The sequence below is a fragment of the Pan troglodytes genome, chromosome 1, assembly GCF_028858775.2.
Source record: "Pan troglodytes isolate AG18354 chromosome 1, NHGRI_mPanTro3-v2.0_pri, whole genome shotgun sequence".
Lineage (NCBI taxonomy): Eukaryota > Metazoa > Chordata > Mammalia > Primates > Hominidae > Pan > Pan troglodytes.
In genome coordinates, this window is record NC_072398.2 from 170,383,787 (window position 1) to 170,527,965 (window position 144,179).

Consider the following 144,179-nt stretch of genomic DNA (forward strand, 5'->3'; position numbering starts at 1 on the left):
ACAGCTGACTTCATTTATTTAACTTGAGCACTCCAATTATGTGCTGTGTCAGTTTAACATAAATGTCTTGCCCAAAGAACATGGTGTAATAATAATGGTAATAGCAATAATAATAATAGCACACATTTGTATAGGGCTCTACAGAGCACAAAGGGTTTTTACAATTGCTGTCTTGCTGGAGTCTCCTAACAGTCTGTAAGGCAGGCATCGATGCCTGTAATCTTGTGCCCCATTTATTGTTGAGAAAACTGAGGTTCAGAGAAGTGAAGTGATGTTGACAAACCTGTACACTTATTAATAGTAAGTGGAGAGGTAAGAACTTTAAAGTCAAGTTTACTGACTTCGCAGCTGAGGACTATTCACCAGTAGTACCACATTTTGGACAGTGTGACATGTTTGTTCTCATCTCTTATTTCATTTTATCTCACAGTGATCTTTTAAGGCAGGTAGAATAGTCTAGGGTAGTGGGAATCGCAGGTACTAATTCTGTGAGCCTGGGCAAATTAAATTATTAGACCCCAGATTTTTTGTCAGAAAAAATAGGGATAATAATACACACGGAGCAGGACTGTTATAAGAATTAATTAATATAATGCTTGTGAAGTGCCTGAACATAGGTGCTCAGAAAATGAATTCATTCCCTCTTCCTGTAGGACAAGAAAAAAATTCCGCTTTGCACATAACATAATTGCTGTGCCTTTTGCTTAACTGACTTACCCAACTCGCCAAGCTGGTGTCAGGGCAGTGACCAACCAAAATTCATGTCTTGTTATTTCAAATCTGCTTGTTATTACTTTTACACACCTTATAATGCCTTCAAATGTTCACTGCTATTTTCAGTTCTTTCTCAATTCTTTACAAAATTCATTTGCTTAAATACCCAAAGGTAGAATAAAATACTTGAACTGAAATCTTAGCGCTCTTTGCCCGAAGGTGAGAGACCACAGGTGTAATGGATGAGCAGGATGTGGAGTCAGGAAGCCCGCGTTGGGCCCCCGGCAGTGGCAGTTACTAAGCTATGTGAATTTAGGCCAATCCTCTGACTTAGCTCATCTATAAATGTTATTTCAATCCGAACTTCCTGAGAGGAAGCCTAAAGTACATAATGTTTCTGAGAGAGAAGAAAAAGCTTGTAAAATAATCGACTTAGCTTACCCCATGCTAGTACATTGCTAGAAAGACACTGTCTCATTTAACCTTTATGGCAACTCTGTCGGATATTTTTCCCTGTTTTACAGATGAGGAAATGAATATTAAAAGATTGTCAGAGAGTTATAACATTTATATTTGGTTATTATATTTATGGTTTGTTGGACTTAATTTTCAAGTTTCTTGACTAAGTAGTTAAATGGGGAAGATGGGTGGGGTCTATTTGGATGCCTCCAATTTATACAGTTTTGTTTATAAATACAAAGTTTTATAATTGTCACAATTTTCATGATTCCTATAGGAATGACCAAAAATATAGTTTCCATAACATCAGTGTTTCAAACTGAGCCAGCAAGGATAAAGTTCCATAACTTAGGAAAATTTTACTTAGTGAAGGCATTTAAGTGTCTGAATTTCAGCTTCAGCCTAGGGGCCTAGGTATTTTGCAAGTGGGTTGGTGCAGGTTCAGAAAGCCAAAATGACTCAGCCAGGAAGGAATATAACAAGATTTTATGTCTGTGTGAATGTGCTCTTTTTATTCCTTCCTTCTTTCTCTGTCTCGTTTTCCCTATTTATCCGTTTATATATTTAATTTGCTAAGATTTGAGTTTTTAAAAAGTCCTATACTTTTACTGCTTTCTTGGAGCTTGTAGTGTATTGGGGGAACATTCTAGTGAGAAACCATTACAGTACAGTGAGATTACAGTGAGGCAGGTGCTACACTAAAGATGAGGGCTAGCTTTAATTTTGGCAAACCAATTGATTTGACATTATCAATTTTGCTTAGAGGATGGCGTCAAGGAGTCTTCACAGATGAGGAGTCTCTTGAGCCGATTTTTTTTGCCAGATGCTTTTAATTTTAAGTAACAGAAAATTTATGTGAACAATATATAAATTTATATAAACAATATATAAAGAGGGGCTTTTATTGTAGAGATTCTGGGGTATTAACATCAAGAATGGCAACATGGCTGGACCTAAGGAAAGTCTGGGTCCATTTATTTGAACATTAACATTTGATTTCTCTCCATTTCTCATCTCTGTTTCACTCAGTGCAGATGGTCTCCTCTGTCTCTTGGTCACTTTGACAGGAGGTATTGTCACTGACAATTCTAAAGCTTTATATCTCATAGCCTCAGAGACTAAAAGAGGCTGCTTCGATGAACTGTCCACTTTTCAAAGTTCTAAGGCCAAATTTCCTGGGGAAAGGATTCACTGGGTCTCTCTGAGACCAATCAGTCAGAAGTAGCGGTGGGGCAGGCTTACTTAGAAATGGGCAGCTTCCACAGGAGCTTCATCAAAGGAGTGGAAAGGTGGCAACTCCTCAAAGAGGGGACGATTAGACTCACAGACAAGTGGTTCTCAAGGTATAGTCCCTGAGCCCCTGAAGATCTCAAGGCCATTTTAGGGGGTTCATGAGGTCAAAACACTTTTCTTAATAAACCTAAGCTATTATTTTCTTTTTTTTCACTCTGTTACCATTTGTATTGATGGTGCAAAAACAATGGTAAGTAAAACTACAGGTGCCAGAGCATGATAAGCAGTACCAAATTATGTAAGTAGTCATTGTATTCTTTAATACTGTGTACTCACAGTAAACAATGCCAGTTCTCTTTAAGAATTCTCTCGAATAATCAGTAAAAAATATTACTTTTATTAAATATCAACCCTGTATAACACCTTTTTAACATCTGTGGGGCAAAGTAGTTGTGCCATGAAGGTTTTTTGCTCATACTAAAGTACAAAGGCTGCCTTGAAGAAAAGTAGTTGTGTAATTTAGTTGCAAGCTGAACTAGCTGCCTTTTTTCACAGAAAAATCTTTTTATTTGGAAGAATGACATAGAAAAACTATGGCTGTTCAGATCTGGGTGTTAGGCAGACATATTCCTAAAGAAAGTATATTAATTTAAGGAAAACAACTAACACTATTTGTTGGCCATGATAAAATTTGAGCTTTCACACAAAAATCATAATTTTGGAATCTGCCACTGGGAATTTGATGGTTTCCTAATACTTAAAGCCTTTACTGAAAAGATTTGTGGTGACAGTGAAAAATGTAATTTTTTTGATATTGTGTGGTCAATGTATCAATTTTTGGATAATCTACATGGCTCAGTAAATGGGTGTTTTTCAAATGACCCACACATGATGCTATAGAGATCACACATAAAAGGCTCATTTAAGGTTGACCAATGGGTTTTAATGTAACACAATACAAAAAGTTCATCAGTATAGTTTCAGACTCCATATTGCAGCTAATAAGAGGTTATCACTTGTTGAATTTTTGTGCAGATTGAATTAATACCCACAAATTATTCCAAATTTTCTTCATATACTTCAACCAAACCAACATAGCAATACAGATTGAATGTAGATGCAGATATCAAAATCTGTATCCTATGAAACCAAACGTTAGAGAAATTTGCAAAAATGTAAAGCAATGCCAGTTTTTCATGAATTTTTGAAAACATATTTTTAAATGAAAAATTTTTATATATTTTAGCACATATTACTGTTATTTGAAAATGAATTTCATGTAAATAGTAAAAATTGTTCTCATTTTAAATTTCTACACGGTAAATATTAATAGATATAAATAACATGAGCAAGTCATCTTGCAGTCCCCAATAATATTTAAGAGTAGACTCTGACTCTGAGACCAAAACATTTGAGAACTCCTGCCTTAGATACCCTCCACAGTCTTTAAATATGAACAAAGGCAAGCCAGGTGGGTAAGAGATGGAAGAGCATTCCAGTGAAAAGACAGGAGGCATGAGGCAGTGTGACTTCAGGAGTTTAAGAAGAGATGCAAACGGGAAATGGAGTATATGGAGTAGATTATGGGGAGATAAAGTTGAAACAAAAAAATTCAGTGCCAGGTTATCTGGAGCCATACAAAGGTTTTAAGTAAGAAATGATGTAATTGGCTTTGGGTTTGGACATGGCATTTTGTTGTCAGTGTGGAAGACAGGTAGGCAATGTGGGTGGAGTGAGGGCTGGATAAAACTAGAGACAGGGAAACAAGTGAGGAGGCTTCTGTCAATAGGCACAGAAAAGAAGAGAGACTGAATTAAGGCAATGGTGGTAGGGATGAAAAGGAAGATGCACGTTGTGCAGAATTTTAGGAAACAATTGAAAATAATGCCATCTGGATGGAGGCTATACAGAGTAGATTTAATAGCTGGACCCCTGTAGGAAGTGAGCGATTATAGTAGTTACTATCTCTGGGATTCTTTATTTTAATAAATTAATAATTACTTTAAGAGAGTCAAGTCTAACTCTAAGTCCCAGGCTCCCAAAGTTTACGTTTGCAAAGTGGCTATATTACTTAAGACTAGGTTTAGCTGTGTATAATATTCATAGGAAATACCAAACAATCAATAGTGACTCAAACAAGAGAGGAGTTTGCCCCTCATGCAAAAGATGTTCAGGGCCATTTTCTGCTTTACCACCATCAGTATATTGCTTTCATTCTCAAGGTCACCTCATTGTCCAAGATGGCAGTTGGAACATTACATCATTGTTCCAGGCTGGCAACAGGAAGGAGGAGGATAGGACAAAAGGGCCCAGTTTCCAGTCAAGTCGGTTTCCTTTAGCAGCTTTTCTGCTATTTCTACCACTTTTCATTACTTAGATCTTTTTCATTTTACCACAGTCAGGTGCAAGGAGGATAGGAAACGCAGTCTTTTAGCTAGGTTCATTGCTGTCTCAAATAATTTAGGCTTCTATTACAATGAGAGAAGGGGGAAATGTTTATGAGATTGTATTCAGCAGCCTCTGCCCCAGAGATCTAGAGTTCTCTTTCCTCTCCCCAGAAATGTCTTTATCTAGAATTACTTGTCTTTTCCTTTTACCATGGGAATTCCTGGGAATGACAAGGACACCTACTTTTTTATTTGGAAGGCTCTTACCTGGCAACTTGAAAGTTCCATAACACAGTCTGAGAACTGAGAATAAATAAATCCCTGGGACGTCTCATTTCTTCTTTTTCTGAGCTACTATAATCATCTTTTTAATTGCTTGTCCCATTTATTTGCATTTTTTTTTACTGCAATTCAACCTACACAGTGTGGCAGGATTAATTTTTCTGAAGTAAATTTCAAGTCATGTTATTTCATTTGTCAAGAATCTTAATTAATTTCCCATAGCCTCCTGAACATTCACAAATGCCCACAAAGCATTCAAAGTCCTCTTGCAATTTTACCAAAAGCGACATTTCCAGGCATACCTCCCATACGATATGCTTTAGCTAAATGGGGCCTAACAAAATATGGAAAACCTAACCTCTGTGGTTTTGCTCAAGTTACTATAGCTTTTACGAATTCTAGCTCTGCAATTGCATAGGACTGTAAAAATTACGGAGGACTTCTTGAATTCCAGTTTCCTCTCAACACCATTTATTGACGAGACATGCCAAGATCCCACTCTGTGACCACAGATACATTCTAAATGTTATGCTTCAAGAGCACATTTTTCTTAGCCAGAGCAATTAGGTAATAAAAATAAATAAAAGGCATTTAAATAAAAAAGGAAGAAGTTAAATGGTCTTTGCCGGCAACATGATCTTATATATAGAAAACCCTTATATATAGAAAACCCTCCACCAAAAAAACCTGATAAAACTAATAAACAAATTCAGTAAAGTTGTAGGACACAAAATCAACATACAAAACCGGTAGCATTCCTGTACACTAAAAACGAAGCATCTTAAAAAGAAATTAAGAAAATAATCCCATTTATAATAGCATCAAAATATACCTATAAATAAATTTAACTAAGGAGGTTAAAGGTCTATATACTAAAAGCTATAAAATGAATGATGATGAATGAAATTGAAGAAGATACAAATAAATGGAAGGATATCTTATGTTTATGGATTGGAAGAATTAATATTGTTAAAATGTCCATACTATCCAAAGCAATCTATAGATTCAATGCAATCTCTATCAAAATTCCAATTAAAAAAATCCAATGATATTTTTAACAGAAATAGAAAAAAAACCAATCCTAAAATTTGCATGGTACCATAAAAATCCTCTACTAGCCAAAGCCATCTTGAGCAAAAACAACAAATCTGGAGGCCATCATACTACCTGATTTCAAAATATGTTACAAAGCTACAGTGAGCAAAACAGCATGATACTGGCATAAAACCAGACATAGCAACAAATGAAACAGAATAAGGAGCCCAGAAGTAAACCCACATGTATATAGTCATGATTTTTTACAAAGGTGTTATAATGTATTATTTCCCCAAGAACATGTAATGGGGAAAAGTTAGTCTCTTCAATAAACGCTGATGGGAAAACAGGATATCCACTTGCAGAAGAATGAAATTGGACCCTTTTCTTATACCATATGCAAAAATAAACTCACAATTGATTAAAGACTTGAATGGAAGACCTGAAACTGTAACACTACTAAAAGAAAACATAAGGGAAAACCTTCATTCCTTTGGTCTGGGCAAGGGCTTTTCAATATCACCCCAAGAGCAAAGGCAGCAAAAGCAAAAATAGACAAAGAGGATTGCACCAAAAACAAAGCATCTACACAGAAAAGAAAACAATTAACGCAGTGAAGAGACAACCTATGAATTAGAAGAAAATATTTGCAAACCTGGCCGGAAGCAGTGGCTCATGTCTGTAACCCCAGCACTTTGGGAGGCCAAAGCAGGTAAATTGCTTGAGTTCAGGAGTTTGAGACCAGCCTGGGAAACATGGCAAAACCCCATTTCTACAAAAAATACAAAAATTAACAGGGCTTGATGGCACACACCTGTAGTCTTAGGTACTTGGGGGGCGGAGGCAGGAGGATTGTTTGAGTTCAGGAGGTGGAGGTTGCAATGAGCCAAGATCGTGCCACAGCACTCCAGCCTGGGTGACAGTGCCAGAACCTGTCTCAAAAAAAAAAAAAAAAAAAAATTGCAAATCATACGTTTGATAATGGGTTAATATCCAAAATATATAAGGGATTCAACAAATTGACAATAAAACAAATAACCAGATCAAAGTTTAAAAATGGGCACATGATCTGAATAGACATTTCTCAAAAGAAGACATACAAAAGGCCAGTGGGTATATGAAAAAATGCTGAACATCACTAATTATCAGGGAAATGCAAATCAAAACCACAATGAAACATCATCTCACACCTGTTAGGATAATTATTATAAAAAAGATGAAAGATAACAAGTATTGGTAAGGATGTGGAGAAAAAGGAACCTTCCACATTGTCGGTGGAAATGTAAATTAGTACAACCATTAAGGAAAACAGTATGGAGGTTCCTCAAACAATTGAAAATAGAGTTAGCATATGATCCAGCAAGCCCACTTTTGGGCTTCCAGTGGAAATTAAATTAGTATCCCAAAGAGATAACTTCATGTCCATGTTCATTGCAGCATGATTCACGATAGCCAAGATCAGTGTCCATCCACAGATTAATACATTAAAAAAGTGGTATATATGCAAAATAGAATACTGTTCAGCCTTAAAAAAGAAGATATTCTGTCATTTGCAACAACATGAATGAACCTGGAGAAAATTATGCTATGTGAAATAAGCCAGGCACAGAAACACAAATACTGCATGGTCTTACTTATATGTGAAATCTAAAAAAATCAAACTCAGAAGCAGAAAGTAGAATGGTGGTTACCAGCAGATGGGGACTCAGGGGAATGGGGAGGTGCTTGTCAAAGGATACAAAGTTTCCATTAGATAGGGGGAATAAGTTTTGGAGATCTAACGTACAGCGTGGTGGCTATAGTTAATGATAACGTATATTCGAAAATTGCTGAGAGTAGATTTTAAATGTTCTCCCCCAAAAATTAAGTGTGTGAGAGGATAGACATATTAATTAGCTTGATATAGTCATTTCACAATGTGTACAAAACATCACACTATACCCTCAAAAATATAAATAATCATTATTTTATGTTAATTAAAATGTTAAGAAAAAAGAAAAAGAAAAGATCATCTTCCTTTAACCCATGCTAAACCACCGCTGATAGTCTCAGGGAAGAACATATTGCTTAGAAGTGCAAGAGTCTGGCCATGTGCGTAAGTGCTGCTCCCACATCTCTGACATAGAATCCTACATTGTGTCCCTAACCTGAACCCTGAAGTTACTAAGTGGACAGGATTTGTTGTTGCTGTTCACTATTATCCTTGGCTCCCTTTCTGACTCTACTCAACAACCCAAATATTGTTTTGCTTTAAAAGTAGACATTGCCGCATTGTCTGCACACGCACCTTTTTCTTTTATCTAAGATATATTATTAAACTTACAAACTAACCATTAACAGAAATTAAAGCCCTGGGAAAATTATCAAGTGCCAAGGACTTATTAATAAGTAAAGCTTTGTTTTCACATTGGCAAACTGATAATCCCCTGTGCTCCGGTCTCTTGAAAGTTGTCATGGTATGCAGTCCCTAAAGGGAATCCTGCCTGCTGTACTCCTACCTGCTGTTTTTGGAAATGTGTTGTGGGGACACAGACGGGTAGAATGAGGACATCTGAAATCTGTTCTCTACTTTTACCCAAGATCCACGATAAGGTATAATATAAATTGTTCTGGCAGTCGATTCAGAGAAAATTCCCCTGTGTGTACTATGAAATTTGTAGGACACTCAGCAAGGCTTTTAATATTTTGAGCCTGAATTTCCTCATCAATATTTGGAAATTGGCACCTGTAGAACAATTCACTTTTCACCCTGCCAATAGCCATTTAAGAAAGTAGGGCACTTCTTGTTAATATCACCATTTAAAAGGCTCAGACTTGTTAAATAATTTATTTAATATTGTTTTCTAACTTAGGGTAAGTAAATGTCCATTCTGAGATTAAATTCTACCTCCACTGGTTTCAGTTTTATCACCTATAGAACATATTATAATGTTATATTACAAGACAATTTTGGGTACTAAATGAGACAAAATATGTGGAAATTTCTGGTGCCTGGTAAGTGCTCACTAGGACTGGTTTTGAGAAATGCAGCTAAATTAAAATGGAGGTCTTGCAAATGACTAGCTTCAAAGCTCTGTTATGGAGACATGTATTATTTCTCAGACATTTTCTGAGACTACCTACCATCTGCCCTGTTATGTGCTGTGTACTGGGGTTACAAAGATTAATAAGCCATGACTCCTGCTATTAATGGAGTACATGAGTTAATGTATAGAACAGTGCTTGGCACAGAGTAGGACCCAATAAAAGTAAGTTTTGCTATAATAATAATAATAATTTCATATTGTTGTTCTTGTTGTTATATCTGCCTTTTCCATGGTCCCCCAGAAAATAGCATCTGGGCCAAGATTAACTGCTGATGCTCTATCTGGGAGCTGTAAAGATAGGGCAATAAAAATGGGGGAAAAGAAATTGAGTCAGGGAAGTATAGGAAGCAGTGCAGTGTGATGTACTCAGCAAATAGCTTGTTGGAGGTGCGTGTTTGGCCTTGCAGAATGCCTTTGGAGAGGCTGTAAAGAGAAAGCACACCACAGAACAGTACTTGAGAAGACGAAGGAAGAGGGAGTTTATCTGTTTGGCTCTCTCCAATCTTTTCGTTTTCCCTACTATTCAAACTTTGCCCCCAAAGATATCAATTCCTCTGCGCTTTCCAGGTACATTATTTGGCTTCCTGAGTGGCTTTTGGGAAACTAGCTCCTGAATTCTGTGGTAGGGTGTTTGATCTAAGGGCAGAAATGGCTGGAGAGACAGAAACACTGGACACATGGCTGGTCAGCCTGGTTGTGTGGTGTCTGTTATAAAAGAGAGTCCAGCTTTCCTGAGCAAGTATGTGTTTAGCTTCATTTGGTAGAACCACACTGACCTGTACTAAGTGTGTCAATACAACAATGCCAATGCAAAACAAATATCCAAAGGCCTCTGAGATGGGTGAAGCCCATCTAAAGCTGACCCAAGATGTCGCATCTGTTCCCCTCCAGGGCCATTCCAAACCCCCCTTGCCCTCTTATTTCTGGCTCTTGTACTACAATATGGGGTCTCCCCCGAGTATTTTTTTTTTTTGGTGTTCTTATTCCTTCCCAAAGAGGGAAGAACAGGTCCAATCACTGGTAGAATCCTCCTCTAGATTGTTTGTCATTTGTTGTCTGCAAGACTTAAGCCACGAAGGTTACAGAAACAAAGTATAGTTTCTGCTGCTGAAACTGATGCTGAGGCCGTGAATGACATTTATTATCTCCATCCTTTATCATTTTAGATTTCCCTCACCATTGGCCAATATTTCAGTTAGTCCAGTTAGTTGCCTGTTGGGATAAGACAGACCCTCATTCCTGATGGAAATAAGCCCTTACTTGCCCAACTCTGGTTGGGTTTGTGGTTACTGTCATTGCCCATTGATGATTATTAGTTAGCATGGAAATATTAAAAGACCCTTCAGTGAATTGCCTGAGTTCCACATATAATCTTCCCTGCTGCGTTTATGACATAGTAACTTCTTTCTTTGCCTACAGTTCCACTGAAAAGATGTGCTTAAAGTAGGCACGTCATAATTACAGTGTTTCCAGTTTAGTGGAACCATTATTTAATTCTCTGGTGGATGTGTACCCTATACTCAAGAACAAAGTTGTGGGAGAAGGAAGCACAATCTTGCAAGTAGGTCCCTGGATGTGAGAGTGGGCATACTTACTTTCACCCCTTGATACCTGACCCATACACTGTAGCTATTGTAGATTCAGTGCCATGTATAGTTTTTTTTTTGATTCAGTACATATTCCATATTCTGGAAGTTGGGAAGCAAGGCAAGGTGATGTGTTACTCATCATCGGTTGCTTCACAAACACCATAAATATTGACCTCAGATCTCTCAGCAGTTGGGTCCACTTGGCCCCATGAAACATTTCTCAGCAGGATGTACAAAGAGCCCAGGTTTCAGAGCACTCCCAGAGAGGACAGAAGGAGAGACATTTTACTTGCTTGATTCCTTTCTTTATCTCACTGGTTAAAGTTCACCTTCTTGGGAGTTAATTTATGCACATTTCTAGGTTGTGTCATTTAGTTCTTTAATATATCGTTATTGGCAGTTAGCATTATAAGTACTGCTATTATCATCCATAATTATCAGTCTGTCTATGCCAGGAGAGAGAGGTGCATAACTTTACATTTGTATCTGTATCTATATCTCTATGTATCATGGTAAATAAGTGACAAATATATGTACTGTGAATGTTGTTGCTCTGAGCAGGAAGATTTAATCATGTTGGGGATCTGAGGCATTAGCTAAGATATGGAGAAAGGGATTGCTTGGAAAGTGAATTCCAGGCACAGGAATAGCATGAACAAAGACCCTGAGGCAAGATATACTGAGAAATGTGCAGGAAGGCAGGGTTTTCCAGTTAAGTAGGAGCAACGTCATATAGGATCCTAAATTTCTATTGAGAACCTTGAAACCATTCAAACATTGGCAAGTTGCTCATTGTTATCCTTCCTGTGCTTCAAATTCCTCATTCACATCATAGGAATAATAATGATGCCTACCCAACTTTTTTATTGCTAGCCATGGAGCAAGCAAGCATTCATTAAAAGTTATACATTATTAGGCATCAGGAAGTCATGAAGTATTCTCAGTGGCAGAGTGACATGGTCAGATTTATGCCATTGGTGTAGAGAATGGATTGGAGGGCATGAGGGTCAGATGCAGAGAGACTAGTTATTTGTTGATATAATATTGTAATAGCCCCAGGGGGTGATGGTGACCTAAACTAGTCCACAATCAGTGGGAAAGTAGAGGAACTATTCAGATGGCAAAAGGTACAGGACTTGATAGGTAATTGATTGAAACTAGTGAATGAGGGGGAGGGCGGACTCAAAGATCACACCCAGGTTTTGACTTGGGTGACTTGGTGACTATAATGAAATAAAGTAAGAGAAATACAAAAGGAATAGAGAACAGAGAGTGTTCAGAAGGAGGGCATCATCAACAGTGCTGAACTGGAAAGGGCCAGTAAGCAAGGACTGAAATGCCTCCATTGTGTTTGTATTCATGATCTTTGTGATAGCACTTCCCAGAAGTCATCATTATTATTATCCCTTCTTTACGGAAGAAAACACTGAGGCTCAGAGTTGTTTTGTGAGCCCATAAGGTCAAACCGCTGGTTGGGTGCAGCATTCAGTGTGGGTATTCATAGATTGAAAGTAACAACAACAGCAACAACAGCAAGAACAACACTCTTATTGAGTGTCCACTGTGGGACAGGCCCTGTACTAGGTGCTGGGAAGCCAAGAAAAGTACAACAGCTCCTGCCTTCAAGGAGACCACTGTTTTGGAAGCCACATAAGAAAAATACATTTAAATTTATCACAGAGCTGTGGACAGAGTAAGGGGGCAGGCGGCACAAAGAAGTTTTGTGCTTGTGCTGGGGACATGGAAAAGATTTTGAAGTGGTGCAGTTGTTTTAGCTGACTCTTGGAAGAGGAGTAGGGATTTTCCAGGTCAATAGCCAGTGTGAGTTAGGGCAAAGGGCAAGGAGACAAGTAGGAATTTCAGGTTAGGGAACAGCAAGTGCAGAGGCAGGAGGATGAGAAACAGCCTGGCATCCCCAGGAAACCCAAGCACTTCAGTATGGCTAGAGGTAGGCTGGGGCTGCTTAGTGGGTGTTTGAAAAGCCACATTAAGAATTTTGACCTTGTCTTGCAGACCAGAGGCTCTTAATGGGTAAGTTTCAGAAGGTCCGTGAAGTCCCTGAAATCTTACTCATAATTCTCTATAGATCCCAGTTGACTCAGAAGTTGAGGGAGGGACTTCAAGAAGAAGGTAGTGAGTGGTTATCAATGTCAAATTTGAAAACAGATATACATCTTATTCTTCTCAGGAGTTAATTGTATTTTATAGACAAAACTCTATGCAGTCTTCAGATTGTTGAACACTTCCTACTCTGCCAGGCAGTCAGTGTGGGTCCTCTGAGAATCAGACAATTAGATGTGCAAGAGATTTATTGCGGGAAATGCTAACGAAAGGTAAAAAGGGAGGAAGCAAAAGGCAGGAGAAACATTTAGACTGTGAGTCAGATACAACTACTATGAAGGGAGAGGAAGAAAGATTGGGCAGGAAGAGCCTCAGGCAGGAAGAGCCTCAGACAGGGCACATCTTTGAGTGGGATTTCGCTAGGCTGATTGGGAGTTGCCACGCAAAAGTTGCCCATTAGAAAAGTCCTGTTTGGGAGCATTAAAGACCTGAATCTCATATCTCTCCTACCATGCTCAGTCAGTGGCTAAGAGCAGCTTAGAGGAAGTATGGCATCACAGCCAAATCAATATCACATCAAATTCCAAAGTGTGGCAACAGTAGGCTGCCAGTCAAATACACTCCCCACAGCAGGTTCTTTAAAAGGGAGGTTTGACTCCGCTACACAATATTTCAGATTGACAAAAAACTAATGCGACAGAGTATCGATTGGTTACTGAATGTTGTTGCTCTGAGCAGGGAAAGTTAATCCTGTTGGGGATCCAAGGCGTTAGCTAAGATATGGAGAAAGGGATTGCTTGGAAAGTGAATTCCAGACACAGGAATAGCATGAACAAAGATCATGAGACAAGATATACTGGGAAATGTGCAGGAAGGCAGGGTTTTCCAGTTATGTAAGAGCAACATCATATAGGATCCTAAATTTCTATTGAAAACCTTGAAACCATTCAAATACTGGCAAGTTGCTCATTAAATTGAAGCACAAATTATGTGCCAGAATTATGAATAGAGTCTGCACTGAGGACAAAGATCCCAGTTCCCCACGTTTTTTTTTTCTTTTTATTATACTTTAAGTTCTGGGATACATGTGCAGAATGTGCAGATTTGTTACATAGGTATACACATGCCATGGTGGTTTGCTGCACCCATCAACCCATCTACGTTAGGTATTTCTCCGAATGCTATCCCCTACTAGCTCCCCACTCCCTGACAGGCCCCAGTGTGTGATGTTCCCCTCCCTGTGTCCATGTGTTCTCATTGTTCAACTCCCACTTATGATGAGAACATGTGGTGTTTGGTTTTCTGTTCTTGTGTTAGTTTGCTGAGAATGATGGTTTCCAGCTTCATCCAAGTCCCTGCAAGGGACATGAACTCATCCTTTTTTATGGCTGCATAGTATTCCATGGTGTATATGTGCCACATTTTCTTTATCCAGTCTATCATTGTTGATGGGCATTTCGATTGGTTTCAAGTCTTTGCTATTGTGAACAGTGCTGCAATAAACTTATGTGTGTGAAGTATCTATATAGTAGAATGATTTATAATCCTTTGGGTATGTATCCAGTAATGGGATTGCTGGGTCAAATGGTATTTCTTGTTCTAGATCCTTGAGGAATTACCACACTGTCTTCCACAATGATTGAACTAATTTACACTCCCATCAACAGTGTAAAAGCGTTCCTATTTCTCCACATCCTTTCCAGCATCTGTTGTTTCCTGACTTTTTAATGATCACCATTCTAACTGTGTGAGATGGTATCTCATCGTGGTTTTGATTTGCATTTCTCTAATGACCAGTGATGTTGAGCTTTTTTTCATGTTTGCTGGCTGCATAAATGTCTTCTTTTGAGAAGTGTCTGTTCATATTCTTTGCCCACTTTTTGATGGGGTTGTTTGTTTTTTTCTAGTAAATTTGTTTAAGTTCTTTGTAGATTCTGGATATTAGCCCTTTGTCAGATGGATAGATTACAAAAATTTTCACCCATTCTGTAGGTTCCCTGTTCACTCTGATGATGGTTTCTTTTGCTGTGCAGAAGCTCTTTCCTTTAATCAGATCCCATCTGTCAATTTTGGCTTTTGTTGCCATTGCTTTTGGTGTTTTAGTCATGAAGTGTTTGCCCATGCCTATGCTCTGAATGGTACTGCTTAGGTTTCTTCTAGGGTTTTTATGGTTTTAGGTCTTATGTTTAAATATTTAATCCATCATGAGTGAATTTTTGTATAAGGTGTAAGGAAGGGGTCCAGTTTCAGTTTTCTTTATTAGTCTGGCTAGAGGTCTATCTATTTTGTTGATCTTTTCAAACAACCAGCTCCTGGATTCATTGATTTTTTTGAAAGGTTTTTCATGTCTCTCTCTCCTTCAGTTCTGCTCTGATCTTAGTTATTTCTTGTCTTCTGCTAGCTTTTGAATTTTGAAATCTTCTGCCAGTTTTTCCAACACCATTTATTAAATAGGGAATCCTTTCTCCGTTGCTTGTTTTTGTCAAGTTTTTCAAAGATCAGGTGGTGGTAAATGTGCGGCATTATTTCTGAGACCTCTGTTCGGTTCCATTGGTCTATGTATCTGTTTTGGTACCAGTACCATGCTGTTTTGGTTACTGTAGCCTTGTAGTACAGTTTGAAGTCAGGTAGTGTGATGCCTCCAGCTTTGTTGTTTTTGCTTAGGATTGTCTTGGCTATATGGGCTCTTTTTTGCTTCCATATGAAATTTAAAGTAGTTTTTTCTAACTCTGAAGAAAGTCAGTGGTAGCTTGATTGGGATAGCATTGAATCTATAAATTACTTTGGGAAGTATGGCCATTTTCATGATATTGATTCTTCCTATCCATGAGCATGGAATGTTTTGCCATTTGTTTGCGTCCTCTCTTATTTTCTTAAGCAGTGGTTTGTAGTCCTCCTTGAAGAGGTCCTTCACATCCCTTGTAAGTTGTATTCCTAGGCATTTTATTCTTTTTATAGCAATTGTGAATGGGAGTTCACTCATGATTTGGCTCTCTGTCTATTATTGGTGTATTTGAATTCTTGTGATTTTTGCACATTGATTTTGTATCCTAAGATTTTGCTGAAGTTGCTTATCAGCTTAAGGAGATTTTGGGCTGAGATGATGGGGTTTTCTAAATATACAATCATGTCATCTGCAAACAGAGACAATTTTACTTCCTCTCTTCCTATTTGAATACCCTTTATTTCTTTCTCTTGCCTAATTGCCCTGGCCAGAACTTCCAATACTATGTTGAATAGGAGTGGTGAGAGAGGGCATCCCTGTCTTGTGCTGGTTTTCAAAGGGAATGCTTCCAGCTTTTGCCCATTCAGTATGATATTGGCTGTGGGTTTGTCATAAATAGCTCTTATTATTTTGAGATATGTTCCATCAATACCTAGTTTATTGAAAGTTTTTAGCATGAAGGGGTGTTGAATTTTATCAAAGGCCTTTTCTGCATCTATTGAGATAATCGTGTGGCTTTTGTCATTGGTTCTGTTTATGTGATGGATTACATTTATTGATTTGCGTATGTTGAACCAGCCTTGCATCCCAGGGATAAAGCCGACTTGATCATGGTGGATAAGCTTTTTGATGTGGTGCTAGATTTGGTTTGCCAGTATTTTATTGAGAATTTTTGCATTGATGTTCATCAGGGATATTGGCCTGAAATTTTCTTTTTTTGTTGTGTCTCTCTCAGGTTTTGGTATCAGGATGATGCATGCCTCATAAAATGAGTTTTTCTATTGTTTGAAATAGTTTCAGAAGGAATGGTACCAGCTGCTCTTTCTACCTCTGGTAGAATTCTGCTGTGAATCTGTCTGGTCCTAGAATTTTTTTGGTTGGTAGGCTATTAATTACTGCCTCAATTTTAGAACTTGTTATTGGTCTATTCAGGGATTTGACTTCTTCCTGGTTTAGTCTTGGGAGGGTGTATGTGTTCAGGAATTTATCCATTTCTTCTAGATTTTCTAGTTTATTTGCATAGAGGTGTTTATAGTATTCTCTAATGGTAGCTTGTATTTCTGTGGGATCAGTGGCAATATCCCCTTTATCATTTTCTATTGTGTCTATTTGATTCTTCTCTCTTGTCTTCTTTATTAGTCTGGCTAGAGGTCTATCTATTTCGTTGATATTTTCAAACAAACAGCTCCTGGATTCATTGATTTTTTTGAAAGGTTTTTCATGTCTCTATCTCTTTCAGTTCTGCTCTGATCTTAGTTATTTGTTGTCTTCTGTTAGCTTTTGAATTTGTTTGCTCTTGCTTCTCTAGTCCTTTTCATTGTGATGTTAATGTGTCAATTTTAGACCTTTCCTCTTTCTCCTGTGGGCATTTAGTGCTATAAATTTCCCTCCAAACACTGCTTTAGCTGTGTTCCCGAGATTCTGGTACCTTGTGTCTTTGTTCTCATTGGTTTCAAGTAACTTGTTTATTTCTGCCTAAATTTCGTTATTTACCTAGTAGTCATTCAGGAGCAGGTTGTTCAGTTTCCATGTAGTTGTGTGGTTTTGAGTGAGTTTCTTAATCCTGAGTTCTAATTTTATTGCACTGTGGTCTGAGAGACTGTTTGTTATGATTTCTGTTCTTTTGCATTTGCTGAGGAGTGTTTTACTTCCAATTATGTTGTCAGTTTTAGAATAAGTGCAATGTGGTGCTGAGAAGAATGTATATTCTGTTGATTTGAAATGAAGAGTTCTGTAGATGTCTCTTAGGTCTGCTTGGTCCAGAGCTGAGTTGAATTCCTGAATATCCTTGTTAATTTTCTGTCTCGTTGATCCATCTAATACTGACAATGGGGTTTATGTACTGCTAAGAGAGGGGAAAATGCTTACAATAAAACCATGACATATCATTTATTGAAAACCACATTGCTATTTCAGAAATGTTGATGCCTGAAAGAACATATATTAGAATTTATGAAATATGGTGATGAGTTTTCCAGAAACATTATCTAATAAATTATTATAATTATACTTGTAATTGTTGTAATTATTTGTAGACATCACCAGGAGAAGATAAACAGACAAAATCAGGGTGTATTAATCCATTTGGGCTGCCATAACAAACTACCACAGATGGGGTGGCTTATAAACAACAGATAAATTTCTCACATTTCTGGAGGCTGGGATGTCCTAGGTTAAAGCACCAGCAGATTTGGTGTCTGATGAGGGCCTGCTACCTGGTTCACAGACAGCCATATTCTTGCTTTGTCCTCAACATAGCTGAGGGTCCCAGGGAGCTCCCTGGGGTTGCTTTTATTAGAGCACTCATCCTATTTATGAGGGCAGAGCCCTCCTAAAGCTCTCACTTCTAGTACCATCATGATGGTGATTAAATTTTAATTTAAGAACTTTGGGGGAACAAAAACATTCAGTCTATAGCATAGATAAGATCAAAGATAGTGTCCCTTTTCTATAAGGTAACCATTTATACAAGAAGACTTTGATTTCCTCTACTATTTTTGGATCTTTATTAAACTCTGGAATAATTATACTTGGAAGAGCAAATGTAAGACTACAGGGCTTTCTTATACAGTTATGCATATAAGATTTGCATATGCAATTCAGAGCTTTCTTATATGGTTGTGGAAATTGTGTACTGGACAACTATAGGGAGAGTGGTTAACATGGTATACCATATGAATCTTGCTCCCTAGGGTTGAGCATTGCATATCCTGTGTGAATTCATGTGGTTGGCCTGCATAAATCTCATAGCTAAGTCTACACAGCCTCATCTCTGATCCTTTTTTCTGATAAGCCAGCATCACAGCACAAGACTTCTGCTGGGAAAAGAGGGAATGGATGAGTTTGCAATCAATTTTGAGATTAAAGTTTTAAGTTGTACATTTAGTAATGAAAAATGACTAGAAATGATAAAATCTACCTAAGATATTGCAAAGAAATTGGGAAGGATGATTTGTCAGAATGTGGCTGAAGGTGTTAATGGCAAAAAAAGAAAATATATTTGTGTTTTTACCACATCATATTGAGAATCCTCAATAATATGGTTATATAAAATTGAGAGAAAAACATGTCTTTTGACTCAGAGAAATCTTCATTCTTCCTAAGACAGACAGACATACGATAATGAATTAAGTACTACTGGAGAGGAGGGTTCCAGTAGGTGCAAGGAGAGGGTAGGGATTAGTCCTGAGTGGGCAGCAGAGGAGACTTCTTTGAAAAGCTGACATTTTATTTTTTATTTTTTCAAAAAAATTTTTTTAAATTTTAGATTCAGATGGTACATGTGCAGGTTTGTTACATAAATATATTGTATCATGCTGGGATTTGGGCTTCTATGGAACCCACCAACCAAATAGTAAACACAGTACACAATAAATAGCTTTTCAACCGTTTCTATTCTCCCTTATTCTCCCCTTTTGGGGTCCCCAGTGTCTATTGTTTCCATCTTTATGTCTGTATGTACCTATTGTTTAGTTTCCACTTATACGTCAGAAGATGTGGTATTTGATTTTCTGCTTTTGTGTTAGTTCATTTAGGATAACTACAGCTGCATCCATATTGCTGTAAAGTACATGATTTCATTCTTTTTATGGCTGAATAGTATTCCATGGTGTACATGTACAAAATTTACTTAATCTAATCCATCATTGATGGGCATCTAGGTTGATTCCATATCTTTCTTGTTGTGAATAGTACTGTGCTGCAGTGAACAACATATGAGTGCATGTGTCTTTTTGGCAGAATGATTTATTTTCTGTAGGATATATACCCAATAATATGATTGCTGGGTTGAATGATAGTTTTATTTATAGTTCTTTGAGAAATTTCCAAAGTGGCTGAACTAATTTACATACCCACCAACAGTGTATAAGCATTCCCTTTACTTTGCATCCTCACCAACAGCTTTTATTTTTGACTTTTTAATAATAGCTATTCGGACTGGTGCGAGATGGTATTCCACTGTGGTTTTGATTTGGATTTCCCTAATGATTAGTGATGCTGAGCATTTTTTCATATGTTTATTGGCTAAAAAGCTGATATTTCATTTCATTTTTTTAAAGGTTTATGTTAGGTTCGGGGGTACATGTGAAGGTTTGTTACATAGGTGAACTTGTGTCACAGGGGTTTGTTGTACAGCTGATTTCATCACCCACGCAAAAAGCCCAGTACCCAATAGTTATTATTTGTGCTTCTCTTCTTCCTCCCACCCTCCACCCTCAAGTAGACCCCAGTGTCTTTCATTCCCCAAAAGCTAACATTTTAAACCAGGCAAAAATATAATAATTTTAATATGAAGTGGCATGTGATTTCTGTTAATGATAAAAAAGATAACATTTGAAAAGGAGTCTTTTTGATAACCCATGTATTAAGGACTAAATGTTTGTACCTTCTCCCACCCCCAGAATCATATGTGAAACCCTAACAACCAATGTGAATGTATTTGGAGATAGGGTCATAAGCAGATGGTAGAGTTTAAATGAGGTCATAAGGGTGGGGCCCTAATCTGATAGAGCTGTTGCACTTTTTAGAAGAGGAAGAGATACTGGAACATGTCTCTGTCTGTGTGCATTCAGAAAGAAGGCCATGTGATACAGTTTGGATGTTGCCTCCAACCAAATGTCATGTCAAAATGTAATCTTCAATATTGGAGGTGAGGCATGGTGGGAGGAGATTGGGTCATGGAGGCAGGTTTCTCATGAATGGTTTAGCACCATCCCCCTTGGTACTGTCTTCACAATAGTGAGTTCTCATGATATTTGGTCATTTAAAAGTGTGTAGCACTTCCCCCTTCACGTTCTCTTGCTCCTGCTCTGGCCATGTGACATGCCTATTCCCTCTTCACCTTCTGGCATGACTGTAAGTTTCCTGTGGCCTCCCTGGAAGCAGAGCAGATTCCATCATCATGCTTCCTGTACAGTCTGCAGAACCATGAGCCAATTAAGCCTCTTTTCTTTATAAATTACCCAGTCTGAGGTACTTCTTTATAGCACTGCAAGAATGGACTAATATACTATGTGAAGACAAAGGGGATGTCTGCAAGCCAGGACGAGTGCGTCTACCAGAAACTGAGTTCTGCTGGACTTTGATCTAGGACATCCAGCCTCAAGAATGGTGAGAAAATAAATTTTTATTATTTAAGCCACTCAGCATGTGGTATTTTTTATGGTAGCTCCAGTAGATTAATGCACCACATCTACTCTGTTTTCTGGCTCTATTCAACTAATTTTAGGCCATAACAATAATATTAATTCATAATTCCCCAGCAATACAGAATAGTTTAGTTTTTGCCTTGCTTTTTATCCATCAGATTTCATTAGATTCTCACAATAGGCCAGTGAAATGTAAGTTATTTTCACTGGGCTATTTATAAATGAAAAAATTTTGAGACTCGGAGTTTCAGCTAATAAGTTGCTCTAGGTTCATTGCTATTTCTACTCAAATCCAAACACTGTTTTAGCCAGGACAAGGGTCAGAAGCTCAGCAACTCTAAATCATAACAGCTGCATATCTCCTCCCCACCTAAATATTATGGCGATTTTACAGGGAAAAAAATGAAATAAGATTTTTTTTCTCAGAAGAGCAAAGCTTCCAGAGTTTTAGCAACTCTTTGAAGCCTAATGCCATAAAGTTGTTGACTTTATGGGGGTGTGTGGTGGGAAGGAAAGTAGAAGAAACACTTATTATAGTGACTGTAAAGAATAATCCTAGAACATATTTGATCTATCTTCTATATGAACTATTCTTTCCAAAGATGTATGTTCCAAGCCATTATATTAAAACATCAGTTAAGAGCCTTATCAGGTATGGTAATGCCTCAGGTGGAATTTGGAAAGTGCAATTATTAGGGTGCAAAGACAGCTTCAAAACCATCAAGCAATCATACTCAGTCAATTATAATGTTGAAGTGAAAATAGCAGCAATTGGCATTTGGAACTGTCATCTGGAAATTCTTGTTTGTGTTAATTCAGGGGCACAATTTTTATAGCAGGAATGATAACTCTATTTCTGGAGGGCCCTCCTATCTTGCAGATTATGATAATCTCTGAACCAACCTACAGTCCATGAGACTACAGTTCTGGGAAGGCTCTCTGCTAATGCTCCCCTACTGTTTTTTTTTTCCCACGATTCTTCAAGCTGTATTTAACATTAATTTGCTCTCTGGATTGGTTATTGATTACACTGGAGTACATGGAGGAGCTGGCTAAGAGGCAACACTCTTTACAAAGTTCATTCACTTAAGTTTACAGAGGATGTAGGTGGGTCTGATCTGCTGGAGTCAAAGGATTTAAGGAAAAACGGGCTTTCCCTAAGAGTAGCTAGCCTTGTACGTTATCTTATTCCAGGTGAAATGAATAGGGCTCCTGATTGTATGAGGCCATGTGAAATTTACAAAATACCTTCTCAAACATGATCTTGATTTTTCTTTCTTCCCTCTTTCCTTCTCTCCTTCCCTCCTCTCTTCCCTCTTTTTCTTACCTCTTTCCGTTCTTACCTCCCTCTCTCCCTACTTTTCTATTCTTCCTCTCTTTCTCCTTCCTTCCTTTCCCTCCCCTCTTCTCCCCTCCCCTTCCCTTTTTTCCTTTCCCTTCCCTCCCTTCTCCCCCTTCCCTCCCATCCTCTTCTCTCTCCTCCCCTTTCCTTCTTTTCCCTTCCCTTCCCTTCCTTCCCTTCTCCCCCCTCCCTCCTGTCCTCTTCTCTCCCCTCCCCTTTCCTTCTTTTCCCTTCCCTTCCCTTTTCTCCCTCCCCTCCCCTCCCTTTTCCTCCCATTCCCTTCCCTTTCCTCCCCTTCCCTCCCATTCCCTTTCCTCCCTTCTCCCCCTCTTCCCTTCTTTTCTCTTCCCTTCCCTGTGCTCCTCTCCCCTTCTCTTCCCTTTCCTTCCCTTCTTTTCCCTTCCCATTCCTTTTTTTTTTTGCAATCATGTGATGACTACTGAGCACCATGCCAAGAACAATATGCATTCAGAGCCAAAATATTGTTAGTTTCAAAGAGCTCAGTGTTTGTGAGATTGAAAAATAAATAGGTGATTCTAATATAGGTTGAGAAGGGCTATAGTTGAAGCACAAACTGTTTCCTAAACAAAAAACTCCTAACCCCAAGTGAGCTGGGTGTTAGGGTAAGGGTGAGGTTAGGAAAAGGTTTCTGTGCAAAGGAACCCCTGAGCTACTTCTGAAAGAAGAAACTTAATTTAGATTAGTGACCAAGGGGAGGAAGAGCTTTCTAGGAAAAAGGACCAACAAATGCTAATGATTGCAGATAAATGTGTTTTCTTTTTGGGGAATACAAATAGTTTTGTATAGCTGGGGTTGAAGATGAGGGAGGTGGAAAAAGGGGTCAAGCTGAAGGGCAGGGGATGGGTGGCGGGGATGAAGTTCTGGTCAGGTAGGTAATGGTGAAATCATGATGGCTCCTGTGTGCCATATAAAGAAGTCTGGATTTAACCCTGAAGATAATGAAATCTAGATTTAACCCTGAAGAAATGAAATTCTGAGAAGCGAAGAATCACAGTCTGGTTAAATTCTAATGAAATTTTTAAGTCCCTTGTCGGCCTTCAGGATTCAACCAAATGTTCAGAGTGTTGTTACACTCTTAGACTTCATCTGACCTATATGCTGTCTTTACTTTGCAGAAAGTAGGAGAGCAGTTGCTGAGTCAGCACCGCAGGGAGACAAGTGTGTAAGGAACATGGATTATTCATGGGGCCTGTGCACTGTTCCAGGTGCAGCCATGATTGCCGTGGACTGGGCCCATTTGTAATGCAAAGGCATGGCAAGAAAATCTATTTTCTCGTTTTCAGAGCCTATTTTATCTCCACGCTCCTGCCCATGTTACAAATTTAGGCTGATAAAGTGAAACAGGAGGCAGAAGAGCAAAGTGAAATTTCTGATGACTGTTTGCAAAAGGAATTTTTAGATACCAATTTGTGAACTCCTTTATTCAGAAGGAAATGATTCAGAGAGAACGTATCTTGAGTCGTGGTGGTATAAAACAATGAAGAACGGGTTTTGAAGTCAGACAAATGTGAATTTGAATTCTGTGACCTTGAGCAAGTCAGCTAGCTTCTCTGCACCACAATTTCTTTATCAGTAAAATGTGAGTGATAATATTGTGAGAGATGGAATTTTTGGCCCCAATTTTTCACCTCTTCCTGGATCCTTGACCTTTACCTTGTGACTTTGAAGTTGCTTCCACTAGACGCCGAATATACTTTCTGGTCCTTTTATTTTGGGTTCAGGCATGTGACTTATTTTGGCCAGTAGGGTACCTGGGGGTAGGGAGGAGGGAAGTAACCATGCAATAGGCCTCAATCCTGGCTTTAAAAGTTATCACATGGTTCTCTTTCCTTCTTGCACTTCTGCTATTGCTGTGAGAAGAACTGCCCTAGGATTTTACAGGCACCCCAGCTGGAACTTCAATGAAGCAAACTTGCACTCACTCCACAACAAGGATTCAAGCATAGGGGAACCGGTAACTTGAATCAGAGATGTTTGGCTGTGTCCCAGTTGACCCACAGATGTGAATAAGAGAGAACAATTTTCATTTCAAGCCACTATGTTTGTGGTGACTTGTCATGCAGCAATAGCAAAATGATACAAATACTGTGATAGACTGCTTCTGAAATGGCTCCCAGTGATCTTTCCTCATCATGGTCACTCCACGGTGTATTTTCTTTTCTTTGTATGTGGGCTGGTCTTGTTGATGTAGTAACTTACTTTTAACTAATAGAATATGGCAAAAGTGTTGGAATGGCACTCTTGAGGTTAGATTATAAAAGACCATGGCAACCACCTTCCTGACACCTTTTCTCTGTCTCTGCTTACTGACTCTGATGGAGGAATGTGCCATATGTGGAGACCTGCATGGAAAGGAACTGAGGATGCTCTCTGACTAAAAGCTAGAAGGAACTGAGGCCCTCAGTCAACAGTCTACAAGACACCAAATCTTGCCAGCAGCCATGCAGTGAGCTTGAAAGCAGATCTATCATCAGCTGAACCTTCAGATGAGACTGCAGCCTAAGCAGACACCTTGGTTGCAGCCATGTGAGACAACCTGAAACAGAGGGCACAGCTAAGCCTCAGCCAGGTTCATGACCCTCTGAGGAAGCTGTGAGAAAGCAAATGTCACTTTAGGCTATTTAATTTTGGAGGTAGTTTGTTACACAACAATAAATAACTATTATAATTATCTTGAGGATTTCCTGGGGAGAATAAATGGAATTGTATATATAGGTCCTCATATGCAGAATACTGGTACCCCAGAGATGTTCACCCCAGAGATGTTGTAGGAACCTGTGAATATGTTACATTAAATGGCAAAGTTTTCCTGGATGGTTTAAGTTTAAGATGGAAAAGTTTTACTGGATTATCCAGTGGGTCCAATCTAATAACATGAGTCCTTAAAAATGGAGAATATTTTTTGGCCATGATCAGAGAGACATGTGATGATGGAAGAAGTGTCAGAGATGCAATGTGAGGGGACTAAAACTGCTGTTGCTGACTTAAAAGATGGAGAGAGGGGAACCCGAGTCAAGGAATGCAAATGGCCTCTGGAAGCTGGAAAAGGCAAGAAATGGATTCTTCTTTACAGCCTCCGGAATAAAATGCAGTCATGCTAACACCTTGATTTTACCTCAGTGAGACCAATACTGGAGTATGACCTCCAGAGCTGTAAGTTAATAATTTTCTGTTGTCTTATGCACTAGTTTATGGTAATTTGTTATAGCAACAATGGAAAATGGATACATAGCATAGCCTATTAGGACTTAGTAAATATAGGTTTTCTTTATCCTTTTTCTTTCTCCCTTTCCTTATTTTTGAAACAAGTGGATTTAACTTTGTATAAGAGCAGTTTTGTACAAACTTCATGGCATTATTTGAAGATTATGGGGAGAATATCTTTAAGCTCTTTGAAAAATGCCTGGCACACAGCAAGCAGTCAAATGTAAGCTATGATCTTTATGATTGTAATTGTTACTGTTATTATCCAGAGGCCCTGATTTCAATTCTCCATTCCACTAGGAAACAGAATATTCTTTATTCCAGTGAGGAACTATGATATAGCCAGCAGTGAAAAGTGTTGGACAGAACTCTTTTTTTTTTTTTTCTGGAACTCCCAATGTTCAAACTTAAAATTTTTCTACAAAAAGTTTTGGGCCATTTTTTATAAACTTGTATGTTCTGAAAAATAGCCTTAGTTGGAGGCATTTACTCTTATGGGTAAAAAGAAGTCTCAGGACATGAGAACTCTCCTCAGATATCTCATGGGCTGTCAAAACGGAGAAGGAACCAATTTTTTTCTGTTTGTTTGGTCTCATTGGGTAGAAGGAGTAATGGTAGAAACTTCAGTGAACTGAATTAGAGTCATGGGAGCTGCAAAGGACCTGAAGGCTCCTATAAAGATGCTTAATATATGACACCAGCAAAGACAAAATTAAAGTATGTATAATAATTCTATAAAGATGTGGTGGAATGCACCCTTTCAATTCCCAAGGAGACTCATTCATTCGATAATCTAGTCTAATGAAATAATTGTAGATGTAAATATGTATACAATGATTTTTTTAAAAGACAATTTTTACATTGACACATACAAATTTTGTTGCACCCTGCCACCCAGCTTTGGCTCAGTAGATGGACCTCACCCCAGGGTTTTGATCCCAATTAGCGCTATTGTTCTTAGAAGAATATCTTATTACGTCAGGTGATGCAAAGTGGTTCACCAGATTGAGGAGCCCATGTGTTGTAAGAAGAGACTGGGTGTTTCTATCTGCCCTTCTCTAAGTCAGTGACCTGAGGCAATGTTTCTAATGAGCTGAATGTCTGTGTCTTCTTGCCTTTGTCCATGCTATTATCTCAGTTTCCCACGATTCCTCACTGCTTAAAGGATAAAGTCTTGATTACACAGCAGGACATTAAGGGCCCCATCACAAACTGTTCCCCATCTACCTTTCCAGTTTTATCTCCTACCAAATCTTACCAGACATTACAGACTCCATACAATTAGTCATTCATTTATCTCTTTCATGTCATTTAACAATATTTTACAGATTATAATGTGGCCATGTTAGTGACTCTCAAGGTATTACAGTTTAGTGGATGAAATAGACATTTAACAAATAATACAAAATAAAAATAGAAGTAAAATTGTGATGAATATCCTGAAGTTAGGTTATAACAGGGGACTAAGAGTAGCAGGAGACTGTAAAATTGGGGGGGTGGGGGCTGATCATGGAGGGGCTGAGGAAGCCCTTCAGAATTTTGTTGGATTGAGGCATTATTTTGTGTTATTGCTGTATCAACAAGGCCCAGTAACAGTTTTAGCACAGTGCAGGCGTGCAATAAATGTGAATAAAATAAACGGATGAGTGAAAAAATTGATATTGACAAAGGATAAATTAATCTGCACACTGTATCATAACAAATTAAAGCACACACACACATATTGTTTAGGAGCACATATTAAAGTAATTAGATATTAAGTCATACTTTACAGTTTACAATGCTTTTCCATGCAGCATCTCAAAGAATTGTACATACACCGATGAATAAAATTCTTGTGTTTGTTTTGTAGAAAACTGAGACTATGAGAAAGTTGCCCAAGGTAACATATCTAATAAGTAACAGAGGCAGACATAATGCTTTGGTCCTCTGGTCTCAAATGTGGGGCCTCGTTCTTCTTTATTTATGAAGAAATAAGGGTGGGATGATTTCAATAATACAGGAATAAGTGATGAAAATCAACACTTAAGTGGGTAAAATATTAAACAATCTTATCTGATTGAAGGAATAAAAACATTCTCATTGCATTGAAGAATCACAGGCTCAGATTAGGGAGAAGAAAACCCAGAGGGGTGAGCCTGGCAGGTATAGCAGCTTGTCACCCAGAAACACCTGCCAATCCAGGAAGAGACAACTGAGAGGATGAGATGTGAGTCCAAGACCCATTGTGGATGGGGATCCACAGTAAACCATACACGCTTTGAACTGGGGACCTTAAGGCCTCCACTCAAGATGGGACAGTGAACCAGAAATAGTCTTTTGTCCTAGGGACTCAATCACTATAAACGGCCTAATGTGAAGTTTCATTGCTAGTGCCCCTAGCCACTGCCAGAGGCAAATCTAAATTCTCCTTGGAGCAGGAAACATCAATCCAAGCCTCCATTATTTCCATAATTAATATTTTCCTCTAAAATATTCAGAACTCAATCAAAAATAACCTGAAGGGAAGTGTTCCTTGACAAGTTAAATTTCATCTCTCAAATATCATTCTGTCCACGGAGCTTGGTTTTATCTTGAGGCCATTAACGGGCTTTCAGGAGGGGACCGTAATACTGAGGTACATTTTCTAGAGAGAAAACTCTGGAATCTCTAAGAAGATTGGGTTAGTGTTCAGTTAGAATTATTTTAACCAGCTTCCACTTAACCAATTGACTAACCAATTTAGAGGATTAAATACTGTCCCTCATTCCCTCTGTAAAACATTCTGATCGATATCAGGTGCTAGTACTTTCATGTACTTGTGCTCCAGTGAGTGGAGTTGTATGTTTTCAGAGTCACTTGGGTTACTTACCAAATTATTTATGCCAGTTACAGTTCTTAGTGTAGATGTATAATTTGAGTAAATATTTTATAAGCTAATAAAATATTACTAAGAAAGGACAGTTTTTGTTACAGTGAAAGTGGGTTGAACACTTCAGAACAACTCAGTAGAGGTGCATACAAAAGAGTTACCATCAAATAAAGTATAAACAAGAGAACTATAATGATTCAGGAAATTTGCAAAATTTTGGAAGGATTCCATATTTAGATTATATCTCAAATATATATATATATATATATATATATTTTTTTTTTTTTGAGATAGGATCTCACTCTATTGCCCAGGCTGGAGTGCAGTGGTGCGATCTCTGCTCACTCCAACCTCCACCTCCCAGGTTCCAGCAATTCTCCTGCCTCAGCCTCCCAAGTAGCTGGAATTACAGGCGCATGCCATTGTGTCTGGCTAATTATTCTATTTTTAGTAGAGACAGGGTTTCACCTTGTTGACCAGGCTGGTCTAGAAATCCTAACCTCAGGTGATCCACCCACCTCGGCCACCCAAATTGCTGGGATTACAGGCGTGAACCACTGCGCCCAGCCATTTAGATTATGTCTCAAATATTTTAAAGTTTTTATTTAATTGGAAATTACATGAAATAAAGGATTCTTTCTGTTATGAAAGTTACATTCTAGCTTCCACTGGAATTCTGATACAGGAAAGATTGTCATATAAAATGGACTTATGCGTATGGTATTACTACTTGTTAATAACATGGAGTAAAATGAAATACTGTCATATTCATAATATGGCATATAATAATATACTGTTAAATCATAATATATTATTTTAGTTATTATAGTAATTATTGTATTATTATAATGTATTATACCAATAATATATATTAACTAAAAATGCTGTAATACTCTTTTTAATATTAATGATAAAAATAAAATATGCAGTATATTCCATTTTATCAGTCACTCCTTATATGAACACCATTTATCCTTAATGACTATTCCAAGGCTCATCAAAGAGTAGGCATTCAAGATTACCTAATGAATGAATAAGTCAAGTAATCTTTCAATATTGCGATGATTCTTCTCAGGTATCTCTCAAATTTGTCAATATCAATTAAAAAATGTGAAGCTCACAAACTGACACATTAGTTGTTGGTGTGCTCTCAACAGCAATGGCCCTATTTTCTGACAGAACTGACTTATAAGGCACTTGGCATCCAATAAACTTGTAAATCTGGTTTCTCAGAAACTGCTCTTATTCTAGGTTATTCTTCATCCTGAACTTGTGCAGTTAATTTTTAGAATCTCAGTAGAAGAGTCTGCATCAATTTATTCATTTTATAATTCCACAAACTTTTATAGAATGCCACTATGTATCACACACTGGCCTAATTATCTCCATAAATAGGCATTTTATTCATTTTGGCCTATTCATTAAATTGCAGGAGTTATTTTGGAGTCTTGAGTCTATTATCTAAAATATTAGATATTTTTATCAACTGTTTGTCACCTAAAAATTTGACAAACATGTTATTTATGTAATTATAGAAGTCATTGAGGGAAGATGTTGAAAGGGACTGGACCAAATTAAAAGATAGTAGAAACCACTGGAATATGGCTTCTCGGCTGTCAAATTCTTATTCTCATCCAGTTGGGGCTGGATGTGGAACAATTATGACAAGGTGGAATTTCAGATATCCAGTATGACTTAAGGATAGTGTGGTTCCTCTTGGTAATGTTTAAGAGGCCATCCAAGAAAAGAGATGAGAAGGTCCTGTTCTAAAACGGACAAGGCCAGTGCCCAAGGGCATCTAAGAAAGAAGCAGCCAGGAACATAGCCAATGTGGGGAGAAGAAACTAGGAAAAGTGATGAGTTAGGCTCATAGAGATAGGCTCATAGAGGTAAGTCTTTAGAAATTCCCTAGGAAAACTGTAGGTGGTCATGAGAGATTTTTTAGAACATTCTAAGTTCATCTTGTGTGAGTGTGCTAACGTCTTTTCATGGAAGTAAAACTGGATGGAAATAGTTGACATTAACACACAAATCAATCATCTTTTTTTTTTTTTTTTTTGAGACGGAGTCTTGCTCTGTCGCCCAGGCTGGAATGCAGTGGCGCGATCTCGGCTCACTGCAAGCTTTGCCTCCCGGGTTTGCGCCATTCTCCTGCCTTAGCCTCCCAAGTAGCTGGGACTACAGGCACTCGCTATCACGTCCGGCTAATTTTTTGTATTTTTAGTAGAGACGGGGTTTCACCGTGTTAGCCAGGATGGTCTCGACCTCCTGACCTCGTGATCCGCCTGCCTTGGCCTCCCAAAGTGCTGGGATTACAAATCAATCATCTTTTATATTGCCAAATCTGGTTGGGTCCTTACTTCATCTCAGTTACTGGGAAGGAGTATTAATTAATTGCAAGTGTAGGATTCCCTGCCTCCAGACCAAGGAACAACCAATCAGGCATTTTATAAATATCTTTCTAATCATACCCTGTAGATATAGAAAGAATTGGCACTCCCTGGCCAAAGGGTTAAAGGGCTTTGCTGATGCTCTCAGCTGGCAACTAGCCCAGAATTGCCTTGTTCTCATGTCCTGGTGTTTTTTGCTTGGATTTCTTCAATATTAGGAATTTCTCTGTCCTGGTGAAAGAGTGCAGCTTTCTCATTGCCTTACCCCTGGGTACTGGGACAAGGTTCAGGTGGAAAAGTTCTAAAATGCATTAATTCTACAAACATTTATTGACCACTGACTGTGTGCCAGGCACCCTTCTAAATGTTTGTAGTACACCATTGAGAAAACAGAAAAAGAATCCTGCATTCATGGACCTTTACCTAGCAGAAGATAGATAGTAAGCACTAAAAGCAATCAAGAAGTAAAAAATGTATTTTCTTAGAAGGTCATAATTACTATGGGAAAAAGCACAGTAGAGGCACAAGGGAGATAAGAGATGTTCAGGAGATGGATGGACAGATTGTTGTATTAAGTAAACTGACCAAGGAGGCCTCAATGAGAAGGTGACATTTGAGAAAAGTCTTAAAGGTGAAGGAGTGAGTCATGAAAATCATATGCTAGAATCCCAGGCTGAAGGAATGAAGTAAAGGCCCTGAAGTGGGAGTGAGACTGGCACCTTGGCAATGAGCAGAGTCAGTGACGGGGAGTAATAGGAATCAGAGAATTAATGAGGGACCAGGCTATGTGGGTTTATAGGCTTTGTAGGACTTTGGACTTTTACTCTGAGTGAAATGGAGAGCTGTTGAAGTGGACAGTGGAATGAAATGATCTGACTCAAGTGTTAAAAGGATCGCATTGGCACTTGTACTGAGAACATATTATAGGCAAACAAGCCTGGATGCAGGAACATCTACGAGGAAGTTGTTGTAAGAGTCCCAAGAAAAGTTTTTGGTGCTTTGGTTGGGGATGATAACAGTAATTAGAACTAGCCAGATTCTCGGTGCATTTTGGATGTAGATCTGACAGGATTTCCTGGCAGATTGGCTGTTACATGAAAGGAAAGGAATGTCAAGCATGACTTCAAGGTTTTTGACATCAACAACTGGAAAGATTAAGTTGTTAGAATTGTGATGGGAAGGACTGTGGATGGAGCAAGTTTCAGGGGGAAAGCAGAGTTCAGTTTTGGACATATTGATTTTGAGATGCCTGCCAGACATCTGAGTGGAGATGTTTGAGTAAGCACTTGGATACATGAGTATAGAGATGAGGATAGAGGTCTAGATGTTCGAGTAAGCAGTTAGATTCATGAGTATGGAGATGAGCATAGTGTTTTCTTTATTATGGAGAGCTGACTTTTCTGTTTAATACCACAGCAGTTTTCTAGGATGGGAGTTGGGAGGAAGTGGATGCAACTGGCATTTTTTCTCTTGTGACTTGTGTCTGGGTGGGATATGTGTCTGTGTTGAAATCTTCTACCTTTTCCCCTCTCTGCTTCTGAAGTTGCAACCCTGTCAGTCCTCAAAGGTAATACTTCTCTGATTCTTGATATTTCATCTAGAACTGCTTTGAACTGATGTGCCTCTCGATGTAGTCCCTGAAGCAGCTAGTTTCACTCCATATTTTTGCTATTTTCTTGAAAATTCCTTCCCCTCTTCACTATTTCTCTTCATTCCCAGAAAAGCTGGATCCACTGACCTAATGGTTATGGCAACAAGGAGTTAACAGCAATAAGTTTGTTGTTAACTCCTTGTATACCACCAACTATTATTATGGTGTTAATAACAGTTATAGCACCAACTATTATTCAATGTTATAGCAAATTCCGAAGGCCTCATCTTGTTCACAAGTGTATCATGAGAGGCTTTGTAATGTGGCATTAGACTTTGTTACATGACAGATTCTGGGATATTTTGTTACATGTCAGAGATCATGTTACATGTCAGGATCACTTTCTCTATGGTATTATCCTGAGGTTTGAGAGAATCTATTCCAAGTGAACCCATAATGGTTCCATGTGATCAACTTACTTTTTCTGCATGCTAATAAAATATGTTTATGACCATTTCTCTTGCCAGGAATAAAATTATATGTACACATCTTAATTTCTTGGGATTTGATTACTTCTTCTGCTTTGAAATTAGACCAAGTTTAGCCTGCCTTTGCTATTTTGGCATATCTCCAATTCTTCATGATTTTCTCATGTAAGTATGAATTTGAAATTTTTATATGCATAGATTTTCATTAACACTATGTCATATTCAGAGTTGGCAAAAGATGTCATTTTTGAGAAAAAAATAAAGACTTTTCTAGTAGAAAAAGAAGCCTGAGCGGTTTTCTGACATATGTTACTATATTTACAAAATAAACTGGTTTTAGAGATCAGTTTATAAATTTGACATAAGGTTTAGTATTTCCATTCTATTTCTTTATACTTTTAGTTTTATTATGCAAATGACACAGGAAGCCACAAGATCTTTAGTCATGGACTAGCTGTGAATATATACAGTAAATCCTTTTCTATGCATTTTGTGGTTTAGTTGAAAAAGTGTGGCTTTGGGTAGAAAATTGAGGATTGAATCCTGGTTCTGCTTACTGACAAATTCTGTAACCTTGGAGGTCACATGAATTCTAGGAAACTTCTTTTCATCATCTGCCAAATAGGGATAATTATAAATGTGCCACAGGTTGTTGCCTTTTATTCATTCAGCAAAGTTATTGAGTACCTGCCATATGCCAGGCACTATATGATAGACATCAAGGATGAAACATGAAAGATATAACCCAGGCCCCCAGAGAAATCACTGTCTCAGAAATAAATGTGTAAACACACTAATAAAATTGAGTGTGGTCATTTCTGTAATAAAAGGATTATATTGGAAATGTATCCTTTTACTGTACATAAGAGGTTTTGTTTGGCCGAAGTCTATAGAACAATTCTAGATTCTCTTCATATTTAAAGGTCTTCAACTATATTAAGAACTAAAAATGAAAAATTCTCACCAAATAAGTTAGCTACCATGCAGACATGTAAAATATAACTGAAATGTATGCTCTGGCTGTGTTAGAACTTCTTTGAATGATAAAGTTACTGATGAAACAACAATCTCCAGTCTTTACGTGGTTTAAAGCAAGCTACACAGTCAACCTCAAAACATGAGAAGACGATATGAAAGATTATGTAGTATGATAAAATATTTGGGCTGATAGGTTTCTTTAGCCTCTCAAAATTTAGAATAAAGTGGATAAATCTAGTGGACTTAAAGATCAAGAATATATACTTTGAAGCCAGAATGCCAACATTCAGTTCTGTCTCTGTTTTTACTAACTGCATAACCTTAGAGAAGTCACTTAAATTATTTGTACTTCCTCAATTTCCTTCCCTGTAAAATGGAGAGAATGATAGCGTTGTTGTGAGGACAAAGAACAGTGCCTGGAACATAGTAACTACTATATAGGTGTTTCCTATTATAATAGTATCAATACCAATAATAACATTGAAAATCGATAGTACTAAAAATGAATTTAGTATTCTTTAGTTAAAGATCTTGCATTCAAATTCCAGGCAGTATAACCCATAAAGGAAAATACATTAAGATCACAAAGACTGGAAATTAGGAAGCAAAACTACATTATTTGCAGATGATCTGATCATCTACTTTGAAAGTTCAAAAGCATTTTACAGGCAAAATATTAGAAATAATAAAATATTTTAGCACAATAGCTAAATCAGTATTAAAAAAACTCGATTGTATTTCTGTATACTAAAATAAATATTGGCCCCAGTTCCCCAGTTGTGTTATTAAATAGCTATAAGACTTTGGGTAAGTAGTTTCACCTTTCTGGTCTTGGCATTTGATCTATCTGCAAACTGAGAGTGTTTTGTTCAGTCTCTGCTCTGGTCCCTGCAGTTCTAGTGTATGATGGATCTCCAGATGTTTCTGCCTTACCTCACCTTGTCAGTGGTGCCTTTTAATTAAAAAAAATTCTCTGACATTTGCTAAGTGAAAAGTGTTGTTTTACATGATAATTTTGATATACTTTTTTTGATATATGCCTCTACTGAGTTCATAACTTAGTAGCAACTGAAATATTAATGATACCTAACATTTTCTTAGCTAATCAAAGGTAACAAAGTGTTTTCATTTGTATAATGAAATATTTCGTGAGTATTTAACAAGTACATAAGAACGTGAACACCAAACAGGATGTATTAAACTCAATAAAAGAGGTAGAAATTGAATAGCATTTGGGGAAATTTCTAGCTAACAGTCACTTACTGGTCACTCATGTTTATTTCCCTTTTCTTCCTTGGATTTTATAAAATTATAGTACAGAATTAAATTTTTAAACCACCCCCCAAAATTATCAGCCCATGAGGATACTGATTTCTTCTGCATTGTTTGCTTATGTATCTCCAGAACCTAAAAAGTACCGCATTGCTTGTGGGCTTTTAATAAATGGTTGTTGCATGAATAATTGAACAACACAAAGAAAACAGATGAGGCCATTTGAAGATGAGATATTTCAACAAATACACAAAAGACAATGCAAGTGGGAAAGTCCAGTTTTAGTTATATGGCAGATTAGATAATCTAATTGACCCTTTTGCTGAAAACAACTAGAAGCTACAGGTTTTATGTGAGTCTTTTTTATTAGCTATTAAGAAAGGAAGGAGATGAAAATCAACATGAAAATAGGAACTCAGAAAGATAAACGTAGCTCTGCTTACTGCTTTTGCTCTGAAGGTAATTGATGAAGACTGGTAACCTTAACTTGCATGGCTTTGAAAGCATCATGGACAAGAGATCAAGCCTAATATGAGGACTTTTCCCTTCTTATAACTGAGAATGCCTTGCAGTGAATCATTTGATGAAGTCTAAACTTCCTAACTCTGAGAAAACAGCAAGGAGAAGTGTCTTAATCTTTTGTGTTTGTTGGGGAAAAAAGCTATCTATACTAAGAATATTAACTAAAAATTAGCAATGATTGAAATGTGTAGGCAAAATTGACACCACCTGAGTTGCTAAAAACAAAACAAACAAACAAACAACAACCTCTCAATTTGATAACTAAGTTAAAAGTGTCCTAGATTTATAGTATCCAAAAATGCTTGACAGAAACAAATGTCACAACTCTTTGCAGAAGTCCTTGAACTAGGCTCAATAAATATCTAGTTTCAAGGAATATAAATTCTCAGTTAAAAATTAAAAAACACTGAAGCAAATGAACACCATGACAGCTGGCAGAAACTACAGATAAAAGAATCAGACTGAACATAAAACACTTCAGATATTACAATTATTAGGGAGAATATAAAATAAACACATAAGCATAAACCTGTTTTCTGTGTCTAACAAATGATTTAAAAATTCAGAGGCTTGCCAAAATAAGAATTATTATATTTTGCTAGGGATTTGTAGGTAGGGTATGGCTTTGCTTGGTTTTTATGAGAGCTGATGGGATTTTCTGAGCTTGAGTTCAAGTTGAAGGTTGGCTTTAGGTCTGTTCCATGTTCTTATTTTGGGACTCAGGTAAAAGGCATAGCAGCTACATGGGGCATGCTTTTCGTATGGTGGGTTGCAGTAGTGCAAGAGACCAAGCCAAGTAAGGCAAGCACATTTAAAACCTTGCTCAAACACAGCATATGTCATGTCTGTTCACATTTCATTGGAAAAGCAAGTCATTGCCAACACCAGCATCAATGGTGCAAAGGAGAAATCTCCTGCATGTTTTGGGAAAGAGGAGAATGAATATTTCATGAACAGCAATCCAATTTACTAAAATAAGCTTAAATAAGGGAGGATATTAAAATATTAATTATGAACAGACTATAAAAATGACCAAGCAAATTTGAAAAAGAACCCAAGAAAGTATAAAAATGGAAAATAACATTTACAATAAAGATTCAATGACAATTTTATAGCACATTAGATATAGCTGAGGAGAGAATTAAACTAAACTATATATCTGAATCTGAAGCAGCACAGGGAAACTAAAAGATGAAAAAATGTAGATAACAGGAGAAAAGACATGGCTAGAGTGAGATAAAACAAATATTTGGTCAGAGAAGAAGAGAAGAGAGAATGAGGAAAGAAAATGTTTAAAGAAATTTTGGCTGGAAATTTTCAAGAACTTAAGACAAAAATCATCACATTCAGGAAGCCTAATTAATTTCAAACAGGATAAATGAAAATAAATCTACACCTACATCCATACTGCCAAAACTGGAGTAAAATTCATATTATAGTAAAATTCCAGAGCATTAAAGAGTCAGAAAGTATATTTAAAACAGCCAGAGGAAAAAAGACTACCTACAAAAGAATACTAATAAGTCACTCAGCTGACTTCCGAATAGCAACAATGGAAGGCAGAGGACAGTGGGACGACATTTTTCATATACTGAGGGAAAATACTTATCAACTCAGAAATGTATAACCAATGAAAATATCTTTCAACAATAAATGCTAAGTATAGTTATCTTCAAACAAAATCTTAACGAAGAGATCCTTATTACAGGAAATTCCAAACTTCAAGGAAACAGAAGTTATCTTTTTTTTTTTTTTTTTTTTTTGAGGTGGAGTCTCGCTCTGTCGCCCAGGCTGGAGTGCAGTGGTGCCATCTCGATTCACTGCAAGCTCCGCCTCCCAGGTTCACGCCATTCTCCTGCCTCAGCCTCCCGAGTAGCTGGGATTACAGGCGCCCGCCACCATGCTTGGCTAATTTTTTGTTTTTTAGTAGAGATGGGGTTTCACTGTGTTAGCCAGTATGGTTTTGATCTCCTGACCTTGTGATCCACCTGCCTCGGCCTCCCAAAGTGCTGGGCATACAGGCATGAGCCACCGTGCCTGGCTGACAGAAGGTATCTTTAATCAAAGGTTGAGTTATAAGATGAAATGATAAGTGACAATAATAATTGATAACAAAATAAACATTGTGTAAAACAAAAATGTTTTAGCAGAGTTAAAATAAAACAGTGGAAAATGAAAACACATGGCAAATACTCTATATAAATTTGGTGAGTAGTGATAGGAAGAAGCATAAAGTTATCGATAAAATTAGGACTTTGAAAAACTAAGTATGCATGTTACATTTCTAGAGTAAAAACTAGAAAATGAAATGTGATAGAGTGTAGAGAGAAAAATCTGAATGAGAGAAATAATCAGTGTAAAAGTAGGCAGGAAAAAAATTAAAAGAAGCATAGAAAAGCCCTGTCAAACAGAAAGTACACAATAACATCATAGTAATAAATTGAAATAAATAATTGTTATGGTAAATGTAAATAAACTAAACTCCTCTTTTGAAAGACAAAGATTATGAGGGTGGCTATGTATACAAACCTAAGATAAATACAGTTTACAAGGGCCATCCAAAGTACATAGACATGAAAGGCTGACAGTTAAGGAATGGAAAAAGAGAGATCAACAGACATGGAAATGAGTCTCTGATATACTAACATCATTTGTGGTATTTGAAAAAAATTCACTTTTTCCAAGCTACACTGGACAGTACATTCAAATATAATCCCCATCTTTAAGTGTGTAACTGACCATTTCTTGATGTGACTATCAACCCTCTCCTAGATTAGTTGGGATTACTTTCCCTGATGTAGTGCCACAGGCCGTCTTGAGGAAAACGTTGCCTAGGTGCAGCCCTATCCTGTTAGTGTCATTTATAAATAGTGTGTCATTTATAAATAGTGGTATGGATTTGGATTTTCACAAGGGCCTTCCCTTAAGGAGTTTAATGTGACATTTTCATGCAGGCTGTTAGGAAAAAAAATTTTTTTTTTTTTTTGAGGTGGAGTCTTGCTCTGTCACCCAAGCTGAAGTGCGGTGGCGCTATCTCGGCTCACTGCAAGCTCCACCACCCAGGTTCACGCCATTCTCCTGCCTCAGCTTCCCGAGTAGCTGGGATTACAGGCGCCCGCCACCATGCTTGGCTAATTTTTTGTTTTTTAGTAGAGATGGGGTTTCACTGTGTTAGCCAGCATGGTTTTGATCTCCTGACCTTGTGATCCACCTGCCTCGGCCTCCCAAAGTGCTGGGCATACAGGCATGAGCCACCGTGCCTGGCTGACAGAAGTTATCTTTAATCAAAGGTTGAGTTATAAGATGAAATGATAAGTGACAATAATAATTGATAACAAAATAAGCATTGTGTAAAACAAAAATGTTTTAGCAGAGTTAAAATAAAACAGTGGAAAATGAAAACACATGGCAAATACTCTATATAAATTTGGTGAGTAGTGATAGGAAGAAGCATAAAGTTATCGATAAAATTAGGACTTTGAAAAACTAAGTATGCATGTTACATTTCTAGAGTAAAAACTAGAAAATGAAATGTGATAGAGTGTAGAGAGAAAAATCTGAATGAGAGAAATAATCAGTGTAAAAGTAGGCAGGAAAAAAATTAAAAGAAGCATAGAAAAGCCCTGTCAAACAGAAAGTACACAATAACATCATAGTAATAAATTGAAATAAATAATTGTTATGGTAAATGTAAATAAACTAAACTCCTCTTTTGAAAGACAAAGATTATGAGGGTGGCTATGTATACAAACCTAAGATAAATACAGTTTACAAGGGCCATCCAAAGTACATAGACATGAAAGGCTGACAGTTAAGGAATGGAAAAAGAGAGATCAACAGACATGGAAATGAGTCTCTGATATACTAACATCATTTGTGGTATTTGAAAAAAATTCACTTTTTCCAAGCTACACTGGACAGTACATTCAAATATAATCCCCATCTTTAAGTGTGTAACTGACCATTTCTTGATGTGACTATCAACCCTCTCCTAGATTAGTTGGGATTACTTTCCCTGATGTAGTGCCACAGGCCGTCTTGAGGAAAACGTTGCCTAGGTGCAGCCCTATCCTGTTAGTGTCATTTATAAATAGTGTGTCATTTATAAATAGTGGTATGGATTTGGATTTTCACAAGGGCCTTCCCTTAAGGAGTTTAATGTGACATTTTCATGCAGGCTGTTAGGAAAAAAAATTTTTTTTTTTTTTTTGAGGTGGAGTCTTGCTCTGTCACCCAAGCTGAAGTGCGGTGGCGCTATCTCGGCTCACTGCAAGCTCCACCACCCAGGTTCACGCCATTCTCCTGCCTCAGCTTCCCGAGTAGCTGGGATTACAGGTGCCCACTACCACACCTGGCTAATTTTTTGTATTTTTAGTAGAGACGGGGTTTCACTGTGTTAGCCAGCATGGTCTTGATCTCCTGAACTTGTGATCCGCCCGCCTCAGCCTCTCAAAGTGTTAGGATTACAGGCGTGAGACACTGCGCCCGGCCAGAAAAAGATTTTTAGAATGGTGCACTTTGGAACTTCTTGAATCACCTGGTGGCAGCAATCAGCTCTTTTGCCTTTGTGTGAAGCTGCCTGTGATTGTGGGATATTTATTTTGTTCAGATCAGCCCCTGACGTCCCTAGCACAGCTGAGTGGGAGTCATTGTGTTTTTGTTTTGCATAGTTCCTGAGTCAAGATTTGTCTACTAACTCCTACTGCCTCTGTGTATGTGAGGATGTGGAGTACATTGTGGTATGGTTATTGAGCATTCAGCTAGGCTCACTTAACAGATTGCAGAGTTCATTTCCATACATCTGTTTTACAGAGTACATGATTCAGGTTCATTTCTCAACAAAATGAATAACTGCTTTGTGCTAGAGACCTTGCAGATCTCTAATAAATAGGTGGAAAATGTTAATGTTAAAATTCACAGTGTTGTGGTTCCACTGACACTTTGCTGCTTCCTGCTTTTCTAACTGTTATGTCACATTTTCCATTAGAGTTCTAGGTGATTTCCTCAACTTTTTCTTCCTTCTTTGATTAATGCCACACATACCCACTGTGTTAATTTTCCTATAGCAGAGTTCCAGGCATACTGCTTTTGCTCAAAACATTTCATCATTCTCTGGCGCTTAGAAAAAATTAGTCAAACTGCCTATCTTAGCCTCTAGGCCCCTAATGATCTGACTCTATTCATTCTTTCAAAGCAAATTAAAAAAAAATCATTATTGCCCTTTTGTCATCCTCAATTCTTTCTGTCAAAGTTAAAACTTGTTCTTTGTGTACATCCTATGTTTCCTGTTTCCTCACCTTTGTTTACGTTGTGCCTTCTGCATGGAGTACCCCCCACCCCACTCTCATTTCTATAATAAATCATATTATTATTTTGGTAAATTCTGGGAAAAATAATTTTCAAGTATTATTTTGTATAGTTAGAGACTAACTGAATAGTCAAAATTATCATGGCCAGAGTAGGTAAAAACTAGCTAAGTAATCTCCTTAGAGAGTTCCTTATTAGCCAGTTTTTTCCTAAATGTGTTGAATATTGCCTTAGACTCTAGCTGTGTGTGTGTGTGTGTGTGTGTGTGTGTGTGTGTGTGTGTGAGAGAGAGAGAGAGAGAGAGACAGAAAGAGAGACAGACAGACAGTGGAGGGGGTGTGGAGAGAGACTGAAAGAGAGAGATCTTGTGAAGGTGTATGTATACTTGGAAACGGACATTTCACCAAGACTGAGCATCTTTTTTCTGTAATGTCTTATTTTAGTGGATGATGCTAAGGGTAAGTCAAAAAAGATGTTTCTTTCCAGCCAATAATGAAGTTTGACCTAAACTCCTAGAAAGGAAGGTGAAATGAACTCATTTGCACCTCTTTCTATGTACACTGGACATTTTGGGGGTGTTGCAGACAGTGTGGAAAAGCTCAACATCATAGAGTCTAAAAGCTGTGAGGACCTGGTCAGTCCAGCCAAGTCCAGAGAAAATGTTCTTCAAAGTGGGTACATTTTGTTAAGTCAACGATCTCTTACTGATCCAATTTCATATGACCTAACTTCTCTGTCTTCATTTCTGACTTAGATTAAGTAAGAAGAAAGAAATGTAAACAATGCAAACAATGAGAAACAATGCAAACAATGAGAAACAATGGTCATTCCATTATGAGATTTGATATGATTTGAGAAAGTTATTACTAATGATATGGACTAGCAATTTTCATGTTTTTTTTTTCCTAGTAGATTCTTAGGGATTCTGAAAAACACCTTACAGACCGTGTGAGAGGTAACGAGGAGGCTCTCCTGGACTGAACTGTGTCCCCTCCAAATTCATATGTTGAGACCCAAACTTCCAATGTGACTGTATTTGGAGCTAGGGCCTTTAAGGAGTAATTGACGTTAAATGAAGTCACGGGGTTGGGACTCTAATTTAATAGGACTGGTGTCCTTATGAGAAGAGAAAGAGGCAGCAGGCACCAGGCATGTGAGCCCACAGAGGAAAGGCTATGATGTGAAGACAGAGAGAAGGCCATCACACACAAGCCATGGAGAGAGGCCTCCCCAGAAACCAACCCCACCGACACCTTGATCTCGGACTTTCAGGCTTCATAACTGTGAGAAAATAAATTTCTATTGTTTAAGCCACTCAGTCAGTGGAATTCTGTTATAGCAGCCCTATCAGACTAATACGGAGGTCAAGCAGACAAGTCTGGTCTCTGTATTTCTATTGGAACTGGATTTACTCTGCTCCTACGAGTTATCTCTATGGGAGTTTGATATAAATTGTTAAAAAATTGAAGCAGATAAACACAATATTGTAGACCAATTTAACCACGTGTTGTAATGGAAACATTTCTTCCTGATGCTGGTCCCATGTTGTGTTTATAAGTGGAAAGTTTCTTCCTCTTCAAGTCCACAGGACTCCTTTCCTTTCTAAGTACTCTACGTGGCTGGCCACAGCATTAAAATATGAGTTACTCTGATGGTAGAGAGAAGATATCACTTATCTTTGTGACTTCTCCTTCCCCTGTCTCTTCCACCCCTTTCTGCCAATGGCATACTTAGTCATGTGTACTTAGTAATGTTAAATATGTAAGTAAATTTGACCTATTGAAGAATGGCCTCTATAGCCTCCTAGACAACATATAAACCTATATTGTAAATCTTCTAGTAACAGAAAGCAGAATAGAATACAAGTTTTTTACAAATCTTTACAGATTTCTTCTAAGAGTTTGGTTTTTCATAAGTGGTTCTTACCATTTTTGTCTCTATAAAAATTTCTGTGCCCTCTTATTGCCTAGAATATTTTCTATTCAGAGATTTTACAAGGAATATTCACCTGATATTGGCACAAGCACAAAGTTAGAATTAGGGAGCTATTACTGGACATGATTCCTATGCATTTCCCACAATTTTTATAACAACTGTATATTTCAGTTTATACATCTCAATTAATCCTCACACTACCCCATAAGTTTGGTAATGGTATTCTTATTTTTCATTTGAGGGAACTGGGACACAAGGATATAAAAGTAACCAAAATTATACGGATAATAAGAAGGGCATTTAAGGTTTGAATTATACATTTTATTCTACATTGTGTTTCTTGCTTTTTATGTGCTTAACTATGTAAAAAATAAAAGCCGTAGAGAAATATATTTATAGGATGAATAGTCAGATATGAATCCGTATGGTCAATTATAATCAGGTCCAGATGGTTAGTGCTCTGAGCTACTAGAGACCCCATTTGATGCCCCAGTTACCTACCATCATACAATTAGGATCAGTCGACACTTAATAAAAAAGATGGCATAATTTGGTGGAAAGAACATGGGCTTTGAAATCTGTCCTGAAATAAGTTTTCAGTCCTGCCACTTACTACCTGTGAGATGCTGAACAATGAAGAGTTAACTCCTCTGAACCTCTGTCTCTATTTGTGTAAAATGTGAAGAATTAGTAATGAGTTTCTTATGAGAGGTACAGGAGACAGCAAATGAGAATGCATCTATGATTGCCCTTGACACAGAGTAGGCACACAGTGGGCATTCAGTAAGTGCTAGTTGAATGTGAATCTTAGTGTTATATATTAATATAAATTAGTGTAAAATGAAATCTCTCCTTGTTGTGGTCTGAATGTGCCCCCTAAAATTCCTGTATTGGAAACTTAATCTGCAATGAAACAGTGTTGGGAAGTGTTTGGGGAGGTGTTTAGGTGGAGCCCTCAAGAATGGATTAACGCTGCTATAAAAAGGGCTTGTGGGAGTGGGCACACCCTCTCTTGCCCTTCAGCTTTCCAATATATGAGGAAACAGCAACAAGGCCCTGCCCAGATGCTGGCACCTTCATCCTGGGCTTCCCAAACTCTAGAACTATAGGGAAATAAAAATCTGCTCTTTATCAATTACCCAGATTTGAGTACTCTGTCATAGCAGCCCAAAATGTACTAAGAGACTCACTCATAGGGGTTTACAAGCTGACTGTTGAGATACTAAGGAATGAGGACATAAAGGCAGCCAAGGCCAAGTGCCAAATGAGAGAAACCATGACAAGTCACTGGGGGAGGAGATTCTTGAGGGCTAGGACAGTTAGGACAACTGACTTCTTTTAGGATGTCAGGCTCAAGCTGGGCCCTGAAGAAAGACAAGCTCTTATTTGTATAGATGGGGGAAGAGGGAGCATGTGCGTTGCAGAAAGGGAGAAATGCCGTGGAAGAGAAATGTGTATGGAAAAAAGCATAGATAATTATGGGTGGTGCAGATCCTGTAAGGTGGCTTATCCTTTGTACAATTTACAAAATCTTTTGCCTCATTGGAGCCTCTCCTCAGATCTAAGAGGAGCAGAGAACAAATTTTACTGTTTCCTTTTAAAGAATAAAGATGGAACTGAAACTCTGAGAGGTAAAGTGACTTGGCTAAGGTAGTGCCTCTAATCTGTAACAGAGTGGGGCATCAAACTCCAATCTGCTGCTCCTGAGGACTCAGGGAGGTGGCAGGAGGAGGGAGGGAATAAGACTAAAGAAGTTAGAGAAAAATTGGTGACTTTGAATGGCAATCTTAGGTTTTTTTTTTTTCTCTCTGTAAGTGTAGAAAACCCCAAAAGCTTATGACCAAAGTAAACGTACAAGGTAATATTTTTGAAGGTTAGTTTGGCCACAGGATCTGGGGTGGATGTCTGTTCCTGAGACAAGGCAGTGTTCTTCTAGAATCTATTTATTCCAAGACCATTGTCAAAATGAGTTTTAGGCCAAAGAGGGCTCTGTCCTTCATACCATCTTAGAGAAAGCCTTCTTAATCAGGGAAATGGAGCTATTAGCACACTGGCAGCCTTTTCTGTTCTGCATTTTAAATTGTTAATTCAATTTATTTCTGGGTAAAATATCTGTAAATCAAGCCAGTTTGCAAAACTGACAGCTCCATGAAAAAAATGTTAGGGGAAAGAAGATCAGATGCATGACTAAGCTATATTTTAATTTAAGCAAGTGTTCTGATTAAATCATAAAGGGAATAAAAATGGCATAATGGGAACATCACAACTTACTGAATTGGGGTCAGGTTTATCTCTCCATATAGCACCAATGCAATGAAGCAGTGGGCTTGGTGGAAAGATTCAGCTTTTGGAGTGGATCAGATCTGGGCTCAAATCTTGAACAAAAGCTTGGTGATTTTTCCTTCACTGTTATAATTAGAGCATCTAGGACAGTATCAGAGTAGGTACTGTACAAATCCTTGTTGAAATTAAATGAAATGAGCACTTAGCCCTACCACTTTCCAACTGGAAAACATGGGAAAAATGAGTTCACCTTAGTATACCTCAGTTTTCTCACGTGTAAAATAGAGATAATGATATTACTTTATATAATAGTTGTAAGGATTAGCAATAGTAAAATATGGGCTTGCGGGATGGATTGGTTTAGATACCAGCTCCATGAGACCTGAGGTCATAACCTAGAGTTACCTCTTGATGTATTACACAGCATGCTTTGCTGAGCTGCGACCATGCCCTGAAATGCCCTAGCTAAGCCAGACGTTATTTAAGTTTATATCCTCTGCAAGGATTAGCAGGGTTATTATACTAATAGATGTTGAATTGTCAAAATTAAAATTTTTAGGGTAGCATAACTTTGATTCAAATTATTTTATTTGTTCATTTAGAGATACCTACATGATGGGCACACTTTAAAAATTATTATTATTCTATGATCTTTGATCTTGCCCACTGAGAGATACTATATTCTTTTGTCTTTTAAATTCCTACAACAAAGCCTCTTTTAAAGTGTTCCCATTTTGAAGGTGAGGAAACAGACTTGGAGAAATCTAGTGACAAGTTCGCAGACACACATAACATAAAAAGCAGTGCTGACATTTGAACAGGACTTTTGGTTTCAAAGCCATTGTACCTTATAGGTGTGTTCCATATACATTTGTTAATTGAATTAATGGGCAAAGGCCAATCATACTGGGCTTTAACTTCCCTTTAGTCACAAGATATTCTTTTAGCTCCCAGAGTGAAGATATTAAAAACAAGAATCTGGCTTTGGTTCAGTTGCTAAAAGCATGTGTAGTCTAGAACTGTTAGATTTTTGTCAGACTATTCAGAAATATATATCAGTCTTACAAGAGCAAGGACATTTGTTCAATTTATAATGTACCCTCCCTTACACCAAAAGAAAAAGTAAAATAAAAAGGCCAAGGTAAAGCGGCTATGAATTTAATGTTCATAAAGGCAGCAGCGCACAGTTATTGTGTACTAATTATGTAACAGGCCTTGTGCTATGTGTTTTACATACATTATTTCACAATGGCCCTCTGAGGAAATAGTGTTGTCCACAAGCTTTAAAATAAGAAACTGCTCAGAACTCTCCCTTGGCTTCCTATCTCACTCAGGGTAGTGCTCCATTTCTCACAATGGCTCAGAAGGCCCTCCACAACCAGTTCAATGATCATAAATTGAGTGTAGGAAACACAATATGGGAAGTGAGATTAACATGTGTTACCTCTGCCCTACTACAGATATGGAAATGCTCAAGGCAATGTTACAGGAATATTGCCCAATGTCAGGAAACCTGAGTTTGGGCTTTGGGGTCAAACCTTTCATTTTCATGGCAATGTTTGAGAAAACCTAAATGAAAAGGGGCTGAATGTTGCCCTCACGTCACACAGAGTACAGAGTAGACAGAGGGCTGCAGTGTGACCAAAAAAGACAAAGGACTTTCTCAGTGAGTGAGTACAAAGGGGCAGTCACTGTGTGGGGCATATGTGAGGAAGCAAATATCCTTGAGGATACTTTTGATTAAAAACAAAAGAAACCACATTTTCTTTATCCAGTCTATCACTGATGGGCATGTAGGTTGATTCCATGCTTTTGCTATTGTGAATAGTGTTGCAATGAATATACGCATTCATGAGTCTTTGTAATAGAATAATTTATATTCCTTTGGGTATATACCCAGTAATGGGATTGCTGGGTCAAATGGCATTTCTGTTTTTAGGTCTTTGAGGAATTACCACACTGTCTTCTAAAATGCTTAAAGTAATTTACACTTCTACCAACAGTGTATAAACATTCCTCTTTCTCCACAACCTTACCAGCATCAGTTATTTTTTGACTTTTTAATAATAGCCATTCTGACTGATGTGAGATGGTGTCTCATTTTGGTTTTGATTTGAATTTCTCTAATGATCAGTTGGAATGATGGATGTTAATGGAACACTATGCAGCCATTAAGAAAAAATGAGTTCATGTCCTTTGCAGAGACATGAATGGAGCTGGAGGCCATTATCTTCAGCAAACTAATGCAAAACAGAAAACCAAATACCACATGTTCTCAATTATAAGTAGGAGCTAAATGATGAGAACACATGGACATATAGAGGGAAATGACACACACTGAGGCCTATCTGAGGATGGAGGGTGGGAGGAGGAAGAGAATAAGGAAAAATAACTAATGAGTACTAGGCTTAATATCTGGGTGATGAAATAATCTGTACAACAAACCCCCATGATGCAAATTTACCTATAAAACAAACCTGCACATGTACCCCTGAACTTATAATAAAACTTCAAAACAAAACAAACAAAACAAAATAAAGCCTCTAATTAAAATGGAGAATGAGTAGCTATGGAGACAAAGGCTTTTCTGTAGATACTAGAGACAAGAAGGAGGCCCTGTTGCTTCAAAATGCTGAGGTTCCTTGAGGATGTCAGTGTAGCCTTCATAAAGCTCCGGATTTCTCTCTTTTGGGGCCATGAGGGGTTATTTGCTAATCTGAAAGTTGGCATTTCGGGTGAACTGGATTTTAACTCAGCTCACTCTTCATTTTTTTTATGGCAATGGAGAAGGGATAGTGAGAGATTGAGAAGTGGAGGCTCTGAACTCCTTGTGGAGCTGTGCTCACCTCATCCTCCACCTGGGTGAGCAGGAGTTGCAGATCCAAGGGCTTTGGGCCACTAGACCTCTGGGTGGTGAGGACAGACTATGCAGAGAAGTCATCAGCCTAGGGATGGCCTTACCACCAACTCTCTAACCCTGTGCTTTACATACTCCTGACAGGTAGAAAGTAAATTTGCATAACAAACTGTTTAAATATTCAATTTTTATCCAGCTTCAAGGCACTCTTTGTCCTCGGTAGTTCTAATGATTAGTGACCCCTTCAAAATCAGCATCATTTGTCAAATCAAATTAGCCTCCTTACTAACTGCAAGGCAGTGACATTCATCTTTTTGATGCTTTCAAACCAGTCGGAGGTAAAGTTCTCAGATGGAATGGGGCTTGGTATGCTGCATGAGTCACTTCCTCAATGAGGCAATTGTCAGAAAAATAGGAGACGTAGCTCTAAGGTAAATATTGTTGGGTCATTTGAAATGTATGCAGATTTGACATTTCCCTTCTGATTAGCATGTCTACACATTAAAGTTTTGTGTATGTCACATTGGATAGTTCAGATGCCAGGGTAATGTCAGTGAGCACTTGATAGAAACTTAATTTTGCTCCTGATGAAGAAAATGGAAGGATGAAGAGGAAAACCTAAGGTGAGAACCTTATTTAGAGTGTACAGGGGGTATTCAGAATAAAAAAAAAAATGCTGGGAAGGAAAGTGTCATTATCTACTATGTGCCAGTTGCTTTATTACCTAATTTAGTCCTTTTAGGGATATTGACCCTGTTTGAATAATTAAAATAGGTGAATCAACAGGCTTAATGCCAACAGATAGTAGAATAGTAGAGCTGAAAGTTCAAGCTCATGTGTGTTTGATGCTGAAGTCCATGCTTCTTCCTGCAGAGTGTTGCCTCCATATGATGCAAAATATCCAACCTAGCCCTGACATGAAAACTTAATTGAAAGTATCCAACAGTGGGTAAGCATCCTGACTCTGTCATTAGGTTGCAAATTTAAAATTAGAAACTCAGAGCATTTCCTGGTACAACTTGTTCTTTGGTAAATAATGACTCTTCAGTCTCCACTTGAACACTTGCAGTGACCAGGAGCTAGCTTATGATTTCACCATTCATCCATGTCTATATTTATTCCTATGTCCCTTCATATACCAATAATTATGTCCTTCCATATTTAAGTGTACAATTGTATCTGCATCTAATTATGACTTTAGAGTATTTGCTCTGTTAGGGACTATGTTGTGTCTTTCACTTATTGTATCATTTATCATCACAAGAAGCCAGTAAGATAAGTTATATTATTATGTAGACTTAATGGAAAAAAAATACTTGGACTTAAAAAAGATAAGTAACTTGCCTGAGCCACATAACTAAGGAGCAGCATGTCTAAGTAGTACATCATCTCCCAGTTTCAAACTTTTTTCTAATACAGTGCTAATCCACAGCTCATAATATACAGAAAGAGCAATATCAGCTTTTATCCTCAATTTGAACTTGCCTATCTAATCCTGCTTTCTTATTTTGTGTTGTCAAAATCATATAAAATATAGTACTTGTTCAAGAACATTGGCAAAGTGCTCCAACTAAATCCAGGCTTTAGAGATCATCTGTACATAAGGGCTACCGCTAGGCAATTTTCTCATACCCAGCACCATACATTAGATCTGGGGTTGGCAACTATGGCCTACAGGTCAAATCTTTGTCCATGCCTGATCTTTTAAATAAAGTTTTATTGGAACATAGCCATGCTCATTCATTTACTTATTGCCTTTTTTCTCCACTACAAGAGCACAGTTGAATAGTTGTGACAAGACCATATATCCCATAAAGCCTAAAATATTTACTCTCTGATCCTTTCGACAGAGTTTGCTAACTCCGCATTAGGACTCTTGCATAAATCTATCATGTTACCTATGGAAAAGGTGTACAAAAGGGATACAGAGTATCTGGGGGTGGCCATGCATGCTATAGAATAAGTTGCAGAGTAATTGCCAAAATAGTGTTTTAAGCTGGAGAACCAAGACAAAGAAATGGTATCCAAAGTATATTTTAGTTCAAGCTCTCTGCTATTAATGCAGGGATTCTAAAATTGCTCCTGCAATTCTCACCAAAGGGTCAGAGGATATTAACTTTATTCACTTATCCTGAATCTTCCCTGTAAAACAGTGATTCTCTCACTCTCTCTCTCTCTCTCACTGTCTCTCTCTCTCTCTCTCTCTCTCACACACACACACACACACACACACACCACTTACTGAACCATGAATAAAAATCCCAAATCTACTGAGTCATAAAAGCTTGGAATGAAACCAGGACATCTAAAATTTCAAAATGCTTTATCAAGCAACCAATGTCTGGATATCATTGCCACAAGCAACTACAAATATATCTAATTCCTTTTGCAGCAAGCATTTGAAGATAGTTATCATTTTCGTGGCTTTACATACATCTACATGTCAATAACTTGACCTTGGCTTTTATCTGAGCTGTCACTTGGCGTTTCCACTTGGCATCTCAAACTTTTCCTGCCTCAACACAAATTTTTGATTCCCCCACCAAAATCATCTCCATTGTCATTGATGGCACCACTCCCTATTCAGTTGTTTAAGCTCATATTCTAAAATGTTTCCATGATTTTTTTCTCCTCCCATCATATCCTATCCACATGTAAGTCTGAAATATATCCTGATTCTGTCAACCTCTCCCCATCACCACACTAGGTCAAGACACCATTATGTCTCTCCTGGACTATTATGAGACATCCAGATCTTGTCCTTGCTTGGATTTTTGAATCCTTACAATCCACAATCTATTCTCCCCAAGATAGTCATAGTGATCTTCCTAAAATTATGTCAAGTCATTTTGTTACTTAAAGCCCTTCAATGATGTTTCATTACATTTAAGAAACAATATAAACTTCTTACTGTGTTCTGCAAACTACACGGGCTGATGATTGCCTAATTTTGTGAATCCATCTTTATCACTTTTCTACTCAGTAATTCATCCTAGCTGCATGTGTCTTTTTTCTGATCCTTGAAAACTAAGCTCATTCACTTACTGGGGACTTTGCACTTGCTGTTGAGCCTAGAAACTTCTTCCTGGCTGGTTCCTCCTTATGCGGGAGTCAGCTCGGAGCATCCATCGCTGACTACCCTATCTAAAGCAGCTACAGTAAATCCTCGCTTAACATCGTCAGTAGTGTTCTTGGAAACTGTGATTTTAAGTGAGACAATGTACTGTGTAACAAAACCAGTTTTACAAAGAGTTGGGTTCCTATGGCATACAGTACATCATTTCACTTAACATTGCAGTTTCCAAGAACCTATCAACAATGTTAAGTGAGGACTTATACTTTAAAGCAATATGTTGGTTTTATTGCAGCATCTTCTTCGAGTTACCATGTAGCTCTTATCACTATAAATATTATTATGAAATTATCATGTTTATTTGATTGTTTATTATCTGCCTTTCTGCAAAAGAATACAAGGGCCACAGGAATACACCAAGTATCTAGAACAATGAGTGGTGCATAATTCTTGCTTAATAAGTATTTGTTGAATGAATACTGCTTTTCTCTTTAATGTTTTATTCTTCAAGCTAAATCTCCCTACCCTTTCAAACATTTACCAAAGTATACTATGTGACTACAGTGTGAATTGGTTAACTATAATCTGTTCCCTGGTCACAAACAACCTATTCCAGAGCAGAACTTTCTATACTTTCTAAGAGGAGAAGCTGGTTTTCACTTTCCTTTGCAAGCTTCCTATGCATTTAGTACAATATTGTATACATGGTGGGTATTGAATAAATGTTGATGAATGGACTGTATAATGACTTTGGGGGTCCATACATCAAGATTTTCTTGAAGGACAGGTAATTACTTGTACTTTATATCTGACGTTTTAATATAACTGGTGGCGGTCATTATCCTTTGGAATTGCATCCTAGTCAATTCTTTCAAAAAAAAAAAAAAAAAGAAGAAAATAAGCAGAATTACTTTGTGAGCAATCCACAATTGGATTTGCATTTAAAAATTGCCAAGTGAGCACTCCTGCCTGATGGCCAAATGAAATTAATCTCTCCTAACTCAAGGTCTCATCTATTTGGAGAGAAGGGAGCTGGACTCACGGAGTGCTGCTGGCTCTCTAAATGATAAAAGTCATCACTCCCATTATTTATATTTTCAGGGTGCCTACGATGTTCTCTCACTGTGCTAGCCAATGGGAATATAGAGATGGCTAAGAGATTGTCCCTATTCTTCAGTTCTCCAATTCTAGGTTACATGATCAGAGGCCCTGTTCCGCCTGCACACTACTTCACAGAAATGCCCCACATTCTTGATGAGGGCATGGGTCAGATGTCCATGTTCATAATAGTCTATCCCCTCTTCTGGACACAGCTGTTGGTTCATAGTTAGACATCTGGCCCAGTGCAGTTAGTTTATATTTCTCAGAAGTTCGAATTAAAGGAATAAAGGGTAAGGGAGTTGGCCCCTGAGTTGTGTAAATGGTAGAACACAGATGTCCATCTGTGTTGCTCAGGTCTCTGGGAAGGCTTTATTTTTGACCTTCTTGAGACCTGATTGTTCATTTTTGCTTCTAGATTTCAGTGAGGTCTTAAGAGAATTCGATAGGCTTCTGTTTCTTGCAGCAACATTTCCATAAGAAACAGCTATGTAGATGGGGAGACATACAAACCAAAACCTGTACTTCAGTGTGTTCAGTACCATAGTAGAGGTTTGGGCAGGTTGCTATGTCAACAAAGAGGGAGTTCCTTAAACCTGGTCTAGGAATGTCAGAGGAAGCTTGCAGGAGGCATCAGCTAAACTGAGTCATGACAGAAAAGTAATAATTACCTTGGTGAGAAATGGTAGGGAGAAGAAAGTCAGGTTTAGGCAGCATGAACAAGCCAAGTGGAATGCAAAAGAGCAGGTATATTCTGGGAAGCACAAGTGTAGTATGATTGGAGCTCAAATAACAAGATGATGAAGTGGTAGGTAAGCACATAGAGAAGCAGGTAGTAGCCAGACTACGGGGTGTCTGCCGCTAAGGTGTTAGGAGTGGGGGCTTTACCTTGTAGGCTTCTCACCTGCTGAATGAGCAGTTTTGATCCTTTCTCTGAAGGGATCCAAACCACATCTTCAGGCACCTTTTAGTTATTTCGTGATTCTTTCTTTGGGAGTGACCCAAGGCAAACTTACAAAAAGAAGCACATGGCATGTGGAAAGAAGAGAAGATTCAAAATCAGTAGTCAGGATTTGAGCCTCTTCTCTTCTGCTTTCTAGCTGAAAAAATGTCGAACAAGGAATTCAACATTACTTTTCTGAGCCTCTTTCCTCTTCTATGAAATGGAAGTAATAAAATATCTACCTCCCAGAGTTGTAGTTCAGACCCAACACATATATTTTTAGTGCTCTATCATATGTTAGTTTCTGAACTTTGCTCTTTCTCAGGAAGCATCCCACTGAATTAAAAACATCTGTTGAGTTAAATACTATTGTCTCTTCAATCAAATGGAGAAATTGAGGCTAATGAAGATAAAGAGCCTTGTTCGATTTCATACATCTAGAAGTAGAAGAGCTGGTATTAAAAATCATACCTGTTGGACTTTATATCAGGTGCTCTTTTCCCAAACTACAGCTGCTTTATAAAGAAGCAAATGATAATTTTTAAAACAACACAATAGCAAAGCCATGGAATCAACTCAGTTTCCCATCAACTGTGGATTGGATAAAGAAAATGTGGTACATGTATATCATGGAATACTATGCAGACATAAAGAAGAACAAAATTGTGGCTTTTGCAGCAACATGGATGCAGCTGGAGGCCATTACCCTGAGTGAACTAATGCAGAAACAGAAAACCAAATACCCTTTGTTCTCCCTAATAAGTGGGAGCAAAACGATGGTACACGTGGACATACAGATGGGAACAGCAGACACTGCGGACAATTAGAGAGGGGAGAGAGGGAGGAGGGCAAGGGTTGAAAAATGACACATTTTATTACCTGGGTGATGGATTCATTTGTACTCCAAACCTCAACATCACTCAGTATACCTTTATAACAAATCTACACATGCACCCTCCGATTCGAAAATAGTAGTTGAAAAAAACTGTATTTTCTCTAAAAAATTTTGCTTATGTACTAGTTGGTGCCCTTCAAGTGGGAAAAATCCATGCCTGCTGAACTGTCACCTCTTTTTTTTTTTTGGAGGGCTTCTATTTTTCAAGTGCCCTGTGTCTTCTTGGGCTTGTTTTTTATTCTAGACAAAATGCTTCCACACACTGGGGGCTTTACCTGGCCTGCTCATCAAGGCATCATCTGGGTCCAAACTCCTTATTGGCTACTTATCAAAATGGATCTTTCTCTGCTCTTCTTTTGCATTAGATTCTTGCTAAGAATCTAGAATTTGCCTGATAGATTGACTTACCCTAAAGTTAAAAAGGCTTTTATTAGCTTATTTTATGGCTCTATATTGTGTATTTCCTTTTAAACAGAGGTTCCTTAGAGACTCAATTCCTTAATCCAGCATTTCTTAAGTTTGCTCTTGGGAAGGTTAGTACAAGAAGATGGTCTCTTTAAAAATAATTCTTGAGAATCACTATACTGGTTAACATATTAAAAGAACCAAGGAGTCCTACAGATTTTTAAAAAGTCTTTGCTTATTGATACTCTTTGGTTTGACTGCCAATTCTCTTTTTGTGGATCATCTGCTAATATCTAATAAATTTAGCATGACACAGAACAAATGTTGAGAAACAGTCAATAAAAAACTGTCTTTGTGAAAATTTTGGCATTGCACTCTCTGGAAAAAGTGATTTTTGTGAGTAGAGCCATGTGAGTATGCTTCTAAAAACACAACATATTGGCATTATTCTCAGGGGTAGATCCAGGTTTTGTGGCACTTGAAGATTATACAGTTGATGGGTGACTAAGAAAAAAATTAATGTGTTAATCAAAATTTAGGTTTTGAAAGGGGCCTGTGTAAGCAAAGAGCCCACAGAGTAAGCTTCATTGTCTGTATTGTCAATCTACAAAAGACTGACCTTTTTCAAGTGAGTATAAACCTGACCTGGCTTATGTTCATGTGGTGAGTGAAAGAATAGTAAACCAGGAAGAAGAAGGCTTATGTCCTTGGTCAGAATTGTCCATTTTACTTCAATTCCCTAGACTCTGTGACTTTGGATAAGTCACTTTATTTCTCATCATCAGTGACTTTATTTTTAAAAAGGGGTATTAATTGTCCTCTGGATGATAAACAGTCATTTTGAAATTATAATTAATGGGGAAGCATTTAGCACTATACAAATAGAGGTTATGATTCTTTTCAAAATGCTTATTAATTCTAAGGACTACACATATGTTAACAATCATTATTGCTAACATATCAAATAAAAACAAATCTGGACTTAAGTAAATGGAGATTTTATTTTAAAAATATTGCAATAAAAAAGGTAGACTATTACAATAGATTAATGACCCTAAGATCTCCATCTCAAATGTCAGGCAGAGGACAGCGTTTTTTTGTTCTTTATGGCAAGAAATAAACAAGGCTAGAAAGAACAGGTATGGGGCGTGGAAAGTGGGTAAGTGAGTGGCATGATGAGACAGTTGATATCCCTTCCCCCGTCTCCCCATTTCAGCTGATTTTCAGGAGGGAACAGTAAGGAGAGTTTGCTCCAAGTTCCATTGCTCAGCAGAGGATCAAAGATAAGATACCTGGGGAAAGGTGAGACACTTGAGTATAGTTTGAGCAAATCAAATTGGTAGGCATTTTGTCCAGGTTGGTGAGTGGAAAGAAACAGTTAAGCTAATCATTTATGAGGCAAAGGGTGGGAATTTGGAGGATCTGTGTCCAGCCTTGTCAAAGGCAAAAAAGGAGTCATTCACAGGTCTTTTTTAAGTTATATGCAGAAGAGTAGTTCTTTGCAGTAAGCTATTCTTGGGGAACATATTAGGATAAGGGAATGTCTTAACTTTTGCTGTTTTCCAGGAGCACAGGGCTCAGGTAAAGTTCAATATTATCAAATATCAACACTATCATTGCTTTTCTTGTGTCTGGTCAGTCATTCAAAATGCTGTATCTTTGGAAAAGTTACTTAACTTTTCAGACCTTCAGTTTTCTCATCAGCAAAATGAGAATAATTATAATAATAACTAGCTCACTAGGATACGGTGATTCTTGAATGACCTAATGACTATGCAAGCACCTCATAAGCTATAAATATTGTGGAAATATTATGCATTTTTTTGTTGTCATTGTTAGTAGCTCTATAGGCTCCGACTTCTTCATTTACTTGATGCAGCAAAAATGGGGAAGGGATGAAACATTGTTTAAATGAATCCTAGATACCAGACACAGAGCTGCCCCATACTCTTTCTCTCACCAGGTGCATAGAAACCTGAATTGTCTTGTGCCTGAAATCATCTACTTTCATCCAAGGAATATGGAAAAGAGATGGGCAAAGAGATACCTCAGCTACATTTGCCTGTTATTAATTGATTTATTTTACTCTGGAAGCAATTAGCTTGTTGTTCCATATAGTTTTTTTGAAAAAGGCAAAGGAAAAGATAAAGAGGAGAAAAAAAATCCCATCAAGCCCATATTGCACATTGGCTGCCAACAATGTTTCTTTTAAAAATAAAATAAAATGTTCTGTTGTAGATTTTTTTTTTTCCTTTTGGAAAGATACAGGAATTGCAAAGAGAGTGCCAGACAGCACTAGCATATGCTTATTTTTCTAACTCAATGTGGGCAGCCTTTCTTAAACATTTTGTATAAATATATTTATTCTCCCACTGAGACCTTGCCTGCCAGGTTCAGGAACAACTGAGTAAGCAGATGAGTTATAAACCAAGGAAAGAAAAGGAAGAATTGCCATGGAAATGCTGATGGCCCCTTTATTCCAGTTGAGTACATTGCCCCAGTATAATAAATTAGTGGTTGATGTGTTGATGATAAATCTATAGCAGTTTTCATATTCAAAGTAAAAGATATTTCACTCTGTCTTTGCTGCAGAAATAATCAGAAAGCAAGGAAATGTTGACATCCGGTGGGCAAGATTGAAAAAAAACACACACACAAAAACCCTTTGGTGCACAACCCACATTTGCAAGCTGTCTGCATTTCTTGTATTGGCCTCAGCTTTGACAAATGTAAAAAAGTCACTAATATTTTGACACTCTCCCTGCCCAAGTCTGATACCAGCTGGCTGTGAAGCCACATATTCATTGTTCTGCTGGATTTTAAAGACTGGGTCCCAGCCAAAGGACTGGACTGGATCCATTCATTCATTTTCAAGATTGAAGTTGCAGCTTAACTGTAATGACCATTTCTCAACTCAATCTGGAAACCTCTTCCAAATCCAACAGATGCCTGAGAGGCAAATGTGCATTTGGATTGGAAACCACTCTCTCTGAGAAAGAAACAAAAGGTGATCCTTGAATCTGAAAACAATTCCTTGTTTTAAGAGCAATTATCATTCTTTATATTGATTGTGCCTTATTTTTAAAAAATGCTCATGTTATTAGAACCTTTGTAAAAATGTTTATCTTACTATTTTAAGTGAAAGTGAAAATTTAAATTGCAGATACAGTATGACAACAATTATGGAAAATTATGCCCAGAAAAAAAAATTGGCAGAAAACACACAAAATGTCAAAAACGTTAACGGGAAAGATCTTTAAGGTTATGGTGAGCTTTTTCTTTTACTTTCACGTACTTTTCTTCTATATCAAGTTTTACATTTATAATTGGGGAAAAATAAACTGTTTGTTTCTTTGGACATGTGCTCTGTTTCTTTTATTCTTACTGTATTTTGAGCTCTGGTGACCATATTGTTCTAGTAATCACAGGCAACTATTGCTCAAGTGAGCTACAGCCTTGGAAAATAAAACCATTCTATAATCTACAAAAAATTCTTTGCGTTCTACATCTAAAAAATGCTCCCCTGCTGTGTGTTCCTGCTGTACCATTTTTCCAGTCACTTAATAATTGGAGACATTAACCCTGATCGCTTGCAAATTTTCCATTTAAATTTATTTTTAGGTAAACAGATGCTTGGGAAAACTGCCACCATAGGGATGTAGGAGAAAGGAAGTTATAACTTGATCCTGAAATCATTTGAGGGAATTATTTCCAAAGCGTAATAAGACGCTTATATATTTGAGTGTCAGAGTAATCTGGGAGAATGGATTTATATTAATTTTTTCATGTAAATATAGTGTGTCTTTATTATGTGCAGATCCTATGTGAAGGCTTTGTTTGTACTATTTCATGTAGCCCTCATAAAACTTTATAAAATATGTAATGTCATCACTTTTCAGTTGAGGAAACTGATACTTAGATGGATTAAAAATTTGAAACTCCACCACTCTGATTCCAGCTCATGCTAGAATTTTACGCTTTAGCTATGGGCTTTTGTAATCAGGAAGATTTGCCTTCTGATCTCAGTGCCTCAGAAGGATCACTTAGAAGCTGGTGACTCCAGTTTTCTCATCAGTAAAATGGGGACAAGAAAATCAAAGACAAAGGTAATAAAAATCCGTGCAGTTGCAAGGATGAAAGTAGTTAATGCCATCAGCATCAGTTGGAGAAAATCCCTCTGATTCCAGGGCATCTCTTCCAAGTAAAAACTACCAAAATGAGCTTAGAGATAGGCATCTCTGGAAATGTTTCCTTGTCCTGCCTGTAAAAATTTGACAGTATTTCTCCACAGACTGTAGCCATATCCAACCCCCTGGCTCGCACAGCACTGATTAAAAAACGGATTGCCAGCAGTCATGTGTGATTGTCTACCATGAAGTGCTGCTCTTCTCTTCCTCCACCCAATTGCCCCATGCACTATTCATGAGTTCTACAATATTCCAAACTTTAATTTCCACAGATTAATTCTCACTAATTATTCACCATATGAACCTTCGCAGGAGAATTCCACTGGAAGCTCTTCCATCCTGAGGCAGGGAAGGCAATGTCGAATCGTTTTTTGATTTCAAGTGGAAAACAAACTAATTATGTGGAAATATGATAATAGATTGCGCTGCAGGGACCAGTCCTCTGCAGGCTTCAAAATGTTTGCTTATGATCGGCTCTTCATGTTATTTCTTCCAGGAGGAGCTGCCCTTTCATAATACATCAACATTATTGACTGGCCTGTGATTCCTTACTTGGAGTTAAGATAATTTGCATAATTGTATATTACTTCCGTCTGGTAGAAACAAACAAGATGTTTGGGGGCTAATGATCAGGCAAGCAGCGGTGACTGCTGGGAAAAATAGCATTAGTAAAGTCCAAAAACAACGAAGAACAGCTTCTCTCCTTGGCATCTTTCTTCACTTTCTTTGACCTAACTCTGTTCCACTTGGCCACAGGCATTGTTTCTTATCTGGTTGTCCAAGCTTAGGAGGTGATCTGGCTAGACATATATTCCAAATCTGCAAAAATATAAAGCACTGTTAGGCTGTGAACTTTCATACTTTGTATTTGCTTAGGTCACTTCTTCTGCCTAAGCATGAATCTCTTCCTTCTTCTCTCTGTCAGAAATGGTCTTATCCTTTGATAAGGTCTTATCAGCATTTGTGCTGATCCTCCTTTTGATACCCCCCAACTTTTCCACCTACTATGCATCATTCTTGAAAGGAAAACAATATCAAATGAACAGAGTAGATACAGGAGGCACAAAGTAGGTGCTAACCACATACATTCTCACTCATTCAATTAATAGTTTTTGAGCTTTACAATTTGCTAGTTGTATTCTTGTCACTTCGAATAGAGGAGCTAACAAGTAGGACAAAAACAAATCCTCCTTTCTTTTAATTCTACAATACTTCTCTGTTGTAATTCATATCCCTATTTAACAATTATTCATTTGGACTTGTACATCTGATAGAGTGATAGTTTACTTGTCTGTATAACTCCATGACCAGACACACAGTAAGTGCTAAATAAATGTCTGTTAAATAGACTTGATATTTCAAAAGAGTGGATCATGCAACCTATTTGATGTATTAAATCAAGTATACAAATAGGGGTACATTACTTGCCAGCTCTATATGATTGGTAGTGGCTGCATCAAATGCTGAGAAAAGAATTCTGAGGCTGTATATGTTCAGTGGAAAAGTTTTTTGTGATTGATCAGTAATGTCTGCAATGAAAATATTAATGGAGAATAGCAAACCACATGTCAAGTGATTATCGCATTCTTGCTAAAAAAAATTTAACCTTGGGCATCTTCAAGAGACTTAATAGCTATACATACATGCTGGAGAGGATGTGGAGAAATAGGAACACTTTTACACTGTTGGTGGGACTGTAAACTAGTTCAACCATTGTGGAAGTCAGTGTGGCGATTCCTCAGGGATCTAGAACTAGAAATACCATTTGACCCAGCAATCCCATTACTGGGTATATACCCAAAGGATTATAAATCATGCTGCTATAAAGACACATGCACACGTATGTTTATTGCAGCACTATTCACAATAGCAAAGACCTGGAACCAACCCAAATGTCCAACAATGATAGACTGGATTAAGAAAATGTGGCACATATACACCATGGAATACTATGCAGCCATAAAAAATGAGTTCATGTCCTTTGTAGGGACATGGATGAAGCTGGAAACCATCATTCTCAGCAAACTATCTCAAGGACAAAAAACCGAACACTGCATGTTCTCACTCATAGGTGGGAACTGAACAATGAGAACATGTGGACACAGGAAGGGGAACATCACACACCGGGGCCTGTTGTGGGGTGGGGGGACGGGGGAAGGATAGCATTAGGAGATATACCTGATGTTAAATGACGAGTTAACGGGTGCAGCACACCAACATGGCACACGTATACATATGTAACCAACCTGCACATTGTTCACATGTACCCTAATACTTAAAGTATTAAAAAAAAATGTGTTCGGTGGGTGGAGTTGATGAGTTTTTCAGGTTGCCTACAGTTCAAGTGTTAAACAGGTTATGATCTACCAAGATGGTTGCAATATTATGGTTTTGAACATTAAACCCTTGAAATAAAACATTTTGATTTACTCTCTACGGAAGTAATAAGATCTGCCATTATTGGGCTAGACACCTTCCATGTATTACCCTATTTAATTAGTCCCAGCAACACTGCACATTAGGTAATTTTAATCCCATTTTACTGATGTAGAAACCAAAGCTCAGAAATGTGACCAAGATAAAAAAGATTATGAATGGAAAATAGAAAATTTAAGTCCAGTTTGTCCTGACTCCAAAGTATATGCGTTCCCCTTGTATTCCCAAGGCAAATTGTTATTTAGTTCTTCCAGTCTAACATGTATTGCTATGCATTTCAGGGAAAGTGGCCCTTTGACCTAGTGGACAATGAGACAAACAAATGTGAAGCATTCCAATGATTGTGGTCTTTGTGGGTGCTAGAGGAGCAGGGACCGTCTGTAAGGGTGTATGTGCAGACAGATTGAAGTGGGAAAGTGGCTTCAAATAGAAAAAGGTTGAAAATGGAAAAATAACTCCTTTCATTGAGTGTATTTTTCATGCCAGGAGTTGGGTTACTTACTGAATGGTGAAGACTTTTAAGGATGAGCATTATCATCTCCATTTCTCAGAATAAGAAAATACAAGCTCAGATAAATTGAGTAACTAGATTAATGAAAAGAGGGATCTAGTTTATTCTATTTGTCCACTACTGTATCCCTAATTCAGTATCACATCTTCTGCCTGGCACAAATTAGACACTAAACAAACAAATAAATATAGAGAAATATATATATATATATATATATGAGTTATTTATTTATTTATTTATTTATTTATTTATTTATCTATTTAGAGACAGAGTCTCGCTCTATTGCCCAGGCTGGAGTCAGTGGTGCAATCTCCACTCACTGCAACCTCTGCCTCCCAGGTTCAAGTGATTCTCCTGCCTCAGCCTCCCGAGTAACTGGGACTACAGGTGCACGCCACCATGCCTGGCTAATTTTCGTATTTTTAGTAGAGATGGGGTTTCACCATATTGGCCAGGTTGGTCTCGAACTCCTGACCTCGTGATTTGCCTGCCTCAGCCTCCCAAAATGCTGGGATTACAGGCGTAAGCCACAGTGCCTGGCCAAGAAATATATTTTTTATGAAAAAGGTTAATGAGAAATAATCCAGGTTTTGGCCAGGCACGGTGGCGCACGCCTGTAATCCCAACACTCTGGGAGGCCGAGGTGGGCAGATCACGAGGTCAGGAGATCGAGACCATCCTGGCTAACATGGTGAAACCTTGCCTCTACTAAAAAATACAAAACAAACAAACAAACAAACAAAAAAGCCAGGCATGTTGGTGGGCGCCTGTAGTCCCAGCTACTCTGGAGGTGGAGCTTGCAGTGAGCAGAGATTGCACCACTGCACTCAGCCTGGGTGACACAGCAAGACTCCGTCTCAAAAAAAAAAAAAGAAATAATCCAGGTTTTAAATCCAGGTCTATTCAACTGCAAAGCCTGTGCTATTGCTATCATGCCAGGCACCCCTTGGGGAGTTTAAAATGTGCTTGAGACTTTGAAACAAGTTCCATCTTTCCAGTATAACTTCTTACACAGCTGCATCAATGCAGCTGGATTTTTGGAAAAATGTTTATAAGAAGGCTTGGCAGGTTTCTTGTACATTAACTATCCTTACAAAATAATATTTTGATGGATTACATGTAAATGAATCAGAAACATATGGCTTCCATTTCCTTTAGAATGCACACACGCAGATCATTTTTATGTGTTTGGTAAAATGGACTTTCCTGTATGCCACTTCCCCGTGCCTCTCTCCTTTCATCCCCCAGTGCATTATATCCAAGAAGACAGGAAGATCTTCTAAGAATTTCACAGAAACTTTGAACCAGAAACAGAGATGGAAGCATCTCTACTTCTGACTACACAACATAGATCAATTTTCCTTTCATTTCCAATAGCAGAGACAACTGCAGTAAGGAAAGTTAGGAGATTGTCTAGGACTTCCCTAAACTGTGAACCTCTCATCACAATATACCCTTTTACTCAACTTGGAAATGCTTAACACTCAGTCAATGCAGATGAGGAGATTTCCTCTTCATGTTCACAATGTTAAATGATGTAAACATTACACTATAAATGTGTACATATTTTGAGCCATTTTTTAAAAAAGAGAATTTGCTTTGGGGTAATATATCTGAGAAACTGACTGGAATGGGCTTTTCAGATACTTGTTTAGAAAGTGTAATAGCTATTATGCAGTCTGTGAAATATAAAATGCACCCATCATGATGTCATAGCAAATACAGTAACTGCAACATACACGCCACTTTACTAGGGCTGCAGAATGAAATGATGACCAAATAGACCGCAAGGAAAATTGGTACTATCCAATTAAGCTTTTGAAATGCTTTTTGTATTTATTCTCAAAGCCAGTTTCTACATCATAATGGTTGTCCTTAATATTCAACTTAGATCAATTTAGAAGGTAAGGTATCTATGGTTAGTGGTTTATAACAAAAGGGTATTATAATATTCAACTAGATATGTTAGACTTTACAAGGCACTTGTACATTCTATAAGTTGGAAAGAACAGGGTCATGGCAGAAAATATGATCCTATTCCAGTTACAAAAGAGGAACTTCAAAAGAAAGTAAAGTGTACAGGTTTCACCTAAGCCCATAAATGTCACAAACTCACATGTCTCAGGATCAAGGTAAATGGGTGAATGTAGTTTTGATGAAATTCACTCAGGTTTGTTGGGGGCTGTGAAAAGCAGAAGTGAGTTCAATCTGCCTGTAACATATTCAAACCCACAAGTTTTAAATCACTAGAGGCAGATAGATTTCTGAATCACAGAAATAAATATAACTTTGGATATCTGGTTTTTAACCTCTGTGACCAGTCATCACTGTGCAAAACTATGTCTCTTACATCTGCAAACATTTCCTCTACTTTCCACGCTTGTCTACTTCCTCCAAGCTGTCTTCATCTACAAATGGGATGACTTGACTGGCAGTAGCGAGTTGGCCTGAATTTACTCTTAAGAATATTGAACAGTAGTGAGGTTCTACCTTTTTCCTTCTCCAATTACCTTCTCTCCTCTCATATAATGTATGTTTTCAGGAAAGGATCTGATTGTGTTCAAAGCAATGTGATTTATATCCAGGAAAAGGAGTTTCATTTGGAGAAAAGAAAGCACCAGAGTCATGTTTTCAGATTGGAAGGTCAAGGCTAGAATATTAAAGAGAGCAAGAAAAAAGGGCAATAATAAAGAAGGTGGATAAAAAGAGCAAGGAAATATCATTTATTGATAAAGTTAATTTAATATAAACTATGTATTTTTAGTTCTTTGCTTAGGTTTTTCATCATAGGTCCGTATGGGGTCAATTGTCAGATGTTCTGTGTGGCGTTCATTTGGAAAAGTATTACATCCTATCTCACAGAATTGCTTCATTGAGATGTGGTGTGATGTAATGGCTGAGATTATAGGCTTTGCAGTAAGAGATCTGTGTTTGAGATCTGGATTCCCAAATTTTCCTAAGGTTATATCATTTTTACATCATAGGATATTATCTGGTATTTATTCAAAATATTTATTGAATAGTTATTTTAGATATGTTAGATTTTACAAAGCACTTTTACATTCTTTGTCTTATGTACCCCCAAAATACCTTTGTTAAAACGGAAGGGAAAAAATAAGTAATACAATTTTTCACATTTGAGAAACACTAAGATAGAGATTCATAGAATTTATATGAGTTTATGAAGACCACAAAGCTAGTAAGTGTCAGAGTTGGGACTAAGAATCTGTATCTTCTAACTGTTAGACTGTATTTTTTCTGTAGTATACTTCAACAAAAGACTGGATAAAAAGTGTGGATGGGTCTGCTTATCCACCCAATAAAATGAAGGCAACTCAAAGGATTTCAGGACACATGAAATAGTGAAAATCATTTTTGTTTGCAAAATGGTTTGTCATTTTTGTTAGAAGAAAAAAATGTTAAAGAAAACCTTTTTAGAGAACAGCATAGTAAAATCAGCAATCAGAAAGCTAGCTTGCTTTTATATATTCGGATTCACTTTCACTTGGAATGAATTAAGTGCATAGCAATGAAACAAACCTCTGACTATAGTAAAATTCAACGCAAAGGGCATTGTTAAGGAATAGATGTTTGTGTTCCTCCAAATTCATTTGTTTGTCCCCCAAGCCCCAATCACATTGGGGGGTAATTAGGTTAAATGAGATCATGGAGTAGAGCCCCAGAATGGGACTGGTGTTCTTATAAGATGCAGAAGCTGCTTCTCTTGACCATGTGAAGACACAGAGAGAAGGTGTGCAAGCCAGAAGGAGGGTCCTCACAAGGAATTAAATCTGCTGGTACCTTAGAAGGGGGGTCCTCACAAGGAATTAAATCTGCTGGCACCTTAATCTTACACTTCCTAGGTTCCAGAACTGTGAACAATAAATACCTGCTGTTTAAGTCATCCAGTTGATTGTATTTTCTTACATGCATCTTGTAGAATATAAAATTCCTCCAGACATCTAAGATAAAATATTTCATTAGAGAAACCAACCCATAAAAAGAATCAAATAGAAAGTCCAGAAAACCTAAATGCCCATCAATAGTAGACTGCATAAAGAAAATGTGGCACATATATACCATGGAATACTATGCAGCCATAAAAAGGAATGAGATCATGTCCTTTGCAGGGACATGGATAGAGTTGGACATGGATGACATGAATGAGATCATGTCCTTTGCAGAGACATGGATAGAGATGGACAAATCCTCATGGATTAGTCCTCAGCAAACTAATGCAGGAACAGAAAACCAAATACCACCTGTTCTCACTTATAAGTTAGAGGTGAATGATGAGAACATATGGACACATGGGGTGGATACAACACACTCTGGGACCTGTCAGAGGGTGGGGCTGGGAGGAGGGAGAGCATCAGGAAGAATAGCTAATGGACGCTGGGCTTAATATCTAGCTGATGGAATGATCTGTGCAGCAAACCACCATGGCACATGTTTACCTATGTAACAAACCTGCACATCTTGCACATGTACCCTGAACTTAAAATAAAAGTTAAAAAAGAAAGTCTACAGTGAAAAATGTAATTTATGAAATTAAACAGTTAATAGACTAGGCTTAAAGCAGATTGAACATAGAGGAAAGAAGGTTAAATGTACTGGAAGATAATTTCATAGAAAATATCAGAAATGCAGAGAGGAGAAAAGATGGACAATGTAGAAAAGAGTACAAGAGAATATGGAACATGGATGAAAGGTCTCATGTGTGTGTAATTAGAGCCACAGTAGACGAGGAGTGATGGAGGGAAGAAGACAGTGGAAAAGCAGTGTTTGAAAAACTACTGTCTTAGAATTTTCCAAAACTTAAAAAAAGACATCAAGCCACAGTAACGGAAGAAATCTGTAAACCTCAAGAAGAATCAATACAAAGAATTGTAGCAGATGTTTTGTGTGTACTTTACAGAAAATTGTTGAACATCTACATACGAAGATGAAGGGAAAACTTGAAAGCAGTCAGAGGAAAAAAAAGGACACATTACCTTCAAATGGACAATAAGATGGATGGCTAATTAAAATATTATTGCAGTATAATTGATGTTTGCTACATTGTACATATTTAAAGTGTACAATGTGATCATTTTCCACGTATGTATATACCGGTAAAAGCATCACCGGAATAAAGATTACAAACATTTCTGTTACTCCTCAAAGTTCCTTATGCCACTGTGTAATCCAACCATCCTCTACCCCATCCCCAGAAAACTGATTTGCTTTCTGTTACTGTAATTAGTTTGGATATCCTATAATTTTTCATATGGATGGAAATACAGTATGTATTTTGCCTGGCTTCTTTTACTCAGCATAGCAATTTTGAGATGTATTCATTTTGTTGCATGTATCAATAGTTCATTCCTTTTTATTAAGTAATGTTTCCTTGCATGATTACACCACAGTTTATCTATTCCTCTGTTGATGGACATTTGGACTATTTCAACTTTTGCCTATGAACATTTGTATAAAATGAACATTTGTGTGAAAACCTTTGTGTTGACCTGTGTTTTTGATTTTCTGTGGTAAATACCTAGCAGTAGAATGGTTGGATTCTTTAGTAGGTATATGTATGACTTTTTAAGAAACTGTCAGTTTTCTAAAGTGGTTGTGCCATTTTGTATTCCCCTAAATGGCGAAACAGAATCCACCTGTTCTGCATCCTCATCAACACTTGATATTTTTAATTTTTAAAATTTTAGTCTTCCTAATAGGCTTGTAGCATATTTCATTATGGTTTTAATTTGAATATTATTTATGCCTAATGATGTTGAACATATTTTCAAGTGCCTTTTGACAATTACTATATCTTTATTTTAGAAGTGACTTTTAACATCTTTGCCCATTTTATTAATGGGTTGTTAATCTTCTTATTTGTAAGAATGTTACATATTTGTGATAGAAGTCCTTTGATATGTATGTTGCTGATACATATGTGCAACAGTCTCGCTCTGTTTGGAGAAGATGTACCATATAAACATACTATACACTACACATAATTTTCAAGTGCACAGTCTTGCTCTGTCACCCAGACTAGAGTAGAGTAGCACAATCATGGCTCACTGCAGCATTGACTGCCTAGGCTCAAGCTATCCTCCCACCTCAGCCCCCTCCACCCTCCTGAGTATCTCAGACCACAGGTGTGTGCCAGCATGCCAGGCTAATTTTTTAAATTTTTTTTTGTAGAGATGGGGTTGCACTATGCTGCCTGAGCTGGTCTGGAACTCCCGGGCTGTAATGATCCTCTGGCCTCCTCAGCCTCCCAAAATATTGGGATTACAGGTATGAGCCACTGCACCTAGTCTATTTTGGAAATATTTTTTGTGACTTGCCTTTTGGCATTCTTAATGACATATTTTTAAGTGCAAAACTTAAAATCTTAATGAGGTTCAATACATTATTTCTTTCCTTTATGGCTCATGTTCTTTGTGTTCTGTCTAAGAAAACTTTGCCAACCTCCAAGGATAAAAAGCATTTTCTCATATGCATTATTTTAGAGGTTTTGTTTTAGGTTTTACATTTAGTTTTGTGATCCATTTAGAGTACATTTTGTTTATGTAAGATCTGGTGTTCACTTTTGTATTGGTATCTAATTGATCCGACACCATTTGTTGAATGACTTTCATTTCCACCTTTAATTGGCTTGGCATCTTTGTCAGAAATCAACTGACCACATTTGCGCGGACCTACTTCTAAATTCACTATTCTGTTACATATATATGTATATAAATATAATCACCAATAACAATAAAATATGTAACTATATATAAATAATATATATTAGCTAAATATATAAAATAATATTATAATATATAATAAATATAAATTACCTATAAACAATATTTATTAGCTAAATATATTAAAATAATATAATATATAATAAATATAAATTATATATTATATATAAATATAAATATATATATAAATAATATATATATTTTAGCTAATACCAAACTGTTTGGAATACTGAATCTTCCCAGTTAGTCTTGAAATCAGACAGTTTTTAAGTCCTCAAACTTTGTTTTTTTTTTTTGTAATTTTCAAAGTTGTTTAGCTATTCTAGGTCCTTTGCATTTCCACATAAATTTTAGGCTCAGCTTACTGATTCCTACAAAAGAAGCCTTTTGGAATTTTGGTTAAAGTTGTGTTGAGTATGCTGATCACTTAGGTGAGAATTAATTGATAGAAGCTAGAAGATCATGGGGTAACAATTTTAAGTGCTAAAAGAAAATAATTAGCAGTGTAGAATTGTAATTACAATGAGAATATCCTCCAGAAGTTTAGGTGAAATTAAGATATTTTCAAACAAAGCTATTGCAATTAGCCATTGCAGGTAAATCTACCAAAAAGAAATACCAAAGTGAATTATTCAGGCAAAGGAACATGCTCTAAGATGGAAGTATGAAAATGCAAAATAGAATAAAAAGTAACAAAAAGCGTAAATATATACAGAGGGTTTAAGTAAATATAGATTGTATAAAGCAATGACAATTGGTTGTTTTATTTAACATAGATGTAGAGTTAAAGTTCATAACAACAGTAGCAAAAAAGATAGGATGAGGGTAAATTAAGTATTCTAAAATCCTTGAATTTCCTGTTAAGTGATAACATTATCAACTTTTAGAAGACTCTGACCCGTGAGGATTTGTGTTGTAAACTGTGGGATAACCATAAAGAGAAAAATGAAAGAATTCATTCTTAGCCCACTGATAGAGAGAAAAAGGATTTAAAAGAATGTTCCACAAATTAAAGAAAACAATAAAAAGAACAAAAATTACAAAAAACAAAGAAAAATAAATCGTAGAATAGTAGATATTAACCCACACAAATCAGTAAGCACAAATTACATTATCAATATTCCAATAAAAAGTGAAAGTATCTCAAGATGGATATTCAAGTGCAGGCTGTTTATAAAAGACTAATTTTAAGTATAAGGTCTCATTAACTATGGAGGTAAAAGTACGAGAGAAGATGTACTATGCACAAGTGCATACACTACATGTATACATGTGCTATACACTACACATAATTTTCAAGTACACAGAAACATTTACCAAAAGTAATCCATATGCTATGCTGAAAAGCAAATCTGAACAAATTTTATCTACTTGAAACTATGTATAGGCTATTCACTGTCTGAAGCAGAATTAAGCTAGAAATCAATAGTAACAAAAAATGAAAACTAAACTTAAAAAATTAAACAAACTTACCAAATATTTGAATTTTTTTTGAAGGACACGTGGGTCAAAGAAGAAATCGCAGCCAAAATTAGAAAATATTTTTAACTAAATGGTAGTAAAAATATGACTGTCAAACTTGTAGGATGCAGATAAAGCTAGTAGGGTAAATGTATTCCCTTAAAATTCATATGGCAACATAAAAAAGTCTGAAACTAATGATCTATGTATTTATCTCAAGAAGATAGAAACATAATATCAGACCTCAGAAAGCTACAAGGAAGTAATTAATATGTATAAGCAGCAAAAAATATTGAAATATAAAATAAAACTATATAATACAGAACACCAAACAATCCAAAATATATTTTTTGATAAAACTAGTAAAACTGATTAACTTTCATCAGGATTTATAAAAAAAGGAGAGAGAATGAAAGAAAGGTGCATAGCAGCAATAACAATAAAAGGGGACTTTACTACAGATAAATTCATTAGAGCAATCATAAGTAGCTACTATAAACAACTTGATGCACAAACTTTGAAAATTTAGACAAAATGGATACATTCCTTGAAATATACAACTTAAATATACAACTTAAAGAAATTAGCAATGAAATAAATCAATATAAAATTTACCTGTATTTGTTAAAGAAATTGAATCCATAAATTATAAATCTTCTCACAAAGAAAAGTCTATGTCTAGATAGCTTTACGGGTGAACTCTTTTCAAAAGTCTATAAAAGAATTAACATCATTTCTTTTTTTTTTTTTTTTAGATTTTTTCTTTTTTTTATTTATTTATTATACTTTAAGTTTTAGGGTACATGTGCACATTGTGCAGGTTAGTTACATATGTATACATGTGCCATGCTGGTGCGCTGCACCCACTAACTCGTCATCTAGCATTAGGTATATCTCCCAATGCTATCCCTCCCCCCTACCCCCACCCCACCACAGTCCCCAGAGTGTGATATTCCCCTTCCTGTGTCCATGTGATCTCATTGTTCACTTCCCACCTATGATTGAGAATATGCGGTGTTTGGTTTTTTGTTCTTGCGATAGTTTACTGAGAATGATGATTTCCAATTTCATCCATGTCCCTACAAAGGACATGAACTCATCCTTTTTTATGGCTGCATAGTATTCCATGGTGTATATGTGCCACATTTTCTTAATCCAGTCTATCATTGTTGGACATTTGGGTTGGTTCCAAGTCTTTGCTATTGTGAATAGTGCTGCAATAAACATACGTGTGCATGTGTCTTTATAGCAGCATGATTTATAGTCCTTTGGGTATATACCCAGTAATGGGATGGCTGGGTCAAATGGTATTTCTAGTTCTAGATCCCTGAGGAATCGCCACACTGACTTCCACAATGGTTGAACTAGTTTACAGTCCCACCAACAGTGTAAAAGTGTTCCTATTTCTCCACATCCTCTCCAGCACCTGTTGTTTCCTGACTTTTTAATGATTGCCATTCTAACTGGTGTGAGATGGTATCTCATTGTGGTTTTGATTTGCATTTCTCTGATGGCCAGTGATGATGAGCATTTTTTCATGTGTTTTTTGGCTGCATAAATGTCTTCCTTTGAGAAGTGTCTGTTCATGTCCTTCGCCCACTTTTTGATGGGATTGTTTGTTTTTTTCTTGTAAATTTGTTTGAGTTCATTGTAGATTCTGGATATTAGCCCTTTGTCAGATGAGTAAGTTGTGAAAATTGTCTCCCATTTTGTAGGTTGCCTGTTCACTCTGATGGTAGTTTCTTTTGCTGTGCAGAAGCTCTTTAGTTTAATGAGATCCCATTTGTCAATTTTGTCTTTTGTTGCCATTGCTTTTGGTGTTTTGGACAGAATTAACATCATTTCTACAAGAAACCTTTTCAGAGACTAGAAAAAGGGAATTGGTTTTAACTCATTTGCAGTGATCAGCATAACCTTGAAACCAAGAAACAATAAAGCATATTACAAGAAAGAAAAATTACAGGCCAATCTCTCTTGTAAACGGAGATACAGAAATTGTAGAGAAAAATATTACAAAACAGACTTCCCAATCATAAAAAAGGATAATACATCACAATCAAGTTGGCTTTATGTAGGAATAAAAGTTTGTTTGACATTTGAAAATCAATCATTGCATTAAGAAAATAAAAGGGAAAAATCACAGTTATCTCAAAAGGTTAAGGAAAAGTCAACACTACCTATGATAAAAAAGAAATTTATTAGCAAACTGAAAACCAAAGATTTATAACTATGAATAGAAGGATATTACTTAAACTTATAGGTATCTATTAGAAACATACTTATTCATGGAATGTTGAAAGTTTCCCCCTTGAAATTGGAAGCAAGATGATTATTTGTTATTTCAACCACTTTTCAACATTTTCTGAAGTTCCTATCCAATGAAATAAGGTGAGACCAAAGTCAATAAAAGGCTTAAGGACTAAAAAGAAAAAAGAAAACTTTCATTTTTCAGAGAAATAAAGCCCAAACTGTTGAAGTTAATAATTGAATTTAACAATAATGGGAGATTCAAAGTCCATAAACAAAAATTAATTATATTTCTATAAATTGGAAAGTTAAAAAATTAGAGATAAATTTAATGAATTATTTGAGAACTTTACACAGAAAAGTACAAAATATTACTGAGAGAAATTAAAGAAACTTGAAATAAATGGAAAGATTGTGCTCTTGAATTAAACCAGTCAATATTACAAATATTATCAATTTTCCCCAAATTGAATTCTGGTTTCAATGCAATTTCAATAATTATTCCAGTAAGTAGGGGTAGGATGTGGTGGAAGATGTGACCTCTGGTACAGAGGCCAATAAAGATGTGCTTACAGTCATTAGTAAGGATTTTAGATTTTATGTCCTAAGTCTGCATTTCCGTGAAGCCTGATCATTTATCCTATTACTAAGACTTTGACCCAATTTCTTGAAAAATAACAATTCTGGCCACATATTGATAAGAATTGCTTTGTCTCCTCTATACCTTGGGGTTATATTATAAAGAAAGAATCATCCTATAGATTCAGGCACAAATGGCTTCTCTATAACCAGCATATGTTCTTTTTTCCCTGACCTAGATGGGAAAGGTTAGTAGGTTGAAGGGAAGGTATGTGCAATTCATCATAGTGCAGAAAGCTCTCCTGGACTTGAGTGTGGAAGGGGCATGTGCAAAGCAAGAGTGGAAGCAGGAAGGTCAGTGAAGAGGCCGTTTCAGTCAGTGGTCCAATGAGATAATGAAGAACTGAAAGGCAACATGGATTCCTAAGGAGCTCACAAAACAGATGTCTAGTCTGATCGAAATGAAAGTCACACAGCATAAAGATACCTGGTATTCTACATTTCAAATTCATGGCCTCTACAATGTGCCCCTTGCAAGTGACATTTCCAGTGACTCCAGCAAAGAGGCCCCAGTACAATCAGCCAGGGGTTGACAAGGGAAGTTTGGCCGATTGTTGCATGTTTTCTCTCATTGACATCCCTCCCAGTGGGCAACTGGTGGGGATACTGTACTGTCTTCAATGTGGAATTAAGGCACAGTCCCATAAGCCTTTATAAGAGTTTGAGGATGTATACAAAGGAACTCTGGAAAATCATACAATGGCAATGGATGATAGTATTATGGCCAAATCTCATGTTTCAGTGAGGACCAAAGTGTTAACCAAGGCCACATAATGCAAAAAGCATAGGCTTGGGAGTGGGACAGGTCCCAGCACCACCACAGCCAAACTGCAATTTCAAGTCAACTACATCACCTTGCTGAGACTCTATTTCTTTACCATGAAATAAACATCATAATAGTTTACATGCAGAAGGACAGGTTGATCAGGAAGCGCTGAGTCCTAGGATGCACTAGACCAGCCTGGTAAAGATGCTTAGTAAGACTTACAGAAACATGGTGTTATTGCTGATCTCAAAGACCCAATGCCTTGAGATCAGTAATCTGGCAGTTTCAGCCAATTCACTATAAATGAAGGAGAAATAGCAAATTAGAATATATCTGCGTAGATGCTTAAAATTTTCCAGGGTGTGGAAAGAAATGAAGAGGGAAATTCCTGGCCAGTTACTGAAGTTCTCATTAAAGGTGAATTATCTGGAGGTCAGTTGAAGACAATAATAAGATGAGGTCTGGATGTTACAGCTGCGTTACTCTGGAATTCACTCTCCTTTAATTAGCAATGACCTCTTGTACCTCTGTGCTACTGCACATTCATGTTCCTCTACTGAGAACAATTTTTGCTTCTATATTTGATTAACTCTTACTTGTTCTTTAAAAATGACTGTACACATAGCTACCAGGTGGTTAGTGGTACTGTGTAAAGTGAATTACATATACTTTCCGGAGTGTGTTAGGAGTCATGTGAAAGTGACAGAAACCTAACCAAAATGGCTTAAACAAACAGAGCTTTGAGTGGTTCAGGATGCAGGAGTGGTTCTTGCCAGGGATCTGTTTCTCCTGGTCTCATGGCTCTTCCTGTTTCTCTGTTGGCTTCAGGCTCAAGCTGGCCCTGGCACTAGCAGCTTCAGCCAACTCTACTGAAAAGAACTCTCCTTTCCCATTCATTCTAGCAACAGTTCTAGGGTCAGTTTAGGTCATGTGCAGATCGCTGAACCAATCTCTATAGGATGTAGTAATCTAACTGGACAGGCCTGGGTCCTAAACCAGTCCAGGAGCCCAGAAGCCTGGGAAGTGATTTCACGGTTCATGATTACTGTTTTGTTTGATTGTGTTTCTCCGCTATACTGACAGCTCCACAAGGGCTTACTGCACTTCAGAGCTCACAGGACTGTATCAAGGTGGCAGAGGGTTGTGGTTAGGTTAGTAGAGGCAGGAGGCACAGTAGTTGAGAGAATAGACTCCAGAGACAGACGGTCTTGGTCAGAATTCAGGCTCTGGCAGCTTGGAGTAATCACTTATTCTTCTTGTGCCTGTTTCTTCATCTCTAAAATGGGAATAATAATAATAGTACTTAAATCATAGGGTCACAGTGAGTATTAAATGAATTAAGACACACAAAGTGTTTATAATCGTACCTGGAACTTTTTGAGACTATATATATATATATATATATATACACACACACACACACACACACACACACATATTTGAGAATGTGCGTGTCTGTGTATGTATTCATATGTTGCTTAATGATGGGGCTATGCTCTGAGAAATGCATCATTAGGCCATTTAATCATTGTGCGAACATATCATAGATCAAGTTTGTCCAACCTGCGGTTTGTAGGCCACGTGCAGCAGGACAGCTTTAAATGTGGCCTAACACAAATTTGTAAACTTTCCTAAAACATTATGAGTTTTTTTGTGATTTTCTTTAGCTTATCAGCTATTATTAGTGTTAGTGTATTTTATGTGTGGCCCAAGACAATTCTTCTTCTTCCAGTGTGCCCAGGGAAGCCAAAAGATTGGACACCCCTGTCATAGAGTGTACTTACACAAACCTAGATGGTATATATACCCCACTATATACCTAGGCTATATGACATAGTCTATTGCCCTTAGGTTACAAATCTGTACAGCATGTTACTATACTGAACACTGCAGGCAGTTGTAACACAGTGGTAAGTATTTGTGTATTAAACCTATCTAAACATAGGAAAGGTACACTAAAAATACCGTATTATAATCTTATGGGACTACTTTTGTATATGCAGTCATTGTTGACCAAAATGTCATTATATGGTGTGTGACTGAATATCATTATATACATTTATAATGTGTTTCTTACTACAACATTCTTGGGATTTAGCATAGTAGTATATACTTTATGTTTTTAGTTAATAAATATTACTCTTCCCCAAAATCCTATGAATTTAGTAATTTGATTTTCATTTTACAGATGAAGAAAAGTGAGGCATAGAAAGGTCAAGTAACTTGTTCAAGGTCATATAGCTATTGATTATTTGAGGTGACATTGATCTTAGATCTGTCTGACTGCAGAGTCTGGGCACTTAAACACCTCACTAATCAGCTTTTGAGACTTAGCTTCACTATAAACACTTCTGGAAGAATGTTCTTAGTGCCAGCACCTGCCATGATGAGAGAATTTCTCCTCTCTGTGTTTCTCTTATGTGCCAGTTTGTGTCTCTGATGATAGGGTTTGCACTTTTCTCATCTGAATCTCTAGGTTCCAACACAGAGTCATTGGGCTTGACCTGTTAGGTGTCAGTAATTGTTAGTTAAATAAATGAGTGTCAAATGATGATGTGGAAGGCATCCAGGAGTATGAAGAATAAGTTAATTCCTCCTCTTACCTTTGGAAGACAGCATGTGGGAGACTTTTCTTTTGGGAAAGAGAGTAATGAAGGAGGTGGCGTGGTGGTGTCTTATTTATTCACAACAGAGAGGGTTTTGCAGATCACCGTGTAGTGAAACTGGCAGACGGATCAGCTGGCAAGGATCTTAGAGACTCTAAAATGCAATTTTCCATTTAACAAACAAGGGCAATAAAGCTCAGTGAGTGAAAGTGACTTGCCCATAGTCGCATCAGTCTGGAAAGGGCCAAAGTGAGAAGCTAGTCTTCTGAAGCCCCGTTACAGATTGTTAATATTATCACATATGATGAACAATGTAGGGAAATAAAACAGCCCAGGGGAAATAAAGAGATACTAGCTGTATGGGAAAGAGTTTGAAAATGAAAAAGAGAACATTAAACGTTTAGCAAATGAAGAAAAATGCATTAAGGACTGCAACAGGAAAAGAGACAGGGAAAAATTTATCAACTTAATGTATATCAGGCAGAAGTCAACCAACTTGGTGCTGGACTTGGTTTTGGAGCAGGGAAGATATTCTCAGCTGTGTTGGAGTAGAATAGATTACTTGGCTACTCTGAAATAAATTCAGGTAGATGACCAGTCAATGTGAACTGCCCAGGAACACAGTAGATCCCAAGACTTCCTTTATTCTTTCCCTTGGAGAAAAGGTAAATGCTTGCAAAGGGCAGACACACTCTGACCCTGCCTGGTACCATGGAAAGAATGCAGGCGCTGGGTCCTACATCCTGGCTTTAATATTCTCTAGGTCTGCGGCATTGAGCAACCTACCTACCCTCTCTAAACCGGAGTAGTTCTCATTATAAAAAGGGGCTGTTAATTTTTAAATAAGAGGCTTGTGAGGGTGAAATGAGAGAGACTATAAAATTCCTGTGATAGACGAGGTACTCAGCAAATGGCAGTTATTGCTATTACAGTCATGCATCATGTAATGAAGTGGGTAGGCTCTGACAAATACATCTGGGCAATTTTGATGTTGTGGGAACATCATCTAGTGTACTTAACACAAACCTAGGCTATGGCACAGCCTGTTGCCCTAGGCTACAAACCTGTACAGCACGTTACTGTACTGAATATTGTAGGCAATTGTAACACAATGGTAATAGTTATGTATCTAAACATATCTAAAAATAGAAAAGGTACAGTAAAAATAAAAATATAGTACTACAATCTTCTGGGACCACTGTAGTATATGTGGTCTGTCATTGAGGGAAACGTCGTTATGTGGTCCATGATGATAACTTCAAAGGGGATGGTGCCCATAGACAGAAATAAAACCATGTCCCATATAAGAAAACCAGGAAATGAGACAGAAGAAAATTGGCCTTATTGAATACATTCTATAATTCCTTTTATCTTTCTACAAAAGGTTCTATTTTGTAGAAGGAAGAGGAGAAGGCATTGTATTGGAAGATGACTTTATGGTGGCTCTATTTAGGGCATTTTCTTTTCTGTCTCTGATACAAGGAAGACGTGTTTGAGGTCAGAGTGAGATCAACAGTTTCCAGAGGGGATTTATATCGTTTTGGTTATAAGCTTAAAAATGAAGTGTTAATTGGTTTATGCTAATTTATTTACCCTTTGATTTTTCTAAAACATTAAAAATGGCGTATTAGAAGCAGCAGGTATATTCAAAGCTACGGATGAGAAAAGAAGAAAATCCATAAACAGCCACAGCAGAATAATAAAAACACAGCATTCTGGCCCACTTCGTGCATGGTAAAATGGCCAAATATATTTCATTAGCACCCAAGTGCGTAGTATGATCATTGATGCTCATACAGATTTTCTTAAATCACCAATTAAAGTTTCTACCTGTCTACACACTGAAAGGACAAAATATACAAATTTTATGAAAAACCAAAGCAAGGAGGAGCCAGTTTCATGTCTTTGAGAGAACCTTCTTAACCACGTGGAGGTTGTCATGCAGAGACCAGGGTTTGCACTTTCATAGGTGCTATGGCTTCATGGAAATCATCTTTCTCTCTTTGCTTCAGTCTCCTCATATTAGGAAATAATGGGAAAGTAAGGATAAGGGGTTAAAACACCTAGACTTTAGTTTGGAATTCTTTTGGTTGCAAATGATAGAAAGCCAACTCAAACAAGTTTAAACTAATCATGATAATAATATTAATAATAATAGAAAAAAGAATATATTAATATGGATACTGGATCATGTAATAGAACCAAATAACAGAGATCTTACTAAACTTCAAGAAAACTAGAACCAGTGGCTAGAATACCACCAGTTCTCTCTCTCTTTCATATCTCTGTCCCCCTGCCTCTGCCACCAGGGTCTCCTGTAATCCTCTGCTGCTCATGCCAAGAAACAAGGTCAGGAGGATTAGAATGAGGCAAGTAAGACACCTTAGGCCTCAAATTTAATGAGGCTGTCACTCTCAGTGCCTTGCATGTGCCAATCCCTAAGTTTGGTACCCTAGGTCCCTTGCTTGTCTCAGCTCAACCTAGCCCAGCCCTGCTGGTAAACATGGCTTCCAAGAACAACAAAGCAACCAACCAACCAAACAAAAAAACCTGCTTTTGTCCCATTTCTCTCTTTGTGTCAAGCTGAAACTTCTTAGGGAAGGTACATCTTAGATAAGTTTGAGTTAGTATGCACCATGAGTCAACTACTCATAACTAAGGGTTGGGCATGTTTTACATGATGGGAACCAGAGTACCCATGTGGATGAGTCTGGGAAGGGGGAAAGAGGATAAGATTCTAGGAAAAAATGCCAGGCAGAGGATGTATTGATATTACTCCATTTCCTGGATTATAGGTTGCTATTTGTGCAGTAGTGGGCTCGATGGTGGTATCCCAAAAGGTATGTCCACATTCTGCTTTCAGAACTTGTGAATGTGACCTTATTTGAAAAAAAGTACTATGTGGATGTAATTAAGGTAAAAATCTTCAGGTGAGATTATCCTGGGTTATCTAGGTGGGCTCTAAATCCAATGACAATTATTCTTACATAAGTTACACAGAAGAGAGTCCCAGAGACAGGATAAGGCCATGTATGAACGGAGGTAGACGTCGGAGTGATGCTGCTACAAGCCAAGAGCTCCCTGGAGCCACCAGAAGCTAAAGAGACCATGGATGGAAGCTATGGGGCCCTGCCAGTCCTTTGATTTTGGACTTCTGGCTTGCATCGCTGGGAGAGAATAAATCTCCATTGTTTTAAGCCACCAAGTTTGTGGTAACTTGTTATGGCAGCCCTAGGGCACTAATACAGCCACCAAATAAGAAAGCTTTGGTAAGCCACAGGACTTTGGTGGCCATCAGGAGAGGATGCATAGCGTCATGGCTAAAATTGTGGGGTCTGGAGCTGGCCTGCCAGGGTTTGAATACCGGCTTTGCCATTTAATAAATGTCATCTTGGGCAATTATTTAACCTCTCTGGGCTTCAATTTCCTCATTAATGAAAGAAGAATAATGATAGTCAATTTATGCAGAGCTTTGAACAAGTGCTTGGCGTATACTATATACTTACTGTGATCCATGATTGTTCATGTGTAAATTTGGGGTGATAATAATAGCTCCCCTGCCCAACTCATGGTGCTGCTAGGATAATTCACTGTGGGAGTAAATGTGAGTCCATTCAAGTCAAATGGCCTACTGTGTATGAGGAAATGGATTAGGAAGTACAGGGGACAAATAAAATAAGCTAACCTTGAGAAACTTACAGCATTATTGTGGACTGAATTATGTCCCCCTTAAATTTTTGTGTTGAGCTCTAACCCCTGATGTGACTGTATTTGGAGATATGGTGTGTAAGGGGTAATTGAGGTTAAAATTAGGTCATTAATATGGGGCCTTAGTCTGATAGGACTGGTGTCCTTACAAGAAAAAGAAGAGCTCTCAGGGATTCCTCTCTCTGTGCACACAGTGCAAAGGCCACATAAGGACAGTGAGAAGGCAGCCACCTGCAAGCCAGGAAGAAAGGTCTCACCAGATACCAACCCTGCCAGCATGTTGATCTTGGACTTCCAGCCTCCAAAACTGTGAGAAGTAAATTTCTATTGTCTAAGCCACTCTGCTACAGTATTTTGTTATACCAGCCCAAGCAGCATAATACAAATCTATTAGTGGAAATTATAAAGCAATGCATATTATGATTACTGTATTTTACTATTATTAACACCTATAGCTAATTCTTCCAACCAATAAGCTGCCTGTGGAATGTTAAGGGTGTTTTGGTAGTACAAATTTTCTTTGTTTCACACTCTGACTCTAAGAAGTTTGCTGAAACACACAGTGGAATTCAGGAAATTCAACAACTTTAAATGAAACGCTCCCTTGAGGCATGTCAGTAGGAAAGAGATAAGGATTAAAAAAAAAAAAAAACTTTCTACTCAGGGGGATATTTTGCCTTTGTGAAATGTATTTATTCCAACTACTCTCTATTCTATATTTTACCTTCATTTTGGAAGCCTATTGACATTAAATAATAGGTTTCTTTCAATATGGATGAAAATGATTCTGAGATGAAAAATTATTCCTTCCTTGGAAAATAAAACTATTTTTCTTTTCACATAGTAGACAAATGCTATTCTTCAAATGTCCCTGCCAGTTAAATCCCTGCTCATCCTTCTAGATCCATTTAAATGTCACCTCCTCCATGGAGCCTCTTCTGACACCACCTCTTTCAAATTAGCATTAATTAAACCATCCTCTCTCTGTGTCTGGCATGTGTCATGATCTGATTTAGGATGGACACATTTGCTAGATTATGAGATCTCCAAAGTCACGAGCAGTATCTTTAGTCCATTCCCGCTTCTCCCATAGCCAATGGGGTGCCCATGCTTAGAAGAACTTCAATCAATGAATCAATGAGCTATAAGGAGTCTCACCTATTCCTATTAACACACACACACACACACACACACACACACACACACAGAATATTTCTGTTTGGAAGTCCTATCTTTTCGTGTTATCTAAGTTTACTATATGACAAAAGAGTAAAGCAGTTAAGAGGGTAGCATTTGAAAGTAAACATTGACAGCACTGCTCCAGTCTGATGGGCCTGGTATCCAGTTTTCTTCCCTGTCCCTCTTCCCGAGCATGATGACTTTCTTTTCTTTCCTGGTTTTGATTAATAGTACCTTTTAGAGTGCTGCTGTCTGGTGTTTCTGACTTTAGTTTATCAGGGTTTTTGACCTCAGTCATGTGCATTGCGTGTTAAAGAAGTGTTTTTCAAAGTGTGGTTCTTGGACCAGCAGCATCGGTATCAACTAGGAACATGTTTGAAATGCAAATTGTACAGCCCCACTCCAGAACTACTGAATTAGAAACTCGGCGTGGGTGGGGGGAGAGCCATGTCATACCCAGGAGTTTGTGTATTTTTAAAATTTATTTATTTTTATCAATATATAATAGTCATACTTTTTTTTGGGTACATGTGATATTTTGATACCTGTATACAGTGTGCAGTGATCAAATAAGGGTAATTGGAATATCCTTCACTCCAAACATGTAACTTTTCTTTGTGTTGGAAACATTACGAATGTTCTCTTCAAGCTCTTTTGAAATATGCAATAAATTATTAACTAAATCATTCCTACTGTACTGGGAGCTTATTTCTTCTATTTAATCTGCATTTTACAGCCTTCTGAGTGATTCTTAAGATGTTAAAATTTGAGAATCACTACTGTAGAAAGTTCACCTAATCTCTGCATCCTCAGCTCTCAGCTGATGTGGCTATAAGTTTTATTCTGTAAGGTGATTTTTTAGGACTTAATAAGATCTAAAGCCCTGTAAGTTCAAACAGAAGGTGCTAAATAAACAGAGTTAACTTGGAACCTTATACTCCCGTGTTAAAGCTGTGGGTCTGAGTAACCACACTTTTCCTTCAAGGGCCTTCTGCTCACATGGGCTTCCGTGCACCTGCTTCAGGAGACAGCAACACTTGTGCCCGCACTGCGGCAGGCTCCCATCACCTGGTGGATATGCCGCGCCGAGTCTCATCACACCTTAGTGAAGGAACACATGGACCCATATGTTAGCGGATGTGTTTACATCGTTTTATACAGAAAGGGGAAGTATGTTTCACAATAAATGTTTGCATACTTTGGAGCACATTTTTTTTTTCTTTCAGACAGAAAGAAAGAGACAAAAAGAGAGGGAGAAACTTTGGCTGGAGCCATTGATTCTTTATTCCCTTGCAATGTTTTTATCACCCAACCTTGAAAATAGTCTGTGTGTCGGCTGGGCGGGATCTGTGCTGAGGCTTGGGTCCCTGGGGGCAAAAAAAGGGTAGTGACTTTTAGTTGAAAGAGTCAGGAAGGGAAGAGTCAATAGTTCAGCGGTAAGTATTCTGAACCCAGGCAGGGAAACCAAAATTCAGGGATACCTGAAGCCCTCAAGCTAAGGGCCAGGAGCTAGGAGCTGAAAGGATACAGGAGCTATGTCATAAATAATTTAGGAGGTGGCTAGATGATTGCCAGAGTGTCCACAGCATGCTTTACTTGGCTTTTATGGATACAAGGTGCATAGGTTGCTTTTAGGAACAATAAAGAAATGTTTATTAAACTAATTATGATTCAATAATATTGACAATAATGACAATGTTGATAGTATGCAATATAATAAACTGGTGTGCTTTTATTTCTCCCTTTTCCTGTGCACATCTGTTTTACTCTGTGACATTTTTCCATTTAGACTCAGAAATAAGAAACCAGTATTGCTGCAAAGGTAGGCTGTCACTGGAGGAAATGAAGATTAAAAATTAAAAAATCAAATTATAATTTTTATATTTTAAAAAAACAGCTTAGGTGTAACAGAGAAATACTTGGAAGATGTTAGAGTATGAGACAAGGAAAAATTTGCTCCAAACCTCCTCCCGCATAATCACCTCTAATAAACAAATATCCTAGACAAATATAATTTTCCAAGCTAGGGAAAAAAAAGAACAGTTGGAGAATATAATGTACAAAAGTTAATCACCAAATAAGGCCTGCCCTATTCCTCTTTCTCCTCCAGCCATTATAAGGAACAGGAACCATAGAATTCTCTGGTAAATATGGAATCTAGGAGTAGAAGAAACCCATGCTTATATCTTGCCCATAACTCAGAGAGAAAGCAGATTCACAGATGGTGCCCACACCCCAAAGTCATGGGGATTGTAGAGTGCAGAATTATTCCCCAAGTTCTGTCCTGGTTCTTTAAATATATTTTCAGGAATCAATCCTGTACTAATAGAGTCCTTTAAAAAAAAAAAGAAGTGAAATTTAAGTGATAAGTCCAAGACTGCCCAGCAAGTACATGGGAGAGGCAGCAAAAAAAATTCAAGGAAAGGAAAAGAAGGAAATGGGGCAAAGAAGTCCCTAGAAGTTTTCAGAGTTCTGCCTTGAGGCCAACTATGTGAATGTGGATGAAACCTACTTAATCCTTCCTCACCTATAAAATATGAATATTCACTTTGCCTACTTTACAAGGTTCTTGAGATAATAAGCCAAATGGAGTATAACATATAGTATTTATCCTGCTCAAGGTCCTCTGAGGTCCTTAGATCTGTGGTTTGATGTCTTTTGTTATATTTTGCAAAATTCTTGGATGCTATTCTTTCAAAGCTTTTTCTTTCTGTCTCTCTCTCTCTCCTCCTTTTTGGGCTCCAGTTACACATATGTTAGACCATTTAATATTGTCACATAGCTTTTGCATACTCTGTTCTATTTTTCTGTTCATTTCCTTTATTTATTTGTTTTCACTTAAAAAATATTTTCCTTTCCATTCGGGTAATTTCTAAATTTCTAATTGTCTTATCTTCAAATTCACTGATTATTTTATTGGCTGTGTAAAATTAATGATGAGCCTGACAACGGAATTCTTCATCTCAGATGAAGTCCTTTTATATTTCTCCCATTGTTATTTGTCTGCTAAAATTTCCCACTAGTGCTCATATGTTTTCTACCTTTTCCACTAAATTCTTGAACGTATCAACCATAATTATTTTAAAGCCCAATATTTTGGTTATTTCTTATTTTCTATTGTTAAATTTTTTTTCTTGTGACAATGGGTCAATTTCACTTGCATTTTGTGTCTTTGTAATTTTATCTTAAATGTCAGGTATCTCATCCAGAACAGTAGAAACTTGAGTAAATACTATTTACTCCTGGAAATGAATGCACATTTTATCCTTTAGGCAAATAATGTGGAGGTTTGAGAAAATCTGGTTAGGAGTTGAATGGGGCTCAGGTTTCATTGCTATGATTACTTCAATGCACTGTAAGCTTTCATCTAACATGCCTTGAGCTTAGGGTGAGAGTTGTGGTGCTGAAGTGTTTTTCTCAGTGTACTTACTTTAATCTCACATTTAAGGTTTCCCTACGCTGTGTGCCATGTGTTTGTTCTGTATGCCTTTTCACCTCCCTCAATGGTATATTGCCATTGCTTGCTACTTGATGCATGTTAGGCTGATGGCGGTGTTTTTTTTTTTTTTTTATTTTGCTAGTCTAGTCTTGGGTAGATGCTGTATATCTGGGCCTCCTTTTCTTTTCTTCCAGGAAAACTGCATACCTCAGAAAGGGGTTGCTCCTCACTCTGAGTACTAGACTAAAGATAAAAAGACTAGATAAGAGTACTAGACTAAAGACAGAGCTGACCCATGACAGGTATGTAATGTGAGTGAGAAATATATCTTTGATGTTGCAAGCCAATACAATTTTAGTGTCTTATATTACTACATAATAGCTTACCTATGGTAACTGATATAATTCTACAATACTATTTTTTTCCATTTAGTTGATTAAAAATATTTGTATACAATAAAAGACTTCTACAGTTCATAGAGATGCTACATTTTGTTACCTGAGTTTTCTAATTACTTGAAGAACAGACCTCGAATGGAGTCTCTTCTGTTTAAGTTGAGTAAGCAAGGGAGTGAAGTAGGGTCACAACTGGGCTGGATTTCAAATGAAAGGTTTTGGGTTTCGTTTTTTGTTTCATTTCCTCCATTTGTAAAATGAAGGACATTGGATGAAGTTTAGTAATTTTCAACTTGTGGCCTTCTAGGGAAACCATATGTTCAAATAGGACTGGACATTAATTGTGGCCCAAAAAACTAATAATGTCTTTCACATAGTGTTAGGGGTTGAATTGAGTTCCACAGTGCTGTACCTTTAGATTCAGACGCTGAGATGCTATTTCCCAGTTAGACTCACAATGTAACCTTATTTGGGGATATAATCTTTACAGAGGAGTTAAAGTTAAATTGAGGTCATTACAGTGGGCCCTAATCCAGTATGACTGATGTTCTTCTAATCCAATATGACTGGTGTCCTTAAAATCGAGTATTACTGATATCCTTATAAAATTTGGAAGCTTGGACACAGAGACAGACACACAGGAAAGACAATGTGAAGACACACAGGGAGATGATAGCCATGCCACTGGAGCAATATACCTACAAGTTGAGGAATACCAAGGATTGCCTGCAAGCAACAGAAACTAGAAGAGAGAAGGAATGATTGCATGGTCCTGCTGACAATTTGTTTTTGCACTTCTGGCACCCAGAACTGTGAGACAATACATTTCTGTTGTTTTAAACCACCTATATTTTTGTACTTTGTTGCCTAGGAAACCAATACAGAGTTTTGTACTGGAAACTGAGGTGCTGCTGTAACAAGTACCTGAGAATGTGGGAGTGGCTTTGGAATTCAGAATTGGGTAATGAGTAGAGGTTTGAAGAATTTTGAAGCATTTATTGCTTTGAAGAGATTATTTGTGAAAATATGAATGTTACAGGTGCTTCTGGTGAAAACTCACATGGAAATGAGGAACATGTTATTGGAAACTGGAAGGTGATTCTTGTTAGAAAGCCACATAAACTTGCTGAATTTTGTTTTGTTGGGTGGAAATGCTGTGGACATTAATATAAAAAAGTACTTAAAAGTGTTATAGTTACTTTTTGTTCCTAACCAACCGGTGAATCTCGTAGTCATGGGTCCAGTCCTGTATCTCTTTCACTGTGAGGTGGCTCCTTTGTCAGATGCTATGCTGTCTGATATTCCATGCTTGTGAATCAGACATCACCTGTGTCCCCAGATTGTGGTACTGGCTAAATCTCTGTAAGCAGGGAAACCAACCCATAGAATAGCTTGCCATCTAGGATGGAAGAGACTCAATATGGCCAACTTGCTATGAAATGGCTGGATGCGTTGGACATTCAGACTCGACAGAAGTTTAACCAGCCTTGGTAAGAGAACATCCATGCTGTTTGGCCTGTGCGTGGATTTCTACATTTCTGCCTCTGTGGCTTCTCCATTTATGTGTTCATCACACCAGTTTTGGGGTGGCTAATGATGAAGCTGGCTTATGTCAACTTGCTGACTCATTGTGTCTACTTTGTTCTTCAGTGTCTTTCCCATGGTAGGTGCTTTCTCATGTACGTTCATGTGTAAAACAAAACTTTTGTTACTTCATGTTTTCTCACTTCCCCTATGGCTCTCTGTCCATCCACATGCCCCTATTCCAGATCGCCATGTCTGTAATCTTGCAGGCTTTTACATCCAGGTGTCTACAATCTGGCCAGGTAATTAACTAATAACTGCTGCCCAAGAAACTCTGAATATTGTCACTCCAGGCTACTTTTCCTTCCACATATTATGGATGAAGAGGTTCACTGCGCATAGCTTAGTGATGATCTTCTCTTTATGGTGTCTTTTGAGTCCACTCCTGGATTTGACTGTTATGTAGCTACACATTTCCCCAGTAAATTTTTTTTGTGCATCGAATCCCATTTTGTGGTCTGCTTCTCTGAGGCTCTAAAAGGAAAACCAGGTGACATCTAGAGTGGTCTGAGAAAACAGAGATTTGGGGACTGGCTCACTCATTAACTGGCTGGCAATGAGGACGCCATCCTGAGTGGAATGTGGGGGACAGATAGTTCCTGGCACAAGACATCCATCTTCAATAGAGAATTAAATGCCGTAAGTTTGATGATTTCACCATTATGGACCTAGGAACAAACCCTAGTCAAAGGGAATCCCCAGGTCACAGTAGGTCTGGTTTCTGGTGTTTCAATATTGTCACCACAAGTCATAGGGACTCCATCATGCCCCAGGTTACTAAGGAGCCCAGTTTTGAGACTTATCTTCTACCAGTCAGCCCCGGCCTACAGAGGAGTGATGTTGGTACCCCTCTCATTAATGAATTATTGATGGCCTTGGAAAATGGTAGCAGATTCAGCTGTAGTGCAAGCAACCCTGCTGCTTTTGCAGACCCTATGTTACTGGGAGCATCAGTGGTGGAAAAAGATGTTGTATGGAATTTATTATGGTAAGCCCCATTGACAGAATCACAGCACAGCCCTGTGTGGTTCTGGAGCAAGGCTATGCCATCTGCAATGGAGAATGATATGTCTTTTGAAAAAGAGTTCCTTGTGTGTTACTGGGCCCTAGCAGAGACATAAGGCTTGTCTCTGAGGCACCAAAAGAACATGCCTCTGGAACTACCCATTATGGGCTTAATTATGTCAGAGCCACCAATTTTTAAAGTTAAATTAGGCCAGAGGTAGCCTACTGTAAAGTTAGAATTATACATGTGGATTTGATCTAAAGTGTGTGCATGATAAAGGGAAAGTGAACAGGGGCCTTCAGATCACTACATGGATTTGAAAGCTGTAGGAAGAGAAAGGAAAGGAAGGAGGATAAATGGGAAAAGCCTCACACCACAGTACAATTCTGAGAAAATGTTGGCTAGGCTGATGGGAAGTCCCTAAACAAAGATTGCCTGTTAGAGGCATGTCTCATGTCAAGTGGTAATGACCTGGCTCTAGTATCCATGCTGCACTCAGTCATTGGCTGGGAGCAACTTGGCAAAAGATTGGCCTCACTATGAACACTTTGCTGGATCCAGAGTGCTTTGTCTGGATGCTGCCAGTCAGCCATGCTTCTCGGAGAAAGTCTTTTTGAACAGGAATCTGAGTGGCACACCTCTGTGTCAGCACATTTACTAAGTTGTAGAGCCAGATTTTCTCTTTTTTCTCTTTATCAAAGTCATCCTGCACCCTCCCTCTGTAGTGTCCTAACATATTATGTTCTCCTGCCTGGAAAACTCTTTCCCTTGTGCCTTTTACCCAACTGAATCTTCAGATTGTAGCTCAAATATCACTTCTCCAGGGAAACTTTCTTTGAATCTCCAAAAGGATTAGATTCTTTACTGCATGATTTCATAACTCTCTATATTTTTTATCCATGATGCTTATCAAAGCTAATTACACATTAGTAAAATGATGGTATTTATAACCTTACTAGGTTGTGAGCTCTGTGACATCATAGTCTTCTCTGTCCTGTATTCCCAACACCTGTCACAATGCTTGTCATATAGAATGCATTCAATGAGTGTTTGTTGAATGAATAAATGACTCACTTTATTAATTTCAACCAACTTTTAAAATAACTGAGAAACTCTTAGAGCATTAGGCTCATAAATATGGACATGAAATATCATCCTATATATAGATGAAAGTACAGAACATTCAAGGAATTGATGCCAGGAAATTATACGTTATTAAATATGATTTTTTGGCTCTTTTTTCTGAACATGGTGTCTAACAATCAGAAAAATATTGATCTTTGGAGAATTTTGCATATTTGGCTTCCAGGTCTTCAAGAAATTATAAATGGACATTTAATTAAATCAAATCCTAATAGTTAAAAATAATGATATTATTATAATTTAATTACTCTTTACTATGTACTATATATTATAGTAAGTCTTCTATATGTGTTATTTGACTACTTATTCTCAATATGATATGCTAGGTGAGGATATTAGCACTTAAATGGGGTTATATATTTGTTCAAGGTCTCAGACATTACATCTTATGCATTTAGGTTTAGATACATCACATCCATCTAACACCAGTGACCATGGCTTTGTTCACAATCTGCTTATATTTTGAATTTCTTGCCAAAATACCGCATATTTTTCTTTCTTTCTGGGAGGCTATCTAAAGAATGAGAACTTTGGAATCTTATCTAGTTTCAGCCTTGACTTAGGTTCACCTCATCTGGTCAAATCTTCCTTATGAGCACCAGACAGCACCAACCACCACCCTTTCTCTCCCAACACCCTTTCTCGCACCAATTTCTGAATAATATTGAATTTCTCCATCTGGATATCTTATTTACCCCTCAATCATAATATGTCCAAGGCTAAACTCAGCACCTGAATTATTAAATCACTCCTTTCCCTTGGTTCTCTTTTTCAATGAATAGCATCACCACTTTCCCAAGCATTCAGGTTTGAAATTTCAGAGCTACTCACTCCTTCTTCACAAAAATACATATTGTGAGTTCCTTTGAGATGGGGATCTTGTTCTATTACCTGTATTCTTTTAGTATGCTGCACAACATCTGGCATGGAATAGTTGCTCAAGAAGTAATTGTAGAATGTTTCCTTATCTTTTGTCTCAGGCATCCATTGGAGATAAAACAGTGTTAAATGCACCAGAGTTTTCCAGCGAGGACTAAATTCTGTAAACTACAGTGCTTTTAAACTAGATCCATAGTTGTCTCAGTGAATTCTTTGAAAATATTATGAAAATTTTGTTTGTGTGGGTATATACGGTCATTTTTGTAGGAAAGGGCACATGCTTCAGGATCAAAGAATCAGCTAAGAATTTTGCATCATGAAGATCATCAATGAATGGCCTCTTCACAAGTAGTTTCAGTGAGTGGGAGAGGCAGAATAAGATTTCAGAATGTAAAATGAATGAGAAATAAGAAAGTAGGGACACAAAGAAGGTAAGCTTTAAAGAGAAGAAAAACAATACAGGTGAATACAAGATTAAAAGGAGATTTTATTTCCAGACTGGAGAAATTTGGACTGGAGAGGGAATATAAAAGCTATAATCATTGAACATGTACTATATTTTGATTGCTGAATCATGTACTTTACACAAAGTAGGTATTATTGATTACTGACTGGGTCAGATCTGGAAGATAATAGAGTTAGGAGAGAGGGATATGAAAACAATGAAAGAGTTGGCCTTGTATAGGATGAGAGGCACCTAATTTTCTTAAACTTGAAAGGAGGAAAATATGGGTCCAGAAGTAAATGAAGGGATGAAGAGGCTACAGTTGGTTCATGCTGTAACCTCCATTTTTCTTTATCAAGTAAAAGGCAAAGCAGTCTGACAAAAATGAGATGGTGCAGTTGGGCATTGACATCTATGAAAGTGGGGAAGATTTTGAAAAATTACTGAGAGGCTTTTCTTACTCATTTAATAAATATTTGTAAAACACCTATCATGTAGGTACTAAGAAAACAGAGCCCCCATTCTCTAAGAACTTGCCACATTTAATAAATTATAAGTTCCCAAAGGGTATGGAGCATGTTATAACTATTTGCATATATCCCCAATAGTTCATAGCCTTGTGTTTCCAGCACAGTAGGTAAACATTAGAGTTTAAATTCAACTGAATTAAATCCACAAGAACTCTTTATTTTGAGTAAAGCCTGAGGCTCTTGGGGTCACAGATTATTTTTGTGGAAGTCCTCTACAATCAAACAACAGAGGTCTGCCAGTTGGGAATACATCTTGCAATTATTAGTAACTGAAAAATGCATTTAGAACAGTGATTCTGAACCTCAGCACGACTGACGTTTTGGATTAGGCAATTCTTTGTTTGGGGAGCTGTTGTGTGCATTGTAGGATTTTTAGCAGTATCTTTGGCTTCTGCTGACTATCTGCCAGTGGCACTTCTCCCCTCAAAAAACCCCTACCCAATTGTGACAAAAATATCTCCAGACATTAATGAATGTCCCCTGGGGGGCAAAATAGCTCCAGATTGAGCAGCTTTGATCTAGAATTTTGATGATTAATTTATATAAAAATAGCTTTGTGTAACAAACATTGAAATTCAGAAAATGTGATTATTAGGTAGTGATTAGCAAAGCTGGGATGCTCTTTCCTTATCAACTGACTGGTGTTTGAACAATTCCTACTTCTCCAGCTGGGGGAAGTCAGAGGACCTTCAAGTAATGTTCGTTCTCTCCTCTTAACAGCTCTGAATGGGAGGTTACCCATATTTCTCTGATCTTTGTCTTCCTTCCTTTAGGATTAGATGCAGTGGATTGTCCTCCCTGTTGCTGATACTTTTAGTGATTGCGCATGTGTTCATATAACATTGCACAATGGAGTGCAGTGAAATAAATGTGGGACTTAGAACCAAAGGTCTTGGGTATCAAACCAGCTTGGTTATATACCTTTGGGCAAATCAATTATTTTGTTCTCTCACTATTATAGGGATGTCTTGATACTGATAAATGAAGGATAGAGCTTTATATAAGTACAGAGGAATATTAATTTCTTCCCCTATACTTATATTTAAGATGATCCCTTTTTTGGAGGCAATGGATCAGGGGGACAACTTGAAGAGAGAACTGTAAGTATTTGACAATGTTCTTACATGTTGGGAAGACAGGAAGCCAAAATGTTGCCAAAATTTTAACTGTTAATGAATGCAATAGTGATGGAGTAATGATGTCATACATGGAAATCATAGGAAATCATTTTTTTTAAAAAAAATTGAGATGTAACTTAAATGCCAAAAAACTCACTGTAAAATTCAGTGGTTGTTAATTTAGTCACAGAGCTGTGAATCTATTTAGACTATTTTCATTATCCTCAAAATAAATCTCATACTTATTAGAAGTCATTTCCCATACCCTCCTTCCTTTATCCCTTGGCAACCAATAATCTATTTCTGTCTCTACGGATTAGTATATTCTGGAAATTTAGTATAAGTGGAATAATATAACTTGTGTCTAGCTTCTTTTACTTAGCATGATTTTTTCAAGGTTCATGCACATTATACCGTGTATCAGTATGTCCTTCCTTTTCGTGGCTGAATATTATCTTAGTGTATGAATATACCACATTTTGTTCATCTACTCATTAGTCGGTGAACATTTGGTTTGTTTCCACCTTTTGGCTATTCTGAATAATAATGTTATGAATTTGTGTGGACATATGTTTTCATTTCTTCTAGGTGTATATCTAGAAGTGTAATTGCTGGGTCATATGGTTACTATATGTTTAACATTTTGGGGAACTGCCAAACTATTTTCCAAAGTGGCACAAAGGAGAATATAGGAAAAAATGTAGTTGAAAGGTAAATTGATTTTATTAATGTTGAATTTGGAGTGTTTACAAGACATAAAGAAGGGTATTTTCAGAAGATTGATAGCTATATGGGTCTTATGCTTAGGGGAATAGTATGAGTTTGAGAAACAGGTCTTGGCATCATCAACATGTACAATTAAAGATGTGAGGAACCAACAGCTCACCCAAAGAAAGTAGACATTACCACAAGGAAGACTTACATATCTAAGGTCAATTCAGATAGCATGCATACACTGTGTGATGGAGGGCAGGAAAGGTGGAGATTAATTAGGACTTGGCAGGCAATTGATCAGAATTTTTTTTCCCATAGCAAGAAGATTTGCTTCGTGGGAGGATTTCACTGGGCAGAGCTGGACATACAGAGAGCAGAGAAGGACATTCCCACATAGAATCTTAAATCTTGAATGCTAGGGAAGAGCCTACTAAGCGGAAAAGTGTGGGAAAGGCTTCCAAACATGGGAAATGGCATATATAAAGGCATAGTTGTTCAAAATGTCTTCATTTGAACTTCAGGATAATTAAACAATTAGCATCCATTTGTTTGTCAGTCTGTGCCAGCATTTTATTAGGTGCTGCACACAAATTATCTCATTTAAACCTTACAACAATCTTCATTCTAGAGATGAGGAAACAGACACAAAGATGTTAACTAGCTATCAAAGATGACATAGCTAGAAAATGGTAAAGTCTTGGTAAAACCCAGGGAGTTTGAGACTAGAGCCTGCACCTGACATGTGAAGCAACTCATCGAAATAATTTTAAGTATTAAAGACCATTAGTCAGCACCAGTGGTGTGCTCCTGGTAGCTGATAAGGCGCTCCCAATCTTGGTACCACTTGATGATCTAGTGGCTTACTTGATATGTTTTGCATTGTTCTTTTTCTTTTCTTTTCTTTTCTGAGATGGAGTCTTGCTCTGTCACACATGCTAGAGTCCAGTGGTATGACCTCAGCTCACTGCAATCTCTGCCTCCTGGGTTCAAATGATTCTTCTGCCTCGACCTCCCTGGCAGCTGGGACTACAGGCCTGCACCACCATGCCTGGCAAATTTTTATATTTTTTTTAGTAGAGATGGGGTTTCACCATGTTGGCCAGGCTGGTCTCGAACTCCTGACCTCAAATGATCTGCCCGCTTTGGCCTTCCAAAGTGCTGGGATTACAGGAGTGAGCCACCATGCCCAGCCTGTTCTTAAGTCTCCTAGAACAGGGATTCTGAAACACAAAACTCATCTGGTAAGTGCTTAAAAATACAGATACTTGGACTTTTCTATAGATTTACTCATGCATAATTTTCAATATGAGGCCCAAGATTTATGACTCTGAGTACCACTGAGGTGATTATGACACACCCAGCCTTGCTGCTGGACTTGGACTAGGTATGTCATAAGGCAGTTACTCTCTTGAGTCTTCAGATGCTCAACCTGGAACATAGTACTTCTTAACTTTCCAAATTTAATTCCAAGTTCAGTTTAGAAAAAAAATCCTAAAGAAAAGATTGCTATACTATACATTCTGGACCTCGTTTATCCTAGTTTTATTCTCCCCATATTTATTGGACACTATACAGGCAACTTTTATATGCTAGGTGATCTCATTAAAATGGACTTATTTTCTTCTCACAACATCCCTATGAGATCCATCATGTTGTATTAGTCCATTCTCGGATTTCTATAAAGAAATACTTGAGACTGGATAATTCATAAAGAAAAGAAGTTTAATTGACTCACAGTTCTGTAGGATGTACAGAATGATTCTGGCATCTGCTCAGCTTCTGGGGAGGCCTCAGGAAACTAAGAATCATGGCAGAAAGTGAAGCGGGAGCAGGCATGTCTTACATGGCAGGAGCAGGAACAAGAGAGAGAGTGAGGGGTGAGGTGCTACACACTTCTAAACAACCAGATTTCATGATAATCCACTTGCTATCATGAGACCATCACCAAGGGGATGGTGTCAAACCATTCATGAGAAACACCTCCATGATCCAGTCACCTCGAACCAGGCGTCACCTCCACCACTGGGAATTACAATTTGACATGAGATTTGGGCAGAGACACAAATCCAAACCATACCACATGTTATTTCAGTTTGATGTAAAAAGACACAGAAACTTATTTGCCTCAGTTTATAGGACTAGTAAGAACTAAGATTTAAGCCTAGGAATTCAGGGGTTCTTTCTGTTACCTCAGCACCTTCTCCTTTGGGAAGTGTTTAATACTGAGATTAATCCATTTGCTGGCTATTAATATACTCTTCATTTCAACAATGTGCAAAGACATGTTCAAGGTTACCTATAATAAACTTCCAAGCTATACTGGTCACATTTTATGATGTGACTCATATGTTTTAGAATGAAATTTAAAGTGTTTGAACTATTCTTTCTGTAATATGCAAATCATAGCCATCATGTGGTCTAAGGCCACACTCAGTTGAAGGATCACTGACCTTGCTGGCATTGGAAAATAAACCCGAACAGTTGGAGCTGGAAACCATCTGTCTTTAGCTATTTCACATTTTGTCAAAGTCATCTGCTTAGTTGGAAAATAGCTGTGACCAACTAACATTATTAAAATATAAAGTATTAAATGGATCACTCAAACTGTTTATTCAGAGATAAATTATTATATGTCTTTTGAAATTTTAGAAGAACACTAAGAGTTATGAAAGATATTCATACTGCAAAGATAATACAGAATACTTGACAGGGTTTTGGAAAAAATGAATTTATGCACACATATTTTATAGGTACAGAATCTTAGTTTCTTACATTAAAATTGTAGTTGAATTTAGAGATCATGTAACCCAACTCTTTTGTTTTATAGGTGAGAAGAATGAGAGCAAGAGAGGTTAAATGGGTCGTTCAAGTTCAAAAAGTACTGACAGAAGATGACCCTGAACTTTTCTCACTATATTAAAAGTCAGACAAGTATTATTATTATTATTACTAATATAAGTAGCTCCAATTTATGTGATTCTCATGATTTGGAGGACCTTACCTATATTAGCTTATTTAATCTACACAGCAAACCTAGATGGTAAATATTTTCATTGCCATTTTACAGAGGAGGAACTGAGGTTCCTGAGGGTTAGGAAACTTGTAACATGAAGTCCATACAGATATACAGAATGATATAAACAAATAAACAAATACATAAATGTGGAAGAAGTAAAAGCTCTTCCTTGGAGTAAAAGGCCACCTAATAAATGAGGCAGGAATGATAAAATTAGAGAAATCATTTGCAAACATCACAGTATTAATTGCTTAAAGGAAGAATAGATAATAAATAGATAATAAAGCTAGTGGGTGAAACATTAATGGGACTAAGATATTTATCTAGCCCCAAAAGTTTTGCTCCATAAAAATACTTACTTAGGCTGGGCATGGTGGTGCACATCTGTAATTCTAGCAGTTTGGGAGGCCGAGGTGGAAGGATTACTTGAGCTTAAGAGTTCAATGGCAGCCTGGACAACATAGTGAGACCCCATCTCTAAAAAAAAAATTAGCCAGGTGTGGTAGTGCGTGTATGTATTCTCAGCTACTCAGGAGGCTGAGGTAGAAGGGATCGCTTGAGCCCCAAGTTGAGGCCGCAGTGAGCTGAGATTGCACCACTGCACTCCAGCCTGGGTTACAGAGAGTGATCCTGTCTCAACAATAAAATAAAATAAAATGAAAAAAATATTTATTACAAATGAAAAAAATGACATGTTTACACTGGAGAGGCCTACAGGCATCATCTTAACCAATGGTCAAAGTTAATATCTACATGAATAGGACAAATAATATCATTTCCCTCCTGACCTCATGCATGTTTAAAACACAACATAACTTCTTGGTTATTTCTGTCAAGAGTGCATAACCTGAAACTAATCATAAGAAAACACCAGATGACCCCACGATGAGAGGTATACTAAAAAATAACTAAGCTATTATTTTATTTTATTTATTTTTTGAGACAGAGTCTTGCTCTGTTGCCTAGGCTGGAGTGCAGTGGCACAGTCTTGGCTCACTGCAACCTCTGCCTCCTGGGTTCAAGAGATTCTCCTGCCTCAGCCTCCCAAGTAGCTGGGATTACAGGCTTCTTTTTGTATTTTTAGTAGAGAGGGGGTTTCACCATGTTGGCCAGGCTGGTCTCAAACTCCTGACCTCAGGTGGTCCACCCACCTCGGCCTCCCAGTTTTGGGATTATATGCGTGAGCCACTGCACTCAGCCAGCAGACTTTTTCTTTTTTTTCTTTTTCCTTTTTTTGAGACAGCATCTCCCTCTGTCGCCCAGGCTGGAGTGCAATGGCACAATCTTGGCTCACTGCGACCTCCGCCTCCCAGGTTCAAGTGATTCTCCTGTCTCAGCCTCCTGAGTAGCTGGAACTACAGGCGCCCGCCGCCACGCCCGGCCAGTTTTTGTCTTTTTAGTGGAGATGGGGGTTTCACCATGTCGGTCAGGCTGGTCTCGAACTCCTCACCTCAGGTGATCTGCCCGACTCAGCCTCCCAAAGTGCTGGGATTATAGATGTGAGCCATTGTGCCTGGCCTATTTTGAAAGCAACATATAATCCAACTTTTTCTTTTGTTATAAAGAGCAATATAGGAACAAGGAGTGAAACACCAAGGCAATTTGACAGTTAAACGGTAGAAGTAGATCAGTGTTAATTTCCTGATTTTGTAATTATACTGTGGTTATGTAACAGAATGTTCTTGTTTTAGAAAGTACACATTGAATAATCAATGGTCATCTTGTCTGTAACTTAATTTCAAATGTTTCAATAAAAATATGTGTATGTTTGTGAGTGATAAAACAAATGTAGTAATGTGTTAACACTGAAAAACTCTGTGAGAAGATATACTGGAATTCTTTGTATTATTATTTTTAAATTTTCTTTAAATCTAAAATTATGTCAGAAAGAAAGCTAAGGGCTGAGTACACTAGCTGATGCCTGTAATTCCAGCAGTTTGGGAGGCTGAAGCAGGAGGATTGTTTGAGGCCAGGAGTTTGAGATCAGCCTGGGTAACATAATGAAACTTCATCTCCATAAAATATTTTAAAAATTAGCTGGGTGCAGTGGCATGAACCTGTAGTCCTAGCTAGTTGGGAGGCTGGGGCAAGAGGATTGCTTAAGCCCAGAAGTTCAAGGCTGCAGTGAGCTATGATTGTGCCACTATACTCCAGCCTGGGCCACAGAGCAAGACTCTATCTCAAATAAATAAATAAATAAAGTTAAAGAAAATAAAAAGAAATCTACTACAACCTCAGCTCTGGGAATTAAACCAATCCAGTCTTCCTGAGCTCAGAGGCCATGCTCTCTATCCTCATGCATCAGCGGGTATGTGAATGCCTGTGTTTCCTCATCTTGACGGAGTTGTTCTTGCCTTATACCTGAGTCTTCTACTTATTACCATGAGGCAGGGGGTTCTATTTACTTAGATTTATACCTCTCATGTAATTTCAGTAACACTGATGAGCTTTGGTAGACAGTGCAGTACAAATGTGAAGTCTTGAATCTCTTAATTATCCTTTGTGAACTCAGTTTTCACATCCAAGAGGAGGTATAACAATATCTACCTCAAGGATTGTTGTGAGAAATAAATGTAATCATTAGGGGAAAATACATATATTTTGAAAGACATGGTGGTTTTTTAAAACAATGTTAATTGTTGCTCCAGACTAAATGTGTTTCATCTGCTATTCCTCACCTCCCCACAAAATTCATACAGTAAAACCTTAGTCCTCGATGTGATGGTATTTGCAGGTGGGGCCTTTGGGAAGTAATTAGGATTAGATTAGGTCATTGGGATGAGGCCTTCATAATGAGATGAATGCCCTTATAAAAAGAGGAAGAAACACGGGATCCCTCCCTCAGCAATGTGAGGATACAGCAAGAAGGTAGCTGTCTGCAAACAAGGAAGTGAGCCCTCACCAGATACTGGAACTGTGAGAAATAAATGTAATTGTTTAAACCACCCAGTCTACCAGTCTATGGCATTTTTGTTGTAGCATCTCAAACTGACCATGACAATTGTGTTTTTCTCTTCCCTTTTGTATGTACCATGACATGTAGTTTACGCACTGAGAGCATCTAAAGAATTTGAATGAGGACCAAAGCTTTTTCAAAGGTTGGATTAAACTACAATTGTCCTCTCCAAAGAATGTTCAGCTATCCTTTATGTACTCTGTTGCAAGTATTTCAAGAAGGAGGTGAGAATATATGAGGTTCACGTAGCAGCAAAGGAACTACATGGTAGGAGAGGGCACCTCTTTTCCAACATCTCTTTATGCTAATGTTGTACATCTGCAAGATGCAAGAAGAGGACAAGAGCCTATTTTTGTAGCATTCTTGAGTCAAGAGCTTCTATGAAAAGCTTTAAGTAGCAACAAGCCTGCCATTGAAAAAGAAATATTTGGTTTGGAATTTGAGATTGTTAAAAATCATTATAGAATGCATGTTCTACTGTGAAATAAACTGATAAATGAATAGTATGTTGGGGCAGCCCCTGAAAGGTCATTTACACTAACCTAGATGCTTTATAGTTAAGGAAAGTAGGTCCAGAGAGGGGAAATGATCTGACCATGGTTTCAAAGTTATTTAGTAAGAAATAGAATGAGGAGTAGTTCTCCTGACATTTAGATAATAGGACCACCATAGAAAGGTGGTTTTATGATTCCATTAAGATTTGGATCATTTTTTTCAAGGCTTTGAAAGTGAGTGGTAAAATTTCTATTTTCATTATCTCTGGAGAAGTATACTAGAGTATACCAGATATATAAAAAAGCCTTTCATCTAAAAGGTAAACGAACAAATTCCCCCCAAACCAATGAATAATATATAAAAAGAAACTTCAGAATGCACCATCAAAGTGGCAAGAAAATAAGAAATCTTAAGAGGAATAAAAAACTTAAAAAGTTAAAGCAAGAATCTAGGAAATTAAGCTAGTATAATTTTAAGGCAAAAATGAAAGAAAATTATAAAGGATGGTATACTATTTATTTATGCTGATCACTGAATAGTCTCAACTCTCTGACTTCTTGGCCCATAGTAAGATTGTACTGCCTGGATTCCCATGTGACCAATTCTGGCCAGTGTCTTGTGAGAGAAACTAATGTGTCTCTCTGGCTTTGGGCTAAGCATTTAATTGTCAGTGAGATCCTCCAGTGCTTGTTTTCTCTCTAGTAGGATGATTGACCATATTCCACATAGCATTTTCTTCCACATTTTCTGGTATATCATACCACATGTGATATGGTTTGGCTGTGTCCCAACCCAAATATCATCTTAAATTCCCACCTGTTGTGGGAGGGATCTGTTGGGAGGTAATTGAATCATGGGGGCATGACTTTCCTGTGCTGTTCTTATGATAGTGAATAAGTGTCATAAGATCTGATGGTTTTATAAGGGGGAGTTTCTTTGTACAAGCTCTCTTCCCTTGTCTGCCACCATGTGAGATGTGCCTTTTACCTTCTGCCATGATTGTAAGGCCTCCCCAGCCACGTGGAACAGTAAGTCATTAAATCTCTTTCTTTTGTAAATTGCCCAGTCTTGGGTATGTTTTTATCAGCAGTGTGAAAGTGGACTAATACAACATGGGAATTATGGGAGCTACAAGATGAGATTTGGGTGGGTACACAGAGCCAAACCATATAAATAATCTTCTCAGTAGATGTGAAATAAATACTATTATTATTTCCACTTCATGAAAAAACTGAAGAAGCGCAAAAGCTTTAAGTAATTTGCTTCAAGGTCACAAAGTTACTAAATTACAGAACTAGCATTATTGTCAGTAAGAAGGAAAATTACTCCTATTGTAAAGTCTAATATGCAATGGCATGACATATGAAGATACTAATATATATGAGGATATACCTAAATTTCAGAATGATGACACAAAACTACCAAATAATAATGATTAGAGAAGTTATGAAAATGAAATAGAACTAAAACCCTCAGCAAAAATAGTACATAGTTTTGAAAAGGATGGAGATTAGATGTTCAAGTGTTGTAAGCTTCTCCCAGTGTTCAAAAGTAGAGCAAATATATAAATTTTTATTTTATTTTATTTCATTTCATTTTAAGACAGCATCACAGTGGTGCAATCATGGATTACTGCAGCCTCAACTTCCCAGGCTCAAGCAATCCTCCTGCCTCAGCCTCCTTCGATAATTTTAAACTTTGTAAAATATTTGGCAAAATATTTATAAGTGGCCACTACAAAGTCAGCTAAAAAGTGTATACTCTCCAACTGGAGAAGATTAGAGAATTAATAATAGAGAAAAGACTGAATCAATTTAAAGGGAGACAAGAACGTGGGAAAAAATGGAAAAAGCAAGACAAATAAAAATTAGGTGGTAGAAAGTAGAATTAGTAATTTCCATTGATGTAAGTGGACTTACTCTTTATTTACAACACAGAAATTTTGAATGAGTAACTTGATATCAAAATTAAAAATAGTGGAAATAATAAGAAATACATATTATTTCTATTCATGTTAAAATTTTTAACATGGTATTAGCAAAAATAAATGAACCATCTAAAAATGTATAATACATTATGAATGTTTAGATTCTCCAGGACTGCAAGGTAGGTTTAATATTAAAAAACCAATTAGTATAAATTAATTTTATTAGCATATGATTACAAAAGAAAAATGGATGACCTTCTCAATGGGTATAAAAGAAGCATTCACTGACATTCAATATCCATGCTTGATAAAATTTACGGTAAACTAGAATCAGAAGTGACATTTAATAAGTACATATTGAAATACATAGAAGATGCCATGTCCTGAATGTTTGTGTCTTCCCAAAATTCTGTGTTGAAAACATAGTCACCTGTATGATTGTGTAAGAAGGTGGGTTCTTTTGAGAGGTGATTAGGTCATGAGGGTAGAATCCTCATGGAAAAGACTAGTGCCATTATAAAAGAGGCCCCAGAGACCTGCCTTTCCCCTTTCACCATCTGAAGACACAGTTAGAAGGCAACTTCTATGACCCAGAAAATTGGTCTTCATGAGACATTGACTCTGCTGGCACCTTGATCTTGGACTCTCCAGCCTCCAGAACTGGGAGAAATAAATTTCTGTTGTTTACATGCTACGCAGTATATAGTTTTTTGTTATAGTAGCCTGAATGGACTAAGACAAAAGACAAAAATGCTCACCATAACTACTTATTTTCAATAATTTTCTGGAAGTCCAAAGCAAGAAGAAGATATAAAAGTTAGAAATACTTTTATAGAAGATAGAAAAGTTAGAAAAGGACAGCATAATGTTGCTGTTATTATTCACATATACATTGTTTCCATATAAAATGTAAAGCATGTACTGATAAACTACTAGACTTGAACAGGAAACTTTGCAATGTTAATCAAAACAATAGCTCTATATAAAATTCAATTTGCATTCCCATGCCTAATCAATGAGAATTAGAAAATTTAATGCAAAAATGATATTATTTACAATAACAGCAAAAATACAATGTATTCACCTCTCCATTCACATGTATACTTATAAGAAGAAATAAAAGAAAGATTTTTATGACATAAAGAAAAATTATAAAACTTAATTTAATAACATTAAAAGAGATTTAAACCAATGGGGAGGTAAGGTATACCACGTTCATAAACAGAAAGAGTCCAGTAGTTTAAAGCTACCAAGTTCTCTCTTAAAACTTAAGTCAAAAACTTACCAAGACTTTTGTACAACTTGACAAATTAATTCTAAAATTCTAAATTGATTCTAAAATTTTTGTGAAGGAGGAAGAGCTAACAACAGCCAAAACACCCCTGAAGGAATGGGAGGAGAAAGCAGAAAACATGTCCTATTGGATGTCAAGATCTTTGCATAAAGCACTTTAGTTAGAAATGCAATTTTGACTTAAAGATAGAAAAATAAATCAATTAAATCAGAAGAGAATTAGCAAAAACAGACCCACAAATATATGGAAATGATATATAACAAAACTTACAGTACAAATAATTGTGTAAAGGAAAGACAACTTAATGATACTAGAAAAATAGCTATTTATATAAAAAATTAAATTAGATTTCTCTCTGTGTATAAAAATCTATTCCAGTTAAAGTCTTAAATTTGAAAGTGAGTCATTTTAGATTTTATTTTAATTTTAGAAGACAACATAGAAGAATATCTATATGACCTTTGGGTGGAAGAAAATTTTATAACCAAGACACAGAAGTGCTTTCATGACATAAATTTGTATCTATTTAACATTTCATAAAATATACTATTTTGCATTTGCTAGAATGACAATAATTTAAAAGCCTGCTGATATCAAGTTTTGCTAAGAATGTAGAATAAAACAACTCACATGTCTGTTGGTGACTATTTACGTTTTATAATCAATAGAATTTTCTTTTAATTTGTCCATGTGCCTGCCTTACAATTAAATAATTCCTTTCCTGGATTCAAACTTAAAAAATAAATTTATAAATGTGCATGAAGAGTCAAGTACAAACGTGTTCATAATTTGTAATATTTAAGAGAGAAGCAAAAACAAAAAAAAGACAATAAATATCACCAAAGAGGGAATAACTCAAATATCCATTGGCAAGAGTGAATTAATACACAGCAGTACAAATGAACAAATGAATCAGATAGAGTTATATAAGTCAGCATGATTGAATAGCACAACTCATACAATATCATCCCACCTATACACAATACTAAAAATATATTATTTAGAAATATGTAGATTATTTAAAAAAACTATCAAGGAAAGAAAGGGAATAATAAATACCAGACTCAGGGTAGTGATCACAGTTAGGAAATAGGGTAGGGAATGGGATCAGAAAAGCACGGGCATTCTTAAGGTATTGGTAATGTAATTTTTTTTAAAGCTAAATGGTGGTTGTGTGGATGTTTATTTTATTTACTTTTTACACTTACTCATTTGTTATAAATCATTTGTTATAAATATTCAGATTGGAGCACCTGTATTTTAGTTTCATCCCGTATATTTCATTAAAGTGTTGATTTTCACCAAATCCTGAGCAAAGTTTTGTCCTGTTAAAAATCATGCTAAAATATTTCTTATTCAGTATTTATTTAATATTTTAGATGAACAATGATCTGTCTTAGATTTAGCAACTTTATCTTTTAGTCAAAGTTATCTATTATGGACAACTTAAAAACAGTAAATTTTCTTTCCTTGTGGATTGAAAACAATTTAGTATCATCACACTGGAAATGGAATCTAAAATTGGAGGGGCTTCTAGTGCAGCCTTTGGGTCAAATTTCTTCTCTCTCACATTGGCTCATTCTTGTAGCCCTGAATCACACATGCCCTTGTGCTAGCAAAAGTACTACCAACCCTGTCCTTTACCACGCCCACCAATGAGATTTTGACTGCTAAAATCCCCCAAATCAATGGATTTGCAACCACATCATATGGATTTGTGGCTTTGCCTGTCCAATTACTAGCTATGTGAATTATCAGAATTTATGTCAGGTGGTGATATGGTTTGGCTGTGTCCCCATCCAAATCTCAACTTGAATTGTATCTCCCAGAATTCCCATGTGTTGTGGGAGGGACCTAGGGGGAGGTAACTGAATCATAGGGGCTGTCTTCCCCAGGCTATTTTCGTGATAGTGAATAAGGCTCACGAGATCTGATAGGTTTATCAGGGGTTTCCACTTTTGCTTCTTCCTCATTTTTCTCTTGCCACCCATGTAAGAAGTACCTTTCGCCTCCCACCATGATTCTGAGGCCTCCCCAGCCATGTGGAGCTGTAAGTCCAATTAAACCTCTTTTTGTTGCCAGTTTCGAGTGTGTCTTTATCAGCAGCATGAAAATGAACTAATACAGGTTGCATGATAGTGAATTATATGTGTAAATTTGACTAAAAAGATGTCCAGATACCTGATTAAAACATTATTTTGGGGTGTATCTATGAGAGTGTTTCCAGAGGAGATTAACATGAGAATCAATAGGTTGTGTCAAATGGATAGTCCTTCTTAATGTAGGTGGACTCAATAGAACAAAAAAGTGGAGGAAGAGAGAACTTGCTGGCTCTCTGCCTGACTGCCTGAGCTGGAACATTGATCTTTTCCTACTCTCATTGTTTCTGTTCTCAGGCCTTAGTCTCAAACTGGAATCTATGCCACTGGGTCTCTGGCTCTCAGGCCTTTGAACTACACATTTGTAGTTCCCTTCTACTACATTTCTGGGTCTCCACCTTGCAGACAGCAGACTGTGTAATTTCTCAGACTCCGCAATTGCATGAGCCAATACCCTATATTAAATCTCATTATGTATCGATACATCCTATTGATTCTGTTTTGGTGGAGAACCTTAATTAATACAGTTGGGGTTGAGGAGGATGGAAACTCAGCAAGCAGTAGGAGAAGGGAACCTTAACAAATGTGTGCTAGAAGCCTACACTGACCCTGTGGTAGGCGGAACAATGACTCCCAAAGATGTCCCTGTGCTGATCCATGAAACCTGTGAATATGTCACCTAACATGCCAAAATAGATTTAGTAGATGTGATTAAGGGTCTTGAATTGGGAAGATTATCATGAATTATCAGCTGGGTTTAACATAATCACAATAGTTCACATAAAAGTGAGTGTCAGGATTAGAGAAAGAGGTATGATGACAGAGGTGAGGCCAGAGTGACACCACTGTTGGAAGGGAGCCTGAGCCAAGGAATAAGGACAGCCTCTAGAAGCTGGCAAAAGCAAGAAAGAGATTTTCCTCTAGAGCCATAAAAAGGAATGCAGTCCTGCCAACATCATGGTTTTAGCCACGTAAGAGACACTTTTTGAACTTCCAACCTCCAGCACTGTGAAATAATAAATTTATGTTGCATTAAGCCACTAAGTTCGTGATAATTTGTTATAACAGCAATAGGAAATACAGACACCCCTTGTGTGTCCCTGAAAATCCTCATAGACTCCACCTTTTGCCCCAGCTGCTATGGTAGTGACCCATTCTGACTAGTTTTGTGCAAATGCAACCAGCTGTGCCTTGCCCCTCATCTGTCTTGCAGCAGGCTGCTTTGCATAACTCGACAGATACACACAACCTGGAAATGCAGGGGAGGTAATGCCCTGGGATTATTCTTAACCGATGGGGGATGGTTGCTGAAGAATAAATATTTTTCTCCTTTTTTTCCTTAGGCAAAGAGTTCTAAGATGCATTTCACAGCACTCCACAGAAGGAAGGTTCAGAGCCAATCATCTGCACCAGTGCCCAACTTAAAAACATCCTTGTATCAGTTTTCCCTTATTTCCTGTTCTCCTCCCTAAACCTTCAGTCCTGTTCGTGGCAATCACTTCCAGAATAAACCATATACATGCCTCAGATTCTGATCTCAGAGGATCCCAGACTAAGACAGAGATACACTATGCTGATTGCTTAACCCGCATTTTCTCATTTAATTGAAACATATACGTGGTAAGGTATTTATTCATACCTGCATGATTTTGTAGATAAACCTTAGAGAAATTAATACTTTTCAGAAGGCAATTAAAGTAACACAGCAAGCAATTGATGAAACCTGGATTCGCCAAGTTAAACTGGTCTGGTTTCAAAACCTGTATTGTTTCCTAACATACCACCTAAATTCTCAAATGGTATTGGAAGGGGTTAAATGAGATTATAAATGTAAAATTCTTGGTATAGTTAATTCTCAAAAATAGGCCTTCAATCTATAGAATCCATTTGTAGAACTATCTTCAGGAAGGAAAAATACATCACCCTCCACCCCACCCTCAAAGAAACATGGAAAATTTAAACTAAGACTTCAAATCTTGAGCTCTGCACATCTTAGAATATTTTGTTTCTATGAAAAAGAAGCTTTGGAGAATGTGTATCAGTCTGAAACACTGTAGTGTGAGCACAGAAATCAGCCCATCACATTATGCCCCAAATGCTAAAGTACGGCTGAATCTGATTGCCCTGCATTTTTAAGTACTGCAAAATTCTGGGACTTGGGATCATCTGTTACTACAGACTTGTCATATTCCACTGAAATAAAACATATAGTCTAATTTGCAAAGTTCTTGTGTGGAAAGAGTCCTAAAATGTATATAACCTCTGTCCCAGCAATTCCATTAGGAATTTATCCAATCCAAAATCTAAAATGCAGAAGATCTACATATTGAATGCTTATGGCAGCACTCTTTAAAATTATGAAAATTGAAAGCAACCAAAATTTTCAAAAACAGACTAATGGCTAAGTAGTATAACCATACTATGAAATGTGGTAATTGAATATTCAAATTTGTGTTTTATAAAAAATAAATAATGGTATAACATTTGGCTATAAAATAGAATGAATTCAATTGTATTTTTTAAACCAGTACATCTGCATATTTGTGATGTAAGACGGTAAATATTTAACTGTATTTTTCTTTAATTGTTGGGGCTGTGAATTATTTTAATTTTCTTAATGCTTTTTAATCTTCTCTGAAAATTTTATAATAATCTCTAATAATAATTTATAGCAAAAAAATCCAAAATTTTAAAGGGTATTCTTTTTGTATTTTTATCAAGAATAAAAATATATATCAATGTCATTTCTTCAAGAATCCTAAAAAGTGTTATTACACCATTTAACACAGGTACCTGAGTCATGTGTATTCTTAAAGGAGAGTGGAAGGGAAGGGAGGTGATATGAGTAGGCCTAGTGCTTGGCATGATCAAGCAAATATAGACCCTGCAGGGGTATGTAACTTCCATATGCTAATCCCACAGGAGGACTCCGATCGGACCTGTTTGCAGCACATGCCCACTTTTAAACTCTATTAGTCTGTTTTCTGTTTTAAAGGACCTGAAACTGGGCAGTTTTTAAAGAAAAGAAATTTATTTCCTACAGTTATGGAGGCTGGGAAGTCCAAGTTTGAGGGTATGCATCTGTCGAGAGCCTTCTTGCTCGTGGGAACTCTGTGGCATCCTGATGCAGCGCAGGGCATCACATGGAGATGGGGCTAAGAATGCTAATGTGCTAGCTCAGGTCTCTTTTATTTTTATGAAGCTACCAGTTTCCTTTCCATGATAACCCATTCATCTATTAACCCATTAATCCATTCACCCATAAATGATTAATTCATTCATGAAGACAGAGCCCTCGTCATTTAATCATGTCTTAAAGCCTTCCCTCCAATACTGTAGTATTGGGTATTAAGTTTCAACGTGAATTTTGGAGGGGATATTTAAACCAAAGCATAGACCAATGTCCTTGTCCAAAACACTAGGCTATTTCGGCTCTCTATGGGTTACATTACTCTCTCCAAGGCAGTGGCAAGAGTAGAGGCCACCTGTTGAGAGAAGATGGTTGTGCTGGGAGTTACAATCAAAGTTCCACTAAGAAAAAAGCCCTTTATAAGTCGACTCCTGCCTATTTCTAAAATTTTTTCTGGTACACACCTTTTTTTTTCTGTACACACATTTTGTGTCACATAGAACTATAGGCAATATTCTGAAATAATATACGCTGGTTTACAATCAGCGCTTTCTTCAAATTGGAAACACCAAGAAATATCCACCTCTCTAAACTATAAAATTTCTGTTTTTTCATTCCGCTACCTCTAAGAAGTTTTTCCTGACTCCTCCTGCTGATAGATGGCACACACTTTCCCACTATACTTTCCCACTATATATATACTTTCCCACTATAGTGTAAGCCCCTGACAGCAGGGGGAGTTGTATCATTTTATGTTTATATCCCCAGCTCCATGCAAGGCCTTTCATGTATAAAAAGCATTTATTTGAGTTCATTGTAGATTCTGGATATTAGCCCTTTGTCAGATAAGTAGGTTGCAAAAATTTTCTCCCATTATGTATGTAGCCTGTTCACTCTGTTGGTGGTTTCTTTTGCTGTGCAGAAGCTCTTTAGTTTAAGTAGATCCCATTTGTCAATTTTGGCTTTTGTTGCCATTGCTTTTGGTGTTTTAGACATGAAGTCCTTGCCCATGCCTATGTCCTGAATGGTATTGCCTAGGATTTCTTCTAGGGTTTTTATGGTTTTAGGTCTAACCTGTAAATCTTTAATCCATCTTAAATTAATTTTTGTATAAAGTGTAAGGAAGGGATCCAGTTTCAGTTTTCTACGTATGGCTAGCCAGTTTCCCCAGCATCATTTATTAAATAGGGAATCCTTTCCCCATTCCTTGTTTTTGTCAGGTTTGTCAAAGATCAGATAGTGGTAGATATGCGGCATTATTTCTGAGGGCTCTGTTCTGTTCCATCGATCTATATCTCTGTTTTGGTACCAGTACCATGCTGTTTTGGTTCCTGTAGCCTTGTAGTATAGTTTGAAGTCAGGTAACGTGATGCCTCCAGCTTTGTTCTTTTGGCTTAGGACTGACTTGGCGATGCGGGCTCTTTTTTGGTTCCATATGAACTTTAAAGTAGTTTTTTCCAATTCTGTGAAGAAAGGCATTGGTGGCTTGATGGGGATGGCATTGAATCTATAAATCACCTTGGGCAGTATGGCCATTTTCACGATATTGATTCTTCCTACCCATGAGCGTGGAATGTTCTTCCATTTGTTTGTATCCTCTTTTACTTCATTGAGCAGTGGTTTGTAGTTCTCCTTGAAGAGGTCCTTCACGTCCCTTGTAAGTTGGATTCCTAGGTATTTTATTCTCTTTGAAGCAATTGTGAATGGGAGTTCACTCATGATTTGGCTCTCTGTTCGTCTGTTATTGGTGTATAAGAATGCTTGTGATTTTTGCACATTGATTTTGTATCCTGAGATTTGCTGAAGTTGCTTATCAGCTTAAGGAGATTTTGGGCTGAGACAATGGGGTTTTCTAGATATACAATCATGTCATCTGCAAACAGGGACAATTTGACTTCCTCTTTTCCTAATTGAATGCCCTTTATTTCCTTCTCCTGCCTGATTGCCCTGGCCAGAACTTCCAACACTATGTTGAATAGGAGTGGTGAGAGAGGGCATCCCTGTCTTGTGCCAGTTTTCAAAGGGAATACTTCCAGTTTTTGTCCATTCAGTATGATATTGGCTGTGGGTTTGTCATAGATAACTCTTATTATTTTGAGATATGTCCCATCACTACCTAATTTATTGAGAGTTTTCAGCATGAAGCGTTGTTGAATTTTGTCAAAGGCCTTTTCTATACATATTGTGATAATCATGTGATTTTTGTCTTTTGTTCTATTTATATGCTGGATTACGTTTGCCGATTTTTGTATGTTGAACCAGCCTTGCATCCCAGGGATGAAGCCCACTTGATCATGGTGGATAAGCTTTTTGATGTGTTGCTGGATTTGGTTTGCCAGTATTTTATTGAGGATTTTTGCATCAATGTTCATCAAGGATATTGGTCTAAAATTCTCTTTTTTTGTTGTGTCTCTGCCAGGCTTTGGTATCAGGATGATGCTGGCCTCATGAAATGAGTTAGTGAGGATTCCCTCTTTTTCTATTGATTGGAATAGTTTCAGAAGGAATGGTACCAGCTCCTCCTTGTACCTCTGGCAGAATTCGGTTGTGAATCCATCTGGTCCTGGACTTTTTTTGGTTGGTAAGCTATTAATTATTGCCTCAATTTCAGAGCCTGTTATTGGTCTATTCAGAGATTCAACTTCTTCCTGGTTTAGCCTTGGGAGAGTGTATGTGTTGAGGAATTTATCCACTACTTCTGGATTTTCTAGTTTATTTGCGTAGAGGTGTTTATAGTATTCTCTGATGGTAGTTTGTATTTCTGTGGGATTGCTGGTGATATCCCCTTTGTCATTTTTTATTGCGTCTATTTGATTCTTCTCTCTTTTCTTCTTTATTAGCCTTGCTAGCAGTCTATCAATTTTGTTGATCTTTTCAAAGAACCAGCTCCTGGATTCATTGATTTTTTTGAAGGGTTTTTTGTGTCTCTATTTCCTTCAGTTCTGCTCTGATCTTAGTTATTTCTTGCCTTCTGCTAGCTTTTGAATGTGTTTGCTCTTGCTTCTCTAGTTCTTTTAATTGTGATGTTAGGGTGTCAATTTTAGATCTTTCCTGCTTTCTCTTGTGGGCATTTAGTGCTATAAATTTCCCGCTACACACTGCTTTGAATGTGTCCCAGAGATTCTGGTATGTTGTGTCTTTGTTCTCATTGGTTTCAAAGAACATCTTTATTTCTGCCTTCATTTCGTTATGTACCCAGTAGTCATTCAGGAGCAGGTTGTTCAGTTTCCATGTATTTGAGTGGTTTTGAGTGAGTTTCTTAATCCTGAGTTCTAGTTTGATTGCACTGTGCTCTGAGAGACAGTTTGTTATAATTTCTGTTCTTTTACATTTGCTGAGGAGTGCTTTACTTCCAACTATGTGGTCAATTTTGGAATAGGTGTGGTGTGATGCTGAAAAGAATGTATATTCTGTTGATTTGGGGTGGAGAGTTCTGTAGATGTCTATTAGGTCCGCTTGGTTCAGAGCTGAGTTCAATTCTTGGATATCCTTGTTAACTTTCTGTCTTGTTGATCTGTCTAATGTTGACAGTGGGGTGTTAAAGTCTCCCATTATTATTGTATGGGAGTCTAAGTCTCTTTTTAGGTCACTAAGGACTTGCTTTATGAATCTGGGTGCTCCTGTATTGGGTGCATATATATTTAGGATAGTTAGTTCTTCTTGCTGAATTGATCCCTTTACCATTATGTAATGGCCTTCTTTGTCTCTTTTGATCTTTGTTGGTTTAAAGTCTGTTTTATCCGAGACTAGGATTGCAACCCCTGCCTTTTTTTGTTTTCCATTTGCTTGGTAGATCTTCCTCCATCCCTTTATTTTGAGCCTATGTGTGTCTCTGCACGTGAGATGGGTTTCCTGAGTACAGCACACTGATGGGTCTTCACTCTTTATCCAATTTGCCAGTCTGTGCCTTTTAATTGGAGCATTTAGCCCATTTACATTTAAGGTTAGTACTGTTATGTGTGAATTTGATCCTGTCATTATGATGTTAGCTGGTTTATTTGCTCTTGAGTTGATGTAGTTTCTTCCTAGCCTCGATGGTCTTTACAATTTGGCATGTTTTTGCTGTGGCTGGTATCGGTAGTTCCTTTCCATGTTTAGTGCTTCCTTCAGGAGCTCTTTTAGGACAGGCCTGGTGGTGACAAAATCTCTCAGCATTTGCTTGTCTGTAAAGGATTTTATTTCTCCTTCACTTATGAAGCTTAGTTTGGCTGGATATGAAATTCTGGGTTGAACATTCCTTTCTTTAAGAATGTTGAATATTGGCCCCCACTCTCTTCTGGCTTATAGAGTTTCTGCCGGGAGATCAGCTGTTAGTCTGATGGGCTTCCCTTTGCGGGTAACTTGACCTTTCTCTCTGGCTGCCCTTAACATTTTTTCCTTGAAATTTACAAGAAAAAAACAAACAACCCCATCAAAAAGTGGGTGAAGGATATGAACAGACACTTCTGAAAAAGAAGACATTTATGCAGCCAAATACACATGTAAAAATCCTCATCATCACTAGCCATCAGAGAAATGCAAATCAAAACCACAATGAGATACCATCTCACACCATTTAGAATGGCGATCATTAAAAAGTCAGGAAACAACAGGTGCTGGAGAGAATGTGGAGAAATAGGAACACTTTTACACTGTTGGTGGGACTGTAAACTAGTTCAACCATTGTGGAAGTCGGTGTGGCGATTCCTCAAGGATCTAGAACTAGAAATACCATTTGACCCAACCATCCCATTACTGGGTATATACCCAAAGGATTATAAATCATGCTGCTATAAAGACACATGCACACGTATGTTTATTGCAGCACTATTCACAATAGCAAAGACTTGGAACCAACCCAAATGTCCAACAATGAAAGACTGGATTAAGAAAATGTGGCACATATCTGACAAAGGGCTAATATCCAGAATCTACAATGAACTCAAACAAATTTACAAGAAAAAAACAAACAACTCCTTTAAAAAGTGGGTGAAGGACATGAACAGACACTTCTCAAAAGAAGACATTTATGCAGCCAAAAAACACATGAAAAAATGCTCATCATCACTGGCCATCAGAGAAATGCAAATCAAAACCACAATGAGATACCATCTCACACCAGTTAGAATGGCAATCATTAAAAAGTCAGGAAACAACAGGTGCTGGAGAGGATGTGGAGAAATAGGAACACTTTTACACTGTTGGTGGGACTGTAAACTAGTTCAACCATTGTGGAAGTCAGTGTGGCGATTCCTCAGGGATCTAGAACTAGAAATACCATTTGACCCAGCCATCCCATTACTGGGTATATACCCAAAGGACTATAAATCATGCTGCTATAAAGACACATGCACACGTATGTTTATTGCGGCATTATTCCCAATAGCAAAGACTTGGAACCAACCCAAATGTCCAACAATGATAGACTGGATTAAGAAAATGTGGCACATATACACCATGGAATACTATGCAGCCATAAAAAATGATGAGTTCATGTCCTTTGTAGGGACATGGATGAAATTGGAAACCATCATTCTCAGTAAACTATCGCAAGAACAAAAAACCAAACACCGCATATTCTCACTCATAGGTGGGAATTGAACAATGAGATCACATGGACACAGGAAGGGGAACATCACACTCTGGGGACTGTTGTGGGGTGGGGGTAGGGGGGAGGGATAGCATTGGGAGATACACCTAATGCTAGATGACAAGTTAGTGGGTGCAGCACACCAGCATGGCACATGTATACATATGTAACTAACCTGCACAATGTGTACATGTACCCTAAACCTTAAAGTATAATAATAAAAAAATAAAAAATTAAAAATTAAAAAAAAGAAAATGTGGCACATATACACCATGGAATACTATGCAGCCATAAAAAATGATGAGTTCATGTCCTTTGTAGGGACATGGATGAAGCTGGAAACCATCATTCTCAGCAAACTATCGCAAGGACAAAAAACCAAACACTGCATGTTCTCACTCATAGGTGGGAATTGAACAATGAGAACACTTGGACACAGGAAGGGGAACATCACACACGGGGGACTGTTGTGGGGTGGGGGGAGGGGCGAGATATACCTAATGCTGAATGACGAGTTAATGGGTGCAGCACACCAACATGGCACATGTATACATATGTAACAAACCTGCACGTTGTGCACATGTACCTTAAAACTTAAAGTATAATAATAATAAAAAATAAATAAAAATAAAAAGCACTTAAAAAGTGTGGAATAAATGTTGACTAAACTATCAGTGTTCTAAAAAGATACATGATAGGGAAAAGAAGAAATTTTCAATAAATTAACCTGGACAAAATGGTTACTGACATATAGAGACATTGAATTTCTACCTCATACTTTACAAAACAATCAACTCCAAAATAAATAAAGACTCAAATGTCAAAGCAAACCTTTCAATTTTTTACAGGAAATAACAGATAATGATAGCTTTCTGATCTTGGAGTAAGGAAGGATTTGTAAATAGAGATTCTTAAAAAAGAAAATCCATAAAATAAAAAATTTGATACATTTCATTATAATCAGAACTGTTCATCAAAAGATACCTCAAAGAAAGTATCTGAAGTTGGATTTCCTAGAAGCAGAACCTGAGATGGAGATTTTTGTGCAAGTGATTTATTGAGGAAATGCCCTCAGGAAGAACCTATAGGGAAATAAAAGAAGCAAGACAGGGAGGGGAAGGAGTTGACTAAGGATGTGGTTTCAGCTGGAGACTAGTGTCAGCCAAATCCCATGGAAAACTGTGGGCACATGAATTATACCACAGAGGAAGTATTTCCTGGAGGGAAAGGAGTCAGCCTCTTCTATCTGTGTATTCATCAATTATTGGTTGCAGGCTGAACCCAGGGTAGGACACAAAAACTTTTGGGTGAGGCATGTCCATTTGCCAGGCACAGTTCTTTTGAGAAGGATGTAGTTGTGAATTGTTAACAGTTAACATTCATTTGAAAACAGCATCTACCAGGAGACTCAAAAGACAAGATTCCAACCAGGAAAAGATACTGACAGTATATATGACTGACAGAGAGTTTGTATCAAAAATAAAAAGAAGTTCTACAAATAATTTTAAAAAATACATAAGGACGATATCTGAAGATATTCTCAATCTTATTAACAATTGAAGAAATGCAAATCAACACTAAAATGAGATACCATTTTACATCTACATGCTTGATAAAATATTACAATTCTGGCAATAATAATTATTGCAGAGAATGTGAATCATCAGGATCTCTCATACTTTGTTGGTGGGTTTATAAATTGTTATAACCGCTTTGTAAAAGCAACTTGGCATTCTCCTGTAAAGTTATACATTCATATAATTTACAACCTGGCAATTACGCTCCCTCAAAATGTTAAATCATTCATGGCAGCATTATTCATAGCAGCAAAAACAAACAGAAAAAACTGAAATGACTCAAATTTGTATAAATAAAACAATGATTAAATAAATACTGGTATATTCATATAATGGAATATTACTCAGGAGTGAAAATCAAGAAACTGCAACTATATCAAAACAGTATGGATACATATCAGTAATATAAAGTTGAATTAAGAAAATCTAGTTCCAGAAGACTCTATGGAATATAATTTTAATACAACGTTCAAAACAGGCAAAAATGAACCAAAACTAAACTAACTGTAAAAAAAAAAAAAAACAAAACAAAGAAATGGTAAACATGCAATTCAAAATACGGATACTTTAGGGTTGGGCAGTAAATCAAGGGTTGGTGAGATGGGAAAAGAGTAGTATATAGATATAGATAGCTAATGACAATATGTTAGGTATAAGGTTGAATGATGGATTCATGTGTATTAGTCATATCATTCAAATATGAATCCATGCATACACACATAAAATTAGGGATATGCATAAACTATCGATGACTGTGATAAACCTAAGAATAATATTAATCCAATTTCATACACCTGAGCTCTATTTAAGTAAAAGAATAGCTCCAAGGAATAAATTTATGAATGCATGGATGGTCTAAAAATTCCACTTAATTTAATATAGTCCACTAGATTTAAAGTCAAAAAAGGAGAGTTGATTTCCTGTCTTCCATTCATTTCTCATGGATATGGTGCAAGACTTTCTGAGTCTCAGGCTTCTCACCTTCCCTATTTGAAAAATGGCACTAAATACAGCTACTCTTACAATCCTGTGTGGTAATCTTGAAGTTCAAAAGGAGATCACATATGTAAGCTCACTGTGTAAATTACAGATAGACGTATAGCTAGATATAAATATGTACATATCTTAAGAGGGATAATGATTGAGGATTGAATAGGTAATAATCGGTAGTCATAACAAAAAATGTTCCTGAATGTGTGCTGTGTGCCAGGCATGGAGCTAGGCACTGTCCAGCTGTGGAAATATATGTGTAGGCTACTAACTGTAATGAAAATTGATAACATTCATATAGGGATATGATGTCAAAGTGTTGTTAAGGCACAGAAGAAGGGACAGTAGTGTGAACTGGAGAAGACTTCACTGGAGATAAAATTGTGATGGTTCTTTAAGGATGAGCAATTTGCCAAGAAAGAAAAGAGGGAGGCTTCCTAGGTAGTTTGAACAGCATGTGACTTAGACAAGTTTAGGAAATGATGAGATTTCGGCATGACAGGCAGAAGACTGCAACCAAATTGATATTCAACTGGCACCAGAGTAGAGAACAGACCTCAAATTCTTGAAAGTAAAGAAATATATTATGCTTGTTATGACTTTTTTAAAAAAAGAATCCATTACATCTAATTTATCCTCAACCAAATCTTTCCCCAAATATTCATAAAGTCCCTTCCTAGAGAATAAGTCAATTACTAAAATGTATTATGCTTTCTGAATCTAACGAGCTATGAAGTTTATTCATAATTAACTTTTGTAAAAAGAAAAATATTTCATGAATACCATTTGTATTATTACTGTGAGATCATTTCCTTTGTACAAAGGAGAATAAACTTCAGAGCTCTATCAGCTCCACCCAATTCATTAAAACTTGTCTTTGATCCATAAGAAACATCCTAAGGTTTTTCCTCACTCAAAATTCTCTACTAAGCTTACTCGTTAAATTATCCCTGGGTCCTATCTTATATTTATTGAACTGTCTGAGAAAAACCACAGTGCCTACATCACTTGGAGACCCTTTATTCATGGCCTTAAAAAATGCCCCAACCACCAACAACCAAGAGATGATTGTATTACTCATTACTACTGTATAAATAGGGCCTTTTAATGTCTCATTTTATTGTAGTCTGGACAATTTTTTAAATATAATAGAATCCTGGTTTTGGGTTGTTACTTTACTTTAAAAGGAAAGTGAAGTGTCCCACTGTCTTAGTCTGTTCACTTTTAGAGAACAGACTAGAATACCATTCAAAGCAATAGTTGCCAAATTTTTAATTCTTCTATTAAAAATTAGGATTAATTTATTTTTTCTCTACTGGCTCAAGATTGCTATTTCCTCTAGATTCAGATAGGTCCACATTGGCAGAGAAAGTAAACAGCTTCTGCAAGAACACCATATATCATACAGCTAATTTAGGGTCTTTCAGCAAATTGAGGGATTCATTTGGTATCTTGAAAGATCAATGCTACTTAAATGGTAAATAGTAGATGACAGACATCATTCTTTGTACATATTGCCATTACCTTTGGTTCCTCCTTTGTCCATATTCTCATTTCACTTGAAAGTTTTTTGTGGATTACCTCATCTACTCTCATAACTATACTTACCATTTCTAATTCTTTCTGAATACCTGTCAATACCTCTAGCCCCTACCTCTCCATTTGGCTCCAAATCGATTTATCCTAATTTGTATTGTATCTATTTGAATGCCTCCAAAGCATTTAAGTCTTATCATTTTCAAAACTAGACTCATCTATCCTATCCTTCCTCAACTTGCTCTCCAACCCGTATTCCAATATTTACTTATTTGTAACCTCCAAACAAGAAATCTGGGACTATCCTTGACCCAGTCCTTTTAAAATACAATTTCCAAGTTCAGGGGATGGTTATTCCCTAAATATTTCTAAAATATACTAAATTGTATTTATTCCCATTACCACTTCCTTAATTCTAACCTTTGTTATTCCATATCCCTATTACTATATTGCCCTCTTAAATAATTCCCTGCCTGTGTTATTTCCCTATTCTCATTTTTGCGTCATATGTCTACAAGAATGCACTATCTAAAATGAAAATATAAATAAGTCCTTCACCTGCTTAGAACTTTTTGATGGTGTCACATTGACACTAAGAAAAAGAAATCCAAGAGGTTAGCATGACATAGGCCATCATGGTCTGGGTAGCTACTTCCATAGTCTTAGCTCTTGTTATTCCTCTCTTTATGTCTTAAGATCCAGGCACACTAAACTAGTGGCAAATTTGCTATATTTCTTTGCCTCATGAATGTTCCTCTTACTTGAAACACCCTTCCCCCTCTTTCCATTTGCTATAATTGCCTTTTTTTTAAAAGAGACAGCTCAAGCTTTATCTTATTTTAGATGATTTCCCTTATTCCTGGAAAGAATTTATGATTTCTTCCTTCTCTGTGTTCATCCTGTTTCTTGCACTCTGCTGTAGCATCCATCAAACTGATTGTTTTTATTTGTTTACACGTTTATATCCCTCATTTAAGTATCAGCATTTTAAGGACAGAGGCCATGTCTTATACATCCTGTTCCTACCACTCCAATTAGTGTCCAATCCAGAATAAGAATCTAGTAAATATTAGTTTCACAGTTAAATGGATTTCTTAAAGAAACAAATCAAGAGCCATAGAATATGTGATTTTCTACCCTGTTCTCATTTCAAACCAAGGATTAAATTTTTCCCAGGTTGATTGTGTAAATGTCCACATTCTTTATAGAAAACTCCACCTTTCATCAGCAGAGGTACTGTGTGGCCCTGTGGCCACCACAAGACCATGATGCAACAGGGTAACAGTCCAACATCAATACTGTTTGAAAGACTCAGGCATTTATCTCTGAATTCACTACTTGACCAAGGTCACATCACTAGGAAAGGAAGGAGCGAAGCATCAAATCCAGTCCCATCTGACTTGTGCCAAGCTCACTCAACCCTTTTGTCCAATTTCTCCCCCAACTTGAGTTAAACGGTGGGGCTGCATTTCTTTTCCTGCAGTCATGAAGTCTCTGTTACTAATCTCTTTTGATCATGCATCTTGGTCAAAACAAGCAATAATCTGCAGCCTAAATTCCTTAATAAAGAAATATTTCTCTCAAAGTAGCAGCAAAGTATGCAAGGAAATAGCTTTGCTAAAGCATACATCTAATTTGCATTGCCAAATAGCACATTTCTTCATTTAGTCTAAAACATATGCATTCAGGTTATCCAACAAGGTGGATGGCGATGAGGTGGGGTGGGATGGAGAGTAGTTACATTAACATTTGCGTAGCTGAATACATATATCCAGATGATTCTTCTCAAAACAAAGATATAATGTGCTTCAAAATTTAATCAAAATATCTACCACTTGCAAAACAGAAACTCTACAAGTTCTGATATTACTTTTTAAAAATTGCCTTTCATTGAGGTTTTAAGCAAAAAAACCTTAAAGTCAAAGTGATTCAGAACAAATAAATGCATGAAAAAATAACAATAACACAAATAGTCATAATAATGATAGCAATTATTAAAATAATATAGAGTTTCTTATTGGCCAAGTTTTGTTTAAACATTTTCATATATGTTAATCTATTTAATCCTCACAACAATCTTTGTGGTAGGTACAATTATTATCTCCATTTTACAGAGAAATTCACTGAGATGCAGAGATTAAATAACTTGGCTATACTCACATAGCAGTAACTGATAGAGCTGAAATTCAAATTCAGGTCTATTTCAGAGTCTATACATCTATGCTCTTAACCACTACAATAAATGATAAATATGGGTGTCATATTATAAAACACATGCATATGTATATGCATACACTCCATTCTCAAATCATAATGAACATAAATTTCTATATACATAGATGCAGATTTAAATGCATACACTATATATAGACACATATGCTCATATGTGTTATATGCATATACATAGAAAATGGAGACATACATATTTATATATACACACAAATATGAAAATATACAATATGTAATAAATATAAAATATAAATATAGCAACAGTTTTAGTAACTTTTCCTACAAAATCCCAATTGGGACCCTCAAATTCAACAATATGAAAATGAGAAAAAAACTTCTCCTTAAAATTATATTTAGCAAATGTTTTCCAAGAAATATTATTTAATCACTTCAGGGAAGCGGAACTTTCTAAGGCTGTAGCCAAGTAAAACTTTTGAAAATTGTTTTGTAATGTTTACCCAGTGAGATCATATTTTCATTGCCCTGATGAAATACAGGTGCAAAATCTGAATACATTAGCCCCCATAGTGCAGTGTTTCCTGCTGAGTTCCTTTCTTAGCAAGGCTGAAATCCTTCCACCTCTTTTTCTTCTACCTCTGTCCTTCAACCCAGAATTTGCTGGACTCATGTGATTCTAATAATATCCACTAAAAAAGAAAACATCAGGGAAATACTGTTTACTGAATGCCTACTATGTGTCAGTAGCTTTAACAAGCATTATTTCATTAAACTTACTCAACAATGTTATGTGGGGTATATTGCTTTTACAGAAGGAGAAACAGGGGCTCAGATAAGTTAAGCAACATACTCAAGAAAACAAAGCTATTATGAAGCCAGAAGCTCGTGGTGTTCCCATGTTGTCATAGCAGAAAGAAAGAAGGAATAGAATTATAGAATATCATTGTTGGAATGAACCTTATTTATCAAATTGTGATTATCTGCTTACTATGTACTCCTGGAGGGAAGTGAATAATTTTTTGTTCATATTTGAATCTCCAACCATGTGCAAAGTGCTGGCACAGAGAAGGCACTGGATAGCTTTTTATTTTTTTATGGTATAAAAATATATTAAAATATCCAAGAGCTCATATGTGTCAGACATTTTGTTATCCTTGTCATATACTTTCTCTCATTTAATAGACTCTAGCATTACCTCCTAACATTGCATTCGAGAAACTGAGGGCCATGAAGGTGAAGCAGTTTATTTAAAGATACCCAGTGAGTTTGAAAGTGACAGTTTGAAATTAGTACTTTTTGTACACCACAGGAAATAATTCTTCTTTACTGTTATATTTTTGTTTAGATTATTTGAACTAAATAGATTTGAATCAAACAGAAAACTATAGATTCCTTGCTCATATAAACTGCCAGTGCCAGTTCACAGAGCAGATGGAAAGAATGTTTACTCCTAATAGTGCTAGGAGGTTAAGGCGTCGGTTTTGTTTCCATAAGCAGGGGGGCAGCACCCTCTAGCCTAGAGCCCATGCTCCCATGCTGATGGCCAGAGCTGCCAACCATAAATCAAAAGGGTAACAGCTTCTGCTGGGGATTCAGATCCGCATATCCCTGCATGGAAACTAAAATCTTTCTTGCTTCTTAATTCAATCACATACCCAACTGGCAATCTTGCATATCAAAATGGGAATCCTGGGAGGCTGTTGGAATATGCAGATCAACAGAAGCTAATTAGCATTAACTTGCAGCCATCCTGAACTGATTGGCAGCACAGCTGTGGGGACCCAACAAAACATGCTGAGTCGCATGTTTGTCAGGCCACCTGCCACTTGGCAGAATCCAAAATAGTGCAAACCACCAGGCCATAATAACTCAGTGACCTTAGTTTGGGAGGAGTAGGGAACAGACATATTTGGATCACGCAGTAATTAGTATGGCCTTCACCTGACACGCATGCAACAATAGGCTTCATGGCAGTACCTTCCTCATCTGATACGTTGACATCTTAATTCGGGTTGACAGCTTCTTCCTGAGGCTACCAGTCCTCCATGAAGTTTGTAATGTTACTCATGATCACTGCAGCTTGCTGGGGCTACAGGCACTGAGACTCTCGATGTATTTGAGATGTAGAATTTCATCTCCTGTAGCTTGGCTCTCATTTTTTAAGAACGGTACATTTTAGGAAAAAACACAAAAGACATTAGCGAGGGTACATGCCAGGGAGCGTGGGGGTCTGAGATGTTCTGAGATATTGAGGGCTTTGTTTTTATTGGACTTTCAGGTATTATTGAAAACCTGAATTCCCTCTGACTATTCGTAGTGAACCTTTCGCAATTTCCTGCTAGGGTAAGTTCACTGTTTCAAAAATCCTCTTAGTAACTTTTACACTATCCCTCCCTACCACTGCTGGTAACCCCTCCTCCCTTTACACATGGTTTGTGAAATGTCTTAAAAATATATTTCACTTGGAGTGGGTGCAACTCCAACCCTGAGATAGCCAAATAGGTTTCAGCTTGTATCTCGGCTCTGGTCAATTGATAATGACAGCTGGAACACTGGATGGGGAAGGCTTTGAAGTCATATTCTTGCTCACAAGGAAAGGATGATGTGATGGGTGGAGATGGGATCAATGGACCATGAACCAAGTAAATGTCATCTTTACTCTAAATTACTCTTCAATCACTATTTTTTTCTTAAAGTTTTATTGTATTTTAATTGACAAATAAGAATTGTATATAATTATGGGCTACAATGGGATGTTTCAATACATTTATACACTGTGGAATGATAAAATCAGGCTAATTAGCATATCCATCACCTCAAATATTTATAATTTCTTTGTGGTGAGAGCATTTAAAATCTTTTCTTTTTGCTGTTTTGAAATATACAATACGTTATTGTTAACTATAGTCACTGTGCTGTGCAGTAGAATATCAGAACTTATTCCTCTTATCTCACTGATGTTGATCAATGTCTCCCCTTTCCCATCCACTCCTCCCTCAATCCCAATCTCTAGTAACCACCATCATTCTACACTCTACCTCTGTAAGTTCAACATTTTTAGATACCACATGTACGTGAGATCATACAGTATTTGTCTCTTTGTACATGGCTTATTTCACGTAACATAATGTGTTCTAGGCTTATCCATATTGTCAAAAATGAAAGAATTTCCTGGGTTTTTAAAAGGCTGAATAGTATCATATTGTGTACGTATACCACACTTAAAAAAATCCATTCATCCATTGATGGACATTTAGGTTATTTCCATAGCTGGGCCATTGTGAATAATGCTACATTAAACATAGGAGAGTAGGTATCTCTTCTACATACTTATTTCAATTCCTTTGGGTATATACTCAGTAGTGGGATGGTTGGATCATGTTGGAATTTTATTTTTAATTTTTTGCAGACCCTTTATGTTGTTTTCCAAAATGGCTGTACTAATTTACAATACTATCAGCAGTGTATAAGAGTTCCCTTTTCTTCACATCTTTGCCAAGACTTGTCATCTTTCGTCTTTTAAATGATGGTCAATCTCTCATTGTGGTTTTAATTTGCATTTCTCTGATGATTGAAGATGTTTAGCAATTTTTTTGTTTGTCTGTTGGTCATTTATATGTCTTCTTTTAGAAAGATCTATTCAAGGCCTTTGCCCTTTTGAATAGGGTTGTTTGTTTTCTTGTTATTTTGTAGTTTGAGTTCTTTGTATATTTAAGATATTAGCCTCTTATCGAATGTATGATTTGCAAATATTTTCTCCCAATTGGTGAGTTGTCTCTTCGCTCTATTAATTGTTTACTGTGCAGAAGCATTTTATTTTGATGAAATCCCGTTTGTCTATTCTTGCTTTTGTTGCCCATGCTTTTGAGGTCATATCCAAGAAATCACTGCCCAGATCAATGTCATATAGCTTTCTCCTATAATTTTTCTGATTGCAGACCTTATGTTCAAGTGTTTAATCCATTCTGAGCTGATAATTGTATAAGGAGTGAGACAAGGGTCTATTTTAAATCTCTGTATGAAAATATTCAGTTTTCCCACCAACATTTATTGAAGAGACTATTCTTTACCCATTGTGTATTCTAGCCACCCTTGTTGAAAATCAATTGGCTGTAGATGTGTGGGTTTATTTCTGAACACTCCATCCTACTCCATTGGTTGATGTGTCTGTTTTTAATAGTAGTATCATCCTGTTCTGATTTCTATAACTTTGTAAAGTATTTTTATCCAGTAGTCTGTTGCTTCAAGCTTTGCTCTATTTGGTCAAGACCTTCTTAGCTTCTTAGGTCCTTCTGTGGTTCCATATAAATTTTAGAATTTTTTTTCTATTTCTGCAAAGAATGACATTTGAATTTTGATAGGGATTGCATTGAATTGGTAGATCACGTTGTGTAGCATGGTTATTTTAACAAAATTAATTCTTCAATCCATCAACCTGAAATATCTTTACATTTATTTGTGTAATCTTTAGTTTCTTTTATCATTGTTTTACAGTTTTCAGTATACAGATATTTTGATGCCTTGGTTAAATTTACTCAAACATTTTGTTTTTTGATACTATTATGAGAGAAATTTTCTGAATTTATTTTCAGACAGTTCATTGTTAGTGTATAGTAATGCTACTGATTTTTGATTTTGCAGTCTGTAACTGCACCCTGCAACTTTATTCAATTTGTTCATCAGTTTCAACAATTTTTTGGTGGGGTCTTCAGGATTTTCTATGTACAAGATCATGTTGTCAGCAAACACATAATTTCACTTTATCTTTTCCAGATAGCTGCTGGAATTGAGCCTGTTGTATGAGAGACTTAGTTACTAATTCAATTTCCTTACTTGTTCTTGATCGGTTTAGATTTCAAATTTCTTTATAATTTAGTATTGGTAAGTTATATATTTTAGAAATTTATTCATTTCTCTAGGTTGTGCAATTTGTTGGTGTATAGTTATTCTTAGCAGTGTTTTGTGATCATTTGTATTTTTGTGTTACCATTTGTAATGTTTCCTCTTTCATTTCTGACTTTCTTAATTTGATTCTTCGCTCTTTGTTCTTGGTCTAACTAAGATTTAGTTACTTTTGTTTAGTTTTCCAAAAATCCAACTCTTACCTTAGTTTATCTTTTCTATTGTTTTTCTAGTCTCTATTTCATTTATTTCTGCTGTGGTCCTTGTTATTTCCTTTCTTGTGCTAACTTTGGGCTTAGTTGGTTCTTCTAATTTCTTGAACTGTAATGTTAGGTTGTTTATTTGAGATCTTTCTTCTTTGTTGATGTAGGCATTTATTGCTATAAACTTCCCTCCTCTAAGTGCTTTATTTATCTCCAAGGTTTTCATAACTCGTGTTTCCATTTTTTGTCTTGATATTTTAATTTTTTTAAAAAAAATTTCTTCTTTGACTCAATAGTTGTTCAGGATTATATTGTTTAATTTCTACAACTTTTTTATTTTCTATGATTTTCTCCTGTTATTTATTTCTAGTTTCACACTTCTGTGATTAGAAAAGATGCTTGATAAGATTTTGATATTTTAAAATTTGTTAAGACTTGTTTTGTGGTCTAGCATAGTATCTATGTTGGAGAATATTTTGTGTGCACTTGAAAACAATGTATATTCCACTCAACAGCAACAAATGTACATTTATACATTTATATATACATTATAATGTATATATAGATATAATGGATATACAGAATATAAATGTAATACATATATATTCTGATGCTGTAGAGAGAAATGTTCTGTACATGTCTGTTAGGTCTATTTGGTCTAAAGTGTAGTTCAAGTCCAATCATTTAAAAAAATCAATTTTCTGTGTGATCTGCCCAATGTTGAAAGTGGGATATTGCATCTTCTACTATTATTGTGTTGCAGTGTTGTCTCCCTTCAGACCTCTTAATGTTTGCTTTACATATGCAGATGCTCTGATATTGGGTGCATATACATATTTACAATTGTCATATCATCTTGATGAATTGGCCTCTTTATTGACTATATAATGATCTTGTTTCTTTTGACAATTTTTGACCTAAAATCTACTTTGCCTTAAAAGAGTATAGCTACCCCTGTCTCTATTTGTTTACATCTGCATGGAGTTATTTTTTCTATCTCTTCACTTTTGGTCTGAGTGTCATTTAATGTGAAGTGAGTCTCTTGTAGGCAGCACATATTGGGTCTTGTTATGGTCTTAAAAATATCCATTTAGCCACTCTATGCCTTTTGATTGGAGAATTAATATATTTACATTCAAAGTAGTTATGGATATGTAAGAACTTATTTGTACCATTTTGTTAGTTGTTTTCTGATTGTTTTGTACACGCTGTGCTTCTTTCTTCCTCTAGTACTTTGTGTTTGATGGCTTTCTGTAGTGGTATGTTTTGTATCTTCTCTTTTTGTCTTCTGTATTTCTATTATAGGATTTTGCTTTATGGTTACCCTGATGCTTACAAAAAACATCTCATACTTACAATAGGCTATTTTAATGTAATAACAACTTAGCCTTGATTGCAAACACAAACTTTTTGCTTTTACTATTCCTCCTCCCACATTAAGCTGCAGTGAGGATCTGTGGCAAATTCCTGTATTCCTGTTTTTGTTGCACTCTCTGTTTTTGGGAAGATAGCTGCTGGAAGTGGACCTATTGTATGTCCACCTGTTTGTTTTCTGTGGTTTAAGGCCACTCAGGAAGGCAAAAACCCATCAACTCCCAGGGCTGAGTTGTTAAGTAGACAGTCCTTTGTGTTTTTGATGTTACAGTTTACATTTTAAAATAATTTTTATCCATAACAAGTCATTGTAGTTTTAGTTGTATTTTGATAGTTTTGCCTTTTAACCTGTATACTAGAGACATAACTGATTTACCCACTGCCATTACAATATAAGAGTATCTTGGATTTGACAGTATACTTATTTTTATCAGTGATTTTATACTTTCATATATTTTCATGTTACTAATTAGAATTCTCTTTCTTTAGCTTGACTAACTCCCTTTAGCATTTCCTGTAAGGCAGGTCAAGTAGTGGTAAACTCAGCTTTTGTTGTTTCAGAAAGTTTTTATCATCCAACATGTTTGAAGGAGGGATGCTGGGTATAGTATTCTTGGTTAACATTTGTTCTTTTCTTTCAGGTTTTTGATATATCATCCCACTCCCTTCTGGACTGCAAGTTTTTTTCTAAAAAATCCTCTAATAATATTATGAAGGTTCTCTTGTATATAACAATTCACTTTTCCCCTGCCACTTTCAAAACTCTCTCTTAGCCTTTAATTTTTGACAGTTTGATTGTAATGTGTTTTGATATGGATCTTTTTAAATTCATCTTATCTGGTGTCCTTTAGGCTTCCTGGATCTGGATTTCTATTTCTTCCTTCACACTTGTGAAACTTGCTGACATTAATTCTTTTAACATATTTTCTGTCCCTTTCTCTTTCTTCTCCTTTGGTATTCTGGTAACACAAATGTTGGTATGCTTGATATTGTTCCATAAATTTCTTAAATTTTCCTCATTTATTCTTTTGTTTCTTTTTGCTCCTTAGATTATATGATTTCCAATCACCTATCTTCAAGGTCACTGATCCTTTCTTCTGCTTGATTTAGTCTGCTGATGAGCCTCTCTATTCTTTGTTGAAATTCTCAGTTTGTGGCCAGGTGTGGTTGCTCACACCTGTAATCCCAGCACTTTGGAAGGCCGAGTCAGGTGGATCGCCTGAGGTGAGAAGTTGGAGACCAGCCTGGCCAACATGGTGAAACCCTGTCTTTACTAAAAATACAAAAATCAGCTGAGTATGGTGGCATGCGCCTGTAATCTCAGCTACTTGGGAGGTTGAGGCAGGAGATTCACTTGAACCCAGGAGGCAGAGGTTGCAGTTAGCCAAGATCATGCCACCGCACTCCAGCCTGGGCAACAGAGCAAGACTCTGTCTCAAAAAAAAAAAAAAAAAAGAAATTCTCAGTTTGTTCTTGCATTCCTCTTCTGACCTCAGTGAACATAAATAAAGTAAATCACATATCTTTGTTTTACTCAAGTTGGTTTGTAGAAATTCTTTTTAAATTTGGAATATTTTAAAATGGTTTCTTCATTTTCTTTGACTCTCTGTATTGGTTTCTACACATTAGATAAGACCATAACCTCTACTAGTCTTGTCACGCTGGCCTCCTGTAGGACAAGAATCTCACCAATTCATCTGTTCTGAGATCTTAAGGTACATCTCGAACCTTTGAATTTGGAAATTTTCTTTCTGTTTTTGGTGGCTCACTGGAGCTTAGAATGTACAATAGCCTGTCAGTAGCCCAGGACTGGTAAGGTAGGAGTCAGATTTTCTAGATGTAGCTGATAATTTAAGATGTTGGGTGTTTATTCTACTTCCTTCTATCTTCCTGGGTAAAGCTGAGCAGAGGCATATATCTTTCACCCTGCATTAAGCTGTAGTGAGGATCTGTGGCAAATTCCTGTATTCATGTTTATGTTGCACCCTCTGTTCTTGGGAAGATAGTTGCTGGAAGTGGACCTATTGTATGTCCACCTGTTTGTTTCCTGTGGTTTAAGGCCACCCAGAAAGGCAAAACCCATCAACTCCCAGGGCTGAGTTGTTAAGTAGACAGTCCTTTGGCTTGGAGCTTATAGAAGTTGTGGCTCTGAACCAAATTCCTTCCAGGAAGAATGGGTATACCTGGATTTATCACTGGGCTGAGCTGGAGGAAAGGCTCATGAAGAGGCAAGCTCTGGCTTTGGCTGCTGGAGGGCTATTGTTTGTTTGCTCTTTTAGCTACTGATGCAAGTTTGTTAGAAGCCAGACTGGCAAGTAGTCACTGGAAAGCCCATTCCAAAGAGAAAATGGGAGCTGAATGTCTGTGCCCCTTTACTGCGTTGCTCCAATGGGGTGTAGCCTCTGGAAACGTTTGCACCATATTTAATATTACCTCTTTTTTTCTGTAGTCTAGAGAGACTCCCATAGGCCTAGTCCCTTCTGCTCCCAAAGCCAAGAAGTTTAACATGGAATCTTTTGTGAGGTAGCTGTAAAATTGAGGCACTTGATATGTGGTATAAACCATTCTAAGGAGAAACAGGAAGGTACATTTTTTTTTGAGTTCATAATTCTTTTTTATTATTATTATTATTATACTTTTAAGTTTTAGGGTACATGTGCACATTGTGCAGGTTAGTTACATATGTATACATGTGACATGCTGGTGCGCTGCACCCACTAACTCATCATCTAGCATTAGGTATATCTCACAATGCTATCCCTCCACCCTCCCCCCACCCCACAACAGTACCCAGAGTGTGATATTCCCCTTCCTGTGTCCATGTGATCTCATTGTTCAATTCCCACCTATGAGTGAGAATATGCGGTGTTTGGTTTTTTGTTCTTGCGATAGTTTACTGAGAATGATGATTTCCAATTTCATCCATGTCCCTACAAAGACATGAACTCATCATTTTTTATGGCTGCATAGTATTCCATGGTGTATATGTGCCACATTTTCTTAATCCAGTCTATCATTGTTGGACATTTGGGTTGGTTCCAAGTCTTTGCTATTGGGAATAATGCCGCAATAAACATATGTGTGCATGTGTCTTTATAGCAGCATGATTTATAGTCCTTTGGGTATATACCCAGTAATGGGATGGCTGGGTCAAATGGTATTTCCACTTCTAGATCCCTGAGGAATCGCCACACTGACTTCCACAATGGTTGAACTAGTTTACAGTCCCACCAACAGTGTAAAAGCGTTTCTATTTCTCCACATCCTCTCCAGCACCTGTTGTTTCCTGACTTTTTAATGATTGCCATTCTAACTGGTGTGAGATGGTATCTCATTGTGCTTTTGATTTGCATTTCTCTGATGGCCAGTGATGATGAGCATTTTTTCATGTGTTTTTTGGCTGCATAAATGTCTTCTTTTGAGAAGTGTCTGTTCTTGTCCTTCGCCCACTTTTTGATGGGATTGTTTGTTTTTTTCTTGTAAATTTGTTTGAGTTCATTGTAGATTCTGGATATTAGCCCTTTGTCAGATGAGTAGGTTGTGAAAATTTTCTCCCATTTTGTAGGTTGCCTGTTCACTCTGATGGTAGTTTCTTTTGCTGTGCAGAAGCTCTTTAGTTTAATTAGATCCCATTTGTCAATTTTGTCTTTTGTTGCCATTCCTTTTGGTGTTTTAGACGTGAAGTCCTTGCCCATGCCTATGTCCTGAATGGTAATGCCTAGGTTTTCTTCTAGGGTTTTTATGGTTTTAGGTCTAACATTTAAGTCTTTAATCCATCTTGAATTAATTTTTGTATAAGGTGTAAGGAAAGGATCCAGTTTCAGCTTTCTACATATGGCTAGCCAGTTTTCCCAGCACCATTTATTAAATAGGGAATCCTTTCCCCATTGCTTGTTTTTCTTGGGTTTGTCAAAGATCAGATAGTTGTAGATATGTTGCGTTATTTCTGAGGGCTCTGCTCTGTTCCATTGATCTATATCTCTCTTTTGGTAACAGTACCATGCTGTTTTGGTACCAGTACCATGCTGTTTTGGTTACTGTAGCCTTGTAGTATAGTTTGAAGTCAGGTAGTGTGATGCCCCCAGCTTTGTTCTTTTGGCTTAGGACTGACTTGGCGATGCGGGCTCTTTTTTGGTTCCATATGAACTTTAAAGTAGTTTTTTCCAATTCTGTGAGGAAAGGCATTGGTAGCTTGATGGGGATGGCATTGAATCTGTAAATTACCTTGGGCAGTATGGCCATTTTCACGATATTGATCCTTCCTATCCATGAGCATGGAATGTTCTTCCATTTGTTTATATCCTCTTTTATTTCCTTGAGCAGTGGTTTGTAGTTCTCCTTGAAGAGGTCCTTCACGTCCCTTGTAAGTTGGATTCCTAGGTATTTTATTCTCTTTGAAGCAATTGTGAATGGGAGTTCACTCATGATTTGGCTCTCTGTTTGTCTGTTGTTGGTGTATAAGAATGCTTGTGATTTTTGTACATTGATTTTGTATCCTGAGACTTTGCTGAAGTTGCTTATCAGCTTAAGGAAATTTTGGGCTGAGACAATGGGGTTTTCTAGATATACAATCATGTCATCTGCAAACAGGGACAATTTGACTTCCTCTTTTCCTAATTGAATACCCTTTATTTCCTTCTCCTGCCTAATTGCCCTGGCCAGAACTTCCAACACTATGTTGAATAGGAGTGGTGAGAGAGGGCATCCCTGTCTTGTGCCAGTTTTCAAAGGGAATGCTTCCAGTTTTTGCCCATTCAGTATGATATTGGCTGTGGGTTTGTCATAGATAGCTCTTATTATTTTGAAATACATCCCATCAATACCTAATTTATTGAGAGTTTTTAGCATGAAGGGTTGTTGAATTTTGTCAAAGGCTTTTTCTGCATCTATTGAGATAATCATGTGGTTTTTGTCTTTGGCTCTGTTTATATGCTGGATTACATTTATTGATTTGCGTATATTGAACCAGCCTTGCATCCCAGGGATGAAGCCCACTTGATCATGGTGGATAAGGTTTTGGATGTGCTGCTGGATTCGTTTTGCCAGTATTTTATTGAGGATTTTTGCATCAATGTTCATCAAGGATATTGGTCTAAAATTCTCTTTTTTTGTTGTGTCTCTGCCTGGCTTTGGTATCAGAATGATGCTGGCCTCATAAAATGAGTTAGGGAGGATTCCCTCTTTTTCTATTGATTGGAATAGTTTCAGAAGGAATGGTACCAGTTCCTCCTTGTACCTCTGGTAGAATTTGGCTGTGAATCCATCTGGTCCTGGACTCTTTTTAGTTGGTAAGCTATTGATTATTGCCACAATTTCAGATCCTGTTATTGGTCTATTCAGAGATTCAACTTCTTCCTGCTTTAGTCTTGGGAGGGTGTATTTGTCGAGGAATTTATCCATTTCTTCTAAATTTTCTAGTTTATTGAGTAGAGGTGTTTGTAGTATTCTCTGATGGGAGTTTGTATTTCTGTGGGATTGCTGGTGATATCCCCTTTATCATTTTTTATTGCGTCTATTTGATTCTTCTCTCTTTTTTTCTTTATTAGTCTTGCTAGCGGTCTATCAATTTTGTTGATCCTTTCAAAAAACAAGCTCCTGGATTCATTAATTTTTTGAAGGTTTTTTTGTGTCTCTATTTCCTTCAGTTCTGCTCTGATCTTAGTTATTTCTTGCCTTCTGCTAGCTTTTGAATGTGATTGCTCTTGCTTTTCTAGTTCTTTTAATTGTGATGTTAGGGTGTCAATTTTGGATCTTTCCTGCTTTCTCTTGTGGGCATTTAGTGCTATAAATTTCCCTCTACACACTGCTTTGAATGCATCCCAGAGATTCTGGTATGTTGTGTCTTTGTTCTCGTTGGTTTCAAAGAACATCTTTATTTCTGCCTACATTTCGTTATGTACCCAGTAGTCATTCAGGAGCAGGTTGTTCAGTTTCCATGTAGTTGAGCGGTTTTGAGTGAGATTCTTAATCCTGAGTTCTAGTTTGATTGCACTGTGGTCTGAGAGATAGTTTGTTGTAATTTCTGTTCTTTTACATTTGCTGAGGAGAGCTTTACTTCCAACTATGTGGTCAATTTTGTAATAGGTGTGGTGTGGTGCTGAAAAAAATGTATATTCTGTTGATTTGGGGTGGAGAGTTCTGTAGATGTCTATTAGGTCTGCTTGGTGCAGAGCTGAGTTCAATTCCTGGGTATCCTTGTTGACTTTCTGTCTCATTGATCTTTCTAATGTTGACAGTGGGGTGTTAAAGTCTCCCGTTATTAATGTGTGGGAGTCTAAGTCTCTTTGTAGGTCACTCAGGACTTGCTTTATGAATCTGGGTGCTCCTGTATTGGGTGCACATATATTTAGGATAGTTAGCTCCTCTTGTTGAATTGATCCCTTTACCATTATGTAATGGCCTTCTTTGTCTCTTTTGATCTTTGTTGGTTTAAAGTCTGTTTTATCAGAGACTAGGATTGCAACCCCTGCCTTTTTTTGTTTTCCATTTGCTTGGTAGATCTTCCTCCATCCTTTTATTTTGAGCCTATATGTGTCTCTGCATGTGAGAAGGGTTTCCTGAATACAGCACACTGATGGGTCTTGACTCTTTATCCAATTTGCCAGTCTGTGTCTTTTAATTGGAGCATTTAGTCCATTTACATTTAAAGTTAATATTGTTATGTGTGAATTTGATCCTGTCATTATGATGTTAGCTGGTTATTTTGCTTGTTAGTTGATGCAGTTTCTTCCTAGTCTAGACGGTCTTTACCTTTTGGCATGATTTTGCAGCGGCTGGTACCGGTTGTTCCTTTCCATATTTAGCGCTTCCTTCAGGAGCTCTTTTAGGGCAGGCATGGTGGTGACAAAATCTCTCAGCATTTGCTTGTCTGTAAAGGATTTTAATTCTCCTTCACTTACGAACCTTATTTTGGCTGGATATGAAATTCTGGGTTGAAAATTCTTTTCTTTAAGAATGTTGAATATTGGCCCCCACTCTCTTCTGGCTTGTAGGGTTTCTGCCGAGAGATCAGCTGTTAGTCTGATGGGCTTCCCTTTGAGGGTAACCCGACCTTTCTCTCTGGCTGCCCTTAACATTTTTTCCTTCATTTGAACTTTGGTGAATCTGACAATTATGTGTCTTGGAGTTGCTCTTCTCGAGGAGTATCTTTGTGGCGTTCTCTGTATTTCCTGAATGTGAACGTTGGCCTGCCTTGCTAGATTGGGGAAGTTCTCCTGGATAATATCCTGCAGCGTGTTTTCCAACTTGGTTCCATTCTCCGCATCACTTTCAGGTACACCAATCAGACGTAGATTTGGTCTTTTCACATAGTCCCATATATCTTGGAGGCTTTGCTCATTTCTTTTTATTCTTTTTTCTCTAAACTTGCCTTCTCGCTTCATTTCATTCATTTCATCTTCCATTGCTGATACCCTTTCTTCCAGGTGATCGCATCGGCTCCTGAGGCTTCTGCATTCTTCACGTAGTTCTCGAGCCTTGGTTTTCAGCTCCATCAGCTCCTTTAAGCACTTCTCTGTATTGGTTATTCTAGTTATACATTCTTCTAAATTTTTTTCAAAGTTTTCAACTTCTTTGCCTTTGGTTTGAATGTCCTCCCATAGCTCAGAGTAATTTGATCGTCTGAAGCCTTCTTCTCTCAGCTCGTCAAAGTCATTCTCCATCCAGCTTTGTTCCGTCGCTGGTGAGGAACTGCGTTCCTTTGGAGGAGGAGAGGTGCTCTGTATTTTACAGTTTCCAGTTTTTCTGTTCTGTTTTTTCCCCATCTTTGTGGTTTTATCTACTTTTGGTCTTTGATGATGGTGATGTACAGGTGTGGATGTCCTTTCTGTTTGTTAGTTTTCCTTCTAACAGACAGGACCCTCAGTTGGAATACCCTGCCGTGTGAGGTGTCAGTGTGCCCCTGCTGGGGATGCCTCCCAGTTAGGCTGCTCGGGGGTCAGGGGTCAGGGACCCACTTGAGGAGGCAGTCTGCCCGTTCTCAGATCTCCAGCTGCATGCTGGGAGAACCACTGCTCTCTTCAAAGCTGTCAGACAGGGACATTTAAGTCTGCAGAGGTTACTGCTGTCTTTTTGTTTGTCTGTGCCCTGCCCCCAGAGGTGGAGCCTACAGAGGCAGCCAGGCCTCCTTGAGCTGTGGTGGGCTCCACCCAGTTCGAGCTTCCAGGCTGCTTTGTTTACCTAAGCAATCCTGGGCAATGGCGGGCGCCCCTCTCCCAGCCTTGCTGCCGCCTTGCCGTTTGATCTCAGACTGCTGTGCTAGCAATCAGCGAGACTCCGTGGGCATAGGACCCTCCAAGCCAGGTGCAGGAGATAATCTCGTGGTGCGCCGTTTTTTAAGCCCGTCGGAAAAGCGCAGTATTCGGGTGGGAGTGAACCGATTTTCCAGGTGCTGTCCGTCACCCCTTTCTTTGACTTAGAAAGGGAACTCCCTGACCTCTTGCGCTTCCCAAGTGAGGCAATGCCTCGCCCTGCTTCGGCTCGCGCACGGTGCGCACCCACTGACCTGCGCCCACTGTCTGGCACTCCCTAGTGAGATGAACCTGATACCTCAGATGGAAATGCAGAAATCACCCGTCTTCTGCGTCGCTCACGCTGGGAGCTGTAGACCGGAGCTGTTCCTATTCGGCCATCTTGGCTCCTCCGGGAAGGTACATTTTTAAAGCCCCTTTTGCACTACTCCTGGGGAATGAAGCCTCTGAAAGTGCTTACGCATCCACATAAAATGGTCAGTTTTTTTCTGTGGTCTAAATAGAGTCACATTTCTAATTGTCCTCTGCTTCCAGGGCTAGGAGGTTTAGGATGCTGTCCCTTGATAGAAGCTATAAAAGTTAGGGTGCTCTATCTGTGAAAAAACTTCTTCCAAGGATTAATAGACCTGGAATCGTCACTGGGATGAGTCAGAGAAGGCTCAAGAAGTGCCCATCTTCTCAGCTTGCCAGCAAGTTAATACTTGTCTGCTCCTCCTACTCGCTTACACAAGTTAGTTAGAACCCAGGTCACCAAGTGGCCACTGGAACACTATGTCCTTTCCAGGGAGAAATAGGGGGTTGAAGTTTTTATAGCTCTCTCTCTGCACTGTTCCTGGAAGACAAAGCCCCTGGAAGTACTTGCAGCTTGTATAAAGAAAAAATATGGGGCATATTTATGTAATCCTGTGTAACAAATATTTCTTAGATATGGTATCAAAAGTTCAATGAATAAATGATAAAAATAATAAATCGGACTTCATCAAAATTAGGAACTTTTTTTTTTTTTTTTTTGAGACAGAGTCTCACTCTGTTGCCCAGGCTGGAGTGCAGTGGCACGATCTCGGCTCACTGCAACCTCCGCCTCCCGGGTTCAAGCAATTCTCCTGCTTCAGTCTCCCAAGTAGCTGGGATTACAGGTGCCCATGCCTGGGTAATTTTTTAAAAATTATTTTTAATAGAGACTGGGTTTTGCCATGATGGCCAGGCTGGTCTCGAACTCCTGACCTCAGGTGATTCACCCACCTCGGCCTCCCAAAGTGATGGGATTATAGGTGTGAGCCACCACACCTGGCCCAGGAACTTTGGTACTTAATAAAACACCACTAGAAAAACTCACTTGTGAGTAATCCCTTCCCTGCATTCCCAGAGTTGGTGAATTAAGGGCCAAATCATGGGAACTTTAGAGTTAGGGCAGTCTATGTGAGGTCCAACTCCTTCTCTCCACAGGGAGATGTTGTGTGTTGGGGATTTCTTTCCCAATCTTATGGCATGGTGCCTAGAGGGAGGTCCATGCCTGAATGTGACTCAGCATTTTCTGCCTGTTTAATGTGAATGTTTCTGACTTCTCCAGAGGGTAGGAGTCTCTCAACTGGTCTCTGACTTTCCCTCAGAGGGAATTGATCCATGAATAAATGTTTATTTGATGCATCCATGGGTGGAAAGAGAGTCAAGAGCTTCCTATTCCACCATGTTGTTGATGTCAGCTTTTCTTTTTTTAAGTAGGTTTGGATTGGAGGGTGGCTGGCAGAGAGCATGAGGGCACTGTATATAAGAAAGGGAAAAATAGGCTCCTGCAGATAAATAGGGTAATTTGAGCTGCAATGCATAAGCAACTAACATTTATAAATCATCTACAATATTTCTATTACATACAATCACAGTCAGTAATTTGATAGACAAATCTGAAGACTCAGAATGTTGAACAGGGTGACAGAGCTAGCAAATTATGATGACAATATTAGAGCCTAGTCTTCGCTTATGCTTATGTTTAGGCTTTTCTTGCTAAACACTCCTTTCATTTAGCCTACAATGCAAGTTGTGTCAGGTAAAGAAAACGGGCAGCATGGAACAGTACAATATGATACAAAGGGATCTAATCCCCTCACTATTATCAGTGAACCTGGACAAGTCATTTATTCTAATAATATTAAAAGCTCTATTTTATTGAACCAGGGCATGCAATAAGCATTCAACGTAATTGCTTGTTTAATTTTTACACTGCTCTACGAAGGAAATGAAATTAACTCTATTTTATAGGTTAAGTTCTGAGAGGTTAAATAATTTTTCTAAGAAACATCTGGTTAGTATCTAGGATACAAGTTCATGTATCTCAGGCTCCAAGCCTCCAGCTATTAACCAATATATCATGAAAGCACAATTATAAAATAAGAGTTTGCACAATAGAGGAATGCTTTGGCAAAATCATTGCTATGAGAGATGAACTGAAATAGAGGAGGTAGGGATTTGGGGGCTGATAAGAAAGGTATTGAGTTGATAAGTAAGAGAATGGATGGCAGTGGAAGGGAGGTAAATGCTGTAATGTATCTAAAGTGTGGCCTCCAAAAAAAATTCAACTCTCATTTCTTGTCATTTTCTACAAATGTAATTATCCAATATGTGACTTTTTTTCTGGCTTCTTTCACTTACCATAGGTTTATTTTGAGGTTTATTCATGTTGTAGAACATTTCAATACTTTATTCCTTTACATTGCCAAGTAGTGTTCCATTGTATGGATATGCCACACCTTGTTTATGCATTGCTTAGTTGGATTATTTCTACTTTTGACTATTATGAGTAATGCTGTTCATGTACAAGTCTTTGGGTGGATATACGCTTTCATTTATCTTGCATGCTGAGGAGTGGAATTGCTTGGTCATATGGTAAATCTATGTTTAATACTTAAAAAAACTGAAACTGTTTTCCAATGTGACTGCTTCATTTGGCATTGCAATGTCCAATTTCCCTACATCCATATCAGTACTTGTTTTTGGCTATTTATGACTACAACCATTCTAGTGGGTGCGAAACGTTATCTTACTATGATTTTAATTTTTCTTTCCCTAATGCCCAATGTTATTGGGCATCTTTTCACGGGCTTATTTACCATTTATATAGCTTCTTTGGTGAAATGTTTATGAAACATTTCACATTTTAAAATTGGTTTGTTTTCTTATTGAGTTAAAAGAATTATTTTATTCTGGATACAAGTTCCTTATTGGATATACAATTTAGAAATATTTTTGTAATCCATGACTTGTCTTTTTTTATTGTCTTGGTAGTGTTTTATTAAGGGCAAAGTTTCTAATTTTAATGAAGTCCAATGTATGATTTTTATCTTTTTTTCATTAAATTTTAGATACCATATCTAAGAAATATTTGTTACACAGGATTACATAAATGTGCCCCTATATTTTCTTTAAGTAGGTTTATAGTTTTAGCTCATATATTTAGGTCTAGGAGCTATTTTGAGTTAATTTTTGTGCATGGTATGAGGTAAAGGGACAAATGTATTTCTTGCAATGTGGATATCCAATTGTCCAAGCATCATTTGTTCGAAAAACTATCCTTTCCACATTGAATTGTCTTAACACCTTTGTTAAAAAGCAATATGCCATAAATATGAGGGCTTACTTCTGGACTCTCAGTTCTATTCTATTGATCTATATATGATCTCTTTAAGTTGGTACCATACTGCCTTGATTGTTGTAGCTTTGTAGTAAGTTTGGAAATCAAGAAGTGTAAAATCTCCAACTTAGTTTCTATTTCCAGTTTGTTTTGGTTATTCTGGATCCTTTGCATTTCCATGTGAAATTTCAGATTAACTTTTCAATTTCTGCAAAAATACCAGCTGGCATTTTGACAGAGGTTTATCTGAATCTTTGAAATTCAGAATTTTAAACCTTTGGAACTTGAAATGGAATGCTTTCAGAAGACACAGTTGCTTTCCAACTTGCCCAGATCTCTACTGCTTATTATTGCTTTATTACAGATTGTTTCACATGCTTCCATGACCTGCCTGGTCCCTGGAGCATTTACATTTTCAACTCTAGATCTCCACTTATCGCTAAAACAATGTGAAATGCAATAAAAATTGTAAAGACCGGGGCACTCTAAGCTTATTATTAACAAACCATTATCATCAGGAAGCACTGATTTTTAAGGATAAAGGTAAACTAATATTTCTAAAGATTTTTAGTAAGGGTACAAACAAAAACTGGCAATGAATCTTCAAAAGTTACACAGTATTTTAGCTCATTTATTAGACATCAGTTACATGCTTGATGACATTTGAAACCTTTTACTTATGCACTTTTTTTTTTTTTTTTTAAGAATTTGACTCTTGTTGCCCAGGCTGGAGTGCAGTGGCACAATCTCAGCTCACTGCAACCTCCACCTCCCAGGTTCAAGCGATTCTCTTGTCTCAGCCTCCTGAGTAGCTGGGATTATAGGCACCCACCACCATGCCCAGCTAATTTTTTGTATTTTTAGTAGAGATAGGGTTTCATCATGTTGGCCAGGCAGGTCTTGAACTCCTGACCTCAGGTGATCCACCCGCCACAGCCTCCCAAAGTGTGGGGATTACAGGCGTGAGCCACCGCACCCAGTTTACATATGCACTCTTTTATGCATATAACACATCTGGAATATAGGCATTATTCTTTTTTTGTTTGTTTTTTTGTTTTTTTTGAGACAGAGTCTTGCTGTGTCACCCAGACTTGAGTGCAATCGTGCAATCTTGGCTCACTGCAACCACTGCTTCCTGGGTTCAAGTGGTTCTCCTGCCTCAGCCTCCTGAGTAGCGGAGATTACAGGAACACATCAAGATGCCCAGATATTCTTTGTATTTTTAGTAGAGAGGAGTTTCACCATGTTGGCCAGGCCAGTCGCGAACTCCTGACCTCAAGTGATCCGCCTGCCTTGGCCTCCCAAAGTGCTGGGATTACAGGTGTGAGCCACCATGCTCAGCTGGCATTATTCTTACTAATAAACTGTTCCTATGTTACAGTCACTAAACAGACTGTTTATTCCCACCACCCCTGGCCACCTCCCCCCGCCCCCAGTAATTCTGATTCATTGTTTGGCCTTTACCTGGATACATTGTTTTTATCCCCTGATGTCCCATGGCATTTTCTCTGGATCTCTCTTAGAATTTGTAGAAATATTTTACCTCTTATTTTACTTGTTTGAGCACACATCTTATTACCTTACTCAACTGGAGATTTCTGAAGGGATAGACCCTGTCAGAGTCATCAGTGTCCCACACTGAAAAGATTCATCATTGCAATGCATCCATATTTGCTGCAAGAATGAATATCCCAAATGATAATTAATTGAAGTTTTAATGTGAAGTTCTGTTTCTGAAAAGGAAGTACTTTGGGCCCATTTTATATTTATTCCCAATACAAATTCTAGAAAATTTAAAATAAAACATTGTGGAGCGTTTGAACTACTAGAAAATTCCCTTTGAAAATCTCACAAAAAGTCACATTCAAATAAGTTTTAATATACAGGGTTTCAAAAATAATCTAGATACTATAATTACATTGGTAAATGTCCTCCTTAATTGGCATATTAAAATTTTTTTCAGAATTGTTTTAGAGTTTCCTGAACCCTCCTTCCACTGGCACGGCCCTGTGCATGACCCTCCTTGTCTTGATACCCTGGTCTCATTATGGGTTCATGAGAATAGTCTATAGGTCTATTAATTGCCTAGTAATTGCACTAATATAACTCTGCTGTGATCACGTCTTGATCTCATCATCCAAAACCCCAATGCAGGACTTGCTCTGCTGGCTGCCAAGGCTCTTCAGTGTGTTTTGTGATTGAATGGGTAGGGTGGAGCAATTTTGTCTCTGAGGCTGCTGAGTCTGACTTTGACACTAAAGAGCAGTTTGGGAGTGAAATCATAACTATGACATTTTGTTTTAGTGACTTGTTTGTTCTATTGGTAAATCAAGAGTACATTTTATTATATTAAAGCCAAATGAACACCAAAATGGAACACCACCAAATTGCTGTAGACTCAATGATCATATATATATATATATATATTTTTTTTTTTTTTCCTCTGGGGAACATTTTGAGATGGTAGCAGGAGGCACTTTAGGATTCCACAGGCCCCAAAAATATGTGAACCAGGCCTTGGAGCACATCTTATTTCAACACTGAATCCTGAGCACCTCACATAGTACCTGGCATATGTTGTATTTAAATAGAAAACAATTTGTCTTTCCATTTCTATCATTTTGTTTGTTCTTCTTTTTGCTTTTTTACTGGTTCTCCAAATATCTCTGAGCTTATCAAGTTTCACATGAAAAATACAATTACTACTAAATATTGCTAGAGATTAAAGGGTTGCCCTCCTCACACAGGGTGATCAGATTGTTCCTAGGATACTGAGAATGATTTAAGGCCCCTTTCTGGTTGTCATGTTGCCACTGCAGGATCAGGAGTTAACTCTTAACAAAGACCTTTTATTGGCTCCTTATTTTGGAGATGCTTTTAAAGTTGGACTCCAGACAGCTAGATTGACAGGACTTTTAGGACCTATTCAAATAAAAGTACTACAAGATGTTTTCTTTTTCATTTAATCACTCAAGAAATGAGTATAGAACACCTACCACGTGCCAGTTTCTGTGTTAGGAACTGGGGATAAAAAGATAAAAACACAGTCTCTGTCCTCAAGAAGCTTACAATACAACTGGGCAGGGAAAGCCTAACAGACTCTGACAGGCTGCACTGAATGCTGTATTAGAGAAATGAATAATGTGCTCTGGGAATCAGAGAAGGGAGTGAATAGTGTTGCCTGGGGGTTGGGGAAGCATGTTTATTTTGTTGGTGTGCAAACTCTTTCATCACTGGAAGCCCTGAGGACAATTTTTACACATACTCATTTGGCAAGATAATATTTGTAAAATATTTTGCAGTCCTCAGATCATAAGGGAAACAATTCATATGGCATAGCAGGACACGAAGCACCAGTCTAACACTGGATTAATACTTTCAAAGTATTTACAGTCAGTGCTGTGAAACGACCTAGAGAGAGTCTAATTATTTTGTGACAATGGATGCAAATTTAAGCTTGCTGGACAAACAACTGTTTTATCCAACCAAGAATATCTTCCCTTTCATTTACTAGTGTTAAGCAAATCCTTTCTATTTTTTTCCATCCCATTTACCTCCCCCATCCTGGGCCCCCATCCTCTCTCCCCAACTTTGAAACAATTTTTGAGCACTTGTCATGGATTAGACCCTATACTGGGTGCTGAACATACAAAGATGGCTAAAACAGTCTCGTCAGGGAGGCAGAGAAATAAACAAATCAGCTCTATTCACTAGGACATGTGCTTTAATAGGAGATGCACAATATGTTGATGCTTCAAGAAATGGTAATTCATTCTGCCTCATTGGAATCCAGCAAGGCTTCAGAGAGGAGGTGATGCTTGAACAGGATCTTGACAGACACATATTATCTGTTTCATAGGTAAGGTTTTACTTACGACCTCATTAGTTTTGGGGCAATTGTAGCAATGTATGCAATTGTGAGCTGCATTGGTTTAGAATAGTGTTATAAATTATAAACTAAAATTCTATACCTGAAATCCTATACCATAAAATATGTAAATGGTCATGAAAAGAAGGGAAAAGCAAACAAATTTACAAAACATAAAGTATTAAATCATACATTTAATAGAAAACATTATTTCATCAGTGTTTTCTTTTTTTTTTTCTTTTTTTTTTTTTGAGATGGAGTCTTACTCTGTCACCCAGGCCGGAGTGGAGTGGCGTAATCTCGGCTCACTGCAACCTCTGCCTCCTGAGTTCAAGCGATTCTCCTGCCTCAGCCTCCCAAGTAGCTGGGATCACAGGCGCATGCCACCATGCCTGGCTAATTTTTGTATTTTTAGTAGAGACAGGGTTTCACCATGTTGGTCAGGCTCGTCTCAAACTCCTGACCTCGTGATCTGCCCTCCTTGGCCTCCCAAAGTGCTGGGACCACAGGTGTGAGCCACCTTGCCCAGCTGTGAGTGTTTTCTTGAAGAGGTTTTATAGAAAAACTCAGCTCCCTGAGGCTCCTTAAAAATAAATTTGATTGGCCGGGCACCGTGGCTCACCCCTGTAATCCCAGCACTTTGAGAAGCTGAGGCAGGTGGATTACCTGAGGTTAGGAGTTCAAGTGAAACCCCATCTCTATTAAAAATACAAAAATTAGTCAGGCAAGGAGGTGGGTGCCTGACTATTTTCTCAAAAAAAAAATGGATAAAGTTTGGATTAACATTCCTTGGCTTGTTCTTTGATGTAGAACGGACCACTAAAAGCTTTTGAAAAGTAATTCTAATAGAGTAGTACTTTCCACAGTAATCAGATAAAGCCATGCAATTTTGTTCAGGTCGAACTCCAAGGGGTGCTATTTATAGAGAAAGACTGGGACATGAATTGTGCATCTGTGAGTTAGGTGGGCAATGTGATAGTCCTGATATTTTCTGAGATGATCTGTTATTTGTCTCTCTTTGCCTTATGTACATATAAGTATGTATGTATGCACACACAAATGCACACACACGAGGAATCTTTAAAACATTTATGGAAAATGCATATTATAAAAAACTTAATGCATGGATTTTGATTTTTTTTTGCACCAAAATAAACTCATACTAGCTCATTAACATGTCTAGACAGGATCTAGTTTGAGATGCTAAGAAGGATAACACACCTTTTGAAAGAGCCCCTATCAGAGCAACATGAATTCTGCTAAAATTGAAGCAAGAGCAAATATCAAATATAGGGTGAGGTTTGGGTGTAAGAATGGTGAAATTGTTGATACTTAACAAAAAGTTTATGGAGACAATGTCCCAAAGAAATCAGCAATTTACAAATGGATAATTCATTTTAAGAAGGGAAGAGACAATGTTGCAGACAAAGCCCATAGCAGCAGACTATCCACATCAACTTGCAAGGAAAAAATTTATCTCGTTCATGCCCTAACTGAAGAATTAAATGTGCAAACAGTAGCCAACACCATACACATCTCAACTGGTTCAGCTTACACAATTCTCGCTGAAAAATTAAAGTTTAACAAAACTTCCACTTGATGGGTGCCAAAACCATTGCACCCTGATCTGCTGCAGACAAGAGCAGAGATTTTAATGGAAATTTTAGACAATTAGGATCAAGACTCTGAAGGGTGTTTTCAAAGAACTGTAACAGAAGATGAAACATGGCTTTACCAGTATGATCCCTAAGACAAAGCACAATCAAAGCAATGGCTACCAAGAAATGGAAGTGGTCCAGTCCAAGCAAAAGCAGACCAGTCAAGAACACAGGTCATGGCAACAGTTTTTCAGGTTGTTCAAAGCATTTTGCTTGTTAACTTTCTGGAAGGCCAAAGAACGATAACATCTGCTTATTATGAGAGTGCTTTGAGAAAGTTAGCCAAAGCTTTAGCAGAAAAATGCCCAGGAAAGATTCACCAGAGAGTCTCCTTCCACCACAACGATGCTCTTGCTCATTCCTCTCATCAAACAAAGGCAATTTTGTGAGTTTCAATGGGAAATCATTAGGCATCCACCTTACAGACTTGTTTTGTCTCCTTTTGACTTTTTTTTGTTTCATCATCTTAAACAATCTGTTAAGGAGACATATTTTTCTTCAGTTAATAATGTAAAAAAACTGCATTGACATGATTATATTTCCAGGATGTTCAGCTCTTTAGGTATGGACTAAATGGCTGATATCATTGCTTACAAAAGTGTCTTAAACTTAAGATGACAGCAAGAATGAAGAAAACAAAGTGTTTTGAACTTGATGAAGCTTATCCTGAAAAATGAAGTTTGTATTTTTTATCATTATTATTATTATTAGAGATGGGGTCTGGCTGTGTCACCCAGGCTGTAGTAGTGCAATCATAGCTCACAACAGCCTCAAACACCTGAGCTCAAGCAATTATCCCACCTGTAGATAGGATTATAGGAACGAGCCATTGCACTCAGCTCCATATTTTCATCTTTTAATTCAATTTTTCCACAAACCTGTTCAAGCCCCCTTGTGTACATATGTTTATATACACACATACATATATGCTTATGTAAATGTGGAAAACTGCATATCTTAACTGTACAACTCAGTTATCACTAAGTGAAGACACCCAGATAGCAAATATGCAGATAAGAAGTATAATATAACCGGAGCATTACCTTGAAGTTCCCCTTGTGCCCTCTTCTAGTCACTATTCCTACAAAGTTAACTATTTTGACTTTGAAAAACACTGATTTGCTTTGCCTGTGTGTGTGTGTGTTTGTGTGTGTTTTAATTAGCTCTACAGATTTGATGAATTCTTTAATGACTGCTTTAAGGTTTACAATTTGCACCTTTAACTTTATCTTAGTTTACATTTAAATGATATTATATCATTTATTATAATATTAAAATCTTACACTAGTATACTTCTATTTTTTTCTGTCCTTTGTGCTATTATTGTTGAAACTTTTATATATATATGTTTTAAACTTCCACGTATGTATTATTTATTTTTGCTTTAAAAAAGAAA

General features: G+C 37.4%; 1 long non-coding RNA gene across 1 annotated transcript; it reads left to right on the forward strand.

Moving 5' to 3' along the window:
• The first annotated feature begins 259 nt into the window (after positions 1 to 259).
• LOC129143805 (uncharacterized) lies at positions 260 to 80,005 on the forward strand. Its single transcript, XR_008547699.2, has 3 exons — positions 260 to 20,902; positions 67,719 to 67,814; positions 79,891 to 80,005. It is a non-coding gene; the product is annotated as an uncharacterized LOC129143805 (long non-coding RNA).
• Positions 80,006 to 144,179: the final 64,174 nt, after the last annotated feature.